The sequence below is a fragment of the Macrosteles quadrilineatus genome, unplaced genomic scaffold, assembly GCF_028750875.1.
Source record: "Macrosteles quadrilineatus isolate MER2022 unplaced genomic scaffold, UCM_ALF_1.0 Scaffold_1__1_contigs__length_201487025, whole genome shotgun sequence".
Taxonomy (NCBI): domain Eukaryota; kingdom Metazoa; phylum Arthropoda; class Insecta; order Hemiptera; family Cicadellidae; genus Macrosteles; species Macrosteles quadrilineatus.
In genome coordinates this window covers 186,889,292-187,014,505 of record NW_026542594.1, presented here as the reverse complement: position 1 = coordinate 187,014,505, position 125,214 = coordinate 186,889,292, and the positions used below count along the sequence as shown (strand labels likewise).

Below are 125,214 nucleotides of genomic sequence, written 5' to 3'. Positions count from 1 at the left end.
AATTCAGACATCAACTTTGTAATCGCCACCTTCAATTCCAGAAGGACAAACCTCATAGCTGGCTCATGTCTATATTTACAAAAAATATTTACACACACGGTCACTAGTATTGCGTTTGGGTCAATCAGACGACGGACACGCGGCAGAGTCATAACGTGAGGTCTTTCTTCCTCAGTAGTCAGTTCCATTTCATGGCATTCCTGCTAGCATTTGGGGTCGACAGTTAGTTAGTTTGGATTTTCCTGGTTTATGGTTGGGCAGGTGCTTTGCTCTCTGTAGTTTTGCCGGTTTAATGCTCTGTTTCCAGTTTTGTCCATTTCAATGCCGTGTATTAATTTGAAACTGGTACAGCTGGTAGTCTTATTTATTTTTAGAAGAGTGTTCGATCCAATCATATTTATATGTTTGTATACTCAGTAGCTTTCTTGGATCGAACACTCTATAATTTTCAAATTAATTTATAGAATTGGACAAAACTGGAATCACAGAAATAAAACGGCAACACTGTAGAGATCAAACAAAGCACCCCTCAACCATAAAACCAGAAAATTCCAAACTAACCCTTAACTGCTGACCCCAAATGCCAGCACGCCCAGTCCATGAAATGAAAAGGAGGAAGAAAGACCTCACGCCATGACTTTGTTGCATGTCTATCGTTGCATAGTCCGATCAACCCAACCGCGAAACTATTAGTGGGTGTGGGTGAATATTTCTGTAAATATATACAACCTATAGTTTTAGTGATAAGAAGATGATTTAAGAAGACCACGGGAGATGCCACACACAAGGTGCAGAAATGCATAGGGTGATACAAACATCTTATTTATAAGAACTCTCACAACAATAAATCTAAAAACATTTTTATTTAGTGTGTTTATTACATCAATGTTAATTTGTTTTGGCAAAGCCATGCCAGTCAATTCACACAATTGGGAAAGAAGTCTCCTTCAGATAGATAGAAAATTAATAGTTTATCTATTTATATGTAGCTTAAAGAGAAATATTTTTAGCTAGGCATTCTTTGTTCTTTCCTGAAATTTGACCCAAATTCCTCCAATTGGAGCCAATACAAAAGATGTAGGGTGAAACTTGAGTGGGACTTTGGTCTTTGGGTCGAGGCTCACAGTGAATTCAGACATCAACTTTGCAATCGCCACCTTCAATTCCAGAAGGACAAACCTCATAGCTGCAAACAGATTTAAAAAAAACAACATTTACTTGAACAATAAACAATGAAGGAGTCAATTTTTTTAGGTAAACTACATACTTTGTTTAAGAAACTGTGATGAATAACCAGGCTATGAATCGAATGAAGATGTGACCAAGTGAAAGAAAGTTCTCTTAAAGCGTTGTTAATAATTAAGTCATGGTTTAAACCAAAATTTCTCAAATACTTTATTAATAAACATGAATACTTGGAACAGAAACAGTACGGATCATAAACATAAACAAATGCATCGCTGGCCCTTTGACTACCAATAGTCAATGCCCGAACCTATACAAATAGCATTAAGATATGATTTTGACAATTCCATTCAAGCAATGTTAAATAATGTTTATTTTCGGGCCAGCAACATCATTTGTTTATGTTTATTATCCATACCGGTTCTGTTCAAGTATTCGTGCTAATAAAATATTTGAACAAAGTTAAAACCTGGTGCATAGGGTTTTTGAACTAGATATTTTAACTATCAAGCAGAAGAACTAAAAATTACATGTAGGTATAAAATTAAGAAATGTAACTGTTGTGAGGTAAAACATGTAAGACATGCCTGGCTTATTCTAATACAAACATGAAAATAAATGGCATCAGCATCAGTAATCTGACACATACCAATGAATAGACATTAGACATTTTTATTTGCACATAACATTCTTTTAGATGTGATATCAAATCAAATCTTTATTCACCATTAAATAACATGAGTTACAATAGATTTTGTCAAAATTTATAATGTAAATACCTTAAAGACACCTCAAAACATGACTAGACCTACTACAGCATGAAAGACAATTAGTTTAAAGGTTTCCAGAAAATCAAATAAGTAAATAAATAAGCAGTTCAGACAAATGCACCTTGTAAAGAATTATTTTGGTAACTAAGTTAACTTATTGAATAAATAAATACATAAAAACTCCGGTGTATAAGTAAAAAAAAAAGATGGTACGGTACCGGTACATAAATATATAGAACAGGTGCATTGTCAAAATTGAGCCTACTGTCGGGGAAAAAAGTTTAGACACTCGAGTTTGGAGCTCTACAGAAAAGTAACCAACTAACTTAGAAAAACACGTAGTATATATAAATTTTCGTTGTTTTATTCTACGCATTCCTGTGAAAACAAAAAATTTTTAGCTCTTTTAGGAAATTTGTTATGACAGTCGGAAGGTAAAAACTGCCTGTTTTTAGAGTACCAAAAACCATCTTATGACTTTGAAAATTCGCACAATGTAAACTAAACGGCAGAACTTTATCAAACTTTAATACAATATGGACACATATATAATGAATAAATTTGTGTAGTTTCAGAATTTTTACTCTACCCAAAAAGTTTTTGTTGTAACTTTTGTAAATTAACTTTTTCTCAAAAACGGCAAACGCTAGAAACAAATTTAAAAGCTTGTTTTGGAGGTGATTGGTTTTGTATTAGAAATATTGATACTGCTCAACCAAATTGTTACGCATATTATTTTAATAAGTTAACATTTAATTTGGATAGTGCAGAGGCCGAATACGGCACTTCCAGACCGCCACCGGCTCTGACTGGGCGCATACTCCGTACAGTGTTGCCAAATTGAACACCTGGACACTGAGCAGCGATGGGCTGCGAACTGTTGGGTCAAAACTGAACAGCAGTTATTAATTATTAACCATTTCCCACCACCTTTTCTAATGAGGGCTTTGGACCTCCATCGTCACTCCCACACTTCTAAAAAAAAAACATATAGCACTGACAATCATTGCATATTCCGAATCTTACAATTTAGATTTAGCACCTATATTTGGGGTGGTAATACTTTCGACCCTTTGGAAGAATGTAAAACATGATATTTCATGTGAGTCACTCAGTGACACACACTGCGTGAATCACCTTACGCTCGGTCAAGGTCCATCGTGGCAACACTGCACTGGATTCCTGAGCGGGCGATGGCGTCTGCACCCCTTGCAGGCGCGAGATCATCCAGTTTTTTGTTAATTTATATAAATAAGATGCGTAACAGTTTGGTTGAGCAGTATCGATATTTCAAATACAAAACCAATCACCTCCAAAACAAGCTTTTAATTTTTTTTCTAGCGTTTGCCGTTTTTTTAGAAAAAGTTGATTTACAAAAGTTACAACAAAAACTTTTTGGGTAGAGTAAAAATTCTGAAACTACACAAATTTATTCATTATATATGTGTCCATATTGTATTAAAGTTTGATAAAGTTCTGCCGTTTATTTTACATTGTGCGAATTTTCATAAGAAGTCATAAGATGGTTTTTGGTACTCTAAAAACAGGCAGTTTTTACCTTCCGACTGTCATAACAAAATTTCCTAAAAGAGCTAAAAATTTTTTGTTTTCACAGAAATACGTAGAATAAAACAACGAAAATTTATATATACTACGTGTTTTTCTAAGTTAGTTGGTTACTTTTCTGTAGAGCTCCAAACTCGAGTGTCTAAACTTTTTTCCCCGACAGTAGACTAGAAAACTTCTCTGGGGTTTAAGGCCATTTATTTTAAACCAATTTTCCATTTCTTTCATAAATTCTGTGAGGGATGTAGAAAGCTCTTCTCTACTATTTTCTTTAATGATTGCAGTAGTATCGTCAGCAAACAGAATCAGATCTCTATTAATAGCTTTAGGGAGGTCATTTATGTAAATTTAAAATAAAAGGGGACCTAAAATGGAGCCTTGAGGCACCCTAAGCTTTATACATTTCCAATGCAAGAAATGCCTGGTTTCTCCATCAGAAATGACAGTTCTTTGTTTCAGATCTGAAAGATATGATCTAATTAGGGAAAGATATGACCTAATTAGGGAAAGACAACTTCTTGAAATTTCATAGTCATGTAGTTTTTGAAGCAATAGCGAATGATCAACGATATCAAAGGCCTTGGATAGATCACAGAAGACACCAGCTGCATTCCTTGACCCATCCAAAGCCTCCGATACCTCATTAATAAAGTGTACAAGAGCTGTATTTGTTCCAAGGTGTTTTCTGAAGCCAAATTGATTTCTATTAATAGCTATTAATACAAACCCCTTTAAGAAACGCAATGCCTTTGTTGAAAATTCAGTCTGGGAATATTTAAATTTCGGATAGTTCCCGTGGCGGCCGCTAGGTAGATTAATCGCGAGCGGGCGGCCAAGTCAGCTGACTGAGTGTGAGGAGTGATATAAAGAATCGGCTTAGAGAGAGGGAAGGATAGCGTGGCTGCCGCGTGGGCAATCGTAGCAGCGGCAAAGCTCAATTCGGCAAACAAATTTCAGTCTGACTATTCTTCATAAGCATTTTGCTTTTTAAAGGGTTAAAAGTATTGCACATACTTTCTCCCATTTTTCAATAACTTGTTTCATGGGTAAGTGGTGGGAGTAACTAGGCTACATGATATTATTTTGGGAAAAAACACAAAAGTTGCAATAACTTGCCATTTTTTAGAAAATAAAATTTTTCCGTTATTTTATGAGAAAATCACCATGAATCAAAATTTTAAAAAAATGAAAAAAACATCTGGAGAACCCCGGGATTAGATCATACATACCAAAATCGGACTACAGGTGTGGTCTTTAGCTCTGTACACATACAGACACACACACAGACAAATATCTCTTCGAAAACCATTTTTTTAGAAACGGATATACTCAAAACTCAAACTCGAAAATTTTGACAAAAACAATACGTTCTCCATTTCATACCATGGCATAGGAGAGAAAAGTAATAAAGTGAGTGTAAAATGAAGTAAGTGATGATCGTTCTTTGAAGCTTTTTTTGCTGACTTAGATCAGCTGGTTCTTTTTCAGGAGTTAAATAATCCTTATATATATACTACTGAAGGCGATTTCTACTGAAAACTACTCCTCCGTTAATGATGGACGGATTTTTACAAACGATATGTCCATGCAAACATTAAATATTTTTGTGTAGACGCCCCCTTTCACCAATTCCTGTAATAAAAGTCCTCGGGCCTTACCCCACAGGCCTCCCATATTCCCAATGAAAATCCCAATGTATTTCTTATGAAGAAAAGATTTTGTTTACTTAAACCGACAAATAATTAGAATTAATTACTGCTGTTCATAGTAAACACATAATACATACAACAGCTTTCGTTTTCAGAGTGAGTTCTATTTCAGTTTTGATAACTGGAGTGGAGTGATTGATGATTACACTATCTTTGAGTTGACTCTTTTAAGTTATCGGAAATTTATTATGACTGTTATTTGTCAGCTGTTATTGAAACTAACTCTTCTTAGGATCAAAGCTATCTTCAGACTCACAGGCAAGCACCATATACACTCAGCTGTAAGCTATAATTTATATTACTAATGAGGTTTATGTTACCTGGCTTCTGTCTACGATCCACAGTAGTTTTAGGTTTTAGGAAACTACAGCTGTTTCATGCCTCTATTATTGGCACATCATCAGGTTTGTTGAACGCCAGCTTCCTTATACATCCCTCGGTCACAACTTACCCTTCACCGCCATATCCCGTTTCGCAGTCAGTCGACCTTCCTTAAATAATGTTTAAATGTTTGTGTTTCCGTGTGTGTAAGTGTCTTCATGTTCATTGTAAAACCATGACGAACTCGACACCGAGGGATGTAAAAGGAAGCTGGCGTTCAACAAACCTTTTGATTTGCCAATAATAGAGGCATGAAACAGCTGTAGTTTCATAAAACTACCGTGGATCATAGACAGCGAAGCGAGATAACATAAACCTTATTAGTGCTAATTTTAACGATCCAGTGGCCAACCATCATGATAATTTAAATTCAGCAAAATATATCAAACCTGATACATACCTATACAAACTCTAGGACCATCACCGAAAGGATGATATGTGCCTGAAATGCGATGGTTGTTTCCTTCAAAACGTTCTGGAATAAACTTCTCTGGTTCCGGGTAGTATTGGGGGTCATTGTGGATTGAGTACGTTGGTATCATGACTTTAGTCCCTTTCTCTATCACCACATTTGAGTCCGGGATATGGTAGTTAGCATTGCAGACTCTTAACACAAAAGCTCCGTCAGAATATTTACGCAATCTTTCTGAAATTATTTTTTTCATTGATTAGTTGTCTGTTAACTTAGGAATAAATATAACTTAGGAAATGAAGACACTATATTTATCCACACCACTCCACCTACATATGATCTATACTTACACTACACTATTATACTTATACTATCCTATTATAAAAGGCAAATACCACTCACTGATCCCTAAATCTCAAACAATACAAGCCATAAGATCTCAGTAATTGGATTGGAGGCTCCAATCAACCTCTAGGTGTGCAATAAGAAGCGTTTAAAAAAAATTCCATCAGGGCTCTGCTCCATATTGGCCTTAAAAGTTTGTATGTTATCCTTATAAAGAAAAGATTTTTTTACATTTGAATGGATGAATATTTTTTTTAATTATACATTACTAGCAGAGTACCCATCCTTCTTACGGGGTAAGCTAGTCTATATATAGGAACATATATATATATATATATATATATATGAGGCTAAGAAGGATCTGAACTTTAGAAAAAAACCATAAGCTGAACACCTATCAACCGCATACTTGAATCCTTGAATGAAAGGTTTTGATGTGAAATTTCCTTGAAAAATATCAGTTTTTCGATAAAACAATCTCCAGAAACCTGGAGAACCTCAACTAAAGGGCTGTATTTAATCAAGGCGTATGAAAGATACGCTATATTTATAAATATTTACACCATTTCAAGCTTCTCTAAATTTACAGCAAAATCTGAACATAATTACTGATTGGTTTAAGACATGGAGGTTCAAAATTAATGAAACTAAATCTGTCCACATTACTTTTACTCTAAATCAAAATTCTTGTCCTCCTGTCACAATAAACAACACCCAACTTCCCGAAGTAACTGAGGTTAAATACTTAGGTATCCATTTAGATAGGAAGTTAACTTGGAAAACACACATTTGGAGAAAACGGCAACAACTAAATTTAAAATCTAATCAGTTAAATTGGCTCATCGGAAGAAAATCAAAACTTAGTCTAGAAAATAAATTATTGCTATATAAAACTATATTGAAACCAATCTGGACATATGGAGTGCAACTATGGGGCTCAGCGAGTACTTCTAATATAGAAATTCTCCAACGATACCAATCGACGATGCTGAGGAAGATAACAAATGCACCATGGTATGTCAGCAATAGAACACTACATCAAGACCTTAAGATGCCTACAGTTAAGGACGAAATCATGACCATAAGTGAACGATATATTACGAAATTGGAATCTCATGAAAATCATTTAGCTCTTAACTTATTAAACAACATGGATACAATTTACAGACTTAAGAGGCCATCAATTCTGGACCTGCCCTTCAGATTTTTGTAAAGTGTTTTTATTGAAGGATTTGTTGTTGAGAATGCTTAACAGCTATTTTTAATGTTCCAAAGTCAATTTTTCGTATTATATAGTATTTACTTATTGTTCAATCCCTATAATAGAACAGATTGTAAAGTAAACAAATAAAAAAAAAAAAAAAAAAAAAAAAAATATATCAGCTGTTAGATTTGTTTTTTGTTTTTGTTTGTTTGTTTACTTTTCCTTGAGTTAACCTTTTGATTCTATCCTAGATTTCTATATTGCATCACGAGAAGTGACAGTACGTTTTTCTTATGTGAGATAGTGTTCAAACTTTTGAATTATGTTTCATTAATTTACTTTTTAGTTCAGTATTATATTTAGAAAACACAGCAATGGATGTTGCAGACTAATGTTGTGTACTTAAGGGAAACCAAGAACCACAGAGTTTGGACGTCTTATGAGTTCCAACTGGGAAAAAACACTTCTGAAAAGTATTCCTTCTTGTTACATGGACATTGATCAAATTAATTTACATCAAGAACAAGCACTTAAAAAACCATACAGTTTGCATTAAGGTGATGAAGAATCACCATACCTTTTCTGTGTTCTCTTCCCGTGGCGAGGCATGGGCAGAATTATTCAGTTATACAACAGACAAGCCACAAAAACTGTAAGAGGCTTAGTGTGGTTTTTTGAAAAATTATGATTAGTTTCACAGAGATAAAAAAAATAAGCAGAATGTAAAAAATACCATTGTTGATGTTAGCCTCCGGATTACGTTGAATATAAAAATTGGTGTAAATACCTGCTTCTTGTAATCCAAATTGTTGCTGTTATGACGCAACTAGTTTCGACTTATCACGAAGTCATCTTCGGGCGTCCAGGGGATGTCAAATCACTTCATCAGAAGGTCGTCAATACACACATACGTTCATACACGAACATGGTGACGGTTACGAACAAAAACACAGACACGAACATTGAAACGAAAAAAGTACGATTTAACGAGTAAAGCTAAAAATGGTAACACCGGTGAGGATTATGCGTCACGGCCGGATGGATGTAGCGTCTAGACTGACATTTAGTTCATCTGTTGACATTCTAGACGCTACATCCATCCGGCCGTGACGCATAATCCTCACCGGTGTTACCATTTTTAGCTTTACTTTTTTCGTTTCAATGTTCGTGTCTGTGTTTTTGTTCGTAACCGTGACCATGTTCGTGTATGAACGTATGTGGTGTATTGACAACCTTCTGATGAAGTGATTTGACATCCCCTGGACGCCCGAAGATGACTTCGTGATAAGTCGAAACTAGTTGCGTCATAACAGCAACAATTTGGATTACAAGAAGCAGGTATTTACACCAATTTTTATAAAAAATACCCTATACTGAAGTGGTTTTTTCCCGGACCAAAATCGGAATTTACCCTGAGTTATAAGATCCAGGTAGGTCATTTCTTTCAGTCCGTCGTACGTGAGTTTCCCTCCGTACTTTGCCATCACTTGGTCTATTTCTAGTTGCAGTTTTGATTGCACTTCAGGGTTGCAAGCAAGCTCAAACATTGTGAACTGTATGGAGTTAGCCACTGCTTCTGTTCCTCCCGTTAGAAACACAAATGACTGTGCTGCTATACACTCATCGGTGATAACTGTAAAAATGATGTTCTGTTAGAGATTTTATTTTGTTTTTTGAGCTTACCTGTACAGTTGGTGAGTCTTCTCACTAGGAAACACAGTTATTTGGGAAGACTCATTCACTGTACAGGTAACGCTACTCTTCATATAAGAAACCAGCCAAATCAATCCATTCTGGCCAGAGCCCCACCAATGTTAATGTTGATAGAGCCGTATGTCCCTAATGGCAAAAACAGTGTTTGCCGGAGTCTTCGGCCTAGGAGGGGTCCTTGCTCGGGGCCCCAAAGAATATTTTGGTCATTTGAAAAATTCATCTAATAGGAGGGTTTTGATTTTTGAGCCGAGTCTTTATTTTCCTGATTGAAAACACATCTGCAAAGATTGCGGGATCGAAAATTATGGTTACGCCACGATTGCGGGACCCTTTGATGAAGTCTCTTTGACTAAAAGATGTTTATGATTCTTCCGAGATCGCAGAAAATGTCCACAATTTTACTGTGACTGCAGAAGACAATCACGATTTCATCATGACCGAGTAAGTTTTGCTCATATTAAATTTTGTTTCTTGTTTATCATTTTGCCATGGTTGCTGGAGTTGCTAAACAAAGCATAAAACTTCATTTACCTTCTTTGTTGTTGGCTGAGTTCTTCTAGGTAAGATGTTAGTGTAACACTATGTATTTCTTTCTATACCTTGTATGGCATCTTCAGAGGTCTTCTTAATTCATTTTATTACTAACACTATAGCTATAGTACATGTAATTAATTACATTTAAAATATTTAACACCTAGTCTATGTATTTACAAAAATATTTACACTATAACCACAACCACAAATAGTAATCTTTATGACAAATAGTAACAATATAATTTTAATTGCTCATTAATTTGACAAATTGAAAAAGTTTTAATTAGTATAAAAAAATAATAAAAATGCTCACCTTGTGTTTGGACCTCTTTGTTCTCCTCACTGATGGAGAAGTCCATATGGTTTAAATAAGCATCTTCTTCACTTAATTCCCCCTTCCAGTTCATCTGTTTTCCTGTCCGCTCTTGTTCCTTCAAGTTCATCATTAGTTGCAGAAAATCATTTCTATGAATATTGTGCTTTTTTCGAAATTCCATAGTGGCTTTCACTAAGCTGATCATGTAGTTGTTTACATCTATAGGGGTCTGACGCAATCTTAAAAGTTTAGCTAGCCCTTTTATGTAAATTACAATTATATTTCGTACCATAGTTTTTAAGGAGGGTGCAAAGATTTTATCCACTATTTGACGAAATTTGATACCTTCTGGACTGTTTGCTTTGAATTGCAGCCCAAAAGACACACTTGAAGTAACATCGATTGTAAATGTGGTTCCTATGATTTTAGCATTGAGTGAAGTATCAGTTTTTAGTCTTTCTCTGATATCCTCTATAAGTTCATCTCCGGAGTTACACATTTGTTCCATCATTCCTTTAAGTTTCCCTGTAGTAAAGGTGGGTGTCAGTTTATTCCGCAAGTTTTTCCATAATTGACCTTTCATGTTAAATAAATTTCCAGACAATGGTTCTTTTTCTAGGTCAATTGATAGGCCAAAATCCCTATCTTGAAAGTATGAGAAATCCTTGATCAGAATTTTCTCAATGAGCTTTGGATCCCGAATCATAATGACTGGTGTTCTAAATTCGTAATATCCTCCGAACCTCTGGCCTTCTAACGCTTTATAAATATCGTCTATGTCGTGTTGTAAGCTCTTCTTCTGTAGAATCTGGTTTTTAATGTTCCCAAAAATTATAGATGGTTTGACATAAGGAACTCCTCGTTTTTGCCAATAATCAAAAGGTGCCTTCAAGTAACAATAAAATATCCACAGACAAGTTATGAATGCCACAAGGGCAGCAGTCCCCCAAGAGTTTACTACATCCATAATTCTTCTTGGTCTGAAAAATCACACCTTTTATAAATTGTCCTAACATTTTTTATTCAAGAAAATTTTGGGAAAATCAAATTTATCAAGACCGTACTTGGGACATGATACAAATAATAACGTTTTATTTATATACAAAACATTATTTTACTCAAAATAAGATACACAGTTACAATGGACAGTATGTATTCTGCCTTCTTTTCAATTAAAAGAAATAGTTGAAACCAGATTCAATTCATTTTTTGAACAAGGACTGTCCCAAAGAAATGTTTTCACCCATATATTTAACAATAAAAAATTCAATAAAAAACAATGTAAGAACAACATAAAAATGTTCAAACAATAAACTCTAGTTATCTCAAATAAAATTTACTTCTGTTATATTCTTATGAGCAAAAGAGTAATGTTTTACAAATACCTCAGCTGTATTTCCTGAAGCTCTTAAGAAAGATGGTAATGCCAATGTTTGGTTGTTGTATGTTTCAAACCTGTACACTGCTATACTAGGACTCACCTTGTTTATTCTAATGCCACAACTATCTTATCCTCTCAACAACTTGCATTGACTGATTGACTCTAACAGAAAGATTACAGTCAAGGTCATCGGAAGTTGCATCCAAACCTGATAGTTACAAGTGTTTTAATATTTTTTAGTTCGTCTAAACATAATAATCAACTGTCATGATTACTTTACAGATTTTGCTGTGAGATAAGTGGTACTTGTGCTGAAGTCATGAGCGTGATGGACAAATCTCTTAGAAGAGATTATATATATATTTGAAGATTATACAATCATTTGAAGAAAATATTTAAATTATCATGAATGAAATACTCCAAGCTATAACATATTATGCTTAGATTGACCAAAATTATAAACATAAGGCGATGATGAATTTATGCAATTAATTTCAATCTTTTTCAGGGTGTCCCACATAAAGGTGTCTCAAATTGATTACGGAAAAATGGCATAACGTACAAGGATGAAATAAAACTTTTCTGTGTTTCATCATAGACAAAAAGAATGAAATATAGACCGTCAGCCGTGCTGCGGTTGCCATGGTTACCATAGGTTCCGGCGCACACCGCTGTAGTTTACGTAGCACGTACGCCGTAACTACCGTGGTGCTCCAAGCGGTGTGCGCCAGAACCTATGGTAACCGCAGCACAGCTGACGGTCTATATTTAATTCTTTTTGTCTATGGCTTCATATACCAATTCATTTTGCCCTTCACCCATTGAATTTTCTTACTCGTTATGAAATAAGCTTTATACTGCGATATGCTACAAGTAACGGTTTTTTTTTTAATAATAAAAGTTCCAAACAAATTTATTTCTCAAAATTTGCAAAATTTTACAGGGTGTTTAATAAAGGTGAGGATATAATAGAAATTACCTTGATCCAACTCAAAATTTGAAAACTATGGCAATATTATTTTTTTTAAGTTTAAATTTACAAAAATTCTGATTTTTATGAAAAAATTCCAAGAACACTTTTTAGCATTTGAAATGTTGTTTCAAAAGATAAGATCAGGTTTGCCTCAAGTAAAATTTTAACTAATATTTCAGTTATTTTGTATTTAATATTTTTGGACATGTTGTTATCATTTGATATGAGATTTTAAATATGAAATAAAGTGTTCTTGGGAATTTTCAGCCATATTCAAATTTAAACTTAAACTAGGTGGCGTTTGCAGAGACATCCACAAAATTGAGGGGAGTCGTCAAGGGTTCATATTATATTGTTTTTGTCATACTGCAGTAAAAACAGCCGTTTTTAATGCATGCGTTGCGGGTCTAAAGTAGCATTTTTACTCTTTAGGGGGTAAAAATCAGCTGTTGTCAACTCAGTTGTAAATTTCTATTGTAAACAATTGCATGTATCGAAATATGTATCGATTCGTGCTTCGTAATTATTTTAACCTACAGTCTACAGTCTCTTCCCATAGGATTTTAGCATTGCAGATACATGTATCCATTCCCACACTCAACACTGCTCTACTACTTCCTTCACCACCCCCTAACGTCGTGGACCTGTTTCCCTCTCTTCCCATATATAGAATTTTAGGATTGCAGATACATTAATGTAATTGCCAAAGACAGTTCCCACACTCTGAACTGCAAGCCTTTACTACTTCCTTCGCCATTTCCTACGTCATAGACCTGTTTCCTTCCCTTCTCATAGCATTTAAGTATTAGATACATTTATCTAACTGCCCAAACGGTTCCTCACTCTAGTGCACTTTACTACTTCATTCACCACTTCCTACGTCGTGGGGCCTGTTTCCTTCCCTTCTCGTAGAATTTTAGGATTGAAGATACATTAATCTAACTGCCACAGACGGTTCTCACACTATGCTCATACTTTACTACTTCCTTAGCCACTTCCTACATCGTGGACCTGTTTTCATCACTTTCCGTAGCATTTTAGTATTTTAGATACGTTAATCTAATTGCCACAAACATTGCCCACACTCCGCACTACTAGCCTTTACTACTTCTTTCACAATTTTCTATGTCGTGGGCATGCTTCCATCCCTTCTCATAGCATTTCAGCATTGCAGATACATTAATCTAACTGCTACAAACGGTTTCCAGTTCCCACACTACACACTGCTCACTACTATTTCCTTCGCCTCTTCTTACGTCGCGGACCTGTTTCCCTCTCTTCCCATAGAATTTTAATATTGTAGATACCTACCTTAATCTAATCGTCATACACAGTTTCCACACTCCGGACAGCTCGCCTTGACTACTTCCTTCGCCACTTCCTACGTCATGGACCTCAAGCTAGAGTCGTCATTTGATTATTTTTATGATCCATACCGTTTCTATTCTAATCTGTGGAAAAATGATATCTGCTATTTCTTTATCTGTCTACTGCATTCAAACGTCAACAGCTGATCATATGTTTTTGTTTGTCAAATACTGCTTCCATAAGGATTACATTGAAACTTTGAGACCCAGTGGGGCGGATTCCTGAGAGACTTTTTTAACGTCATATAGATGTTGGCACTCACCGATATGGTCTTTATCACCATGCAAAATTTGAAAGCCATTGATTCAGCCGTCTAGGAGGAGTTTGCGTATTACGAAAAATGCATAAGAGTCGACGTAAGAGCTTCGCTCGCTCCGCTCAAAAATTAAAATGGCCACCATTTTGAAATTTTGAATTGGATCAAGGTAATTTTTTCCAACATGAGAACGTCTTTTCTACCTTTAACATAAATACTAAGTTTCATTAAGATCGGTTTTGAAAAATTCAAAAATAAAAATCTTAGTGTAAAAATTTACAAAATATGGCAGATATCTGGATAACAAAGTGATCTGGAAAAAGTTGTGTATTCTTGATCTTTTTCATTTGGCCCAAGAGGAATCAGTAAATTATTTACCCATCTCTTATAATTACCCCAATACCCAGTTTAATAAACTAATGGTCAGGTATATGAAAGCAAAACGGACAAAGCTAATGTTTTAGCCGATTACTATCAGCGTTCATTTCGTCCGAATGATGAATTTCAAGACCCTGAATTTTCAGCTCATGTTGCCACAGTTAATTCCTGCCCACTTATCACGGTGGAACGGCCAATTAAATATACTTCTCCATCTGAAATCTCTAACTTCATCAAGTCGCTAAGAATCAAGAAAACTCCTGGACACAACGGAATACCTAACATTATTTTACATATCTACCACGAAAAGGTTTTGCTTTTTTTGCTTCTCTGTTCAATGCCTGTCTCACAAAATCATACTTCCCGCGAATGTGGAAACATTCTCTCTTAATTGTCATCCATAAGCCTGGAAAACCTGCATTGCAAGTAAATAGTTATCGCCTGATTAGCCTCCTCCCCACATTGTCTAAATTGTTTGAAAAAAATCATTAAACAACGCCTAGACTCCTACGTAGATAGTGCTTCCCTAATACCTCCTCATCAGTTTTGTTTTCGCTCCCACCATTCCACGACACATCAACTTTTAAGAGTTTCTGAAGACATCATTAAAGGATTTGAAAGAAAATGTCATATTGCTGCAGTTTTTCTTGATGTAAGTCAGGCCTTTGACCGTGTTTGGCACGATGGTTTGTTGTATAAACTAAGAAAGTTCGGAGCCCCCTCCTACCTACATAGAATTATTGAAAGCTTCCTTGAAGATAGAACGTTTTCAGTTAATATTGATGGCTCCCTATCGACTGCCAGACCAATTCAAGCCGGAGTCCCACAGGGTGCAATTCTTTCACCTCTATTATATAACATTTACACTTCTGATTTGCCATTGTCAAACCATGTCCAAACAGCCGTGTTTGCTGATGACACCCTATTCTACTCTACACACCATGACATCGAAGTTGTGGCCAATGACATTCAAGTTTCCTTAAACGATTTGATGGAATGGTTCACAAAATGGAGAATAGCCATAAATCCGATGAAGAGTGAAGCGAAGATTTTTACCCTCCGAAAACCGTTAGATCCTCCAAATTTAGAAATTCTAGGTGAACAGATTGCATGGAACCCTCCTGACCAAGCAATAAAATATTTAGGTGTATACTTCGACCGAAAGTTAAAATTGGAAATTTCATATTAATAAAACATTAAATTTGGCTTATGGCAGAGATTATCAAAATTGTTTCCTTTAATCAACAAAAAATCATGTATGTCTATTAAGAATGGAACCCTTATATACAAAACACTTCTACCCACTATTGTTATACGCCTGCCCAGTATGGGGAACTGCTTCATCAAGCTCCATTCGTAAACTGCAAACATTTCAAAATAAAGTTTTAAGGATAATTCTAAAATGTCCCTGTTATGTTCGAACCGTCAAATACATTTAGAACTAGGAATAAAGCCTATAGAAGATTTCATCAAGAAAATTACATCAAAATTATTTACAAAACTTCCATTAACCAGCAGCATTGGATTTTATAACACAGGCCAACCTTCTGAAATCCAGAGACTCCGACTAAAACCCAGATTGCATCAAGATGTTTTATTATAACCATTTTTTTTTCATGTGTGTTTCATTGGTGGACAGCGCCTTTACAGTCCGACCCGCTAAAACAGTGACAATAAGTGCCTGAGGGGCTAGCCATAGCTGACCTCTACCTATGTTAATTTAATTAATAATGTTATTTTTTTCTTTCTTATATTATACCCAACCTGTATAGAAATGTAATGGTAATGCTGATCGGTTAATAACATTGTGTTATAAAAAAAATCTCTTATAAACACTGCCATATAACTAATAAAGTTAAGATATGGATATATTTTAATCAAACTTGGCATTTTTTTGTTATTTTATACCAAGCTATTAATATTTTACTATAATACCCCCGCTGCAGCAAACCTATGCCGACTAAGCGAATTTCCAGTTGCCTGAATTGGTCAAAATCAAAAGTCAAAATTGGTCAAAATGTTTAAACTGAATCCAGGTAGACCGGGACTGGAGTGAACTTGTTCTGAGTTCCCTGACGCACTTCCGAGTGCCGAGTGCCGACTGAGTCCGCTCCAATTCCTATCCAAGTTTCCCAAATTCCCATCCCATTCTACTAATCTCATTCCTGTTCCTGTTTTGTTCTTCGCTATCGTTTTCGGTGACTTTACTATCGCTATCGCTTCCCTCGCTCCCTAGTCCAGTCCCAGTTCCCAGTTCCCAGTCCCTGCCTGCTCCTCTTCTCTTCTCATCGCGCGCTTCGGAGTAATATTATTTTATAATAATTGGCAATTGCATATTGGTCACGAATTAATTTTCTCACGTTGTTATTTTATAGAATGGATAGTTAGTTAAGCAAGTAAGTGATTTTTTTGTAGTAATTTTGTTTTAGCCCTATCGAGAATAAAACTAGGTAAGTTAGGTAGGCATACCCTAGGTTTAATGAATTTGTTTACAATGTCGGCCATGTCAACTTGCAGGCTACTGTACTTGTTAATTTCGGCTCAGTTTGTTTAATAAGGATGAATTGAAACACGTAGTACCTACGCTAAGTTATTTCATCAAATAAGCTCTATAGAATACCCCCACTAAGCATATCACCACTTTTCCTAACAGATAAATTTATGTAGGATCTTTTTAAACACAGGTTTACTTTTTTAGGCCTAGGCTTGGGGGTATAACTTTTAGAGTAAAGCTCCAGTTATAACTTAATTGCAGATACTTCGGTCTTTAAACTTAGGCCTAAGTACAGAATCTGTGAATCAAGTGACGAACAAAAAGCATACCTAAGTTTAACTTAGGTAAATCATTGACGTCGTTAAACCTAGGCTAGGCCTGGTAAACTCTGTAAGTTAGTGCAACAGACCCGAGCAATAGCATAGGTTTGGATGGTGCACATTTTAATAAACTTAGGCGGCAATCATTCCGTGGATCTAGCCTAGGCCTAGGCCTAACTTTCAATTGGTTAACCCTCCGAGTGTTAAGCGTCACGTAATCGACGCACAACACACCCGCCGTGGTGTTATGCGTCGCTTTGGCGACCCACAAACATCGTTTACGGCGAAGGCTCTGGGACTGACTGAATCAGATTGAACTGGATCGAGATTGGTATTGTTGTTTTCGGCATATTCTGAGCTTTCTCCTGATGTCTGTTTCTAGACGCTAGATTCATTTTAGTTCCGAAAATATTGTAGCAGACAGCTGACGTGCGTATTTCTAAACAACTTGATTAACCTCGCACCGATGACTGATGTGTTTTATTACGTTTATCATGGTTTTAGTGTTAAAAATCACAAGATATACGTGTTGCATTATAAGAAGATTTAAGTGATTTTGAAGGGCTGGTTGATGATCCTGAAGAAGTAGGTAAAGTGATATTGATGTAAATTATCAGCCAGATTCCTACATAGCTATGGTTAGGCTATGCATTCTTAGCTAAGTTTGCTGGAAAACCCAGAAGCTAAGATCAAAACTGTTAAGTTGAAGATCAATAACCTTAGGTTATGTTACCTACGTAAATTATAAAAAAGTTGAAAAGTCGAAGAGCAGTGAAGCTTGCTCTGATGCCAGATGCTTATTGCCTTAATACCGTATTTTAATCTTTTATCCAGAAGGGGATTGATGGCGTCAGACTCTCAAATTCAAAAATTTCATAGGAAACATTTAAACGCACTGACATAAATAGCTTCGGTACAAAACATTAGAACAGTGGCATGTGTGTGGTCAAAAAATTCTTTTTGTCAGTAGTTTAGCATTGACTGAACACAGAAATAGTAGGCTCTTGGACTTGAGTAGAGGGGCCATCTTCTTTAAGCAAAGCTTACGCCCAAACTGTTTGATTGGCTCTGAGTCTTAAATCCTTATTGAGCTGAGACTTGTTGCTCACAAACTAATTCTTGGCTTCACCCAGCAATCTCCTTCCCTATTGTCAGCAGGGTAGTGTCATCATCTGTATATGAAAGTGAGTGGCCCTGAAGATCTAAATTGTTGACAAGGATGACAAAGAGTTGGGGACCAAGCTCACAGACCCTTGAGGAATCCCATACTATAAATTAAGCGAGCACCTTCAACCTCCACCACCTGCTTTCTGTTTCTCAGATACAACTGCAAGATGTTAAGAGCAGTACCAGGGATACCATGACGTTTGAGTTTACCGACAAGTAGCCTATCTCGTGAGAAATGCAGTCAAAGGCTTTGTTTAGATTGCACAGCAGATTCATGCATAGAAATATACTGTTTGAATAAAGGATTTTTTTGTTTGATTTGAATCAACAAAAAATCCACTAGACTCTAAAGATTTTTCAAACTCAATAATTCACTGTGTCTTCCTAATTGGCTTTAAAACGATTCATCACAAAAAATGTAGGTACTTATAAAGAGACCTGCTAAATTAAAAATAGCCTATATGTTTTAAAGAATTACCTATTAAGTTTTTTTTTTTTTAATTTACACCTTCCTACATAAAATGTATTTAGACTAGATCAGATATAAGCTTTATTTGTGTTTCAGGATGAGTGAAGAGGATAAAATTGTTCGGGTACCTGGAGAAACTTTATCAATCAAGGTTTCTTCGGAGGAAGAGGCATATAGGAAAAAATATTTACCAGGTATGATTTAGCCTAGGTCCAATTTTAAAAGTAAAAAAAATGTAATACTCCCATTGTAATTGGTTTACTTTGAACCAATCAAGAGTAGGCTCATGTAGGCCTATAGTGATAGACAAAAATATAAGTTTCAAAGTTAAAAATGACTTAAAATTTCTGAAAGAATCACATTGCTTCGAAGGGTGGTGATGTATACTTTAATCAATATTTATAATTTTTTTTCAGATCCCAAGAAACTAACAGATGAAAAACTAGTGTGCACAGTATGTTCCATCTCACTTGCACAGAATATTCACAAAGGAAAGGACCTTTATATCCATCGAGCTTTACAAGTTCTCGTGTGTGAGGTAAGTGTTAAATATAATTTAAATGCAATTCTTTAAAATTACCAGGTACTTCAATTTATTTTATTTAATTTATGATTTAATTAATGATTTAATTTATATGACTGGCAGTCTATAGTTAAAAACAATGCAAAAAATTATGAGCCGTGGGAAAGTTTAAATAGATGTTCACTACATAGCTGATAGCAAACATCCTTGGATTTCTTTTTATGCAAACTTATTTTTGTACTTTTACTGCTTGTTTCTCACCCCCAACTCACCTACATCTTTCTAGATACAATTTAAAATTGTTCTATGACATAAACACTACAACTTTCTTTAATGACTTTTATGCCGCTGAGACCACCTTGTAGGCCCTACTAATAAAATATATATGAGCAATAACCCTAACCCAACTCACTAGGTTACCAGGTGGGAATTCCGGGTTTTGGGTCCACGGGAAAGACCTTCAACGTGGTTAATCAACGGGAAAATAGGGTAATTAGATGGGTGTAAAGGTAATTGGTAGTTTGCCAGAAGAATGGGAAATTCCTAAGAAATAAGGGATACATCCCCAAATTAGGGACATTTAGTCAATACCAACCTAAACATGGGTTCTTATGGTCCCTGTGTGTCACTTGGTTTGTTAGAGCGTTGCTATTGTTCTGTAGTGATATGCTGATGTGGAACACTAGGAAGTAGTGATGTAAAATACCAGGGAATTTAAAACGCGGGGTAAATACCCTGGGTATTTTACCCGGGTAAATACACAAAATCCATAAATACCCGGGTATATTGGGTATTTATGAAATCGATTGAAATTCATTTATACATACCCCTAATTATGTCATTGTTATCATTACATGATAAATTAGGACAGTCCTACACCTTTTACAGTAACTTGACGCTTTGCTAGTACAGTACCTTTTATTTAATGATTTAGCACTTTTTAAAATAATACATAAAGTTTCTAAATAAGCATGGGGTTTCGTGTCTTAAATCGAGTAACATCAGTTAAATATAACTTACTAAAAAATAGTATATTTTTTAGTATACTATGACTTTTTAACACCTCGTCAGAGAAATAGTGAACCTAAACCTACTTCTACTGTTATTAAATTATGATAGGCTAGTTAAAATTTGTATTGTATAAATGGATTGGAAGGCTAGACAGACCTAAGGCCTGATTGACATAGGCAGAATACTAAAAGTAATTAAACTTTTTTGTGTTACCTTTTAGTTGGAAACAACAATATATTTGGATAAACCTACTAAAATATGTATCTCCTGTTATTTTGTCTAACTTAATATAATTTTGAAAGATTTATTGTGCTATAGATTCAAATGTTTTGTATCACAAGTTTATGAAATTAGTTTTTTTTTTTATTTCGATACCATTGATACCAACAAAAGACCTAGACAACAAATATTATTAAATCCTACCATCTTACAGATTAAATTTTAATTATTTTCTTAAGTTGTTTACACATTGGCCACTACTAGGTTAAATTTTCCTGTCTTTCTAAATAATAATTATTACTTTGCAAATTATTTTTCTTCACTTTCAATAAAATAAATTCATCTATCTATCATAGAAATTACAAAATCATAAGTAGCTGCATATCAAATACCAGTGCAACCATGCGACCAGGGTATTTATGCTCATTATGCTTTATTCTCAGACCTGGGTATTTATGGTGATTATACCCAGAAGTAAAATGCTAAAAGTGACCATATGAAAGTGTTTTTTTGAAGTTAGATAGGGTTTTAGATTAGGAAGGTTAGTGTGGGTTATAGTTAACTGGGCTTTTTGTTTATGTTACACTCATACAATTCTCCAGCCATTGAAATATTCTGTTAAAAACAAGGCAATTAAAAAATACAAGCATTTTAAAAATTGTAACCTCATATAATGTAATGGAATTTGAAAATATTATGGCATTAGGTTAGGTTTGGTTGGTGTAGGACAGTTTCATTTTTATCAGATCGATTTTTGAAATAATACAGCAAGTTTGGTTAGGTTTGGTTCGCTTAGAAATTAGAATAGTTTCATTTTATTATCAATACACTATTTCTGCTCAATGTTGAACAGTTCCTTGAAAAGCTACATGGTGAAAACTAAAGCACAATACATTACTATTAAAAATCGGGAAATGGTGGGATAGACAGTGGGTGTTTGGGGTAATTAAGGGGTATTCCAGGGGTTTTCTTTTTTGTAATTCGACTTCTTGTTGGATGCTTTCAAGGTCTCTTTGTCTAGAACCTTTTCCTTCTTGGACATGATCGGTCGCGCAATAATTGTGGACGCAGCGCATGCGTCGCGCAACAAACACAGGCACCACAATTCTCACACTCGAGTGTGAGAATTGTGGTGCCTGTGTTTGTTTTACCGAATGTGTGCTAAAGTCCCATTACGCTGGAGTCAATGATGATGTCTACACGGCCGTGGAAGATTTTCGGGAAAACCGGGAGAACCGGGAAATAACCTTGAATTTGAAGGGACCTGGAAAAAACCGGGAAAAAGCCGGGATTTTTGGACCAATTCCGGGATTTTTATTTTAGCCCCGGTAGAAGATTGTAGTCGTAAAATACGTCTTGCCGCGATTGCGGGCGACGACGATGACGTTTTCGTGACCGCGGGAGACGACGATGACGTTTCAGTGATCGCGGGATACGACAATGACATCTACACGTCCGCGGAAAATGTTCATGATTTGCCGCGATTGCGGACGACAACGATGACGTTTCCGTGACCGCAGGAGACGACGATGACGTTTCCGTGACCGCGGGAGACGACGATGACGTTTCCGTGACCGTGGGAGACGACGATGACGTTTCCGTGATCGCGGGATATGACAATGACATCTACACGTCCGCGGGAAATGTTCATGATTTGCCGCGATTGCGGACGACAACGATGACGTTTCCGTGACCGCGGGAGACGACGATGATGTTTACATGGCTGCGGTAAATATTCATGATTTTACCGCGATCGGGTACTTCGACGATTACGTTTCCCTAACCGCTGGAGTCAATGATGATGTCTACACGGCCGTGGAAGATTTTCATGATTTGCCGTGACCGCGAAAGATGACGATGATGATTTCTACACGGCCGCGTGAAATGCTCATGATTTTGCCTCGATAGCGGCCGACGATGATGACGTTTCCGTGACCGCGGGAGACGACGATGACGTTTCCGTGACCGCGGGAGACGACGATGACGTTTCCGTGACTGCGGGAGACGACGATGACGTTTCCGTGACCGCGGGAGACGACGATGACGTTTCCGTGACTGCGGGAGACGACGATGACGTTTACGTGACCGCGGTATCAACAATGATGTATACACTGCCGCGGGAAATATTCATGATTTTGCCGAGATCGCGGACGACGACAATGACGTTTCCGTGACCGCGGGAGACGACGATGATTATGTCTACACGGCCGCTATGATTTTGCCGAGATCGTGGACGACGACAATGACGTTTCCGTGACCGCGGGAGACGACGATGATTATGTCTACACGGCCGCTATGATTTTGCCGAGATCGTGGACGACGGCGATGACGTTTCCATAACTGCGGGAGGCAATGATGATGTCTACACGGCCGCGAAGATTTTCGTGATTTGCCGTGACCGCGAAAGACGACGATGATGATTTCTACACGGCCGCGTGATATGCTCATGATTTTGCCGTGATTGCGGTCGACGACGATGACGTTTCCGTGACCGCGGGAAACGACGATGATGTTTCCGTGACCGCGAGATCAACAATGAGGTTTACACTGCCACGGGAAATATTCATTATTTTGCCGAGATCGTGGACGTCGACGATGACGTTTCCGTGAACGCGGGAGACGATGATGATGTCTACACGGCCGCAGGAAATATTCATGATTTTGCCGAGATTGCGGACGACGATGAATATGACGTTTCCGTGACTGCGGGAGGCTATGATTATGTCTACACGGCCGCAGATGTTTATTATTTAGCCGCGATCGCGGACGACGACGATGACGTTTACGTGACCGCGATATCAACGATGATGTTTACACTGCCGCGGGAAATATTCATGATTTGGCCGAGATCGTGGACGACAACGATGACGTTCCCGTGACCGCGGGAGTCAATGATGGTGTCTACATGGCCTCGGAACATTTTCGTTTTTTTTCCGTGATCGCGGTCGATGACGATGACGTTTACGTGACCGCGGGAGTCAATGATGATGTCCACACGGCCGAGGAAGATTTTCTTGATTTTGCCGCGATCGTGGATGACGATGATTACGTTTCCGTGATCGCGAGAGACGGCGATAATGTATACATACTGCGGGTGATGTCCAGGATTTTTTTATGATAACGTAAGACTGTGATGACGTTTACGTCACTGGGAAGCGACCACATGACCACAGGAAATATTCAGGATTTTGCCGCCGTTGATAATGTGTTCATAAAAAATGAAGATAATATTCAGGATTTTGCTGCTATCGAGATAGAAGATGTTTCCGTGGCCTTAAGTAATTATGATAATGAAAATGATTACTATAATAAGGATTATTACTTTTTCAACACTAGCTCACTGGACTTTGAAACAAATTTGATGTAAGTTTATATTGTATACTTAAGCTGCAAGTCTTAAATTGATTATAGTTTAAGTGGAACCAAACAAATACGCGGGAACCTGGAAAAACTTCGAAAAACCAGGAAAAAACCTGGAAAAAACCTGGAATTTCACTTTAATAAAATAGTATACACCCTGCATTAGGTCTCTTTATCATTCCTTGTGGCAAACAGGAACAGGAATTAATGAAAGATGTAGGAAAGTGTGTTCGTTGGACGAGAAATGTTTTGTTTTGTTGTCACTGAATCGCAATCCGTAAACCAAAGAAGGCACAGTACAGTGTTCATAATATCTGTGTGTGGTTTTGGTTATTTTTTAGACCGCAGTAAATTATATGTTGAGCAGATATTCTTGTTGTGAGTAGGCTTACTGTTATTGGTGTTGCACGATTTTATTACTGAACTCAATTTTCCTGGGGTGTGTTATTGTATAAAACTGGTGTATATTGAGGTTTTGGAGGAACTTTTCTTTGGTTAGGTTTTATTTGACATTTTTGGTAAATTGTTGGGATACTATTTCCCCCCCACTTATCCTCCAAATCTTCCATTCCATAAATTTTTTATAAATGCTACACTTCAGGGAGTGCATTTAGGTTGATTTGGCTGTTGTACATTGTTTATACCTCAATTCAGGAGCCAATATCAGCTTCTGCTGTAAGCAATTTTAAGTTTTTTCTTAATTAAATAATTTGAACCTATTACCCTAATTGCATACACATGCTGAAGTAAATTCAAATTCATAGCTGTCAATTATTTGACTGAACTTGTTTAATCTTGTGTTTGGTTGGGTAGGCCTAAAGAATTAAAGAGTAGGGCTATATTTGAAAGCGTGTTTTATTTGAGCAATTATAATATAGGTACCGGTATATAAAGTTAATTCAACTCGCAGCTTTAACAGTCAGTTAATCTGTTTCAATTTTCAATCCTCTCGTCGTATTATGTCCTATTCACATAGTTATTCGATTTTAATATTGTAGCCTAAAGCACAGAAAACATACTACTATAACCCAGAATGCCAACCGCATGGTAAAAAGCATTAAGTGTTTTGAGAGAGCTTTGCCTGTCAATCGTAGGCAGCGCCACCAGCGTTGCTATGCTTAGTGCATGGCAACGCTGGTGGCGCTGCCTACGATTGACAGGCAAAGCTCTCTCAAAACACTTAATGCTTTTTACCATGCGGTTGGCATTCTGGGTTATAGTAATATGTTTTCTGTGCCTAAAGTTAATATGAACTCAAAAAATAAAACAAAATAAATGTTGTAATTTCATTTTATAGTTGTGTTACTGTACTTAATTTTTTAGTGAGTGAAAAAGAAATTCAGTGAAAAATTAATTGTTCAAGACACAAACTATAGATCACATTGATTTGTTAAGGTAATCATGAAATTGCATGTTAAAAAGTGTTCAGTCAGTACCTAAACACAGCTTTAGTCAGATAGAACAACTGTTTCAGGCTTGTTACAATTTCTACGGTGATGGTTGTTTCTCCGCTGATGAGGACGGAGATGACAAGTATTGCAGATGGTGTGGTCAAGGTGGCACTCTCTATTTGTGTTCAAAGTGCAACTGCGGTTTCTGCCAGGTAACTATCTAAGAATTAGATACTCTACTAACCCATGGAGCGAGCTACTCCCTACAGTGACCCTCTAGCCTAGCCTGAAGTAATGTCAAAAACAATTTCAGGCTAGAGCCTAGCATCCTAGGCTTGTTACTTTACTTCTGATTTTATTCTGTTAAGTTTCTTCAGATTACCTATTACCATAGAATGATAGTGATATAGGCATGATGTAAAATCTAAAGACTGTTTATATGTCTGTTTCTTGTCTGTGTTTCAGTGCATACATACCGTAATCTATTTACTGCATATTTAATAACAAATATTGACATTTCAATGACATTTTAAAGCCTCGAATTTGGGAATTCAACTTTAAACTCAACTGATTTGTCAATTTGAGAACTCAAAGAGAAATTCTGTTTCAGAAATGCACGAAACAAAATTTAAAGGCGTCAGTTCTTGCCGAGTTGGAAAACGATGATTGGAAATGCTACATCTGCAATCCTCGGCCTCTCTTCGGCTGTAGAACGATTTGTTGGGGAGCCCAGCAACTCAACAAAATTGGAAAGTAAGGGAAATTTAACCATGTGATAATATTATTAATAATTAAGAATCCAAGATATTTAGTTTTTATAACTGAATTAGACTCCCTTTGGACCAACTGTAGCCAATCTTTTACTTTAAAATACTCTGTTAAACGAGCCACAGAATGTGTTATAGTCTAAAATTCTATTTCCTCTCGTACTGGTTGTTATTTTGATAGTTGATATGACCTAAAACAAAAGATGCTAAGTTTACAATTAGTTGTCATTTCAGTTGGTTGGTTTAAAGGTAAGTCTGTAATAGCGACGCCAAGTTGAGGGTAAGTTAATGTTGAGGGTATTTCAAAGGGTTAAATATGGGTAATTTATTCAATGGCAAGAAAATTTATCATGGCATGGTGTTTTATTTATCAATAACAGTGAGTAGTAGAACTTTATCCACAAGTTTACAAACTGCAGTAGGCCTACCTCATTACTTACAAGAGGACTTAACACATTCAATGCGTGTGACGAGTAATCGTGTCATCGCTGGTGCTGCCGAGTATACTTGTCAAAGCACTAGGGGTGTGCGAATAGTGATTTTCAACCTCGAGCCGAGCCGGGCCGAGCTTTTTAAAATATTTTCGAGCTTGAGCTTTTTCGAGCCGAGCTTTTCCTAGCGTCACCTTATAATAATAATAATAATAATAATAATAAATCTTTATTGTCGTTTGGTAATATAAACATTACAATAGACAAGGTCAACATGTTTTGTTACATGTGTTAAATAAAATATTAAATATTCTACAGAAAATGTTAAAATAAAGTTAAAAGAATCTTAAAAGGATAAAGCATCAGTAATAATAAAAACTTTAAAATTAACAGGGAAAAGACCATAACAAGAACAAAGAATCATCAAGACAGCTTGGCTCACATTTAAGCGTTAAAAAATCTTCATTCTGCAAAAACTCATCAACTGAATAAAAAGCACGACTTGTAAGCCAATCTGATAATTTTGACCTATACAAATTAATACTTTCCTGATTTCTAAAATGTATTGGAAGTTTATTAAATAGTTTTATTTGCAAATATTTATAACTTTTGATTAATTTTGATAGCCTGGCCTGAGGAATATATAAATCTTTTGATTGTCTGGTGATGGATTGAGTTGCAAGGAACAAATTTATTCAGATTCTCTTTAACGGAAACTAAATTGTAAAAAATGAAAATATTAGAGAGTGTCATGATTTTATTTTCAGCAAAAAATGTTTTGCAACTAACCCTATCTGGAATTTCAAACATAATTCTGAATTCTTAACATTATCAAAAAAATAAATTATTAAACATTTTTATTCAAAAAGTGCATAATAATAATAATGTTCAGTCAATTTTTAAATAAACACAATATTATTTTAATATGTCTAAAACATTGAGAATTGTCAAGACATCAAATAGTAGATAATCACGATAAGAACTGAACTGAACTAAATTAAGATGCAAGAAATAAAAGGATATGATTGAAGGCCTGACGAGATATGCAGTGCAGACTGAGCCAATCAGATTGTCTTTCATAACAGAACAGCGCTATCTTGAATGACAACAAAACAACTAGCAAGTCGATTAAATATGTATATTGTAACTACTATGAATATTTTATTCCATTTTGTATAAATAAATAAATATAAAAACACACGTGATTATTCTTGTTGTTTTCCATGCACAAAATATTTTTGTTTTATGAATCGTATTAATCAAAAAAGAACATGATTGGTTTGGATCCAAAAAGGTGAAGAGACAAAGTAAAAAGTAAAATTATATATTAAAAAATATATAATTGACATATAGAGGAAATAGACTAAAACACTAAAATTAATAGAATAACACACAAAGTAAACAAGAAATGAAATAATGAACACGATGATTTAACACTGTCACTAAATTCTGTTATCTAGAAGGGTCGGTGAACTAATCAATAAATAGCCAAAACCAGTTTCCTCCCCCATTTCTCTCTCAGTCTCACCACCACCCCTCCCCCCTGAGCCGGGAGGCCCAGCACTTTGTCCTTGAAACACCCTAGCCTCTGAAACAATAAACCCTTACACCCGCGTTGCTGTTTTGACAACAGACAGGGTTATGAATGCATTCACTATTTTTCATTTTCCAGGATTAACTATCAATTATTATTATTTGCAAGTTACAAATAGGAAACTACATCACATTATGGTATTCAATGACCCATGTATTATCAAAAATTAATAATCCATTACTTATTTTGATAATAAAAAGCATTCATTACAGCACGCACCACTTATTGATATTTAAATAATCATCAAAGTAACTGTTACTTTATACAAAATAAAATAGGTACAAAATTGTGTGGCCAGTCAAACTTTATAAACAAACATTTTATTCTATAAAATACAGATGGTAAATGGGGGTTGGTTTAAAGGAAATAAAATACAAAACAGATAATTAATTATTTTGATAAACATTAGAAAGGTTATGGGATTGATTGAACTAAAATAACGGCAGGGAAACTTATAAGTAGAACAGTCCTCAACCACAATCTGTTTAATCAGTACATTGTTAGAGAGAGCGGAGAGAGAAAGAGAGATAGCAGAGATAGGGGCGTTTGATAAGGAATCTGAAAAAGTAAACAAACAAGGAACAACGACACGACACGACGATTGATACTTGTTTACAGCCTTATTGTGTCGCCCACTATATTTGCACACGTGACCACTTTTTGTTTCTTCCTTATCTTTCATCCGTCCCAAAATAGAATTCCTGAAATTGTTTGTTGGTATAATCTCCCCTCCCACACAAGGCGCAGTGCTCAGTGCGCACTGCAGGTTGTCACGGCAACCGTGTGTCGTCATAGCAACGAGCCAATCACGCACTCGCACTGCGTTGTATATTACGATACGAATAGCTGTGTTAGAAAGACAACGCGATAGGTGGTAGTTTGTCTCTTTACTATCTCCTCAAAATTACGATCGATAATCATTGCGTCTTGACTGAGCTGAGGGTCGTGCTTATCAAACCTCGAATGCTTGAACAACGTAGAATTGTGATAACATTGTTTCCAATTACGACCCAAATTAAGTGTTTTTTTTTTAGGTTTGACTTAGTATTAAAAGCTCGGCTCGAACTTCGAGCTTTTTCAAAATGCCTCGAGCCGAGCCGAATAATGAAAAGCTCGACCAAAAAGCTCGAAGGTTCGAGTACTCGCACACCCCTAGTTAGCAGTCTCAAATTTACTTTGGCAACTCTAATTAAATAATTGAAATAGTATCTCAATAAACCTGCATTTTACTAAACACAGATTACTGGTCACTGTATTGCCAATGCACTATTGTGTGTATGCTGCATGTTTAATGGTCATTTTAAGATTTTGTCAAAAGACATTCAATATTGTAACGATTGTCGCATGTTGTTTGTTTGTAGGACGTATCGCAGCTCGAACACCAAGGAGCCCGGTGAGATTGCTGCTGCCTCGTCAAACCTAAACACAGCCTTCAGACTGATCAAGGAGGTTCAGAAGAAGTTCAAGTCTCGTGAAGCCGAGGAGAAAGAGAAAGAAGACTTGGTACAGCAAGATACTCTGGTCATCTCTAGCAACAAGAGCAACCCCAAGTTGAAGGATCTGTACATCCGACCCAACATTGTCGCCAAGCGAATGACAGGTAGCTCCATCGTCAGTCGTCATATTATTAATTTATTTCATACATTTATTGACATTAGTTCTACTAGTTTAAGATTAAACTTTATGCCTTATGTGTTCTAGAGTTTTCTGTTTTTTTCCAGCTCAAATATCTTTAGCAGAAGCTTGCTTTGGTTTTGTTTTGGCAAATTTCTCTTAATAGGGAAGGAGCTATTACTCTATGATTTTACAAGGAATAAGTTTTAAATGTAAAAAAAAATATTTAAGCAAAACCAAATCAGACAAATGATAATCCGCTTATTCTGCAGGTTTCTGCAGGTACTACAAGTATCGCTCGTTGAAATTTGCAGGTTAATACTGTGAAATAAGATAGTTAATATAAGTGCATTTAATGTTATAACAGGGTCACTAGAAGCGCACAGCAATGGTTTCCGCTACACTTCTGTGAGAGGTGATAAAGTGGACATATTGTATAACAATATAAAAAACGCATTCTTCCAACCTTGCGATTCCGAGATGATCATTCTACTTCATTTCCATCTGAAGGTAAATTTCAGTCTGCAAGTCTTACTATTTCGATCAAATTTTGTCTATTATTGATTTAAATCAAGGTTTCAAGTTATGTAGTACAGAAGTAGTAGTGTAAGGTGTGAAAATATTTCATCATAGGGCCTACAAAAATGTCAAGCTTTCTTTGCATGAAAATCTAGCAGAACCAAACACAATTTGTATTAGGGCTAAGCTTTATAAGTGTTATATTTAACATGTGGTGAAACTGCCAACAGAATGTTACCGGGTCAGTCCATGCCAAATCAACACAAGGATTTTCTTCATAATCTCAGATTTGGTTGAAATTTGGCATACTTGTAGCCTTTGTAGAAACTAAGAAAAATACAAAATTTTATTGAAAAATACTCATTCGTTTAGGATTTATAGCTACCTAAAGTTCCCAAAAAACGCCAAAAAAAGCTCGGCCGACTATATTTTTAACTGTCATTTCAGCTCTCCTAGTTGACTTAGAGAGATGGGAGTGGTGTCATTGTGTTGCATTTGTTGTGCTCTTTCATTTGATATACAACACAATATATGTTAAGATGAAAATATTTTTTTCAAATTCAAAATCAAATTTTCAATTTCAATTTTTGAAAAATGCGTACTTTTGAAAATTTTCAAAAAAAAATATGTTTTAGCGAATTTCCCTTTAGGGAAGTAGCTATTACCGTAGGTGGCACGGTAAGACCTAGACCCGGGACCGATTTACTTTTTCATTTTGATGTCCCCAGAGGCCAAAAACACTATTCGTTCAAATTTTTATATATGTTATATTTTAATAAATTTATATATATACGTCCGTGAACGCGATAACTTGAGTAATTTTTGTCCGATTTTGATTAAATTTGGTTTAAAGGTGTACAGCGGGATAAACTTGAATGAGTTCGCGAACCAGCATGATCGGACCATGGGAACGGGGCTTTACGGGGGGTTTTATGGGGTAAAAATTGGTTTTTCTCACTTTTGACCCTCAAAACACAAAATTTCCCAATTTCTCTTTAGACCTTTTTAAAGAGCTTAAAAAAACAAATAATTTAGTATATGAAAGTATTTTTGTTCGATTATTAGTAACGGAGAAAATTAAAAAAATTGTAAATTTAAAATTCCCATGTTATTCTTATGGAGAATATTGTCAAATGTTGTAGTTTGCTTGTTTATGGATATATTATGATCAAACTTGGCAAATTTATTTATTTTGTACTAAGCTATTAATATTTTACTCAAAAACACACTTTATTAGTTTCCTTGTAGCAGCAAACCTAGGTACTCGTTAAACCTAATGTTATTAAAATATATTTAACTGAAAATCAATTCAGACAAATGGAAATTCGCTTAGTCGGCAGGTTTGCTGCGGCGGGGGTATTTCACTATCTTATTAATAGAGGATTCTCAAAGTTTGATAATGGGATTCCAATGGGTTCACTTACATTTAAATATTATAGTGAGCACTGTTTTGACTAAATGCGCAAACTTTAAGGTTTTATTCAAAATATTCTTAGTATTTTCATAAAACTAATGGGGGAGACATTAAAAGCATTTTTATATGCTTTTAATAAGCTGCCTTATAAATAAAAATTATAACATTAAACTTAGGATAAGAGTATTTAATTAAGTTGGTCTACAATTATTTAATTTAATTCATTAAAATTCCCATAGTTTGAGATTGTCTTTTTTTAAATACACGCTACAGGATACAAACAATTATTTAAGTGAATTTAGGTGTTCCTGTTTCAAATGAAGGCATGAACATTGTCATGTCACAACTGGAAGAGTCTACTCAGATTAGAATGCCATCCCATCAGTGACTCACAGTTCCATGTTGTGACATGCAGTGGTAAACATCTTGTCTGTGTTTGTCTCTTGACTAAACAATCTAGTTGTCCTGGAAGAGTCTTACAGTGCACATGGTTGTGATCAATAAAGTTTCAAAGTTTGCGGAGTTGAGGCCGAAACAGTGTATTTTGGTAGGAAAAAGTGGTACACACTCAGTTTGTGTTTGTACAATCCACCAAAACGTGAAACTAATGATTGAGAATGCCTGTTTAGGAACATTGACCAATGGAGAATTTGCAACTTACAAACATTTCTCGCTCATATTTTATGCAACCCTCCTTCTATTGATTGTATTATGGGTAATTGCAGTTCTTGCCCAGGAACCAATACAATGACAGATACATTAGAAAATGTTTTCGAGGAAAATATGATTGAAAATATATCTTTTTGGCAATGGGTTGCAGTGGACCGGTGTAATCTTGAGATCATTCAAAAAAGCTCAACTGAGTTCCTTGAGATGTTATGTGACAAACTTGGTCAGTTAGTTCGCCATGATTTTATAGCTAAACAACAAAGCTCTTTCATGAACAAAGTAAAAGAAACATTGAAAGAAAATGAGTGTTTAGTCACACTCGATTTATCAGAACACTATGCTTTTGTAGTTCAGGATGAAGCCCAAAGCTACCACTGGTCAAGTGACTATGTAACAATTCACCCTTTTGTAATTTATTACAAACAAGATGATAAGGTAAAACATGTCAGCTATGTTATTATCTCTGAATGTCTGGAACACAATACAACAGCCGTCTACTGCTTTCAAAGAAAGCTTATTCAGTTTTTGAAAAGTTACTTTCAGTTTGATATTGAGAAAATGTATTACTTTTCCGACGGAAGTGCAGCTCAATACAAGAATAAAAAGAATTTTTCTAATCTGTGTTTTCATTCCCAAGATTTTGGAATAGAGGCTGAGTGGCACTTTTCGGCTACAGCTCATGGTAAAGGAGCATGCGATGGTGTGGGTGGTACAGTCAAAAGGTTGGCTACAAGGGCAAGCCTTCAGAGACCTTATGAAAATCAGATACTAACACCTCAACAACTTTTTGATTGGTCGATTCAAAATATTAAAACTGTTAACTTTGAGTTTGTGAAACAAGAACAATATATAGATACTGAAAAGTTTTTAAGTACACGGTTTGAGAAAGCACAAACCATAAAAGGAACTCAGCAGTTCCATGCTTATTTGCCAATCAAAGACAACTCGACCGAAATAAAAGTTAAAGTTTTTTCTTATGACACAAATTACAGCACAGTGAGCACCTCAAAACTAATTGGGAAAATGTCAATGGCAGATGTTAACGGTTACGTAACTGTCAAATATGACAGTAAGTGGTGGCTAGCTTATGTGCTAGATAAAAATGAAAGTGATGACGAAGTAAAAGTCACATTTCTGCATCCAGCTGGTCCTTCCCCATCTTTTTCATAACCAAGTGGAAAACCTGACATTTTGTGGACATCTTTAAATGAAATTTTGTGTGCAGTTGACCCTACTACACCCACAGGAAGAATATACAAACTTTCAGAGTAGGACACTGCAAAATCAAATGAAGCACTAAAGCAGTTAGACAAATAAGTTTTATTTGTCTAGCTCACGTAAACAAGGTTTATCTACAGAAATTTTTTTATTAAAGGCAAGTAACATTATTCAACACTATAATATGTTTTGTTGTTATTTTTCAAACCTTCTAGGTCCTTAATAAATTTAATTCAATTTAGTTGATAGGTAAATAAAAAACTTTAGGTAACTTATTAACACAATAAAATAATTTATGGACCAACTTAATTAAATATTCTTATCCTAAGTTTAATGTTATAATTTTTATTTATAAGGCAGCTTATTAAAAGCATATTAAAAATGCTTTTAATGTCTCTCCCATTAGTTTTATGAAAATACTAAGAATATTTTGAATAAAACCTTAAAGTTTGCGCATTTAGTCAAAACAGTGCTCACTATAATATTTAAATGTAAGTGAACCCATTGGAATCCCATTATCAAACGTTGAGAATCCTCTATTAATAAGATAGTGAAAAACATATTTTTTTTTGAAAATTTTCAAAAGTACGCATTTTTCAAAAATTGAAATTTAAAATTTGATTTTGAATTTGAAAAAAATATTTTCATCTTAACATATATTGTGTTGTATATCAAATGAAAGAGCACAACAAATGCAACACAATGACATCACTCCCATCTCTCTAAGTCAACTAGGAGAGCTGAAATGACAGTTTAAAATATAGTCGGCCGAGCTTTTTTTGGCGTTTTTTGGGAACTTTAAGTAGCTATAAATCCTAAACGAATGAGTATTTTTCAATGAAATTTTGTATTTTTCTTAGTTTCTACAAAGGCTACAAGTGTGCCAAATTTGAACCAAATCTGAGGTGGTGAGGTAAAAACTTAATAAAAACTGTGTTGATTTGACATGGACTGACCCTACCTTACTAAGGGTAAAAACACAGTGGAGCAGGGCAGGTTGCTGGTAGCCTGGCTGGTGGCTTACTCGCTTACTGTGATCTAGAATTAAAGCACGCGTTGTTATGGGCAAGCACACAGTCGCGCCTAGCAGGTAGCCGACACGGTAGCAGTAAGCTAGGCGGCAAGCTAGAAGAATTGCCAAGTCGATTGTTTGGGAGCTGCAAGCGGGGAAGGTTCGACAGGGGCAAGTTCACAGCAAGTTCAACGCGGACTCTTTCACTGCGCATTCTTTGTATACGGAGTGTTGTTTATTTCAGTTTATTTAATTGGTTTTTTTTTGTTTGCATGAAATACTATAATGGACGTAGACAAATTAATATCAGAGGTTTTATCCGTGTGCCTTTGTGGAACCAAGCCCATCCGGACCACCACAACTGTCACGTACTCAATGATCTGTTGAATGAAATAGCAAATGAACTATGATTCAAACATAAGTTTATTCTATCATACTAATATTATAAGTGATGATATTATTATCGGCGGCTGACAAGCGACTGTACTGAGCGCCACTGTGTGTTTGTCCCAGCTAACCACGCCAGCTAACCAGCGCTAACCAGCTAACCTCCAGGTAACCAGCCGTAATGCGGGGACCAGCGTATATGCGAGTATGCGACCTGCCAGGCTCCACTGTGTTTTTACCCTAAGGGCTCGAATACACAAGGCAATTTTTAGGGGTGTTAGTGATTTTCAACCTCGAGCCGAGCCGAGCCGAGCTTTTCCAAAGATTTTCGAGCTCGAGCTTTTTCGAGCCGAGCTTTTTCTAGCGTCACCTTATCTAAATTATTAAACTTTTTTTCTTAAAAAAGTGCATAATAATAATGTTCAGTCAGTTTTTAAATAAACACAATGTTATTTTAATATGTTTAAAAACATTGAGAATTGTCAAGACATCAAATAGTAGATAATCACGATATGAACTGAACTGAACTAAATTAAGATGCAAGAAATAAAAGGATAATTGAAGGCCTGACGAGATATGCAGTGCAGACTGAGACAATCAGATTGTCTTTCATAACAGAACAGCAACGTGACCTTGAATGACGACAAAACAACTAGCAAGTCGATTACATTATTATGTATAGGCTATTGTAACTGCTATGAATATTTAATTCTATTTTGTATAAATAAATAAAAATAAATTTAAAAACACGTGATTATTCTTGTTGATTTCCATGCACAAAATATTTTAGTTTTATCAATCATATTAATCAAAAAAGATCATAGTTGGTTTGGATCCAAAAAGGTGGAGAGACAAGTAAAAAGTAAACTTATATATTAAAAAAGATATAATTGACATATGGAGGAAATAGACCAAAACACTAAAACTAATAGAATAACACACAAAGTAAACAAGAAATAAAAAAAAAACACTATGAATTAACACTTTCACTCAATTTTGTTATCTAGAAGGGTCGGCGAACTAATCAATAAATAGCCAAAACCAGTTTCCTCCCCTTCTTGCAGTCTCACCACCACCCCTCCCCCCTAAACCGCGAGGCCCAACACTTTGTCCTTGAAACACCCACGTCCTTTGTGTACCCCTATGAAACAATAAACCCTTACACCCGTGTTCCTGTTTTGACAACAGGTTTATGAATGCGATCACTATTTTTCATTTCCCAGAATTAACTATCAATTATTATTATTTGCAAGTTACAAATAGGGAACTACATCACATTATGGTATTCAATGACCCATGTATTATTATCAAAAATTAATAATTCATTACTTATTTTGATGATAAAAAACATTCACTACAGCACGCACCACTTATTGAATTGATACATATAATCATCAAGGTAACTGTTACTTTATACAAAATAAAAAAGGTACAAAATTGTGTGGCCAGTCAAACTTTATAAACAAACATTTTATTCTATAAAATACATATGGTAAATAGGGGTTGGTTTAAAGGAAATAAAATACAAAACAGATAATTAATTATTTTGATAAACATTAGAAAGTTTATAGGATTGACTGAACTAAAATAACTGCAGGGAAACTTATAAGTAGAAAAGTATTCAACCACAATCTGTTTAATCAGTACTTTGTTAGAGAGAGAGAGAGAGAGAGAGAAAGAGAGATAGCAGATAGGGGTGTTTGATAAGGAATCTGAAAAAGTAAACAAACAAGGAACGACATGCCGATACTCGTTTACAGCCTTATTGTGTCACCCACTACATTTGTACACGTGACCACTTTTTGTTTCTTCCTTATCTTTCATCCGTCCCAAAATAGAATTCCTGAAATTGTTTGTTGATATAATCTCCCCTCCCACACAAGGCGCAGTGCTCAGTGCGCACTGTAGGTTGTCACGGCAACCGTGTGTCGTCATAGCGACAAGCCAATCACGCACTCGCACTGCGTTGTATATTACGATACGAATAGCTGTTAGAAAGACAACGCGATAGGTGGTCGTTTGTCTCTTTCCTATCTCCTCAAAATTACGATCGATAATCATTGCGTCTTGACTGAGCTGAGGTTCGTGCTTATCAAACCTCGAATGCATTAACAACGTAGAATTGTGATAACATTGTTTTCAATTATGACCCAAATTAAGTGTTTTGACTTAGTATTAAAAGCTCGGCTCGAACTTCGAGCTTTTTCAAAATGCCTCGAGCCGAGCCGAATAATGAAAAGCTCGACCAAAAAGCTCGAAGATTCGAGTACTCGCACACCCCTAGCAATTTTACAAGCTACAAAAAGCAGGATTGTTAGTGGAGTTTGACTCCCGCTATCGACCTATTCCTTGGACATCTTTAATACTGTTCATTCCTACATGTTGCTTTTCCACTACCAATTATTGTCAGTACCCTACATGTTATCAGTGAAGTTTTACAAATAATATGATAGGCTTACATACTTTTTTGTCCATCTTCCAACTTTTAATTAGAGTGGGGTGACTAGTTTCGGGTACAAGGACCCATTTTCAAACCCACATCAAATTGGTTGGTCAATGAATCCTACAAAAGTCTTCGTTGATATGTAAACACATGTTGACACATAAAGTTTACAATTTAACATAACAATATTTAGGTAGGTCGGCCAAATTTAATAGAGACACACCTTAACCAACACAGATTGCACGGCGGACACAACGGAAAAGTGAGTTTTGTCGTGTCCGCCTTGCAATCTGCGTCTGTTGTCAAGCTTAAATTTAAGTGGTATCTTGGTATCTAGAAATTTAGGTATGAGTTGTAAATGTTCACAATGCCAAAGATTAATTGTAATAATTTACAGCACGCGATTATGTTTGGCAAGAAAAAGCATGTGGACGTCCAGTTCTACACGGAGGTGGGAGAGATCACCACGGACTTGGGTAAACATCAGCACATGCACGACAGAGACGACCTGGCCGCAGAGCAGAGCGAGCGAGAACTAAGGCAGAAACTGAAACAAGCCTTCAAGAGTTTCACGGAAAAGGCAAGTCTTATAGCCTACACTGGCTCTTTGTTTAATTTTAAAGGCTGTAAACAATTAAAAACCCTGGTAAATTGGAATTGTAGCATATATGGATTTGTTCTTGACAAAAAATATGAAGTTTTTTGTTGGGTTTGACTTGTTGGTGGGTTTCAAAGAGGTTGGTGGCCGGCTACTTATATATAGTACCCAAATCCAAGAAAGCTACTTTTGCTGTCATGGTGAAGTAGTCCTTCGCACTATCGAATTGGCTATTGACTCACCCAACAAGTTCATGTGACAGGGAGCAAGCTGGACCAGTGGCAGAGGGTGGGACATCAGTTCCCGAGGTCCTGGATGAATTCAAATCCTGCCAATCGTAATTGCTAATGGTGCGACCAGGTTCAGCCTAAAGTAATGTGTAGGGTGCTAAAATGTGAAGATGGGACGCAAAATACTACAAGTTTCAATTGGTTGTAAGCTGTGTCAATGACTTGTACCTTACATAATATTCTTGGTCGACAGGTGGAGACTATGACCAAGCAGGAGATAGAGTTTGACACTCCGTTCAGAGACTTGGGTTTCCCCGGGGCTCCGTTCCGCTCCACTGTACTGCTACAACCTACGAGCGGCTGTCTTGTCAACCTCACTGAGTGGGTAAGTAGGTAGTAGTCACACTTATTGGTCACAAAACATTTCTTTTCGTTGCAGCATAGTTGGGGAAATAAGTGATTAATCAATAACTTAAATAATAAGAACATAACCACTTTACTGAATAAACTTATTTAAATTGCCAGTGAGTCATTAATAGAACAAAAAGATTAATTGTGTTTTTTTTTATTTACTTACTAAGGCATACAATATCTTTAGTTCTAGTTTGTTGGTATATTGTAAATTTTTCCTTCCATAAAAATGTGGTGCATTTCAAAAGGTCTCAATTGAAAAATCATTTCTATTAATTTCTCATAGTGTAACTATGAAAATGTTGGTCCCCCATTAAGTTATTAAAATTGCATTTAAAAAACGTAAATTAAAAACTTCAAACTATATAAAAAGGGATGGATTCAAAATATTAGGTCTCAAAAATACCTTAACAACTTAATGAACATGTTATAATAGAAACTTCTTCTTTCGTCTTTAAAAGGTCATTGTTTTACAGCCTCCATTTGTTATTACCCTGGAAGACATAGAGTTGGTCCACTTTGAACGTGTCCAGTTTCATTTGAAGAACTTTGACATGATATTTGTGTTCAAAGACTACCACAGGAAAGTTGCCATGGTCAACGCTATTCCCATGAACATGCTCGATCACGTCAAGGAGTGGCTCAAGTAAGTTTTAAGTTAGGTACAGCTAATCATTTGCCAAAAACTCAACCACAAATCAGATGAACAAATAAATTATACTCCCTCTAAGTACATTGATGGTGTATAATGATTGAGAGTTACACGTAAATAAATAATATTTATAAATGAAGTCCATATTGTTTATACTGCATTACATTTTGCCACTATAGAAAAAAATCAAATTGTTTCACAGGATTGTACTTTTGGAGGATTGGATTTTTCTTTGTGATTTTCAGGACTTCTCATGAAACTATAATTTGTTTAAAAAATATTCATTAATAATTCTTACAAATGCAAAAATGACAAACCAATTCAATTTTCAATCTTCATTACACTTTTCTATGTCATTGTGACTGTAATCCATAAACAAAGCACTATTGTTGTAATCGCAGAGATGACGTCTTTGACAACCCCCATAGTGGCAAAATATGATAATAAAGAGAAAATATAATCTTCCTCTATGACTGTTTAACAAAATATAAACGTCAAGATCATCTTCCGCGATCTCAGAGGGGAGACACTATTATGGTAAACTCGTCATAGCAGTGAAATCGTAAACGTTAACACGTAAACCATGGTGTCTACTCTCCGGGAAATTCGGGAAAACCGGGAAAACTCCGGGAATTTGTTCTTACCTTGAAATGTCCTGGAAAACTCCAGGAATCTACCCAAACCTATGGGAATCCTGAGCCCGGTCATCGGAATCGTCGGCTAACAGAAACACTACCGCTTTTGTTGCCGAAATTGAAACAAGCATTGGAAGCATCGGAAACGATTATCGGTGTCGCCGAAACCGCAGGATATGCTCACGGGTATTGCCGCGATCACAAGAGACGAATATCGGTGTCGCCGAAGCCGCAGGATATGCTCGCGGATATTGCTGCGATCGCGGGAGACGATTGTTGGTGTCGCCAAAGCCGCAGGATATGCTCGCGGGTGTTGCCGCGATTGCGGGAACCGATTATCGGTGTCGCCGAAACCGCAGGAAATGCTTGCGGATATTGCCGCGATCGCGGGAGACGATCATCAGTGTCGCTGAAACCTCAAGATAAGCCTACGGGTGTTGCCGCGATCGCGGGAGACGATTGTTGGTGTCGCCGAAGCCACAGGATATGCTCGCGGGTGTTGCCGCGATTGCGGGAACCGATTATCGGTGTCGCCGAAACCGCAGGAAATGCTTGCGGATATTGCCGCGATCGCGGGAGACGATCATCAGTGTCGCTGAAACCTCAAGATAAGCCTACGGGTGTTGCCGCGATCGCGGGAGACGATTATCGGTGTCGCCGAAACCTCGAGATAAGCCTACGGGTGTTGCCGCGATCGCGGGAGACGATTATCCGTGTCGCCGAAACCGCAATATATGGTCACGGGTGTTGCTGCGATTGCGAGAGACGATTACCGGTGTTGCCCAAACCGCAAAATATGCAGAGAGGTGTTGCCGCGATCGCGGGAAACGATTCTTGGTGTCGCTGAAATCATAAAATATGTGAACCTGCCCCGATCGGTTGCAGGTTTTGACGAGACTGTAAGATATGCTCACCGGTATTCCCACGATCGCGGGAGATGATAACTGGTGTCGCCTTACCTACCAGTTATACTGTTTTATTATGTTGTATAAAATATCATTCTTTGGAAAAGTTTTGTTTCAAATAAAAATAATTAATAATTATTAGCGGGTTGCGATTAGTTGAAAGGGTTGCGATTAGTTGAGCGGGTTCCGATAATAGCTCTTAAAATTCAGGAATTTGTCTTGAATTCTCCTGGAAAACTCCTTGAATTTTTCAAACCAGGTTTAGTAGACACCATGTAAACGTTAACTAAACTTAATCCTACCTCAAGATCGGGAATATATTTATCTGAAATTTAGGACCCGTCCATCCCTACTTAAATAACTGATAATATGGAATTAATCTCGGCATTGGCAAGACTATCTTGTCCCGTGAAAATTCTTAACTAAACTTAATCCTACCTCAAGATCGGGAATATATTTATCTGAAATTTAGGACCCGTCCATCCCTACTTAGATAAGTGGTCCTGACCAATGAAACAGCTGATCTTAGTCAGTAACAAAGCTACACAGATCATCTCACTCCATTCTGCACTCATCCTTCACTTATATTTGGGTTAAAATATCCACATAGTCCCCATCTCGATTAATGATCCTATATTTTAACTTAAGTCATAGATAGACCGCAGCTTACACAGTACTGGTGGTGTGTTACAGTTCTTGTGACATCCGCTACTCTGAAGGTATACAGTCCCTCAACTGGACAAAGATCATGAAGACCATCACTGATGACCCTGAAGGCTTCTTTGAGAGCGGAGGATGGACTTTCCTCGACCCGGAGAGTGACGCGGAGCAAGTGGAAGAAGAGGAGTCGGAAGAGGATGAGGTTTATGAGGTACAACAAACACAACACTATGAGAATAAGACATATCTGATAGGAAGTGGAGATTTTTTCATTTGTTGTGTTCTTTACGAACCTGTTATTTGACAAGTAAATAGGTTAGATTACCTTTTGTTGCCTTATGGTCCATGTTTTGTCCTGACAGGATTCGCCCTATATGCACATTTTGGCTCTTTGGCCGTCATCAGATCATCGGCAAGATAAGTTCTTTTACGATGATCTGATGATGGCTGGAAAGCTGAAATGTGTGCATAATCCAAAGTAGTTTTTTTTTGTTCATAAGCTGGTGTCAAGAAATATTAATATTTTGTAGAAGTGTGCAAGCGGTTCAATTTTAAAGAAGTGTTTTCAAAAATATTAACCTATCTGGTAACATAGGCATTTACATCTCTAATATTAATATTTAATTATGAACTCTCTGAATCCCACTTTGTAATATTGAATAGGCCTACTTTGAATTTATTTATTGTTTCCAAGTGTCTTGCAATGTGTATTTCACTCGTTAACAAATTTTTAGAATTCAAGAAATATGATTAAGAAACTAGGCCTATTTTGTTTGGATGAAATATAAACATTATTAATTCAGATTAGTGTGATAGCAACTGATTTACCTTATAATGTCCTTAAATAAGAAATGTGTATGTTTTAATACTATTCTATGTGCTCATGAGAACAGGTTTTTACTACTTTTGCACAACGCTATCCTAGTACATGTTTGTGTTGGGACATGAAACAGTAATGTTGATTTCTTTACAGCCGACTGATATCGAGTCTGAATACGAATCAGACGACGACTCTGAGTATTCCGAGGCTTCAGAAGACAGTGGAGACACCGAGGGTGAGTTTGACCCGTTAGATAAGTATTTTGTTGTTTAGAGGATATAAAAAACTACAAACTATTAAGCTCCAATATGTACCACCAATATGCACCATCTACGGTTTGTGGTAACGCCGTGTGGCCACAACTTTGACTGTTGAAAGAAAGAATTTTAATCTTTCTCCTGTCATTCAAAAATTCACCGTAAATCCCCTTTTGAACACATCCCCCTAATAACATGAACAGGAAACGGGCATTGTCCGCCACGACGTGAGTAGTTGGACCGGCTTGGTCGACAGAATGGAAGGAGCAGAAGACAAAAAGCCGCATCTCATTCTGTGATAGAGATACAGTTCATAAAACAATTGTCAATTATTTAAAAAAATAGGTTTTTTTGCTTACAATTGTCAATTTTAAAATGACAATAATAAAAACAACTTGTCATCAAACTACTGTTGTCTCTTTGTACATTCACACCTTTGATCATCCATAAATATAAGTTACACAAAACGTTATTTATTTTGGTTATTCGGAGTTTTTCTGTAGTTAGCTAATAACGCCAGGATTTATAAATGTTTATGAACTATTTTATTTTAGGGAGGAATCTCCTATGGGTGTATGGGGTAGTTAGATGGTGATTCAGAACAAGTTAGACAATTACAGATGACACTGTAGTAATATGTAAGTGTTGTCTGTCAGAGTTGGGGAGTTCGGATGAGTCGGGCAAGGACTGGTCAGACCTGGAGAGAGAGGCAGCCGAGGAGGACAGAGAGAAAGTGGACAACTTTGAGGACGAGTACACGAGCAACAAGGGCAAGAAACGTCACCACGGCAGCGGCGGACACCATCGCAGTCCTGATAAGAAACACAGGTCGGACAAAGACAGGTGAGTCACAAACATTCCTCCGTTGAAATAACTATTGATACTGTCCTAGTATTGTTTACAGTTTTTTAGTGTGTCGTTCACAGAGTGGACTCCGTTCTGGCAAGTCTGTTTATTGTATCCTTAACCAATGTTTATTTTAGGAATATAGTTTTTTCTGTATGCTCTTGTTACTACCATTCTCAGACTAAATATTTATGCAGTAAATAAAAACATTAAACCATGTTTAAGCACTACACATTTACCATTGTGTTGACTCTAAGAATGTGTGTTGGATGTCAATGTTTACCACGGATGCTTTCAGTCTGTTATGTCATATGGTAGGGATTGGTTTGGGGAGGTTCCATTCATGCAAACAAAACAATTATGGGACAGAAACGAGCTGTTCATATTTTATCTGGTCTCACACTCTTGCAGGAGAGTTTTCAAAATCATAATATTCTTAAACTTTATTCTCTAAGCAACTTTTCATCAAGCATTTAATTGGGTCCGTTCCTGCTGTTGGAGTTAGACATAGGTGGGTGATCTTCTTCTTCCACAAATCCGCCTGTCCTTGTCTGAAAGAGAAACTTTTACAGCGGGTATAAAGATGTTTACCTAACCCGCCATGTTAAACTTCCCTATCCCAAGCGTGATGTATACAACTTCCTTACTTCTCGAGTGATGTAAAGTTGAAAAAAACTCACTCGGTGATGTAATGAAACCCATTTAAATAACATTGAGTGCTTAACTTAAAAAATATACCTCTATGGAGGCATCGACGTTCAACGCTAGAAATCAGCTGTGCGCTTGAATGTTATTGTTATGCTTTAAAGTATTTTCCTAACCTAGCTTTTGCAATTTTGTTAGTAAAAGAACATTACTGATAGAAATGGATAATGAAAAATATTGTACTTAAACCCATGTATATTGTCGGGTCAGGTAAAATCTTGTACGTTACACGTTACGCAAGAGCGTGTTTACATCACTTAGGTAAATTAAAAACGCTCTTACTACACTTGTAATGTAAATAGCTATTAACTTTCTTCCAATCAGTGTAAAGGAATTGTATAACTAATAAATGTGTAAACCTACCTTCTACAAAAAGAATCGTACAGTTTAATATAATTTATTTCTGGCTGATTGCATCTTCATGTTAAAAAAATTCAAATAAATTAATGCAATATGAACATTCTTTCAGACATTCATCTTCATCTTCTAAACACAAAAGTAGTTCTTCAAGTCACAAAGACTCGCATAAAGACAAGAGCAAATCATCTCATCACAGCAGGTTCGTATGGTTCTCAACTCTAATGTATCTTTGTCCTGTTTTGGCGAGTTTTCCATGTTCGTAATTGTTGTAGGCCTATTGTCGCAAGACATCCTACTAATATTATAAATGTGAAAGTTTGTGTGTTTGTTTGTTTGTTTGTTTGTTTGTTTGTTTGAAGTTCAATCACGCATTAACTACTAGACGGATTGGGCTGAAATTTGGCATGATGATAGCTCACATTCTCGATTAACATATAGGCATATTCTTATCTCAAAAATCCTTTCGGGGTCCGCCCCAGTGGCTCTGTAGTTCCCCATGTTAACCTTATGAGTATTCATATTTAAAGGGAATTAAAGAATTTAGTCAGCTGTTGGTTCTTAAAAAGTTGGTTCTATGATATGCAAAAGCATTAAAAAGTTATAAGATTTACCAACAGGGTGCAGCACTATTATTCTTTTTTTAATTTATAAAACAGAAAATTTGAATCAAGCAGCAACAAAAAACTGTAATGCACAATGAGAACTAACTGTCAAAGTAGGATTGTTTACAGTTATGTTTATGTTTTTTAATTTCATGAATAATTTGTGATATTTTGCGAATTGTTGATAATTTATTTTTCTCTATTGTTTAGGTTAAGTGGTAGAACATTATGGCTATGGTAGATGTGTAATACTATAAAGTCCTGTGAATTTAAAGAAGCAAATTTTATCAAACTGTGTCCTCCCTTATTGGAAACGCAAAGCTTGAGTATAATTGCAATAAGCATTTCATACTATATCCCAACCCCGTACGAAGGACGGGTACTCTGCTAGTTTGATCATATATAAACTCACTTGCATAATTTTTACAACAGAGTAGGTTAGAAATGTTACTGAGATTAATTATACAGTTTTCTTTAACTTACCGGCAAACTCCTGTATGTTTTGTTCAAATTGGAATTACAGCTTTCATAATAATAGGAGATGGACGAAACAATTTAAAAATGTTTATTAGGACAGTCTTAAATTAACTAAAAAATCATCCCAATTCCAAAAGAATAGTGGCATTGTTCTACTTAAACTGCTCTAGTTTCACTCGTAAAACTCAAGTTGTAAGTAAACATGATTGATGGCTTGGGTCTATACTTTTCTATATTTTTTCTGTAGACAGTAGACAGTGTACCGAGTGTCCATAAACAATGCATTTCAAATTAATGTTTCAGCAACACTAGTCGTTATAAAAACATCAAGACCTACCTAGTGTTTAAATCTTTACTTTTTTCTTAAGATTTTTACCGCTCTACACATTTTTACCATTTCGGAGTCAAAATATCATCTTGTTATACTTTAAGCATAAATTTACAGAGATGTGAAAATTTGACTTGAGCCTCTTCATAAGGGTCGCGAGGCGAGTTTTGACTCAAGTCATTACTGCTTTATATTTCCAGTAATGTTATAGCATAAGCATTTATAACCAAACGACCTTCACCGCACAGTGAGTGTAGAATAGAGTATATTACTCTGCCTAAAATATATTAACTTACACTCAATTTAATAAAACACTCAACAATATTTTGTAATTCAACACAACACAAAAAAATTAAAAAGTGATTAGCTAAACGTACATTGTTTCTACCAGCTCGTCTAGCAAAGACAGGCACAAGTCTTCATCTTCATCGGCCAAGAGTTCTCCGAGCAAGCACAAAAGCTCGAGTTCGAGCTCACATAGCAAGCACAAGAGCTCGAGTCCACACAAGAGCTCCAGCTCAAGCTCGCGCAACAAGAGCAGCAGCTCAGGTGACAAGAAGAGGTCCAGAGAAGACAGCAGCCCTCACAAGTCCCACAAGAAGTCAAAGTAAGTTACAATCTGACCTCTATAGAAGGGGTTGAGATCACTCCACATTCCATACTCAATTTGAATGTTATAAATTATTGACAGCTTTAAAAAGTATTTTTCATCCAGGATATTAAATCATTCATGTCACATTTTTCATAATTTTTAAAATTCTTGCAAAGTTTTAAATTAATTAAAATTTCTTAAAAAGGATATTACGTTCTGTTGCGTATTTTAAACTTGATTCCAATGCTTGCAAATTCATTCTGTTTCCTCTAGCCACTGTAGTTCAGGGCCAATTTCCGGCGCTGCGCTATTTAGATGTTTCCAAAATTTGCTTACAGTAGTGCGATTTATTATTTTTTTCAGGTTCTTATTAGAAACAAACCTGCTTTTTGATAATGATTGATGTAGAGCATTGTGGCTTAGTGTCATGACATATTTTTTGCTCCTTACATACTGGTAAGTAACAGGTAAGCGACTGGTGACTAAGGATAGTTCACTGTGCACAGCCTCGGAGCCTTGCCTCTCAAGAAGTAGTTAGTATGCAGTGAACCTAAAGCTTAATGTTTTCCTTTATTTCAACTGGTTCTTTTGTAAGTCAAATTAGATCTTTGATTAATCTAAAGATATTTTTTTTTGTTTCAGGCATTAATAAACAGACTCACCAACTTGAGAAGTTAAATTAAATGTTCCGAAAGTCTGTGAAGTGCATTGAACTATTTATTTAATGTTTTATCAGTGCTGGATTGTGTACAGTATGAAGTATAACTCGCTTGAAACAAAGACTTCTAGGTTAACAACGACAAAGAAATAGAAACATTAACTGGTGAACGTTAACAATGTTGAATACTGTGATTGATTGGTTTAGTAAAGAGCTTTTGTTTGTTACTTCAGTCTTGATCGTTAAACATGCTGAAATTGTGTAACTGTGTATGAAGAACTTGAAGCTCCAGATTTAGAGAGCGTTAGTATCACATTGTTATTATTATAGAATAAGAAAAAAAAACTGATTATAATAGTCCTTATGTTAACACTTGTGAATAGCCAACCAAAATTAAATGAAGGCAACAATTTCATGAATTTGGTTATTAAATAAATCAAAATTGAAATTTAAGGAGTGTATTCTGACTTGGTTTTAATCGTTTTAATTTGATAAGGATATTAATATGCAAACATGAATGGGTTAAGAATATTCAGGTAAACCTTTTTAATAGAACATGTTTACGGTTTTACTTTGTTATTTTGTCTCAACACTCAAACTTTACCTAAATGGATACCAAATTTTTAAATCCCTAAATTAGTTTGGTTCACTACAGTAAAACAAACAGTTTACATTCGGTAATGTATACTTGTTTATTAGGTTACGTTTGAAATGTTTGACACCGTTAGATTCCAGGAAAGCGTAGCCAGTCTCCAAGGACCAGAAAATATTTTATTAACGTTTGTAACTACAACAATTTTGGAGTAAGACTGGTTTGGTTGTAAAAATGTGAAGGAACTGCCAAAATAAACTAAGCCTCCTTCCTTTCTTCACCTGATCTGCAGTATGAATAGTTAAGGAAACATTTTGTACTTTGATTGTGTTAAAATTATCTTAAATACACGTTTAAGAAGTGTATTTTCTTTCCTCATCCCAATGTACAGTTTTCATGTTCCATGTTTTCACTGAATGTAGCACCACAAACATTATCCGGTTATTATTTGTACAATAATAAAAAAATTTTTATAAGAAGTTGGGTTTTCTTTATAAATCTCCTTGATTTGAATTTTGAGTTGAACTGTTGAACTGTATCACAACCAAGCTGCAACTTTGCAGCTCAAAATGATAATACTGTATGTGTGTTTGATTTGAACCTTTGTTTCAATTTGTTATTTCAGGTGAAATTTCAAATTACCTACTATTTAGATGGTATTTGTAAGAAAATGTCTGTGTCCTTGTTAATGTGGAAACTTAGAGATTGTGTGAGGGATGAGTATTTGAGATCTTATTTTTCTTTTGTCCAATCACATATTTGTTATGGAATAGTTTTGTGGGGTCACTCTAGTGCTGTACATGACATTCTCATCATTCAAAAGAAAATCTTGAGAACTAGGTGTTAAACCATTGTTTTTCAGACTGGAGACTGAATATCATGACAGTAATAAACCTTTACATTTACCAAGTACTTATCCACACAAAACTACATCTTTCAGATTTCACTACCAGAGACCACTTTCATGCACATGACATAGAGGCAAGGCTAGCTGGATTTACCCCAACACAGGTTGGCCAAAATAGGTAAATAATTTAAAGCCAACTGTGTTAGATTTTTTAATAGGCTCCCTCAAACTGCAAAACTCATCTCATTTAATCAATCTAAAACTAACTCTAAAAAAATGGCTACCTAGTTGAAAACCCTTTTTATTCGTTTGATGAATTTGAATTGTCAGAGTTTAATGTTAAGTTTTAACCTATTGTACATTGTTTTTAGTTAATTTTAATTTAATGTTTTAGCAATTAGTAACATTATTGACTGTTCCTATTTCTGTATTATTATTATAGATCAATGGAATAAATACTCTTGACTCTTTGTTTAACTCTTTCGATGCTAGAATATTTTTCTGTAATTTTCTGAAAAATGCTATAGAGTTATTTACTTATTTCGTCCAAAAAGTGCTAGGCTTGCCACGAGGGCAAAGTCTACTGTGCGAGAAAAAAAATCGTAAAAATAAAATTGTTTATTTTAAAAGTGCTAAGGAATGATGGCCTCCGTCGTACGAGGAATCGAAAGAAACCATCGCTTTCGAAACTACAACCGAGTCGACCAAAATGCTTATTTAAACTCACATGATCGAAAGTTGCGCCGACACGATATATCGTCACTTAGCGCTCTTCGGATGAAATGCGGACAACGATATATCGTTCCATAGCACTTTTTGGGAAAAAGACGCACAACGATATATCGTTGCATAGCACTGAAAGGGTTAATGACTGGGTATGAAATCATTAGTATATAAATTTCCTTCTACAGTAATTCTAAAGTCGTTATTATTTAAAAATTGAAAATGTTAACTTTTTTATTTTTATACATTAATGTTTTTATAGCTATCTCAACTAGCTACCTAGTATTTAATACTATACAATCATCAAAATCATCTTCACAACCTAAAAGGGATCACGGGGGATCTCCACATTTTGACGTAACCTCAGAAAACTTTCACAATTTCTCTGTACCTCAGTATCGTTCCTACCTAACGTAGACGTTCTATATTTTGTCATACCTGCCGAAGATGTTCACGATTTTGTCGTGACCGCAGAAGATTTTCAAAGTTTTAAGTGAACACAGGAGTGATGCCCTCAACATCGCCCAAGTCTGCAGAAGATATTCTTTAAATATTGTGGTGAACGCGTTCTTAATTTTTCCGTGATATAGGAATATCGTACAATATGGTATAAATTAATCATCGTAATAGGTATTATAATTAACAATTTTTTAATAAGTACTTTCCAAGCAACCCAATTTTGACTCAAACCGCAAGGTCCAAAGCATTTGACCCTCTTACTTACAACATTTCTCCAATCCCAAGGTTAGGCTATATACTAATATTAATTTTAATTTAAATTAATTGAATTTATAATTATTCCTATATCAGTAAAACAAACCAATACCTATTTTAAGCATAAGTTACCAAACACTTTTCGTAGTGTCGTTATGTGTTTTTTTTTACGGTTTTTGTTTAAGGAGAAAATTTAAAAAAATTGGAAATTTAAATTCCGATGTTATTAATTTTGTGTAGGCTATTTAAGTAAATTATTGTAGTGTGCTTGTTATATTTTGATCAAACTTGTAAAATGTATTGAAAATATTTACATTTTACTGAAAAACACACTTTATTACTCTCCCTGTGGCAGCAAACTAACAAATTAGGTACTCGTTAAACCTAATTAATTAAATAGATTTGTGAAAATCAAATTTGGCAAATGGAAATTCGCTTAGTCTGCAGGTTTGCTGCGGCGGTGGTATTAAGTGGTATTACTACTGTTTGAGAAAGGAATAATTTTACCAAGGGGCTGATCCATGCAACATGTCTTAAACCAACAAATCGCAAGCACTTTTCCCTGTCAATAAATATCTAAATTTGTAAATTGAAGTGATGCATATCCACCAACACAGTCAATTTTGAAGCTATCTGTGGACAAAATTATATACAAAAAACCTAAAGAACTGTTAGGCATTTGAGACCGTTCAGGATGTGGTACGGTAACCATGCTATAAAACAGGAATATTAGAATGTTGTTATAATTTTCTGAACTTCAAAACCCGCTTACAATATAGTTACATTATCAATAGTATTAGAATGATTGTTTCTTTGTAAGAGAATTTTTAGCTGACAGCGATATTTTTGGTAATTTTATATAATTAGGAGGTCTTAGAATTTGAAAAGAACAGGTCAAGTCATCAGCTACTGTCATGATGGCTGCGGCGTTTTCAAACTCGCCACAGTAGTTGGGGGCGGAGAAGATGGTGACTAGTTGTTTATTTGCAAAAAACTCATAGCCATCCTGAGCGACTTGGTGGGCTCGGGCGATCAAGTCTAGGTCAAACTTAATGAGAAATCTGGAGACGATTTCTTTCCCGAACGTAAATGAAACTCCTCGGTCACGCGAGACGCCCCAGCCTACTACATTATCTGAGGGGTCGGCCCAAAGGAGATCGCAGAGAAGACCTTGCACTGGTACCTCCGTGGGTCGTCCTATCTGCCTGATCGTTTCCATGCTCTTGAGGTCCGGGCTGAGCCCGCCGTGGCAGCAGAATATCTTTTCGTCTATGATCGCAGCTACTGGCATACAGTTGAAGCATTCGCAAAACAGCTTCCACAACTTGAGGTTGTATTTTCGTTTACACTCGTCGAAGAACCCGTAAACCCTATTGATGCTCGCACACTCGTGGTTTCCTCTCAGAAGGAAGAAGTTTTCTGGATATTTGATCTTGTAGCACATGAGGAGGCAGATTGTCTCAATGGATTGTTGTCCTCTGTCCACGTAATCGCCAAGGAAAAGGTAGTTGACATTGGGAGGAAATCCTCCGACAGCAAAGATACGAAGAAGGTCGTCATACTGACCGTGGATATCGCCACATACCTTTAAAGGCGCGTCAAGTTCCAGCAGCATTGGTTGGGATATGAAAATTTTCCGTGATTTAGCAATGATATAACGAACCTCATAGTCCGCTATTATTACGGTTCTACCAGATCGCAACTGACGGGCTCCTAACATCCGTTCCACAATTGAATTTATGTCCACTTTGTTTTCCATAACAACAGATTTATCAAGATGGAGCCAATATGTGTTAGTTTGGTGACACACTTATTTATATCAACCACATGTATTTTTGTAGCATAAGCTAAAAGCTTTTTCATTTGAAAATTAGCTAAAAACAGCCCAAAACTTGGTTTGTATAAACTAATCATCGATCTTGAATATCTAAGAGTAGGCCATTAATGTAGGCCTACTGAAATAATTTTTTGTTAGAGCCTATTGTATTTGCAGAATGACCGAAATTTATTGAATCAATAATCTTTCTTAAAGGATGGGCGATATAATGCCATATATGTTTTACTGGATTTGAAATTATAATACCAAAGTATTATAAACTTGTATTGTATAATTTCTTATAAAATGGCGAACTAATTAAAATAAAAGTCATACTGTTAAATTACACCGGAGTAGAGTAACAGTAGGATGGTAGCACGGCCACCGGAGTTAAAGGCGGCCGTGGTGGTAGAGTTCGGAGGAGTCCCAGATTGCCGATATCCTATAGCGGTTTTTGTTGGTGCTTTAAGATATCGATGTTATGGGACATCGTCCGTATATTGTCAACGTTGTATTTTGTGACATGTTATGATGTTGACCGGTATAATCATGGGTATAATCTCAGTTAGATCATGTTAGATTGTCCAACTGTTAGATTTTTGATTAAATTGAAATCCACACGTATTATTTATTAAAGAGGAGGCTAGGGCTTCAGGGTATATGATAAAATTTTCTACGCGCCACGAATATTGTGTAGAATACGCCTTGGAGAAAAGTTACGATATCATGACGACAGCAGGGCTGGGAAAGTAAGAGCGATCTAAGAAGCTGTGAAGTGTGAACAGGTGTTATGTTTTTTTTTTATTATTTTGTTTTAACTTAAAGTTTCCTCAACCAGTTGTTGGTTGTTTTTTATGTTATGTTATGTTATGTTATGTTCTATCATCGTTCTATGTTGTTGATTGTTGTTTTTAGCAGCTAGCAGCAGTTCAGTTCGTTCGTGCGTGATCGTGATTGTTATTATAGATTGCTTGCTTTGTTTTGTTGATGTCTAAGTCGATATAAATGCGAAGTCAGTTTTAAGTATTTTAATGTCAACACAAAGGTGCAATAACGAACTTTTCAAACAGACCGTCGCTAATATATTAGGCTAATGTCAGATCGTCAATAATTAATTATTGCCCTTTCGTCATTAGGAGCAATTTTCTTGTCTAGCCTACTTTCATCTTGCCAGCAAGTTACGGTAAATATCTTATCTGATCTTGATGGTTTTAACCTGGTTGCTTAAGTCAATAGTCGCTCATATCAGTTCTTATGCCCTACACTAGGGATGAGCATGGATAGTCATGTTTTCGAAACATCGATGTTTTTCTAGGGTAGACTTCTGTGAAAATATCATTCAAGCTATCGATTATTCAATATATCGATTGTTTCATTCGATATATCGTTTGGTTAGTTAGGTTAACCTAACCAACCATACGATATATGGAATGAAATAAGTTAACTTAATCGATATTTTCATTAGGTTGTTTTTGACAACGGATATGGAAATCTACACATTACATCGATGTTTTCGTCAAACAGCGATGTTTTTGGCCAAGTAACTTATTGAGATATCGAAATTTTTCATTAATTTACGAAGTTAAAGAGTAGGCCTAAAAAATCATAAGAAAAACTTAAAAATAACATTGATGTTTTAGTCCCAAAAACATGTTATCTGTACAGTAGCCTACATCGATAGTTGACGTCGATGTTACCAATGGTGAACATCGATGGTTGACCTATGGATGCTCATCTCTACCCCACACTAAATAACTAGTGAGATTTTTAATTGTTTTGCCTTTTAGGTTTAACCATTGACATGTAAACAGGTTACCTTTTCTATCAATAGTCAAACGTCCCAATAAAATAATTGGTTGTTCTAGGTAAGATAGTAAGTTAAGATAATTCCACACAAGTGATCGTGATGTTTATTGATTTATATAACTTTTAAAAACTATGTAACTTAAGTACCTAGGGGCCTCATGTAAACAATTGTAAAGAACAAAATAAACACCTACTCTCTCTATTTCTTAGGCTATCGTGAACTTATACACGTGGGCGTAGTTCTGAGCTTTACTATTTTATTGTAATAGGGTAGTTTACTCATGTGAGAAGGGTTGGTTTCCCCAGAAATAATAAGTCAAGTCGTAGTTTAACAACAAAACCTTTATTTGAATTGAACTCTAAAACAAACGGCAACTCTACAAAAAGACCTTTGAAAACAGCAGGCCTAAGATTGTTAGAAATGTGTTGATAGCCTAGTTGCTAGTGTCTCAGATTTGGGGGCGAGAGGAGCGTGTTTAATTCCAGCACATATACAATTATGGGCGCTCAACATACTGCCACTGTAAGAGTCAAATGTACTATAGTGTTACCAGGCTTTTAAAGTGGTCCCATCAAGTTTATTTTTTACAATAGGCTATATATAGCAATACCAGCTTACTTTAATATTATTTTCTGCGCTAAATTTACCATGCCTTTTCAAAGTCTGATAGTGGGCTATATACCTAATAATAGTATTTTGTTCTAACCTCTAACACAGAAGCTCATAACATGATCTACAGGTGATCTACTCACCTTAAACTCAGTAGGATATTCAACTAGATTAATAATAACCAAATGGTATGTTCCTTTGAATTTTTTTTTTTTTTTTAGGAAATCAGTACAGTATAGCTTGTGCGTTTCCTGGTGAAGCCTGGGGGTAGGGTTGAAGCCCCTACAAAACCACCTAATTCACTCTAACCACCTACTCCCAGGCTTCACCAGGAAACGCACAAGCTCTACCTTCCTTTATTTTGTTTACTGGAGATTTTAACTTTCAAAGTGCAAAAGGCCCCAATGTACAATTTTGAATTTGGACCATTGACTATATAAACCCACAGGTAGGTATAGTCGATATACCTACCTGTATATATAGTCAATGATTTGGACTCAATGTTGAACATTATTACCATTAGGTATTTTCCATTTGAGTAATCCCAATGAAAATAATTGTACTTTTGTAACATCACATCATTGTAGTTACCACAAAAACAAGAAATTAAAATAAATAAGGTTACCTGCAATGGTATTTTTAACTAATAGATTGAATTATTACTAATGTTGGAAGGCTGCCTTTTGGATGTTTGCCCTAACCCCAGTTGAGTCAGTCCCAGTTGTGGCTGTGTCAGTGGTGGAATTCGATGGTTTAGATTTTGTGAAACTTGTGGTCAGTAACAATACTAGGGTTTTTTTTATTTACGAAAGTGTTCTGTGTATTTTGCAACATCCTACACTATCTGACAAGTTACTATTTTGCCGATTAGGTATGTTTTGTTGCTGTATTGTATAGTTAAAGTAGCCTCCTACTACAGTTTGGAAATATTTTTTCTTTAAGCTTGTTGTGAACAAGTAATTAACATTTTAGCTTGATACTAGTTTACTGTTTTAGGGTACTTGGTACATACTTACAATAAGCCTCTGTAAATCAGGGTGCAATTTACTTTCCTATTATATTATTCCTAAACTTAGGTAAATATCAGAGTAAAATAAAATATAAATTAATATTCTTTAGTATAAATGTTCTTAAACATTGAATACATAAATATTGTAAAATGGTGTAATCCGTTGGGAAATAATAAATAAATAAATAAACCTAGTGCTCAGCCTAGCATAAAAACAGGTAGCGATGTCACATTTTCCTGACTTTTACCTTGTGACGTGTAGAACACTTATTACACTATCCTCATATATAATAGGTTAAGGCGATTTCTATGAAACACTAGTCCTCTGTAAATAATGGACGGATTTTTACAAACAATGTGTCAAAATTATTTTTTTGTGTAGACGCCCCCTTTCATTAATTCCTGTAGGCCTAATAAAAGTCCTCGGGCTTTGCCCCACAGGCCATCAAAACCCCAATGTATTTCTTATTAAGAAAAGATTTTCTCTACTTAAACAGATGAATAATTTGTATTATTACAGCTGTTCATAGTAAACACATGATACACTCACGAAAGTTCTTTTTCAGAGTGAGTTAATTTTCAGTTTCGATTTAACTGAAGGGGACCCTTTAAGTAATTGGAAATTATGACTGTTATTCGTTTTGAAATAACACCTTGTTAATACTTTGCAATTGAATAAATGAATCAATTCATTTATTTCCCATAAGTACCGATCACAAAATCTTTACAATCATAAATTTAAACTGGTCACTTTTTCAAGTAGTGTGTCCAGTTACAAGGTTTAAACTAAATAGGCCTACTAAATTGTTGAGTCTAGCATCAGATGACAAATATTTTATCCGCCTGCTGCAACATCTGGGCAAACTTAGATTAAGAAAATATTAACAAAAATACACATAAAATAAAGTAACACAATCTTATACTAAAGAGTCGGCGAGATAACCTACATCAACAATTGCTCGAATTCAATCAACAGGTGCACTACTTTATTACAACAGCTGATAATATTTCGTAAAACAGAGAGATGTTTTTACAATAAACATTTACCTTCATAAGCTGTAATATTTTGAACTTTTTATTTCTAAATAATTATTAATCTAAGTTTTATTATTAAGACTCAAATTGAGATGATTCTCAAGTGTGGCAGATTGTGTGAAAGTATGTAAACATATTTTTAATCCTTACCGTCTTCACAATTAGAAGTCATATTGCACTATGGCCGGTCCCTTTGGTACTTCATCGTCAGGTCTGTTATCCTAGTAAACCAGTTAGCGTAGTAGTGCAGAATCAACTCTGTTTGAAAGCCGGTAAGGATGAAATATTTTTTTAAATTGAGAATAGGCTATGTTTTAAATGAAAGCCTATTGGCTAGTAAGGAAAAGTATTTAAAGAACTTTTCCAGTCCTATTTTACTTTTGATGTCCAAGTTAAGTTTTTTTATGTAGGCCTAGATAAAAAAAAAAATTGTAACGCCGACTCGACATTGCAAGTACCGGTACCTTAAGACAAAGATGAATTTTACCTTGTGTGTTTTTGCTATTTTTAATATAATTTTTTGTTTCAGATGCCGCCCTCTTCCTCAGTATGAAAACTAATAGTCAGGTGGTAACTTAGTGTGAATTTGTGGAAAATACAGTGTAAAAGTGCGGTCACAATGAGTGAGGAAGATAAAAAGAAACCGATGGATGGTCCAAAACCCTCGGGACTGAAACCTCCATCCAAGTTGGGGCGTTTGTGTGCCAACCAGCAACCCAAGCCAGCTGTTCCACCCAGTCCACCAAAAGCCAGTAAGTAACATGCAGAAATATCAATTTACGTTGACATATCATGTGTACCTGAACTGACCTTGATACATTCGCTGAAGTTGGCTGCTATAAAGGGTAGTGCTAAATGCTTGAAATATTTTAATGTTTGGTTCTGTTGTGATGACTACGCATGCATGGGGAAGGCAGAAAATTGAATAAAGGAAAGCAGAGTTAAGATTTAAATATTTAGTTTATCGTTTAAAAAGAGTTAATTCGGAATGATTTTCTACTTGTTAACTTACTAAAATTACTGTAGTTCTATAATAAAATAAAAAAAAGTCCACTCCATGGACGACTGCGGGGAGAGAAATATAGGCCTACCGGTATAGCGGAAAGACGCGGCCACGAGTTCCCATTTTACACCCCTTGCACTCTTCCAACCCGACTGACTGCCCCCACACCTCGGATCTGATATCATACACGTCAGATAGAATGCTGACACCTCTTGTCAACAGAATAATCAGACCTCATGTTCTATGCTACGACCAAACCATCGAACATGATGTAGCGATGAATGTAACTTACCTAATACTTTGTTACACCCAACAAAACCTTTAAATTAATTGTAAAATGTGCTGAAATTATCTGTGTAGCTTAGTTACTGATTAAGCATAATTTATTAAAAGTCCAAAGATCAAGGGCAGCTGAGTCCAGTTTCGAACCATTTAAAAGCTACCGACTTTTCTAAGAAAATAGTTCAACTAAATAAAGCTTCGTAATTATGTTGTATAACCAAACAGTACCTATAGCAAAAAATCATAAAATTTACACCGAGGATTTAGGAAACGTTTTGTCCAATACTAGAACCTCAACGTCCATAAAACACACACTAGATAAATAAGCTTTATTCTACATTAGGATGGTAAGTGTAGGCCTACTTGTAGGCCTACTATTTATTGTCAATGGTACATTTACCGTGTTTAATTTTCAACCATATCAAGAGGGTATTGCTGTCAACAATTATCTCAGACTCTAAAATACTTTACTAATGGAGACTCCACACTGATTGTCTTATTTCCCCCATCTACAGTCTAGTCTATGGTGATGAGATGGCTGGGTGTGTCCACCACGCTCCACTGAATCGACACATAATAGTAGTCAAGCTCGGTCGCCTTCATGGCTTAATCTGATTCTCTTATTGTCCAGCCGTGCTGGCTCTCCCACCTTTTTTCTGTTTTACTTCCGCATCAAATTGTTAAAAACAAGTGATGTAAATTTTAATCATAGGCTAATTACCTACCTACATTAATTAGTGGTCCCAACAGCACCTATTTCATTCCAACAGTTATCCCAAGCTGTAAAATGTTTTTATACAAAATTGAGTATTTTAATCTCTATGCCTAGTTTATGTCAAGAAGACTTTTCTAGGATTGTAGCCTAATGATCAATGCTTGCACTTAAAACAAATGATTTTATATTCGTGTCTGATGTTACGACCGAGACTGCATTAACAAAGTCGTACAGTAATGCAACCTTCTGAAATCCTGGTACACCTGTTATGACTAGAAGACTTAAATCATTTATGGTTAAAGGTGCATTTGGCAACCAAGAATCACGAGTGGGAAAAATGTGAGAATTATTTTTCAAAAGTTCTGTGGCAACCCAATTATTGTTATTATTTGTTTATAATTTAATCGGTGTGTTAATTAGAGATTGTATTACTTGTTGTTTTAATTACAGAGGGATGTCCAAAAATACAAGCACAATCTGTCCCAATAGTTGTACTTTTACCAATGGGATTAGCTTATAGGCTAATATCTCTTATATTAATACATGAGGGCTGTTTTTTGTGAACAAAACTCCTCCGTTATTTCTGGACCGATTTTAACGTTTCAAAGGTCACATTTTTGCCCATAAGAATTACATTGAAAACAAATTTAAAAACAAAAACAGCTGTAGGCCTATATAAAATTAAACTCACCAGCTTTTTGGGAGTAAATATTCATGTTTGTAATATGAAGGAGGTTATAAACAAATATAAACAGTTAATCAGTTTTGTTGGAAGAACAGAAAATTTCTTGAATTTAAAGGAGAAATAGCCTATTGAAAACATGAGGAGGAGACAATTAATAGGAAATCTTATACTTATGAGAAGAGTAGAGGAGTGGCCTGGTCTCCCAGTAAGGAATCCAGGTACCGGTACACAATCACTTGGGGAAATGAATCATGTTTGCCAGTTATGCTAAGCAACTTATTTTGGAAGTAAAAAAAAAAACCCATGAAGAACATCCACATCATGTTTTCACAGTGGTAAAGTAAACCTACCTAAAGTCAGATCAAATAAATACGTGCAAGAAATGTTTACTGGTAATAGCTTTAAGTCGGGAAACATTGGTAGAAAACACTAAAAATATGGCCGGGTCCAAAAATTCTAAAATATTTTTACAAGAAGCGTTTATTATTTTAAAGCACTTTTAAATAGCGTGAGTATTTTAATTAGTTAGCCTACATAAACATTTAGTCGGGTCCTTTAAACTCATCGAAAACTATGACTGTTATTACTGTAGTTTTAAAATACCTTCTGTATAATACCGGTAGTTGACTACTGCTTGATTTCGAGCAACAGGTACACTAGTAGTATTGAAACATTTGAATTTGCTGTACCGAGTAAAACAGCTGACGACAGCAAACTTCTATGAGCTAGATGTTTGCAGCGGTGAATGAATGAATTATTTGTCTTACACTGACTGACTTCCTCCTAAACCTATGTTTATTAATCTTGATTCATATTTCTTTACAAAAGTATGGAATAGTGTTAATCCTAGTGGCAGCAATTGTAGTAGTAATTTAATATGTGATAATTGAGCAATTTCTTAAACTTATTAAAATCTGATTCTTTTTCACACATTTCCCATGACCAAGCTAGGGCCTATTACCATATTTCTTATAGAAAGCCCTACAAGTAGCCCCAAGACTGATTTACTTCTTGTTTCGATAAACACACCATCTGTTCAAGTAGGCCTACATAAATAATTGCAGTACAGTAACCTATTTTGATTAAATTTTGTACAAACGTGTGTCACCCCTGAACACCCCTCCAACAGTGTCCTGATAGCTTTTTTTGCTGTTTTAATATGTAGCCTAATCCATATTAATTTGTTTTGTTTAAATGTATTGTACTGCTATTCCAAACAGGACATTAAAATGGGGTCAGTTAAGTTTTGAGATGTACTTTTTAGTTTCGCATTTTAGGAAATACATTCATCCTTCATGTACATGAGCCAAAGAGTATTTGAATTGCAGTAAAAAGAAAAGTAGGCCACAGCTCCCTTTACACAACATCAACACTGTCACATTTGCCAGAACAATCGCAACTCTGTGTGTACATAAATTTGCATCATTTGTTGATGTCACCAGCGACACTAGACTCTCAAGGCGTCAATGTGAAAACTGAAAATAGCACCGTTGTATTAGCTGAAATAACATATTTTTACTTGAATATAAAAAATATTGTGTCCAAACCGGCAAAATGTTGCTCTATAATTTTGATTACAAGAGTACACTTGAACTAAAAGCTAAATCAAGACTATTTCAGTTTGGACCATAAACCAAAGACGGAATTTTTATTAACTATGTATAAGGCAATCAGGATATTGTATAAAAAGTATATTGGGATTGAAGACTTTGTGATTTAAATGTGGTACCTAGTTATTGCGTTTTGAGTAATGTATTTAAAACATCTTTTACATGGCCATAAAATGATATTCCATGGGACAACTTAATATTTGTTTCTTAAATATTTTGCTGAGTTGCAAAATTTGTATTTGCCATACTACTTGACCTAGATTCAGATTTATTTCCTTGTTAAAAATAAACTACCAACACTAAGCCTACATATGTCGGAAAAAACAAATTTAAAAAAAAATACACAACAACAGATTAAATTAGGCCTAACTTAAGAATTGATTTATAGAAATATATTTTTTCACCTAGACATAAAGTTAACTGATCAGTCATCATCAAACTTAATTGTTAATTATTCCAAAGTCAGTCTAGTGTCGAATCAACTCATAGATCACGTGAAACTATCCATTAGCCTGTTGTTCCCATCGTATCAGTATGGGCTACACAATGTCACGTACGTAATGTATAAAAAGTCACTAGGTCAGGCGGTGTGCAAGAATGCACTTATATAGCAAGAGAGTGAGTCATGAAGCTAAAACTGGAGTTTCCTTTTCGGTAACCTGTAAGACCGCTTCCTTTGTCTTTCACCGTGGCATTGGCGTTTAATTAGACTTGTTTTAAGCACTTTGTGGTGTTTTGTTACGAGTTTTTTTCTCGCACTGTGTTCAGCCTTTCAGAATATTAGCTAGTTACGATTTAATTTTTTAAATTACATCACGCTGGTCATTGTACAGAAAGATTTAAAATGTTATTCATGTTAATGAGCGGGATATTTTGGTGTAGTGGGACCTTTTTAAGTTAAATTTGTAAAACGTACACCTTTTCAACTGTTACAACCCACTATGTGGTATTTTGTATTCCATAAAGTCTTTAAATTAAATTTAGCACCGTAATGTAAAAGGTAAATTACATCTTGTCAATTAGTATGGCCTTTAGAGTGTACAATAAGAGAGTGACAGAAAAATTCCCCCGTCACTTTTCTCCCCTACTTTGAAAACATATTTTAGGAGGGTCTGTAAATTAAGGTCTTCATCCAGCTTAGTCGCAATCAAGCGAAACGTCATGTTGGATCCTTCCTTACTTCATTCACAACTATTCTCTGGCTCACACTCTAATGGGATGGTTTTTCCGCTCATAGTATTAAAAGTAATCTTGAATGAAATTGACACTTGAGAGAGTATGCAGTAAATAAAGTAAGGAACATGACGTTGGTCTCAGACTCAAACTATATCTTGCTTGGCTAAACGGCGAGCTTGATTTACGGATATCCCTCATATATTAGAAGGACAATTTCATAGATGACTGTACATTATAACAAAAGCTATAGTGGTGGGCAAGGGTTCTAATGTGAATGCACATACCGCATGTCATTCTAAAGGATTTGATCTATAGTGAATTGTGCATTTTTTAAATATTACCTTAAAAAACATTCAACATCGGCAATTGTAAGATATGCATTAGAATTGAAATATTTTTTTGTTTTTTTGTCTAGAAGTTGGTTAGATAAATTGCTGAACTTTGTGCTGACGGTTTCGAACAGTTCTAGAAACATATTGAATATGCTTGGATTAATGCAACACATAGCACTAGTTAACTGTAGTTATGAATTTAACTGACTGGTAAAAGTTCCTCCTTGCCGTGTGGTTACTGATTTTGAGGTATGTAATGAATGCTAAAAGAACACAAAACTAGGCTACTTCTATCTCTTCTTACACACATACTTTATACTTTACTTTGAAATTGTGACCATACGAATGTAGGTATTTCAAGCCAAGTATGAATGGAAATGAGAATATTTTGACGACCATACGAATGTAGGTATTTCAAGCCAAGTATGATTGGAGATGAGAATATTTTGACAATTAATATATCACACTGTGGTGGAACAAAGCACCTTTCAACGGCTTAACAGAATCGTTTCAAGGAAGAATCAAAGCTGTGCTGTCTATTGTCGTGATTTCCATTTGATTGAAACTAATGCCCCATTGTATTGGTGATCAGATATGAGAGGATTGTTATTAAGTACTCGTGTGGGTTTTCCAACTAAGGTATTGATAATATCTCCTTCCCTCGGTGTGGTCTGATGACTTAATTGTAGAAAACCGCAACATTGTGTTTTAAGTTAGGAAGGATGATCATGATTGTTTTATACATTCTATTTAAACACTTTACGTTTAATTACACAACATTCAAAAGTATTAAACTACATATCAGTCTTCTTAATTCGTAAATATAAAACAGTCATCAACATTTTTTAATTTCAAGTCGCCGGAAGTCTGCCCCCGGACAACAACCCCCCCCCCAATTAGGTTACTACGTCATGTTGACAACCGATGATCGGGGGGGGGGGGGGGCAGTTTTCCAGCCACGGGCACTCAAGTTTCGTTGTCAAGCTATACTAAACTAACCTAACCTAACTAACCAAACTTGCTATAACATTTAAAAATTCTGATTGACAGCCTATTCCCCACATGCCTTTTCTATTATGAAACGGAATTATTTGAATAAAAATTACAATGAATATTATTACGTATGAAATTAAATTTAATTCATGGCATCGCATTTTCCTAGGGGGAGGGGGATATTACAGTCGCGGACACGGCTCCCAAATAGTTTATTTGGCAGATTTCACTATCACGTTTCACCTGGTGGGGAGGGGGTGGTTTTCCAAGGGGTAATATACCGCATTCCCGTAATCTCAAGCGAAGTTGTATTCAGATTGTTCTAAATTTATACAATTAATATTTGTCTAGGCTACATTTGGATTTTAAGCTGAGACCTCTTGTAATAACTTTTTCTGCTAAATGGCTTATGGTTGCTTCGTCAAATGATCCTATGCAGTAGAGTAGTACACTACAATAGTTATTAACTTTTTCAGTGTCTTCAAAGTATGACAATGCTTTTCTTAAGTGTCAGGTATTGCAGATTTGGTTTCACAGTTTAAAAATGATGTGAATAATTTTTTGAGAATGTAGGGACCTGACCTATGAGATTAATGTAAATTACTTTTGTTAATGCACTATACGTTTTAAGAGAGAGAAATGGTATGTAGCTCAACATTACAGTAAACTTCGCCAACTTTTAAAAAACTCAGTGAATATGTTATTGGGAAAATTCCTGCAATACCTACACAGTGAAGTGTACATTTTTAGCTTCGTCTTTTGCCACTTTTATCTCAGACAATGATCGTTCTGTTTTATCTGACAATATAATCCCATCTGAAGCTGTTACTAAACATCTTTGCTCATCTGTTGTTGGTTTATCTTATCAAAAGCCTTTAATTGTGTACCATCTTACAACAGGGTTGCATTCAAATTGTTGGGATTATCTAGAACTTTATTTTGCAATCGGATTTGTTTTTTAGGTTTTTCCAATGAAAAACTCTCATTTCCCATTTTACATCACCATTAAAAAACAGCTTTGGTGTTCTGAAATAGGCATGTTTTTATGTATAGGTCGTGTTGGGACCTATGTGCTGGGAAACATGGTGTTATTTACCACTATTGAATTATTTCAGTTGACCTTTTATCACTCAGTAGTTTTAGTTGATGATGAACATTGGTGACATTCGACTCCTTCATTCAGCTGGTAGTTTGTGTGCAGGACTGCGGTGCGTTTTGCTTGCGTCACCTCTATTTAAGGATTTTAAAAGTAGTCGTGAATAATACAATAACAAGAATACTCGGAAATTGCGTATAAGGTTCAAAATATGTTTCCGATACAAAACGGGTGAAATGCTCTTTTATAGAGTATGTTTGTTTACGAAATTTATTGGTGAATAAGACTACAAATTTTTCAAGAATAAAATTTGAGAGTAAGATTGTAATTACCCTACACCGTAAACCTGTGATTTACTTACCCCAATTAGGTTACAAATTGTAATTTTTAACTCACCGTTGATAGACCAGTTCTGATTCCAGTCGTTCAAAACTTCTTTTTTTTATTAGCCTGCATTTGTAAAAGTTAAAACTAATGAATCAATGAGAGTGTGTATGTGATACATGTATGTTTGAATGGGTATTGTGTATGACTATTTTCTTTTACCTTGTAATTTTTATGACATTTGCTATACAATGTAATACCATTGTACAGTAGCCGAGGCTATTTAATATCCATTTTCATAAACTGTTTTGTCTCTCGTTTACTATCTGACTGTGGTCAAACATTCAAACATTCAACTGAAGGACCAGTTGTTCACATTTAAAATCGTTGATAAGCAAGTTCGTCAGCATAACTTGACTTTTGAAAGAGGACTCTAGAAATAAATTACACGTGAGAGGGGCGAAACCCTAAAGGAAATAACCTTTACCATTCGCAGGTGCGCTGCGTTAGATGACACATCAATCGTAAAAATTGGTTACGTAGGACGGCTGGAAAAGGGATGCAACAGGGAAACCCTTATTGTTTTGAAACTTAACTGATCGGGCCATTTTATAATGTAAAATTACCAGTTTTAAATTTGGCTATGGCTGGTCCTTATTGATGGAATGTCTACTTCTAAACTATAAAGCAAATTATTTTATCTAAACGCGAAACAAACTTGTGTGTCTATAAAATATAAAATAAGTGTCAAATTGTCGCAGCATTACCATTACTGTTGAAGATGAAAAGTACACGCCAAGCCCTAGGTCTGCGCTATAATTAAGTGTGATGTTGGATATTTTATATTGTTGTACGACGTCACGGCAGTTCTCGCTGTATTTTGCTATGACGTGATCGAGGCGTGTGGGCCGGCGGACCTGAAATAGAAGTGGAGCGGTGACTTGTTTATTTACAGCTGTCAATGTCAGCTGATGTATCCTCCATTGTTGAAAACAGCTGATTGTCATACTTAGCACCTCCGCGCTGAAGTAGCCAAACAGGAAAAGTTTTGGATTTTGAATTGCAGATTTACAATTCGGCACGGGGGATGGTAAGATTTGACGTTGTTTTTGTTGGTGCGTTTCACGAATATTAGAATAGAAGGGTGTGGATAATAAACATAAACAAATGAGGGTCACTGGCCTCAATGTCTATACTAATACAAGCTGTAACAAGTTTGACAGTTCCATTCAAATATTAATAAATTACACTTTAGGGGTAGTGTCATCATTTGTTTGTGTTCATTATCCATACAGTTTCTGTTCTACATTTCGTGGTACTTTTATTGAGAGGTCAGACACGGGAAATGAAAATAAGACACGACGTTGCGTATTTGTGTTTTAAAACAATAAGTGAATACCAAAATAGGCCCGTCGTAGTGACGAAAATTTATCAATCAACAAACCAATTAATTGTGCAACAACAGCAGACTGTCACTATAGTTGTACCAGCGATCAGAGAATAAACACTGTGCTACTGTGCTCGCTGGGTTGTGGTTGTACGCAGTTTTGGGCTGTAGACAAAACACGGACTGCACATTATTCAGAGTAGGCCTATTTATATAACTTAAATATGTGCTCCGTTCAAAATGAAATATCAATTACCAGCCGGTCCTATCCCACTAATTCACCTCTAAATAATTTGTATGTAACAATTACACTGTTAAGTTATGTCTTCGTTCTAACCAAACCGAACCCTACGTGAAACAACCTAAAGTAGGTTCGTAGATTATTAACATTCCTAACTGACAGAAATACGTGGCAGTGAATTTACGGAAAAGTTCCTATCAGCCATTGTTACATAATGTGTTTTTATAAACCATGAGCAACCTACACTTTATGAGTCAACATGTTCATTTTAAACCCAGCTCACTTCCGATCTACTGAACATTGATACGACGTTGTCGGTTCGTACCTGTTGGACACCATCATGGGGTGTGTTATGGGGTTTCTCGACCTCAACATGATGTGTTCTGCCCAGTTTTGGCCAGTCCCAGTTTTTGGGCGCGGTCAGTCCGGAGGCGGTTTAACGTTGGATTGAATTTCAAAGGTCGCGAGGTCGTATAATTGCTTATTCGTGTTTAAATTATTATTTCCCGCTAGTGTGGCTTTGGCTATAAGTACAATGTAGTGATTATCTGCAAATACTGTTGCGTAAACATATCTGACTGGTTAGCTGAGTGGTAATGCTCTCCTGACAATCAAAAGGTTGCCTGATCGATCCTGAGAAAATGTTGTACCTTTTTGGAGGTTCGAAACTGGACTAAAACTTTACTGTCTTTGCGATTATTGGACTTTAATCTACACTGATCATCCCACACCATTATACACTAATACCTAAATACTTTACTCATATTTTGGGTTAAAATACGCACCTAGGTGGCGTCCCCAGCCCAATTGATAATCAATCTGATGCTAATAACCGGGACATGAAAATTTAATTCCCTATAGGCCTACAACTAGGCCTACAGTGTCAGTGTGAAACAGACCAGAACTATGATTGAAAACAGTCTATATGTCAATTTGAGTCAAGAATTAGACATTTACTCAATAAACAATTTCGAATAATGGCTATTACCAATCGCCTGATTAAGCCAACCTTTATTAGACATGATTGGCCCCGATTATTCTATTCAAATTTGATTAATTCATTAATTTCCCTACGCCTACGATAACGTCATATTTTTCAATCGACGACACGATAGCAAATTTAATTTATTGTTATGTTTATACATTATAAGCCAATCATCGGTCCTAGGTAAAGAACACGACTTTCGGCTTTTCAAAGAAAATTAATCGATTTAATTTAATTATCGTTTTCGAGTGGTTAGTAATGAGCCAAACGGGGTAGTCATGTTCTAGATTCTCAAAAATCACAGCGAGAATGTATGAGCGGATACACGGCTTTCTTTGAAAACTAGGGCGGATTTAAATCGTAAAGCTGTCCTTTTGTTAAGGTTTTAACTGGTGATTTTTTTAGTTGGAGATAAATTTGTTTATTGGGGCTTACTTCTTTTATAATACAAATAAATAAAGAAACTACGATGGATTTAGTAGATGTCGAGGCTAGTGGCGTCTAGCGGAGACTAGACGAACTGTTGCGGACCTTGATGTCAGTGACACCTAGCGGAGATTAGACGAACTGTTGCGACGGTCGGATGTGATGTGATGATGACGTCACTTAACTATCGTATTATATCGTAACGATTGTAAAACTATCGCGACTCTTGAGAGAAATTAATAATCACCCCGACCGAATGAATAACACTTGTTAACATTTATTAGAGGTTAGAATTTATCGATTTAAATAACTAAAATAGGGTTACTGTGTCCTTTCAGATTTTTTAGCTAATTTCCCATATAGGGAATAGCTATTAGCATATAGCTATTACCGTAGTACTCATGGTAAGACCTGGACGCGGGACCGATTTTTTTTCGTTTTGAGGTCCCTAGAGGCCAAAAACACCATTCGTTCAAATTCATATATATATATATATGTATATGTATATATATATATATATATATATATATATATATATATATATATATATATATAAATGTGTGTGTGTGTGTGTGTCCGTTAGCACGATAACTCAAGCAAAAATGGTCCGATTTTGATGAAATTTGGTACAAACGTGTAAACCTACGTTTATTCGAACGAGTTCGCGATCCAGCATGATCGGATCATGGTAACGGGGGTTTATGGGAGGTTTTATGGGGTAAAAATAGGGTTTTCCCATTTTTGACCCAAAAAACATAACATTTTGCAATTTCTTTCCAAACCATTTTGTAGAGCTTAAAAAAACAAATAATTTAGTATATTGAAGCGTTATTATGCGCCTAATGGTTACAGAGAAAATTCAAAAAAATTGTAAATTAAAAATTCCCATGTTATTCTTATGGAGAACTAGCTGTTGTACCCGTGCTTTGCAACGGGAAGAGGACACAAAATAGAAACATTTTAATCTTTACATCTGTTGCTATAATAGTTACACATCCCCCAACGCTTTTAGAAACAAAATTCAACTTTTATGGCCCTAATAGAAACGTTTAAGTTATCTGGTAAGCAGTGTATACCACCATTTCATCTCCCTTAGTAACATATCTTTTTATTTATTATTAACATTTTAAATTTCAATTTTGAAGTTACTACCATACTACTAATTATTAAATTTTATATGAACATTTTTTTAAATGTCACTCTTCTTTATATTAAATCACAAACCCTTCCATCTTCAGTTTCTTCACTCACAATAAATCATTAGCACAAACTAAGTCAGCTGTTATAAACTTTAGAAATATTGCTATGCCTTTTCAATACAGTCTTTTAAATATTAAAGAAACTACTAGGGAACCCGTGCGGCTCAATGAGCCGCCTAGTATGAAACATAACGCCGAGGAAAACCTTATGCTTAAATTCTAGTAACTTTAGTTACATCTTAGAGTTATTTGAAAACTTGTTAGAAACTAATTTTAAATATCTCTAATGGCGTCACCAAGGTTCACCTACATCATTTCTGCTCTCGATTTTAACTGATAACTTCTAATGAATGCTAAACGATCTGCCTCAATTCGAGTTAATATGTTGCAACAAAGTTTTTCCAGCATTGAGAATTGAAGAACACTGTTACCGTACTGATACCCTTTCTTAAGTAATTAAAGTTGGACCATTTTATTCCTTTGATTTGAGACATCCCCCGATCAAACGAATTTTCTCCGTAGAGTAATCTGAAATGTGGGGTGATGTCAACCATTTCATGTGCTCCATTTTTTACCCACAAACTCGGGGTTACCAACTGGACAGCCATAACCTGCTTTGAATAGGCTAAAGCAGCTACACCATTGAATGTTGGTTAACGTAATTTTAACAAAATGTTTTGAAATATCTCGATCTGTCAGTGTCTGAAGTAAACATTTCTTGCATGCATTTATTTGATCTGACATTTAGGCAAGTTTGCTTTCCCACCATGACAACACTATGAGCTTCGTATATTTTTTCACTTCCAAAGTAAGTTGCATAGCAGAACTGGCAAATATTATTCATCTCACAAAGTGAATGTGTATCTGGATGGGTATCTGATAGACCAGGTCTCTCTTTTTCTACTCTCCCCATACGCACAAAATATCTCTTTAATAATTGTGTCCTAATACCGTGTTCAATATTTCTTCTTTGAACTTGAGACATTTTCTGTTCTTCCATCAAAACTGATTTGAACTGTTTAATTTGGTCTTATCCTACTTAATATTACAATTTCAATATTTACTCCCAAAAAGCTACAGCTTCTTATAAACAGCTGTTTTTTTCGGTTTTAAATTTGTTCTATGTATTTCTTATGGGGAAAACCCGACCTTTGAGTGGGCCTCACGCTCTTAAGGGCAGGAATTTTAGAATTATAAAACCTTATTGCAAAACTACATATTGAGACGAATCTTTTGACACCTCAAACGTTGAAATTGGTCCACAAATAAGGGAGGAGTTGCGTTAACAAAAAACGGCTTCACGTATTATATATATAGATATCTGGTACTATAAAAAATGTTAAACAAATAATTTAGCATTAAGGACAGCAGACAAAACTAATATGATTATCAAAGCATCAATGCCTAAACAATGTAACAGCAAAATACAGTATATATGTTTCATTGCATCTCTGATTCTACTCTACAAAAATATCAACAAACAACTTAATATACAAACCAGTTCTTTTAATCAGTTCCATCGTCCATTGGCTTTACATTTTCACACTTACCATAAAGTAAACATAGTAACAGATATTTCATTGATTTTAGAAACAAAAGAACACTTTGTACTGCTTAGTTTGATGATATTTTCCTTGGTTTAATTTAATCAGTGGTGTGGCAAAACACAAATAATAAATGTATCAAATAAAGTAAATGTGAACTGAAAGCTATGTTAAGATAAAATAAGAGTATTTTGTATTACCATTTGATAATTAATTATAGTTACGCATATACAACAGATAAAAAAAATCAACACAGTACAATTTAGTTAATGATGATATTCTTTAGTTTAATTTATGCATAGGTTTAGCAAAACACAATAACTTAATTAATTTACCTAAATATACATATACAAAACAATGTGATGTGTAAGTTATGTTAAGTTAATCTAACACATGTTAAGGAGTTAGAATTTATTTAAAGTAGCCTCCAAATTCATATAAAATATCTATACATTGTAATTTTCATACTGTTTCCATCAAATCACATTAATAACATTATTTTCATAACTTAGACGCTTAAAAAAAATCCAAAGCAGAGCCGGAGTTGATACAGCAACGGTTATAGAATCTTTTTTATATAATCATTGACATGGTTTTAGAATAAATAATCCATGATAAAAGGTTAGATTAAAATAAACCTACCTCATAGTTATGGAAAATATTATATTTAATTTCTTTGTATCAGCTGTCTGAAATTGTGAAATATGCAGTTTAGCAGTTCTTCTTGTTTACATTTAAATGTCAAAGCAAATGTAAACAAACATTGTTAAGTGTTCTCGTTGCAACCATGGAGACCAATCAATATTTACTTTTAAAATCTTCACCTCACAACTTTTAAAGCCAAAGGGGCAAAGCCTACGGTCAGTATCGAAATGTGAATAGTCCTATAATGGTCCTCGGTATGGTAACTATATTTTTGTAAAATTTTAGTCTAGTTTGTACAGTAGCTTTTGCACCTATTAGTAATACACATACAGACAGACACCATTAGATTTTTATATAATAGTATAGATATAGATAAGTAAACTGTTGTAGTTTGCTGAAATGAAATGAAATGAAATGATGTTTATTGCCGTTAAACTCAAATACAGGCATTGGCAAGCGTCACAATCAATAGGTAAACAATATAAAATAAACATTGTTGCATTGTTTCACTAACAAACAAAATCCTTAACACTATAAAAACAATTACAAATTAAAAACTCTTTAAGCTGTCTCTTAAATTTACGAAAGTCCATTTCATTCCTGAGATCATTTGGGAGGGCATTGAAAAAATTACAGAATTGTTAAACATTTTATTTAAAAAAAAATGAAGTTTTGTGTCTGGGGATGTTCAAAGTATTTGTAGATCTTGTTTTATATATTGAATTTGGTATAAGATGCTGATAAAGTTCAGAGTTTTTCTTAAGAAAAAGCAGAGTATGAAAAATGTAAATACACGGAAAAGTGAGAAGACCCGTTTCAGAAAAAAGCGCTTACATGATTGTCTTGGCTTGAGATGACCTAGGACTCTGATGGCTTTCTTCTGCATCCTAAAGAATTGTTTGGTGTGAACGTTTTCAGAACCCCAAATGCCAACGGCATAGGACAAATGTGGATATACGAGGGCAAAATATACGGTTAGCAAAACATCTCTGCTCATAAATTTTGAAAGTCTGCGAAGAACAAATAGTGAAGATCCTAACTTGGCAGTCACACAATCAGTATGAGAAAAATAGTTCAGATTCCTATCGATAGAAATGCCTAGAAATTTGACATAATTATCCGACTCGACCTAATGTCTATGCTTGTTTATGAACATATTTTGATCAAATTTGGAAAATGTTTTTCTTACTAACTATTAACATTTTACAAAAAAAAAAAAAAAAAACAGTTTTACCCTCCCTGATGCAGCAAACCTAAGTACTTGTTAAACTAATTCTATTTAAATCAAGAATAAATGTTATATTTTTAAGTAGACATTTCAGTGTACATCCAATCAGTCAAATGGAAATTCGCTTAGTCTGCAGGTTTGCTGCGGCGGGGGTATTTTACTTTACGTAGCGTGCTTTGGATTTATTCAAGTCAAATATAACCACCTGTTTTACTTGAAGATGTTTAGTTCCTTCAAATTCCATTATAAAGTGACTATTTTCCAAATGTCGACATTAATTCTAAACATCGCATTCCATTCTGTCTTCGTTCTGATCAAAATTTCGGGGTTTTAGGGAATTTTCCATACATAATTATTGTATAGGGAATAGGCCTAAGCTATTACCGTAGGTCTCATAATAAGACCTGGACCCGGGACCGATTTACTTTTTTGTTTTGATGTCCCTAGAGGTCAAATACACCATCCCTTCAAATTATATCTTACTAATATTATAAATCTGAAAGTTTGTGAGTGTGTTTGTGTGTATGTTGCTCAATCACGCATAAACTACTGGACGGATTGGGCTGAAATTTGGCATGATGATAGCTCACATTCCCGATTAACATTAAAGCATATTCTTATCTCAAAACCCCTTTCGGGCTCCGCCCCAGTGGCTCTGTAGTTCCCCATGTTAATCTTATGATTTTTCATATTTAAAAGGAATTAATGAATCTTAACAGCTGTTTCAATTAAACAAGTTGGTTATGTTCTATGATGTCCAGTAGCATAAAGGTTACAAGGATTACCGACAGGGTGCAGCACTTTTTTTTATTTATAACAACAGCTAATTTCCATTCAAAAGGTGAGAGAGCGTAGCGAACGAACTTCAACCCGGAGGCGAGTTAGCGTAGCGAACGAGCTAACCTGAAGGCAAGTGAGCGCAGCGAACGAGCTCCAACCTACAGGTGAGTGAGCGTAGCGAGCGAACTTCAACCAGGACGTGAATGAGCCATGCGAATACTTGTTAAACGGGGCAAAGCCCGCGGGTACAGCTAGTATACAGTATTTATATATGTGTCCGTTAGCATGACAACTCGAGCAAAAATGATCCGATTTTGATTAAATTTGGTATAAACGTGTAAACCAACATTTAATCGAACGAGTTCGCGAACCAGCTTGATCCGACTATGGGAATGGGGTTCATGGGTTTTTATAGAGTATAAATTGGTGTTTTACATTTTTGACCCAAAAAACATAAAATTTAGCAATTTCTTTCCAAACCATTCTTTAGAGCATAATCAAACAAATAATTTTGAATATTGAAGCGTTATCATGCGCCTAATAATTACGGAAAATGTCCAAAAAAGTTTAAATTTAAAATTCCTATGTTATTCTTATGGAGAATAAGTAAACTGTTGTAGTTTGCTTGTTTATGATTATATTTTGATCAAGTTTGTAAAATACATTCATATCTTACTAAAACTATTAACATTTGACAAAAAAAAACTTTTTCACCCTCCATGTTGCAAACCTAAGTACTCTTTAAACTAATTATATAGGGAATAATTGTGATATTTCGATATTTCTAGTGTAAATCCAATCAGGCAAATGGAAATTCGCACAGTCTGCAGGTTTGCTGCGGCGGGGGTATTTATAGTTTAACTGTAGTCGTCCTTTATCTAGTGTTGATACTGTATTTAAAGTATCAATTGGAATTGCAATTATTTATTAGGGCTGGGTGACGTACTGCGGCCATTGCAGTCAGAGTGAACTGTTGTAAAGTAAACCCATAGATCAACACTGCTACCAGAACATCGCGGGGTGTGTGCATTCACTATTCACACGTCCGAATATCAAATACCCAATAAAACGCGGGAAATGTAAACATGCGTCGAGATGTAATGTTTACACAAGTGTGAATTAACACAACCAATGTACCAACACCGTACAACAGGACAAACTCAGACCTACGTATGTTGTGTACAGGCTGGCGTATTTTTACCAGAAGTAGCAATGAGAATTGGTGTGTAATTGTTTATACAGGGCGACAAAATAGTCTGGAAACTGATTAATATCTTTTTAACTAAATCCGTTAGAAAACTCAAACCTTTCACCTCAACTTACACGTATGAAAACTATTTTTTCCAAGCATTCTATTTTTTTAACTTCTACCACGGGACGACCTATGAGGAGTAGGTACATAATCTTTAATGTAAGTTGCACAGGTTGATATGCACATCATTTTAAAGGGTCAGTCAAGTGGTTCATCCGTTACAAAATGACGGCTGTCCAAAGTTCTTGTAGAATATACCTGCACAGGCTTTAGTATAGGTAAATACTCGTATTCAACATTAGCTAGAGAGCTAAAATTGTACTTTAAAGTCAACTAGCTCATAGACTAATAATATTCAATCTTCAAAACAAATTTAACCGGGTTTCAGATTTCCCGGCTAATGTTGACTACGAGTATTTACCAATACTTAGGCCTGTGCAGGTATATTCCGCAACAACTTTGGACTGCCGCCATTTTGTAACGAATGAACCACTTGACTGACCCTTTAAAATGATGTGCATATCAACCTATGCTTACATTAAAGATTATGTACCTACTCCTCATGGGCCGTTCCCGTGGTGAAGGCCAAAAATTGTAATGCTTGCTAAAGGTAGTTTCCACATATAAGTTGATGTGAATGGTTTGAATTGTCTAACGAATTTAGGTAAAAAGATATCAAGCCGTTTCCCGACTTTTTTGTCACCCTGCATAGCGTCCTTATTGATGTCTAAATGTCCACAAGTACCGGCTCTACCCACGTTCCTGGACAATCTTCTTCGATTCTCTTCGTTGTTTCGGCGTTACCGGGTTTTCCAACCAACCCCCTCCCCCACCCTTAGTCCTGCACCGAAAGACCTGGATCATTGGAATTAATTATTCTTGTTACATTTTGTATGTATCTTTCAGTTTATTGGATTTTCTTAATTTCCTAAATTTAAGTTTCTGGTTTCTGTAAATCTGACTGTCGAACGCTGATCTTTTTCCAAGTTCCCTTGTCTTATCTCTTAGTTATTTCTTTGGTCTTCCTCATAGCATGTACCGAATTACAAGCACATGGATTGTGAAGTATCTGGCATCCACAGTCAGTACAACAACTGTCATTTTCAATCATTAAAAATCCTGAATCATCTGCTAAGTTATCTAGGTTCAAAGTGCCTAATTCGCCATTTAACAATTACCATTCACCATTTAACAATGGTTCTTTTTCATAGTCAGACACAAGCGAAAAGGTCTCCCTTTTTTTGTTGTTTGCTTCCAATCGCGTTAGCTTTTCAACTCTTCGTTTCTGCTTGATTTATTTCTGTCGATTCCTTCTTTTTTGTATCTTGTCGAAACGTGACCTACGAGAGATAGCCGCTTTCTCTGTCGAAATTACTTGAGTATTTTCGACAGCTGACCAGGTTTTGACATTCCATTCTCAAGGAAGCCTACCTTCTAGATTTCCTTACAATTCTTCGCGTTGACGTCTCTTCTACTAACTATTCCTATGGGATAACCCAGAGATTTAATCTTACTGAAACATCTATGCAAAACTTTGGGAAGACAATAAACACTAACAATAAATAAATGTGTTTTTAAATCTCGGTACCTAATCCCATACATTTCTGATCTTAGGTAACGATAAAAACAAAGTTTGACCTTAATACATTTGAGATCCTCAAGTTAAGCATCTGCCAGAGTCGCCCAAGGCGTGTATTGCGTTGGCAGTTTATCAAATCAACCAAGTTTTTGTGATGATGGTCGAAATCGACCTCGACACCGAACACAATGTTTGGTTGGTTGTGTTGTGTTGCGGAAAAGGCCTCTTCTCTACCTCGCCTACATAGCAGCCTCAGCTAAAGGACACGCAGCATTTCACATGCTAATGGGTCAAACCTTTAATTGCCGCTATAGTTTTGTCCAGTTACATGACGCATGTCAGTTGTGTGAGTGGTACGGTGTGTTGTTGACTTATTTTCGTTTACGCATTGCGTGAAATAGACTATTTCAAGCTTCAAGACAGCTGGGATTCGGAGGTTACGTTTTGTGAAATAATGCTATTTTCCGCCATATCAACATCCTTTGCCGCCCCACACCGGACACAAATGCTTTAGACCTATCAGACATGAATGTGATTTTATCGTGGAAGACGTTAGCAAGTGGAGGGGACTTTGATATTAATATAATTTTAATATAGTAGACCCTAATGTAAGATAATGTCCTGATTATGCCAAAACACTCGCTGGTGTGATATTCGTCGTACTTCACACATTCATAAGTTTTCGTATGTATTTTTATGACCGAGAAGGAAGAATCAGTTCCGAAAGGGGTTGCGGTTCAGGAGTTGTTTAGATCCTTGTTGATCTAACTTTTTGTAGCCATAATATGATGTGTTTTATGTCACTAGTCAATGTGTTTACCTAGAACGCCCGATTGCGTCACATTCCGCCACGTTCTGCGAACCCAGTGTGTACAGTGGTGGGCGTAGCTAGGAAGTGGTCGGGGTATTGTTATTGTTCGGCGGAGTTCGGTGTTGCGATTGCGCCGTGTTTTGAGTTATGAATACATTAGACATGCGCGGGTCGCGGCGCTCCTCTACAGCCGACGCCAAGGCCGCGAACTCATCCATCTCAACAGAAACACCACAACAGCTGATCTATGTGGGCGGCGGGGGAGTGCCTCACTGCCTCAAGTCGTGACTTATCCGTTGTCTGATCGCGATGAACTGTTGTGGCTGTGTGCACAAGTTGCGCCCTTTCTGCACATTGCTATCTGATGCTGAATACATTAACGTCGATGCTGATTAACATGTTGATGGCAGATTGGAGGAAAATTACGTGTAGGTGAAGTTCGTGGAAAATCCGAAGGGAAAAAAACAAGTAAGGAAAATGATTTGCAGTGAATGCGGTTAAAAATGTGATCTTTTATCGGAAAGCGTTAACATTTCCAATCAAGGGTCATTGGGTCCATTTTCAAGGCGTCAAAATTCAACAACGTCTATATAACGTCAAGGCGTCTATATAACCGACAAAATTCAAATCATCCGTTGATCGTCCAAAGAAGTTCACAAAATACTTTTTATTCCTGGAACGGTTACAAATCCAATATTCATTTTTCGTTGGGTCCATTTACAAGCTTTGAATGGTTGTTCGAAGCTTTACCAGTGATATACGTATGTGAATAACGTGCAAATTTGTCAGATACATTGATTATTTTTGAAAGTAGAACAACCTTAAATTTGGCTTTGTGGTTGTCTTTTAATCGTTATCCACCAATTTCGAGGAGAGATTTGGGAGCGCCAGCTATGCATAATTCTGTTTATTACTAGAGGAGTTAATGTTTTAGAATCTTGCTACTTATTGTTATTATTATACTTATCAACTTGCAATATGGGTTTCCTGTAGTAAGTGGTTGGTTGGCTCGTACACTGAGACCACATCTCGAAAGGCATTGCAATTGCAATTGGCTGGAACATCCAATTTTGCTTTTGTAACAGGTTGGGACATAAACATATTTCAAGCAACTATGTTAATGTTATTTCAGACACAGTGGTGATAGAACCTGCGTGTTATTTATGAGCTTAAATGGCGGGTAGTTAAAAGTCCGTTCAACTGCCTCTCCTCAAAGGCGTGTGTGAATACCAAATGAACACGTACATACATATTCAACGTGCGAAATATCCGTGCATATCTACACAGGGCTGATATGCTTGTTGGTACGTAGTGGTATTTGCCGGTAAATTATTTACAACTACACCAGAACTCAGGTTTAAATCAAGAAACAACACTCAAGTTGAATAGTACACCTCGACTTTTGGCGTTAAGATTTTTGTCCAAAGCATTGAAGTGCCTTATTTGGCTCATTTAGATGTGTTTAAGCATAAATAGCAATTGCGTATTCCACTACACATAAAGCAACAGTTGCAGCAAATAACGAATGAAAACACGCAAAACAATACAATAGGAAAAGCAACTCGATACAGTATGTAAAGCAACACAAATCAAAATCCATACGATTCAAAGTAACAAAATTAAACAGCAGCATAACACTAATCAAAATCCATACAATATACAAGCAAGCAGCACAATACGACGTAAAAAATACAACGTAATAAATAGTTAAAACTGAATCTGTAGTTAACATTTTAAGAAACGACAACAAAACGCACCATTGAAGTCTCGACGCCCAATGATGTTGATACAAATTAAATTAATCCTTAGTCATCCATTCGGAATACAGATTCTTGTACAATACTACGAGATCGTGTCACGTGTTTTGACCTACTCACTCACTCACTTATTCACTTTGTTCACGTTTTGTTGTTTGTTGGTTGCTGTGTTGTTGTTGTCACTTGTTTTTGGTTTGACTTGTTCTGTTGGCCTATACATTAGTTTATATGTCTGGATATTTATATATTCCCTGACAGGGTGAGGTCAGATAGATTTCCTCCTGTGGGCGGATTGGGTTTTCTTCCTACCTGCCTGTCTCTCATTAGAATAATATGCAGTTATTAAGAGCAGTCCGCCAGAGGCCCGCGGCTCTGAAAGGCGTTTACCGCTGTACCAACTACCAACTACTCGTCAGAAGACTCGAGTACAGGATGAACGTAATTTATTTGCTACACATCCTAGTTGTCAGATGTGTGGAATTGTACGCGCACTGTTTAGCCTGTGTTTTAAATTCCAGCGAATACGTTTGGCTTTAAATACCCAAGGATTGTCTTAATGTTACTTTAGAGTCCTAGTATGCGTTCAGAAAACGATTCATAGCAGTTTGAAGTTGTGGTTCTCTGCTCTTCTCGTCCTTCGCTAAACTTTTGATAACATAAATGTTCATACCACGAATTAGCTATTCCTGATTTTGATGTCAAAGGCAATCACATGCAAGTCGGTTATGGATACGTTGAGGACATTAAAAACACAGTTTTTAGTTCTATAGGAGCAACACATAACTATACTAACAGCAGCATTAACCCTATAATAGGCACACAAGGGTCTGAACATAGGGGAAGAAAACCGGTTACGCCCATAACCATAGAGTGGCTGAATGGATTCCTCATCCCCATGACGTAATTTATCTACCGTGTAGTTGTAGACTTGACCGTGACCGTGGTCTACTGCGCATCTCTGTATGCTAGTACTACGCACCGTGTGTGTGTGTGGGGTGAGGTGGGGGGTTGGCAGGCGTTGCGCCGACTCACTCACTTCGCCGCTGCCATGCCGGCCACCATGGACCCGTTCTTGCGCGCTTATACAGGTGGGTGTGGACGTTGAAGCGATCAAATTAATATTGTTAACAATAATTGTAAAATAAATCGACTAACACGCACTTTAGTTTTACGATTGATTGGACTCTAGATCGTCGGAATGGAAATGGTTAAAATTACCTGTAATTTTGGTGGTACATCCGTTTTTTCATTGGAAACTGCGCTGTTTGATGATTAATCGAGCAAACTTTTAATTTGGTCAAGGTCGTATTAGTAATTTTCGTTTGTATTTTGTGTCATCAATATTGTATATATTATTTTTACGTAAAATGAAGTAAAGTTAAAAATTTTTAAAACAGTTAAACTAAAATGTTTTTTGTTAATAAAATAGTTAAAAAAACTTCTTATGTATTTTTAGATGTTCGAGTTCCAAAGACAACAATCATTTAATTTGTTGACCCGGAACTATTTGTCACGTATTGGCAACAAAACATAATAATATTCCGTTAGTTTTGTTACAACATAAAATAGCTTTTGTATTTAATATTTTGGGGGGAAAAGCTGCTTGAAAAGCCCTATAGGCAAGCCGAGTTTGCGCGTTGCATTGCAGTGGATTGTCCGTGGCCATACTGTAGCAAACTAATCATATAAACTGTAACTATAACTATCATATTTGTAGAATGACGTGTTTAATCCGTATATTAACAAGTTCAGCGACAAAATTGTAAAAGTCGAGATTGTATGTAGAGTAATCGGAGTTGCTACTATATCCGGGGCGCGCAGGTTGGAGTTTAGAGCTTAGATATGGTTGGAGGTATATAGATAACATTTTATAACAGGACGTTAGAAGTATGCATTATTCTTGTAGGCATGTTCTACTTTACCATCACGTTAACATAATTGGTGAAAGATTTTTTTTACTATCCATTAATACCATAGACTGGGACGGTGGCGTCGTCCTGTAATCCAGCTACTCGGAGGTCTCGAATTGTGGATATTAGGCGTGAACTGTGGATATGATATGTCTGGTGTGGATTAACGTCCGCACTAGTAAGTCCGACCATCCTGATAATTATACCATTGCAAAGCAAAAATCTGGTTGGGATTCCACTAAACTGGGACGGATTGCGTCGTCCTGTAATCCAGCTACTCGGAGGTCTCGAATTGTGGATATTAGGCGTGAACTGTGGATATGATACTTTCTGGTGTGGATTAACGTCCGCACTAGTGAGTACTACTATCTGGAACATGTGGTTCGGATTCCAATTATAAACTGTAGATCCCTTAGTTGCCGGCTGTATGGGCTATTAATCAAACAGCTGTGTCTAAAAGACTACAAGATCACACCACTCATCCTACACTTATCTTCATTCGCTCTTGGCTTAAAACATTCGTATGGTCGCAATAGTTAAAGCGGTTAGGAACAAGTACAGGATAGACACATGTTGAACTCCGCGAGTCAATATGATTTGTAGCCTAATTACACGGTTAAGCACGCGTTGGACAGGTGAGGTGGTGAACTTTACCTCGGTGTTTACCTCGGCATCCACTCACGCGAGGTTTTCAATAAATGAATCACTTATGGTTGTCGGTGTCGGTGATATTTCACTGTGGCGTAGGTCGAGGCCGTGCGTGGTCCAGAGACTGCCGTGTTCCAATGTTTAATTATGTATTCTGCACGCATATATTGTTGGTTTTATACGTACTGTCACGCCGTGTGTATAATAATAGTGTTGATCATAACTCTTGGGACATTATTACCGTACGTGCTGTTTGAAATCGTATCCTGTGTTTGTGATGGCGATTAACATTTCGCCAATGCGATTCTACTTCAATGAATGCCATTGAAATGGATAAACCATGCTGGTTTGATTAATTTGGTAAAAAAAAAATAGATTGTTTCCTAAGTATATGGGCTTATAAATATACTCCGGGACGAGTTGATTTCGTATCCTACCATTTCCGAGATCGTTGATTCTATATTGAGAAATACAGTATCTGTAAGTACGTAATCCGGCCACATACGTTTTAGAAATTAACATCATAACGTTGATGACCAAAATCAGCTGGATCAGTTAGAAGCAAAAGTAGGCATTCTACAATTCTTCATGATCTTTATAATACTGTAATTTTCATCCAAACGTAATGCGTACCCAAGTGCCTCTTAAAAATCATGAATACATTTCTACAGATTCAATTAAGTTTCAAAAGCTCGCTTGAATTACAAACGTTTGACAATTCATGTTATAGGTAATATATGCATAAATATATTGGGCAGTAAATACAATTGATTTTTAATGAGGATACTAACATTGAGCGGACTGGGAAACAACTTATACTGCATTTAGCACTGTGAGGGAAACTTTCCCCTCCAAGGCAGTTTCGTTTACTAAAACCTCCCAGAATGTTCAGGCTACGAGTATTAAGATATCCACAGACCTAGAGCAAGTCTTAAGTCTCGATTCTTCTATAATATATCTCTAGGATCCTTACATGAGGAAAATAACCCTTACTGCTCCTACATATCTGGGTGATTGGACTAGAATAAAAGTGTAGTAAATTACTAACTTCTAATCTTATTTGAATAGTCTCTATGTTTCAAATACTATCATCATTCCTTAGATATTTTCAAAAACTAAGTTAGCTAGAACCCTTCCCAAACTTTAACAAACAACAAAAATCACAATAATCGAGGGTAAGTACTTTATAAATTAGTGGTTAATAAAGATTTAGTGTTCATTCTTTGGTTGAAACTAAACAGTTCAGAAATTGGTTTTGCTTATATATTCCGTTGATGTTTTCTAAATAACTGATTACAGAGTAGGAACTTTGTCTTCTCTACTATCAGGTGCCAAAACACAACTAGGAAGTATAGTACTAGGGATCGCACTGTTGTGTCAATTGACGTGTGAACGGTGTAGGTAGGAGGGCCGGTCTGCCCACCGTGTTGACCTACTGACCTTCCCAAGGCCAAGGTGACCAATAGGTTCTGTGGATCGTTGTAGTTTTTGGCCAGTCGTGGGCTAATCGCTTAACCTTCCCGTCCGCCCTAAAAGTATCATTTATCTAGTTCCGAGTAGGCCGCCTAAATTGTCTAGTTTGCTTCGGGTATTTTGATATTTTAGTGGTAAACATGGTTGAGGAGTATTTTTTTTTAAGTTGTATAATTTGGAATTAAACTGGATGTATGAGTGGGAACAGTGACCGTCATTTTTGAAATATTTCTGAGCATGTTCACTTAAAACATTAGTATGTCATTGAGCATGTTAGCCTACTTCAATAGTTAAAGCAAATAAAACTGGGTACTGTATTTTGATTTGGGGTCAGTGTTTCTGCGTTTTCCTTCTTGATGTTTGAATCTTTCACTATTGATGAAACTAGACATTACATCCCACGTCAAAAAATAAGGAAGAAAAAACAATTTACTAGCGCTGTGACATACAACCTTCTTTTTGGATAAAAAATCAGTGACAGCTGGTCCTTACAGATGGGATTACTTCTTCATTCTTCAGTATCCAATAGTCGATGGTTTGCTAGATCTGATCGTGGAGCACAGCTGATCTCTCTATTGTTGATGCAGCAAAACAGGCCGACCTTGGACCAGCTGACGGTGAATCACAGCTGATTGCATGTTGTGTACAGCTGAAGTGATACAGTGACGTTGGAAAACGACCTACGACGAGCCATTTTGGAATATCAATGAAACGCGCATACAACAATGTTAGTATATTATGTAATGTTCAACAAAATAGCTTGGAGCATTTCTTTTATTAAAATTGAAAAGAAATTCACGGATGATATTGGAACCGAAAACGGTATGGATCATACATAAACAGTTTTATTTATATAACCTTAAAATATGAGTTGGTTTGAGCTTTTTTGGCTGTTACATTTAGATGCTAATAGAAACATTTTTACAATGTGACGTAATTTGTTTATGTTTATGATCAATACAGTTTTCTGTTCTATCCGTGAACACACCTTCAGTTTCTCGTTCCCAAATCGGGCAAGCTACTTCCTGCAAAAACAGCGTCAGCCTGTTAATAGGAGTGAATCGCTTTTATGTGTTGTTATGCAAGTAGTTACATTGTTCTGTTATGCTAAATGATTAACTGTATGAGATACTATCTGAACTTCAGCCCATCAAATCGACATCGAGAGACGCTGGCTGCAGCTATACAACCTGGATGCGTATGTCGTGAACAGTACAAGGATGTCGAAGGAAATTTGACTCCGTATCCCAAACAGTGTACAGCAGAGGTCGTTTCTTGCAACGTAATGCCCAGTGAGGTAGGACGACGCGCGCCAGAAATGGGCAACAAGTAGGCGGGCACTCCTCGCTCCTGCCGCGCGCACTACGCCACTACGACACCATCACAACACAAGCACATACATACTACACTCGCTACGTTTCTGTGAAGATTCGTCAAGATTTGTACAGGACAGTTCCGAATTTTGACAAGTCCTGGAGTGGCAGGATTATAAATGATTAGATACGACGTCGGCACACCATGCTGTGTATTTTATGATTAGGATGAATGAGGGTAAAACGACAGCTTTGTTACTGACTAAAATCCGCTTGATAATTTATTTTATAGTCAGGATAATGTAGTAAAATCCCAATGATCTCCGGCTGGGTCCAGTCATATGACTTTCACTTAAATCAGGATCGAACTGGCAACCTTATGTGCTGAATTTTGTGTCGAAGGCAATCAAAATGTTGATACTACTATTTGTCCCAAACTAAATTAACTAAAATTATTTTTATGTCTCTTTATTTAGATTTTTATCTGGCTACATTATTTGGTTGCAATGTTTTCGTGTGCATTAGCTTTTTTGAACGCAAGGTTAGTAGGTGTGGAGTTGGGTTTTATTTAAACGTCCAATGTGTATAAAGGTGAATATGGGGTTCAACCGCTGGTTAACCTCACTGGGGCTCGACCACTGCTGCGTTTTTAAAGTTTTCTTGCAAATAGATGTAAAATATCAACGCAGTGTCATACATACAACATAAAATTCTCGACAGATATGTTTTTGACATTCTAAAACCGTATGAATGACAAATATTTTCATAACATTTTTAAAACAAACACTGCAGCTATTTAGGCTACAGAGTTTACATTAAAGTTTCCGTACAATTTTTAACATAACGATTTAGGCTACGATTAAGATTTTCAAAGAAGGCTGTGTTTTATTTTTAACAATATTTTGGCAAATTTTGACACAAATAACTCATTTTTTCATATTTACAATATAAAACTTAGTTAAAAGAATAGTGCTCATTAATAATTGCCTTCATGAATGTTCCGCAAACAATGTGGCACAGCTGTGTAGCGGGTTGCGTTCCTCATTTGAAGGCGTTGTTTATGTAAGGTTATACAATGTTGAGGCATTGTGGCACCTTTAGTATTAATACAGGTTTATTTATTTTAAATGCTTACATTTTATGTGCTTCAGTTTGACAATGAACGTTTGGCATACTTCTGTTAATAAGCTAACATTTATTAATTGCTGTAATTTCAACACAAATTTTATTTGGTAAAAAATCACTATTCAATCGCCATACTTGAAGCAGCATTTATGACAATTTAAAGACATCAAGACATTGTCAATACTCAATCTGATATCACAAAATGGAACTTAACTCTGCATTGTAAGTAAAACTGGTGTGGGTTCGCTTTCAGACATACTAAGATCTTGCAATGTTATGCCTTCATTCATTTTGATTTTGGTTTACATAGTATTAACATGTTTGAGTCAGAGCTTATAGTTTGTCTATGTGTATTGTCTGTGTGTCTGTGGTTTGTCTAACGGCATGTTGTGTTGTGTGTCTGTCCAGGTGGGGACTCTAGCAGTAATGGATCGTCGACACACAGAAAAAGGAATCCATTAGGTGAGTAGATTATACCCTTAGATGCAAAAGACAGGGTATATACCTGTTCAAGCCAGTACAAATGTCCATAAAAAATAACTTTTTCGTCATCCCAATTTTGATCAAAACGAAAATTAAGGGATTTTTATTCTTAAGTAAAATTGATTTAAGCTTTGAATTGAAAATGTTTGTATCTAGTATGACTTTACTACAACTTAATTCTGATATTGGAACTATGTAGCTGGATTTTATCGTTAGCGTTTTTAAATGTAAGTGGTAGATTTGTCATCATGGAATATTGAGGTAGCCTAGTTGTCGAACATGTTCTGACCACTGAGCTAGATAGTATATCTGAAGGTAGCACTAGTTTGGTTTGTGAGGTTCATAAGGTACTATACAGACGTTACCGAATGTAAAATTTTGATTTTGTACTCGCTGAGACAGCGCTGAATATCAAAAGTGATTCGAGTTTGAGACATAGATTTAGCTTCATGTTAATTGAAAAGTTACGCAACTGTGCAACTTAAGGTAAAAATATAAAATAATAAAATACCCCCGCCAATATAAAACGTACTTACCATCTTTTATGTATTCCCTATATGGGAAATTCGCTAAAAGGAATAAAAATTAGTACATTTTGCCTCATTGATTGGCTACTTATTAAATAAGCTTTAAGCTACGCCCTGTTCATTAATTGACTACAACTTTTGACTATTGATAGAGCTAGCCGTTCCATCCCCATGTTAAAGTTTTTGCCAGTCTTTTTTATCAAAATGGACGTAGTTGAAGCGAGTTGAAAACTGATAGATATTGTAAGATTTAGCATCTTTTATGTCATATAAATTATCTCAGAGACAACAAATAAGGTAGAAAATTGAAATTTTAGACACTAGCGCAATCTGTGACTGGCTCACACAACTGTGTTCTTTTTGAATAAAAAATTGGTGCCAGCCATTTTAGATGGGTTTTCCTTTTCAGTGTGCAAAACTTAATGTTAGAACTAAACATAACCATCTCCAGAATGGCTCTTGGACTAGTGCTACCTCCAGATATTCATTACAGCTCAGTGGTTTTGACAGGCCCGGTGGAGACACTGCTCTGCTCGGCCCTGTACACTTCCACGATGAGAACGCATCTGCAGAGACGAGACTCGGCAAGTCTGTACCTGTACGAGGGTGTTGGTCGTTGCACGATAACACACCACATATACATTTAGTGTTTAATATTTTGCTGGGGAGTATTCTTTTAGTGTGCGTTAACCGTTGAACAGTTCACCTTGGATAACTTATCATTTATTGTCACTGAAATCCATCGGTTTAAGTTTTAGAAGAGATCAAGTTAAATATCAATAATTTTACTTCACTGATTATCTCGTATGTCGTTACTTTCTTAAAGATAAAAACATCTTGTAAACTACTGGTTTTAGATGACACAACTTTCCTGTGGCAAATCTGCTAAACCCTCAGGTTCAACGAGATGTCCACGTAAATACATAATAATTCTACTGAACGATGGGTTAAAATTGTGCCCTAATATGGGGATGGCTCTGAACATAGAATTATGTATTTTTATCGGTGTTCAGGGGCACTCCTATATTGCTAAGGGTATAATTTATGTAATTTAGTTGTTATTTAACTATTTACACAGATAAAGTCTGTTAAAAGTTTGTAAAATATTGAATATGATTCCTTTTGAATATGACTATACAGTAATTAGAAGATGAAATTTTTTTTTTACATTAAATCATTATTATAAATTAGTTTTTAATGTGAGGAACAACTGTTTCTAACTATATAAAAGCTACACACATTCACCATAAAATTTTCTATAACCATTGACTTCAAAGGTTTAAAAATAAACTCTTGTATTGAAATCATGTAGAAACAAACACAAATAAAAATAAGGATTACAATACACCATTAAATCCTAGCTATTTTATTAAAAAAATATATAAACATACAGTTTATTGCATGTATTTATTTAAACTTGGACTTGCAAGACTATAAAATATGGTTAGTGGTGATCAATTTTGATTGGATACTCCAATCATCATCAGACCCAATAGGCAAATGACCTAGGTATTTGTCATTTGCCTATTAGGTCTGATGATGATGGGAGTGTCCAATCAAAATCGATTACCCCTTACCATCTTTTGTATGTATTTACCGTCTTGTGAGTTAACAGTATAAGTGTTATTAATCATATATCTTTTTGTTTTTTTCAGTTAATTTAATAACACGTACGATGCTGATCAAGAAGTTAATCACACTTTTTTTGGAACAGACTAATCCGTGTAGGGAAAATCAAATCTCGTAAAATTTCACATCAAACATGCGCTATAGTGTTAATCTTCATTAAATTTCACGTTTTAATTTAAATTCGCCATCGAGGGTTCGCAAAATAAACACTTTGGTTGTAAGAGTTAATTGACTGATCAATATGCAAACTGTGTCACCTGGCCCAATCATTCTTGTAAGTTAATCTAATTAAGCTTTGCATTCAATTTACATACAATCTTGCGTTGGTGAGGCGTGGTAATGGTAATGATACAGGTTTACGATTTAACATAATTCTGTTTCAATATTTTCTGTTCATTAATGTGATTTGTTGTAACGGGTTTTGTCTGTGCAACGTTCGTGGAATGCAAACAGAAAGACAAGGATTTTAAACTTGTTAATTTTTTTAAAAAATTTTCAGAGGCAAGTCCCCCAACAGTTTGAGCAATTTTAGCATTACTTATTTACTACAGAGATTGATAGATTTAATACACTACAGCAAAGTAGATGATTAAGGTAAAATATTTGTAGTTTTAACAGGTTTTTGTTAAGTTGTGGTTTTTTGTAGATTATCCTCCAGGATGAGATTATCTTATGTTTCTTTTATTTCAGTCAGATTCAATCTGAGCCAACCTGCTCGTAAAGGTAGAATCATGCAGCAACATTTTATATTAAAAAAATAATAAAGAAAATAATTTGTTATTACTTGCATCTTTTGTCAAAATAAAAACACACTGTGGAGATTAAATTGTCACACTTTTTTTAATATTTTAGGATTTTTAGATTATTAAAATCATTTCATGGCACATGAAAGGTTGTATTTAAACTTTCAAAATACTTACCTACACTTCCTTCACCTACACACTATAATAATCCCCCACCCAAGTGACAGTTTTTTGGAGCGTTTCTGGATTTCATTGTTTGTGTCAAATGAATGTCACTGCATGTAATGCACTGTTCGAGTCACCTCTAACTCTATCATAGGGAAAACTATGTCTTTTTTATAACTTTATTTTTAAGTAGTTTCATTTTTCTTGTAAAATGTATACCTTCTTTTTCAATCAGACTGGGATGTTAGATAATCATATTACTACTGTGTTATTAATTTCATAATGGGTTGGATTTTTTAAAATTTAATTTATTGATGTAAAAAAACAATACCAAAATGGTGTATATAATTGTTGTATGATAATCCTTAAAATTGCTTACAGCATAGCTTTGGCACGAAGTTGGCGTCATCTTCAGGCTGTACATGAACGTATTGTTGCTATTCTTCCTTTTTTGAAGACCAGTGGATTTGAAAATGTTCACATTTTTGTGTAGTTTATGTTTGACTGACTTCAACTTAGTACTGTTAAACGATGTAAATTTGTTTAATCGACAGTCTTCAGAAGAGCATGATTACTATGATAACAATTTTAATATTTTCTAATAATTTATAATACAGCTTAAAGTTGGCACAAACTTTGTGCCACAGCTAGATGCTGTTAGGCAGTTTTAAGGATTATCATAAAGCAGGGATTTACACCATTTTAATATCGGGAAGTTAAATACCATCATAAATACAATACAGTGAATCTCGACTTAACTTTTTGATGGACCTTGAGTTATTTATTTTCAAAATGTAAGCACATAGTAGTTGATTGCTGTATTGTTTGTGTATTGTGTAGCATGTGTCTGTGTTTCTGTGTTGTTGTGTAGTGTGTAGTATGTAGTGTGTGTGTAGATGATACTGACGACGGCTCGGTGGGCAGCGGACGCAGGGCTAGCATCGCAAGTGATCGTAAGAGTTCACGTGAGTATGACACGTTAGGTACAACACACAATGTCAGCAGTGACTTATTGATACTGTCTTACTGGGCTGTCCAATTATCATTTTATTATTTTTTTTTTAGAAAAGACTTTAATGGTTTGTGGGTTTACAAACCTTTTAGTAGTCAACGTTTTAATGTTATGTAAATCATAAAAATTTTCATATTTACTCTACCTACTATAGTTATACTGTACTAGTACTCTTTAAATTGTTGATTGTGTAATAAAATAAATTGTCAAACATTTGGCTTCGTTACAAATTTTAAAAATATTCATTGATTTGATAAGATAATCTACCCAGTAGTTCATAAAATAGTTAAAGGGCTCTTTTTACTTTGGTACCAATTTCCACCCAAAGACATCAACATACTAAAAGTCTTGTTAAAGGTCTCCATTTCCATAAATAGGTATCAATGTTTCATATTTGTTATTTGGTCCACTTTTCCTTTGTAAGCTATCCTGTGTCTTTCACTGTTTGTCTGTTCAGTTTGTTTGTTGCACTGTTTTTCACCTCTGACAGCAATTTGTTATATTTGCATGCTTATCACACATGTTCTCAGCCAACAAATCGCAGAGAGAGATAATATAATATGTCTCATTCAGCTTTAAATATATATTAGTGTTATAAAATTATGTCATGATTCATGGTAAAAATAATACTATTGTATCAAAATCCTTAGTGTATTCAAGTAGAAAAATGTCAATAACTAAATGAAAGACTCCATGAAAACCAGACAGATGATAAACCACTTGGTGTGATACACTGGTTCTGGTTGACAACCGTATCACAACCAGCAACCGTGGTTGTGGTACGGTGGGAGCGGAACCTGTCTGTTGGCACACAACTGGTTTCTGACAGTTTTTGTTTCCGTGGGATGATTTGAGTGGGACCAATCTTCTTCTTATTCACCGCATTTAGGTTAGGCCTACATTTAGATCCAATTTACAGTTAGATACAACTTTTACAGTTGGTTGAAAGTTGGGATTCTCTTAACTGATTGGATTATTGTAATTGGATGCACATTCCATAGCCTAATTTTATAGGGCTGAAATAAACTAAAAATCAAAATTACATCTTCATATAATGTGTCAGTAATAGTTTGGTCCCCTAATTAAAAGTTCTAATAAACTAAACAGAGAAGGAAACATTATCTTATCAATTTTAGAAAATTTAATACTGACTTTAAACAAATTTGGATGTCTAATATAATTTTGATGAGATATAAATAACAAAATCAATTAGATTGTGCTAGAAATTATTAAATTTTGTTTCCGAACTTTTGGGCAATCAAATGCGCCTCAGCAAAAGAGAGACTAAAAATAAGTTTCAATTCCTGAAATATAAGTGTTTTTCATTTTCTGTAACAACTGTTTAACTCATCATTGATACATTTTTATATTTTTAAAGTGGTTGATATTGTATGAGTATTGATTTCCATAAAAAATAATAATAAGTGCTTCAAAACAAGAAGAATTGTTTTCAACCTCTTTTATAACTTGGTGTTTGAAAGACAATTAATTATTCAACTGTTATCTGTTTTTTTTTATCAACTGACAACTAGACCTTTCAGGGAGGAATGATGATTTGAATTAGTTTAGTACATTATTTTTGCCACATATTTACTAGATACTTGATAGAAAACTATTTAATCGCTCTTGTGATGTCCTCATGATTATTTATACATTTTAAATTAATATAATTATTACATCTGATTGAACATAAATCCAAATTGATAGTGGTAAAACAAAAATTAAGTTTGGTTTTTTGACCATTTGAACTACTGTGGGAAAGAATAAAAACTGTTGTTAGTTTGAAACGTGTTTGCTAGCGTTGTTGGCTGGTGTATGTGTATGTTTGTGTTGTGTCGTGTTGCATGCAGTGGGCTCAGGATCTGACTCTTTGTGGGGAGACCTACGCAGACTCAGCGAGGCCGGTGTGCGCAGAACATCAGGTACAGAACACCACTGGCATCCAACTACCACAACTACCTCCGTTAACACTGACGGCAAAATAACTCTGTTAACACTGACATAAAATTACCTCCGTAAACGTTGGCGTCCACTTACCTCCGTTAACACTGACGGCAAAATACCTCCCTTAACAATAACATCCAATCACCTTTGTTAACTCTGGCGTCAACCTTCCTCAATTAACACTGAAACCTACCATCACTATTCAAACTGACTTCCTCCGTCAATACCATCCAACTAACTACGTCATGACTGACTATTAACACTGAAATAATGCTTTCTTTAGATTGACTACAAATGTGGAAATGTAATTTCAGACCATCTTTAGTTGGTTGTTACTACGATTTGTCTAAACACAATAACTCTGTTTTATAGAATATGTTGGTGTTGGTTGTAATTCAACGTAATTTCCATTCCTCACAACTTAATTAGCTTTAAACCCTTTTTTTACTATATTTGTTTTAGATTTTATCAGCTGTTTTATGTTTCATTAATTATTATTGTGACTACCTGCAATTTTAATGTTTTATGTAAATGAAAAACAATGTTTCTCTTGAAGAACAGTCACGCTTACACTGTCTTCTTCCCAATCCTACCTCCTTGTTTGAACAGAAACACAACACTGTATTAGTTTCTGTTTCTCGACTAATGTAAACTTTCATTTGGGTAAAAAATATACAGATTTATAAACTACGACTTTTTGTTGCTTGTTTTGCGATTTGCGTTCCTGGCAATATTACAGTGTGTGTGGTATTGTATTTACTAGTCTACATTGAGGCAAGTGTTAGCCGATACTTGAAGCACTGAAGTGTGAATGTTCAAGGCAGACGACTCATAGTTCATAAAGTATCTCAGTATATTCCTTCACCTCACTCAACCATGAGTAAACCTCAACGTTCTAAAGGCAAGAGTAAGTAGTTTTTGTGTCAATTTTATCAATTTCACACGGATGTTTTGTATTATTTATTTTTTAATTAGTTTTCCTTTGCCACACCTTTGTTGTGACCGACTTCTCCGATAGGCTACCTTTAATTGATTCTCACATTCAATTTAAAGTTGGACTGTTTTAGTATGCTAAATGTATAGTTAAGTCATCAAAGATTTATACTGATGCAAATTAAAATAAGTTAGCATAGCTTTGTAACCATTGACTGCTGAAGGGACTGGAGTTGGTTAAAACCAAGGTAGGTATATAACTGCACCTTTTACCTTGCATGCTGCATGAGGGGGAATCAAAGAGCATGCTCCTCTTACGAGTGTCCTCTTAATATTCCTTAAACGAATATTTTTACTTTACAGTTAAATCTATCTAATTCTACACGTTTAGACGTTTTTCTAAATTGGAAGATTGATTTGATGTGCCATTGTTTAGTAGCTTGGCAAGTTTCCAAGTTGAACTCACCAGTATTCATCCAAAAACAAAAGGACTACAAGAAATATTGTATCATTGTTTACATTTTTCGGACACACAAACCAAATGTCAACACTGGAAATTCATGTGGTTGTGTCAGCATCCATCAAACATCTCATAAAAATGTTTTATCCTCAATAATATTAGTGGTAATATATTACTACAACCTTAAAAGATGTTCAAAGGCCAATTTGTTTGATTGTTTTACATACGCCTTAATCTCTCCATTTTCTATCAAGCCTAAATAGTAAGAATAGAAGTTTCTAAACCTGTATTCTTACTTTTGATAGAAAGAGTGAATATTTGTAACACTTGTATAGGATGGGTCTTGAGAAATAAATTGATTGTCTAGGTATAAAATGCGAACCAATTTAATGGATATCTGGATTTCCTTGTACAGTAAACCCTCGACAATCAGTACTAGTTAGGGATTCAATTAAAAGTCTGGATTGAAATAAACTTAATATGAAGAAAGGCCAGTACTATCCCAAGATTTTTTTATCATCCTCTGTATATGGAAACGTCTTAAAGAGAAAAAAAGCTTGAATAGTGCATTCTAAATTCTACTGAAGCACTTAAAACTGTGTAGGTTACTGTGGGGCTATCCGAACTCAACTGTATGGAATATTAAAAGGCGAGTGATTAAAAGTGAAGTTTGTATTAATTAAGTGTGGATTGCTGAGGTTGTACTGCTACAGTGAATCTAAGAACAACCCATCAGGAATGATAACCATTAACTTGGCATGGACCTTCGCTCCCCGAGGTTCCGTGTTTGAATCCCACCAATCATCAAAGTGGATAATGTGTTTTAACATGTTAACCTGTGGTGTTGACAGACTCGAGTGTGGTGCTGACGGAGGACACGGACAGTTTCAAGATCGGAGACAGAGTGTGGGTGGGCGGTACCAAGCCTGGCATCATCGCCTACATCGGAGAGACGCAGTTCGCCCCCGGGGAGTGGGCTGGCGTCGTACTGGACCTGCCAATAGGTACTGTCTTTGTATTAAGTGTCAGTAAAGCAATCTCAGATGATGGAAAGTATATTACGTTGCTAGTATAGAAAATATGTGTTCGCTGGACAAATGTTGCTCGGGTCAGGATTACCATTACCATACAAGTATGGTTAAAAAATTTTGTACTGGTGACTTACAATATTTTTTGCCCTACTACTATGAACCTGAACAAACAATAAAATCATTTAAAATCACACCCCAAGCTTTGGGCTCAACAGTCATTGATGACAAATTCTCTAAGGGCTTATGTTTTTAGTTTATAACCACTTACTTAATTATTTTGTTCAAATTCCATCTTCAGAATTAAGTTTTGTGTAAATTTTGCTACCCTGATGATTAATTATGTTTATGAAATAAAGTGTTCAATACGGTAACTAAAAATAATTAGAATAAGCTGGCGTATTCAGCAGATAATAGATTAAGCAGACGTCAAACTGCTGTTTTTGGGACTGATTTCATACGTGGGAAGTTAATGAAAACGTGGCCAAAAAGTTATTTTTTTTACTTTATCTAACATTATACAGCCTACGTACATTTACATTTGAAACAGTATATTTGGCTGTCACAGGTACAACATTTCTAAATAATGAAAACCTGTAAAATCATACACAACAATTGTGACCACCATGAGTGTGTGTTCCTAGGCAAGAACGATGGATCTGTGGCCAACATCCGCTACTTCCAGTGTGACGCCAAGCGAGGTGTCTTCTCTCGACTCACTCGGCTCACCAGAGTCGCACTGTCGGAGGGGGGAGAGGATCACAGCTTTCTCCCGACCTCTCCCCCCAGTCGACCTCCCTCCTCTACTGGCAGCCGTAAGTGTTCTGTAATAAACTAATTTAGACTCAGATTGAATTATTGGTATTACGAGGACCGTTCAGAAACTAACCTCCGTTTGGTCAGTGTGCCGGAAGTAGTGAGGCTGGAGCCAATATTTTTGTAGAGACGTGCGCTGTAGATCAGTAGTCATCTACCTGTGGTCAAGTAGTCATCTACCTGTGGTCAAGTAGTCATCTACCTGTGGTCAAGTGAGGGTTAAGTCGTTGAGTGGTCGTTTATTTCGGTTTTGCAGCATTAAAAAATGTGGGATACAACTAAACACCCTGCCATGTTTGAGGTTTGAGCTTGTAAGATTTTTAATGTCATTATTTGGCTGAAGCATTTCATCGGGAATGTTGTGTGGTGTATGAACCTAAGGTTATGAGCACAGGAGTAATTTGTGAATTGGTTGATCAGCAAGATAGGCTGTACAAAACAAATTTCAAGGTATGCTGACTTCCAGTGTTGTGAGGTTCAAGGTTATTGGTTTTCATTTAACTGACTAGAAGTTACGTACCGCTCTTGTACTCAGAGATTAACGTAAAGTTCTAGATTTGGAAGCAAGACAATTCTTTTCGAGCTTTAGAATAATAGTAGATATGACTGTCCAGACAGGGACCTGAGGCTGGGTGACCGAGTAATAGTGATGAGCTCTACAGGCAGCAAGACAGGGATGTTGAGGTACATCGGACTGACAGACTTTGCCACAGGGGAGTGGTGCGGTGTCGAACTCGACGATCCTGTCGGTAAAAACGATGGCTCTGTACAAGGCAGGAGGTAAATGAAAATATACATTTGGTTACCATATTTTACTAGCTTCTACCCCCTGGCTTTGTTTGTGTAATATCCGCTTTGTAGTTTTCAATGTGAAATTATTTATGTATAAGCATAAACCATAAAGTAGTCTTACACACAACCTTGTGGTTAGTCTTACACACAATTTTGTAAAATAAGTGTTATACTTAAAATTGTTAGCAATACCTACATATAGTAATCCTTGATTGCTATAGTGGCAACTACTTTCGGTTCTAGTTGAAACTAGTTGCCACTACAGAAACAAAGGAATATTGTTTGCAGATGTAAGCCCCTTTATGTACATTTTGTGTCGTAAAGCAAATATTTCATCGGTACAGCTGGTGATCATGATAGTGACTTGCAGGTATTTCTCGTGCCAGAACAAGTACGGTCTGTTTGCGCCGGTTGCCAAGGTGTCTCTGTCTCCGTCGCCCAACAGACGTCCCAGCTGTGCCATGCATCCCCCGGGCCCCACACGTCAGACCACCAAGGACAGCATCACCTCTACTGCCTCGACAGCGTCCAGGGTAAGACTGGGGGTCAACAGTCTTCAGGTAGGTCTCCTATAGTGTCGGATACACCTTCTCACCCAACGGCCACTGCAGGGTATGAGACATTTGTTACTTTGGATAAACATCATGTTGTGAAAATAGTGTTAATTAGGATGGCTTGTAGAAAAGGTAGTTTAAGAGACCGAAAATTCCCCCACCCTGTCCTAAATACGTAGGTCTATTACGTAGTTGTATTAAATGAGTTACAACCACAATTTTGAGAAGAAAAAATGACAAAAGGGATGAGGGAAGAGTTCTAATTTGATTGCCAGTTCGCCATTCTAAATAATTTAATATGTATACATAGATAGGAGAGCTACTTGGTCTTTGTGGTAGAGTGCACGACTACAAGTTCCAGTTTCATATCTAGCCAACCACCAATGATTTTAGCTACGTGAAAATGCCGCATCTCTTTAGGCTTAGTCTGAAGAAATGTGTAAAATGGTTCTAGGCCTAACGTCTTAGGATGTAACGACGCAAAATATTATTACCGACTTAAAAAATACTTCTTCCTTCTTCAAAAACTTCTCACTCTATTTAAAAGACGTCAAGAATTGTGTGGAGTTACTAATTTATGTTATTTCTATCATTGACTGAAACGTGATGAGATCACACTTCAACTCCTAAGGTTTTATGTTTCTGCATTTAAAATATCAAATATAACTTGATGGGAAACATATTCTAGCTTTGAGCTTAGCTCTGGTTCATGACACAGTAACTCCTTGTTATTCGTATGTATTTTCCAAATACAATGTTTATCTATGAATTAGGCGTAATCGCAATCAAACTCTGCGGTTTTACTAACAGAAGAAATATATTTTTGTTTTCTTTTACCCTGCAGTGTGTGAGTGTGTGTGAGAAAGTGAACATGTTATACCAGGAGACCAGTCACAGAGCTAAGTGTCAATGTTTACACATTGAATAGAACATGGCATGGTTTGCACTTCTTCTTCTCTCTAAGTTACTTACAGCACTGTTAACATCCACGTTAAATTTAATTTCTTTAATTTGTAGAATGCACTTATTAATTACTTAATTGGAAATTATATTAAACCTACAGTCAATGTACAGGGTGTCCAGCTGATGGCGATCCAGGAATGATACATAAACTTTGTATGGGACTGAGGAATTTGGATTGGCCAATGTTTACGGTCCAGGATTCATTCCGCGTTCTGTAGATAGTTAAAGTCATTGTGTGTTGTAAGAAGATAACGTAAATGATCACAAAGTTTCCGCAATTGGGAGAGAGAATCACGGGTGTTGCCACAATCGTATGTTGCTCTGATTCTAGTATTAGTTTTAAAAATCAATTCTGCTTCAAGTTTTCTAATATATTAAAAATAAAATAAATAGTGAGATTATATTTTTAGTTTTCACAATACATTCCTTGAAGTAATTAATACTATTTGCACTTGGATTTGAACAGAATTTTAATGTAGATTAAAAAAAAATTCAATTTGATTATCAATAATGTACATACTAACGGCAATGAACCAAAATTATATCATAATCTAATACGAAATTATCTAATGTTTACAAAAGGATGTTTTTATCAATATTTTTATTTTTGAATTGAAGGTTATTTAGGTTAGATTCTTTAAGCTTTTTTTATGTATATACAAAGGCATTTATTTACAAATTAGTTTTTTTTCTATTTAAGAGCAAGTTTTAACCTTTAAAATTTAACTTGGAATTGTACTTGGATTTTATTTTCCTGATTTGCTGGACGCACTCCCACAGTTTAAACTGGTTGTCTTTTTTCCTAAATTTCTTTAAATTAGGGCCTACAAACTTTAAATGTTAACTTAAACTCATTAGCTTTGATAAGTAATCAATTTATGACTTACATTTCCTTAGATTTCTTTTTTATTTTACTAATATACCCTTAGCACACATACTTTTCTTATAAGTAACATGTTTTTCCTGTCTATTTAGTTGCGTTTTTTCTCCATTTACTTGCATATTAATACTTGCTGTATGTAACAAATAATTCTCACATTAATAGTTGTATTTATTTTTATGTAGTTCTTACCTTGCAAAACCATTATCAGCATGCTTTTATTTTTATTAGCTCTTTGGTTGGTTCTGTTTATTTTAATACTATGTTTTAAGTTTTGTTGTTTGATGCACTGTTTGAACTGTAGATGCATGATTTTTCACTCTAATTTATTTACAGTAGTACATGAGTAGTTGTAAGAAAGTTTTGACAATCTTAAGTAAGTGTCTTAATTTTATAATTGATCACATACCTCAACTAATTTACTTCTTTGCCCAATAATCCTCCAAAGATTCTTGGGAATTAAAAAAAAAGTTTAAAGATATTTCTTATATATTAGTAGACAATATACAGTCATCTTTATCAGTAATTAAAAAAAAATATATATATATATTAGCATCAAAATTCAAAAATAGAAAATTGTTCTTAGTTTACGATAATTATTTTGGTAGTTTCTTTGGTTTTTTTTACCAGATAACTTGTATGACTTTATGAGTTTACCAGATTACAAAACATTTAAAATGTTATGCTTATCGTTAAAAACTATTTTCTACCTTATTTTTTGTTTATCAGTGCAATCTGTCAGTGGCTTAATTTAACTACGTCCATTTGTATTCAGAAACTAGCGATAACTTAAAAATGGATTTACTAGTTTTATCAATAGTGAAAAGGTTTACCATAGACAAATTGAATAAATATAGACTGTCAAAGGATAGTTCCGAGATGTGCCGCTAGAGCATGCTCGGTGTTCGATTTGCTGCCGTCGTCGGCTCCTCGCCGTATGCTACCAGTAGACACTGCAGCGGTGTGCGGCATTCCTAGGGTACATGCTAACCACAGCACTGCTGTCGGTCTATATTTGATTCTTTTTGTCTATGGTTAAACATAAATAGGTGTAAGTGTAAATTTGGTTGTGTTCCTTGGACCGATATATCGACCATTGAAGCTCAAGGTTGAACTTTTATAGTAGAGAAACTTGTTTGACAATGTGTTTTGTTGTTCCGCAGAGGCTGAGCAGACCGAGCACTCCCAGCAAACCCTCCGCGGTCTCCAGCAATGCCGAGGTAGCTATTGTTTGTTATCTGTTATTTAGTTAAGGAGAGCATGCTGACATGGTTCAAAAGTTTACCTCTTAATAAGTATAACTTTCATTACAAATCCAATATTTAAGGATCTCAAAATGTTCACTTTTAACACTACTTGACAATAACACTACTTTCATTGACTATTGGATACAGAAGTAGACATCCCACCCATATGGACCAGCTGTCACCAATTTTTCATTAAAAAAGAATGTAGTTGTGTGAGCTAGTCACAGAATGCGCTAGTGTCTAAAATACTATTTTGTACCTTATTTTTTGTAGCTTATAACAAGTCGTTCCATTAGTTTGAATCGGTAAAAAAGCTTGTTTATTCAACAGATATCAGTGATTTAGATCAGCACAATTTGTCAGTGGCTCACATCAACTACAACGATTTTGATAAAAACCGGCAACAAATTATCATAGGATTGAATGTCTAGTTGTATTAATAGTAAAAACTACTATTCTTCATATTTATGCATCTTTTTTATGTATAAATATCAAAACATATTTTTCATGAGGACTTTTCTACGCCAATATAGATAGCTGGTATAACCTTTTAAATCAGTTACAGTACCACGTAAATTGAGCCTAACTCAGAAATTTATTGGGGCGAGGGAATATTAATTATTATTAGTGTTGTTTCCTTCAAATTCTGTGAAACGTAATTTTTGTTTCAAAATTATTTTATCCTATTTAATTTAAACTGTTAATAATTTATGAACAGTTTGGATAAGTGTTACAAATTGATTTAACATCACTATTTAACTGATCACTTAATTAATAAATAACACTATAGGTTACTACAGTTAATAGTTTCCTTAACTACCTTTATCCCCAAAAAATATATTTTTACACGTGGGAGTTTAGGAAGTTAAGATAACTCAAGGAAATGTCGATTAATTTGTTGGTAAATAAACTGGCACTGGCTATTTACGGACAACTACCTGATAACAAAATCTAATGCGCTGATAACGGTCTAACGCCTAAGACTGCGGTGACGGCATTAACGACACTAACCTAACCTTTGACCGAGATATTAACGGCCGAGTCTGTGTTCAGGTCACGAAGAAAGTGGTCGTAAAATATTACTACCCAGACTGGGAAACGGACTTCTACTGAACACCAAACACCTTCTACTTCTTTAACATTAACTCTACATTACTTGTTTTATTGTTAACCTCAATTATGGTTGTCATTTTCATCTAGTTAGTTTTGCTTGTGCACTCCAGTTCGGATGATTGTGATGTTTAGTTTTGTAAGTGTTTTTCGTTTTTAGTTCTTAATTAATTTATGTTAATTACACTTTGTAAAATATAATTTATTTAAAAAACTTGTTCTACTCTTAAGAAATAAAAACTTTGAAATCTTGGTGTAGATTTATTTACAGTTGGATACAAAGTGGAAGAAGTAATCGGTTTAAGTTGCCTGCATTGTAAGCGATAGCATTAAGGGTGCGCTCTACCCGTCTGGCGCGCGCAAATGTAAGGGTTTTAGTTCTTCCTGATTGTAGCCCCAATTGTGAACCGATTTAAAAGATCTTGGTGTCATATTTTCCGTCAAATGTTATTGTAGGTTTCCCGTTTTTTAAAATTTTGATACTTTAAAAAATTTTGGGCTCAAAGGTTGGTGGAAAATGTAAAAAGAGGCGTTCTTTATCATGAGTTTTAATACATAAAAATAATTTTTAGAGAAAAAATAAAAAACGGGAGACGTGCAATAGATTCTTAAAAACAAGAACCTGGAATTAGTTTACTAAAAAGTTGAATGATAACTATGTAATCACGCAGACTCGAAAGGCTTGCAAGCGCTCTTCAAGGCGCCGTGCAGTGGCGCGGCCATGCGGCCAACGGCTCAACCTGTCGTCGGCTCTCCCACCACAGCCATCGATCGATATTTCCCCTCCTCTCGGTTGATTCTATTCTATCTTTGCGTCGTCGCCGTTTTTACGCATACTAGTGTCCCTGCTGCTCGAATTCGAGCAATTGCTATATATATAGGCGTTATTTTAATACAAATAACAGTCATAATTTCTGATTACTTTAAAAGATTCTACTCAAAGATTATAACATTTTTAAGATGTACATAAGAGATCGATAGAATCAACATTTCTTATAAATATCTTATCACTTTTCAAAAGCTGATACCGTTTCTTCTTAACATTATTTCTATTTCTTCACCTTGGTGGTGTTATATAACTTTCCTATGTTTCCATAGTTGAAAATCGGCTCGTTCAATGATTACTAAGAAATGCAGCACAGTGTTGTTAACTCATTTTTCTTTTTCAGTATATTAGGAGTAATGTAAATCAGCTCTCTCGCTTTTTTCCATTGTAATATTTATGCAAACCCAAATTCAAATAGTGAATATTTCATTTCATACTATTAAATTAGCAAAATTATTGACGGTTTACAATTTACATAGGTTTTTCTTCTCATTTTTAATTTCTGACAACAGCTGGAGTTTTATAAAAATTTTTTTGTTTCCCATGCTAATCTTATGGAGAAATACAAAACTTTAAAGGGTACCAGGGCCTCACTCTCTAATTATTTCCCTAAAAAGAAAGTTTCCTGCACAACTTCACGTTAGGCTATTTCCAATGACACCAGAAACATGTAAATCGGTTCAGTAGTTTCGGAAGAGTAATTGTGACAAAAAACCTGCTTGCGTATTAAATAAGTAAATAGATGAGTATACTGTCCTCTTTGTAAACAGTTATACTCAGCCAACGCAACTTGCTTGCACAGATTCAGCTTTAAAACTTTACCAAAATATAAGTTTGTTTATTAACGTCGGGTATGAGATTGTTCTAATAACAACCATAATAAAGAGTTTTTTTTTAGAAAACCAGTACTCAATAGTACTGTTTTATTAAAACAGCATTTTTAAATTTTTGTAATTAACCCCTCCAAGTTGGGGACTTGAATCTGATACCTCAAATGTTCTACCTAGACTATTGACCACTCAGCCATTCAACTTCAAGTTAAAAACCACTACAAGTCATAACTCGGGTCTACAAATAAAATACCCTGTCGCAGCAAAACTATTCACAAAGCAAATTTCAACTTGTATGATTAAAGTATTTTTACTAAAACGAGGTGTAAGCCCGTCCTACGTACGGGAGTAGTCAGTTAAAACGGTTTAGGCCTATAATTCAGAACAGCTAGTTTACACGTATAAAGAAAATTTTTATTGCAGCCTACAGTAGAATGAGTAATTATCAATTGAGAAGTGTATAGGCCTAGTTAATGATATCACCTTCCATCGCATACCTACCTCTTCCATAATCAATATTACCACAATACAATTACTCATACTATACACAATTTCCAGTAGGTCTGAGTTGAAACTCCCTAAAATAAAACGAAAACATCCAATAAAATTCACAGTACACATAATTATAACGTTGGTGTCCTGACATCATTAAACGAATCGTCCACACACATCCTTTATGTCAATTTCACTGCACCAATTGCTAAATAAATAAGTTTAAACAACGAAAAGTAAACACAACAACATATTAGTTTGTTTTGTAAACAGCTGAGTCAAAAAAAATAATATTCATTTGAACAAAAGAACTGGTCACATGTTGAAGGAATTTAAAAAGTAAAAACGCTAGTAAAGCTAGTGACGTAATTAATTGTCTATGTTTATTATCTATCCCGTTATCAGTTCCAATATCCTTGATAATTATAACACCCTCATTGAATCAATGTACATCGTAATTCCCCATATTCATTTATTTAAACTATAAAAAATTCAGCGCCTCCAAATGTAACCACAACTAAACACACGCCAAACAACTTTTTTAGATTTCATAAAAGGATGTTTAGTCTAATTGCAGTATCCTAGGTCAATGATGACGTTGTGTTCAATTTATGGCATTCATCTGTATATCTTTGGATAACACCCGTCTGAGGTTGTGGTGGTAATTTAAAATCGTATTCCTGAGGATTCTTGATCTCCATCTTTATGACATCAATATTTCCGGGCCTAATCCAAACAAAGTTCAAGCATTCAAAAACATTGATTGTAAACAAAAAGCTGCCAAGACGAATTAAAACATGTAAAAATTGTGATTTTCCTACCCTTTCCAAAAAAGATGAGCAGTAAAATAATTTGCAAATCTTTTTCATTTAACTCGTGTACAGATCCTCGACTTGTACACATCGATGGTGTTACTTTTCTCGGTGGTCCACTAATCTTACCTATTTCTAATAATCAATGACAAAATCAGAGTAAATAACCTCATAGTTCTAATAGGGCATTCTTATTTAACCAGCTGTTAGTTAAAACAAATTATATTGCTCTAAAACAAATCGAATATTACAAAGATTGCTTTAAAAAATAATTTGAACATCCTAGTATTTTACTATGTATATTAAATTAATCTGTCATCCTCTTACAAAAGAATTGAACGTATCAATGATTAGCATTACACATAGTATAAATAAGTCAACCCTCAGTATGTCTTTACATTTTTATCCATGTTTTTATCCAAATGCTGAATTTGTGACACAAAAGCTGAATGTTTACAGCTGTTATGTTAAGCAAATTATTTTATGCCAAAAGCTAGTTTAGAATCTTAGCGTCGGCTGCTAGACTTTTTAAAAATTAAAACTTAATTTCTAAAAAACTGGGACCCTAAACTAAAATTATGGTTTCGACATTCCCTAGTTCTCAAAATTATCTTTCTTTCAACAAAAAAAACATGAAAATCCGTCGAGTGGTTGATTCAGAATCGTGAAATAAAAAAACACTGTTTCGTTTTAATATTATACATAGATACTTCCAGAAATAAGACAAACTTATTCCTATTTAAATAACATTAGATTTAAAGAGTGCTTAGGTGTGCTGCTACGGGGAAGGTAAAAAGTGTTTCTTGACCATACGTCAGTATACTGAAATTAATGAATTTGCCAAATTTTATCAACATACAGTGTATCCATAAACAAGTAAATTAAAACGGTTTTAATTTTCTCCATAAGAATAACATGGTAATGTTTAACAACACTTTTTTCAATTTTTTTGTGAGATACCGACTGATTCTGTGCCCATTACGGTGTAGCTACAGTTGGAATAGAGTTAAATAATAATGAAAATCTTAAACATCAACAAAAGAAAATAAATAATTATAACAGTTGATTAAAAAAAAACTTATGATTACTATAATTTAATGTAGTGATACTTTACAAAGTATAACTAAAGTATTTTATTTTTATTCAATAATGACAAACAAGACTCAATATTTAGGAATGTTTTACTTTTTACTGTATAAGCTTATGGGAGCGATAGCGAACGTCACGTTGCTGCCAGTGAGTGTCGGTGGCAGGGCATGATGGAGGTTTGAGCAGAAGCAAAAGATATGCGGACGCGCAAATAACAACCTGGTTGCGCTTGCGCGTGTGTGCGTCGGGAGCTCCGCAGGGCACTGCACTCCTAGCGGGGAGCGGCAGTCAACTCGCGAACATCCTAGCTCCTCCCACCCCTTCCCCTCCAACTGGGTTGAACCGACACGGCGCAGTCTGGCGGACACTTCGAACATCGTTCTGAGATTTCCGAGCTGAGGTAGAGCCCACCCTTAACTTTTACAACTACCAACCCTAGAATCCTATCATTCCTATGGATCCTATGTGTAAAGTTAAGTTTAGTGTTGGAGTTTGTAATACCATATTTTTCATTATGAATCACAGCACATATTTTCATTAGTATCGCCAACCTTTTGCCTCTTGAGATTTAGTTTGTACTCCTTGTCTACTTTCTTGAGTCAAACAATGTTTATGTAACTTTTGAAATCAATATGTTGATCAATATGTTTGTCCTACTTTTCTGGTCACCACATTTGCCCGGATCAAGCAATTGAAGCCAAGATGAACCTGAATACATTGAAATCCTGATAAATCCAAACTTTGAAAATCCTCTTCCATTGTTACCTGCACTCTAATGCGTGAGCCTCTTATTTAGGAAATTAAATGACCATTTGTTCCATTAGAGATTTTGTTGATCAAGGTTCCACTGAAATATTTTTTTTTTTTTAATTAAGAAACACTACGATTGTCATAATACCTAATAAGCAAAAGACAAGAATTTTGGCGGTATCCATACTAATATCCTATTTATCCTATTCATTGGCTGGTGGAAGTTCCGGGCAAGAGGTTTGTAAGTACAGTTGAGTCTAAATTTACTTGTATATTAATTAGCTTATTTCTGTTTATACATTTTCCTTTGTAAATATTCAAGTCTTCCAATCGTTCATCACATCTCCTTTCTAAGAATACTTGAAAATTAAGAATATTATAAAAAATGCTTTTGGCATCTACAAAATAAATTGGAACGATTGTACTGTAATTACTTTTATGGTGGTCAAAGTGTGAAATTTGTTAAATGTTTTAAAAACCACATGTCTTTGTGAGAAAAAAAAACCACAAATATCAAATGTCGCACAATACTTTTTACAAAGTGGCCGCTTATTAGGGGAAATGAAGGACTATCTGTGTATTTGAAAGAATTGTAAGAAAGTAAATCTGTTTTTTATTTATTTACGGCAAAAACCATAATACAATAAATACCATACAAAAATGCAAAGCCAAGGTAATGCTCACACAAAAATCAATAAGCGTTTGAAACATAATAAATAAGAAGTAATAATAAATAGCACATGCATAGCAAATAGCAAACTAATGTTAAATGCTTGGAAAGAATTGTATATTATAATAAGCTAATTAGTGAACAAGTAAATTTACACTCTAGCTGTGGAATCTCCTTCCGTCAGCGTTATGTTATTCGGCACAACTGTTCATCACGTCATCATCAGCACAGGTAAACCTTCTACAAAGCTGTTAAGAGGGGACAGTGTGCAGAAGACACTTATTGCATAACAGTTTTTACTGGCAAACCTACAGTTGTCTTATTGTGCTACACAACTACAATCTAAACTGTTGAACATCTAACATTGTTTGTTGTAATAGTGTTCTCAGACAACAAGAATATAACAGTAAGAAAAAACTTTGTGGAAGAAAACAAGGAAATAAAATTAAAATTCTTTAATTCAACAGGTTAAATTTAGGGTAATTTCTTTGTTTCAACAAAGAGGAACACTTGTTTTTTTTTTTAAATAATGCTAACAATCTGCTATAATTAGGCATCCCAGAATAATGATAATCAAGTTCTTTGTACTATTCAAACTGATTTGTTCTTTATCAGAACAAACAACATTCTGGTTCCAGCGTTATTGAGTCTACAGCTACAACGTAGTTATCTATAATTAGGTAATCTATCATTTTGGCTGAATGTAAAATTAAGTTATAAAATAAATATTAAAAGACAATAAAGTACAACGGCCAACTGGCAATAATTGTCTAGAACCTTGGCCCAAAGAAACAACAATTGAAGGGCAAACCACCGTTGTCAGTTGTTATTGAGAGTTTGTTATTGAAATGTGCAAAAAACCAGGGCCGCGTTAAGGGTCAGTGGCGCCCTGGGCAAACCCAAAAGCAGCGCCCCCCTTATATATATATAACTATAAAGGTTTTGCCCACAGCAGTGAAGGGGGGGGAAGAGAGAAGGGGGTTGACTCATCAGTTCGCCGAAATTCACAGCAGGTGGGTTGGGGGTTGGTGTGAGTGCAATGAACTTGACAGTAGTTGCTATGCGAATGCATCTTTCCCTGCGCCAATAGCTTAATGCACTACGCAGTGATTTGATTATTTTTCAGTACAGTTCAGTGTGCAGTTCATTGCATTACACACGTATTGAACGAGATTCTACTAAGGGAGTATGTTTTTCCGTGGTTCGTCTATAGGCCTATGCATATATATATTTATACATTAGCGTGTTTTTTTACCAGTTTTGTTTCGGGAGGGAGTTTTCAATTCCGTATCAGTGGAAATACTGGTTAATACATTTCACTTTCTTTAAAACTGCTTCTTGAGTTTGTTTTATTTCAGCCAACCACTTGCGGCTCTCGGCTCCACTAGGTTTTTTATGCATTTTTCACTGTTTATAGGCCTACTTACTTGTATCAACACTTCTATTTATTTATTACTGATTTTCTAACTGCAGTGTGAGTGTCAACACTGACTAGTGACTGTCATAGTTTAGGTTGTGTTGTGACTGATTTGACGACTGTGCAGCAGGCACAACACGAACACAACCTACTGACTACTGAGGGGGGAGTACTGTACTACTGTACTGGACTGGCGCCGCGCGGTAGTTGGTAGTTGTGACTTGTGGGGATGGGGGTGGGACTGGGAGAGAGAGGAGGGGCACGTCAACCGTAGGCCTGTAGACTACAGCTGGCCTACGTGCTATTCCCGTAATTTGCTGACGTCACCCAAATTGCAAAAAAATCAGCTGATGTATTGCCATATAAGTATATATTTGTTTTGATTTGATTGTTATTGTTTTTATAATTTTTCTCAATGGTAAAATGGTGTTTGCAATCTGAGTGACGTCAGCATATGACGGGAATAGCACACCTATATGTATTTCCTTCCACCATCCAGGCCTCCCTCTCCCTGCCTCTGATAGTATAGTGAGTGCGCCCGGTTCACACTGCTGCCTGCCTTTCCCTGACTACACAAGGTATATAACCTGAAGGTCGAGTATTTTCAATTTTGTTGTATTTATTTACTTTTTCAATAAGAGAAACTCACTTAATTAAAAGTTGAAATCACCCATTTTATTTTTGAAATCCCGGCTGATAAAACCCTATTTTTCCTAGTGCGGGCGGTGGTTGGGGGCGCCCCTCAGGCGCCCCCAACCACCTGTTGGGCAATTGCCCAGTCTGCCCGTTTATAAAAGTGGGCCTGCAAAAAACAGCAGGGAATTATTTCCAGTTTTTGAGGAGTCAAATACAGACCCCTCAACGCAAATTAATTTAGTTAGTAATGCTTAATTAGTCAAATATTAAATAAATACCATATTTTGTGGAGAATTAATAGTGAGTTAAGCTGTAAGTTGATGAATATGTGGAAATTAGCTAAATATTCCCAAGTGAGCTGTACAGCTCGAGGCAGAGTTACAGAAGAAATCTTAAGCTAAAATATTGTAATGACTAATGACAGTAATACTGCTACATAAACTGTTGAGAATGATTTCTCTTGAAATAAATGTTTATTAGACTTATGAAAACATCAGGAATTTTTTATACTTTTTATAGGTCTCATATAATGTTCTGCTACACAAGGCATAAAACAAACAAACTATTCCCCAAATATTTTAATACCAATATAAAAATTGGTGTAAAAGAGTTGTCTGCAATCAAACAATACTCATTTTGTTAGGAAAGGCTCAGGGAGAGGAAGGTTTAAAAAAAAACAATTTCTTTTTTTAGAAAAGAGAATAACAGCTAGCTATGTTAGAAAAAGTGCAGGTAGGCTATAGTTGGCATGAAATACTATATATTTTTTCCTCTAAATTGGTGTAAATACTTGCACCTAGAGCGTTGTATTAGGGCAACTAGTTTCAAATCAGATATGAGTCATCAGCTCAGAACTATCTTCTTGTCTCTTTGAAGGACGCCTTCATGTAGACCAATCAATGATCTTCAGATGAAGTGAAAAGAAGACATCTAGTACTGGCCTGATGATGGCTCTAATGTTGAAACTAGCTACTTTACTGCAACTTTACAGATCCTATTTATACAAGTATACCAATTTGAATTTTTTAGTATTCATATGCAACCAGAAGGCTAAAATACAGTAAACTATTTTTTACTTTGCGGGCCTTGTCAATTGCTGACAAAGAGTTACGTTCAATATTGTACCATTTTGTATGTTCTGTCTATTTGGCTTTTTGCTAAGCTAAGCTAGCTTCTATATTCCTGTTTGTCTAGATCTCAAATAAACAATATTAACTTTGCTACAAATATTATAAGGACTGTGAATGGTTTTGTGGACAACACACAGCCTACACCAGATTTAAATTTATTAGGTAAAAAAATTACCACTAAGAATTTTAAAGGGAATGAATCAGTAAGGCCTTGCCTCTTTAAGCGCCTATACAATACTAATCATCTCACGCTTATTTACAAGTTAAAATAAGCTTTTTAACACCTCCCTCTACCCAAAGACCATTGTGATTAAACCACACAACTGAATTTTAGAACAGAATATTCTGGCTGGTACCATTTGTCATACCTTTGTATGGTTTTTTTTTATGTTCAGTACTATCTTTAATGAGATGATCTTGTATTACATACAGTTATTGTTTTGAAATCATCCCACACCAGAGAATTAATATTAGGCTACTCATTATTGACATCATTGAACTGGAACGGTGCAAGAATTACTGGCTCTGGCTCTTCAACTTCCCAAATTCCACACTACAAGATAACTTTTTATATAGATCCTTTAAAACAGCAGCAGGTTGTTTTTGGAACTTCCTAACCTACCGAGTGCAGGGCCGAGTGCCGTTGGCCTTAACACTTTGATGAGGGTCATTTTACAGCCTGAGGCTTGGCGGTGTGAGTGCCGGACAGGTATCAGGGACCAGTTCCACGGTGCAACGGGTTTGGGGGTGGAAAGATTGACCAGGGGGGGATGAGCAAAATTTGTTGTAGGGATAAAATGAAACTGCTAGAACCTAACCTAATCTATCTTGCTGATTATGAAAATATTGAATGAAGGTCAAAACACACATCGAATCGATGTTAATTTTCAATCGACATTAGGGCAGCCTAGTTAAGAAACTGTACCTGGCCTCCGTTACATCCTGCCAGCACCATTCACCCCCCCACACCCCCTTCTTCTAATACCTGAATCACTTATGCTCTGGGGAGTTAAACGGCATTAGGGCCTATATCACGGTTTTGACAGTTTATAATTTTTTTTTTTTTTAAAGAGGTTGGTGGCCTCTTTTAACCTTGCATGCCCGTCCAAATAGACTAAGCGCCCGTGCGTGGATCGTTTACAGCAAAGCAAGGAGTGAGCCGGTACAGTACAAAGGTGAAGTGTACTGATAAAATGTTATCGGCAGTGATCAGGATCCGAACCCACGACATCGTTGACTTGGGCCCGAAGTCCGCGACGCTACCGACTGAGCCACCAACTCACTTAAATCCCCTCGGCAAAGAATAGAACAGCACTCTCTCCGTTTTCCTAACCTACCCTATCAGGTGCCTAAAATTATGTTCCACTGGCGGTGTGTTTTAGCCAAAATGTATCCAAGGGTAAATGTGTTTGATTGGTCTATTATGAATTTATGATAATATAGCACTAAGTACTGTAGTATAATATATTTTTCCTACAGTAACTGACAAAGCAGACTTCTTTCCTCTGATTATAGCACACAAAGTAGCTAATTACTGCATTTACAAATTTTTGCTGCACTCATTTGTATTTGCTGCACTCATTTGTATTTGCTGCACTCATTTGTATTTGCTGCACTCCAGTATTCCAACCAAACAACACAAAAGAGCGTGCTTTTATTGGATTGTAATACGTATACATTTGGAAAGACGTTGGCAACACTTAAAGTTGCCACGACTATAATCAACTGGTGCAGCATTTCATAGCCTTTTGAATTTTGATGCTACGACTTGTTGTTTCCTGTTAATGTTAACATCATATTTTTGTTCAACGCTTGGATTGAACCTAACTTAAAACTTGTTGTTTAGCGTTTCAAAGATTAATTATTTTGATGATTTATAGTAACTGTAGGAAAAATGTCACGTGAGCGCAAAGTGCCACTTCGTGCACTAGTTACACAAATACCTATTGCATTATTTACGTTAAAAAAATGTGTTTTAAAAGAGTATTGTTAGTAGCTTTGGGATTAAATAACCTTAAAAGGGGTCCATGTGGTCCTAACATTTGCTATGAAGAAATATTCTCATCTAGTCATCCGTAGCACTGGGCTGCGTGTTCTACATGTTTTACCTGTATTTAGTTGAGTGTTTTTTTTATCAGGCCATGCTGAAGGACAAGGAGGCGTACATAGAACAGCTGTTGAAGGAGAGAGACATGGAGAGATTGTCAGTGACTCGTGCAGCTCAGCTAGCGGAGACTGCCGAGAGAGAGAACGACAACTTGAAACAGCAACTGCGCCAGGTTACTAAAATTATTACACTAAAAGCTAATACTCCATTTTAAGTTCACTAAGATGTACCAAGCACCCATAAGCCATGTATTTCAAACTCATTTGCTATTTGGCCTCCAGATTGCGTTGAATATCAAAATCTGTTTAAATACCTGCGTCTTTGTAATCCAAATGTGGAGTAGCAACTAGTTTTAACTTTTCATGTTACTTTTTATGAATTCATCTTCTGGCGTCAAAGGATGCCATTATCGCTTCATAAGTAGGTCGTTGATTCACATGGAGGTACAGGGAAATGATGCGCTACGACCAGGTGAAGACTTCCATGTACCTCTGTAGGGTCAACGTGGGCTATGTTGTGACGTCACTCCCTTTGTCTTGTTATCAGTCAGCTGTGGGTACAATTCACTCCCGAGTCTCTCTAGTACTTTGATATCCGTGTCACAAATATAATTTGATTGGAAAGAAAGCTTGTTGTGTATAATATTTTGTTTGTAAAATTTTACTACTCGGTAAATTACAATTATTCTTCTAGTGTGTTTCTATTAAAATGGCCATTAGATAAATACACTACAGTCATCTTGCTGTCAATATTTGTATGAGGACAACCTAGGTGTTCTAGGTCAAGGTGTTCTATATGAGCTGTTTTTGGAAACCTATTTATCACATTGAGTACAAAAGCTCAGGAGCTAGCTAGATTGTGGCATAAAATATCCTCTAGTTTACAATAAGTAGTCCGTTCCGTTTGGCTCGGTTACAAATTTGGCGAATTTGACAGAAATCAGTTATACACATCAGTACACTCTGTAGGTGGTGCAATTCAATTAAGTTACTGCTTTTACTGAAACTGGGTACAAACAAGAGCGGCCGAGCGAGGGGTGATTTAGGTGTACAGACGTCCCCAGACCACGAATCATAGTGCAAATTTATAAAACTTAACTTATAAAACTGGCCAAACTTGTCCTTTTCATGCATTTATATTTTTTTACTTACTAAAAATACTTGTAACCATATTTTGTACCATCACAGAATAAAAATTATTTATTTATAGTTACAAGAAACATTCGAGGCAGTACAAGCGGACCTGCAACACCAGCTGTCCGAACTACAAACAGAGAATCAAGAGGTCAGGAACCACTTGGAGGAGGAGAGGGGGAAACTGGACGATCTGACGTTCCGTCTGGACGAGGAGGGCTTGGCTAAAACAGACCTAGACGTGAGTATACAAGCAGATCAATTGTAGTGAAGCTTGTAGCTTAAAGGAATCTACAGTTCATTATATTGAGAAAAGTACAATACTTGAAGTTCATTGAATAATGGGAATTATTGTATGTACATTTATATAACCTAAGCTGTCAGAGACAGCTGCCGGGAAGCTTTCAAAACCTTGGGGATTATGACAGTAGTGGCGCTGTTTATCCAGTCTGTAAAATAATACTCTATGGTGATGGAGAGGAATTCCCAAGAGGTGAAGATGTCCATTGCTACAGAACAAGACAGGCCACTGCTTACTACCTACCCAATCACCGAACGACTCAGCTTGAGAAAAAGCCTTCGTACGCAGGTCGTAGATTATGCAACGCTCTACCTAAAACAATGAAGATTCTACCAGGTGAAGATGGGCTTTACACAAGTGGCTGCTTCTGAGACCATTTTACACCATCAGGGAATATTACGAAGAAGCAAAGAAGAACACATGAAACACATGAACTCGTTACTTATTTGTAACATTGACTCGTTTACTGTTCTTGAAGATCAATTGTAAATAAAGAATTATGGCTATGAATAATGTAAAAAAACACTTACATTATTAGGGATCTGGAGTCCTGTCAAAACATGCAATATCTGAATTTTGACCATTGAAACTACTGAGAGGTATCGTAAATTCATATCAATGAATATTGCAGATCTGGGACTCTTACAAGTCATTTTATATTTGTATTGATGCTTAGTTGTCTAATATGTTTTAAAACTTCATTTCTGAGGTGTTGCCTTCTGGTTTACTAAACAATTTACCTAGAGTTGCTCTTGTTGCCAACGTAATCCTTGGTAGTCTTGGTGACTACCAGTTTCGACACACTTATGGTATCATTGTCAAGCCTAGACTTGGTTGTCGCTCCTAAGGTCGTCATAAAGTCTTCAAAACACATAAACCAGACGAATAAATAACGAAAACGAACACAAACATTTTTCCAAAAAAATATGCATGGTCATACAACTCTTGGTGCACTGCGGGTTGAAGGTGTAGGTCTAGACTCTAAGGCAATCACGTCTAGGCTTGACAACGACACCATAAGTGTGTAGAAACTAGAAACCACACCATTAAGACTACCAAGGATTACATTGGCAACAATGTATTTAACCTCTAGATTAATATGTTTTAAAATATTAAATCATAAAAAAGCGAGTAGTTGCATCAATGCTGTTAATTATGCACTTTCCTTTGTGGTTTATTACAGGCCCAGTGTAAAGTGCAAGAAGAACAGATCAAACAGCTGGAGGAGAGATTGGCAGCGGAAACCAGGCGAGTTGAAGCGTTGGAGGCAGAATCAAGCAGAACGTTTGAGGCGGAGGAAGCTCTTGCGACCAATCAAGCAAACTTGGAAGAGGCTAGGGAATTGATCAAGGAACACCAAGAGCAATGTGTCAAGTGGAAGAACATGTTCGAGGAAGAGAAAAAACAGAGAGCTGATTTCGAGAACGAGCTGAAACAGATCAACGAAATCAAAAATCAGCTGGAGACAGACTTGAGGACTTTGACTGTCAAGTTCAGTGAAGTAGAGGGTTCTCTAACAAAGAGCGACTCGGAGTGTGCAAGGTTGAAAGGGGAAATAGAGAAAACCGTGAATCAATGTATGGTTGAAAAAGAATCTCTCGGTAAGGAACTCGCCGTGTTGAAGGACAAATGCAAAGACCTCCAAGATGAAAATAATAATAAAACTAATGACATCTCTGTTTTGAATCTGAATTTAACTCAACTGCAAAGTAAATTCAAGAGTAAAGAAGATGAAATTGTCGGTTTGAAAGAGAACTATAGTAAGGAGATTCAATCTCTAAAAGAAAAAGTGAGCAATCTGGAGAATACTCTTACTTCGAAAACTGTTGCTTTTGAACAACAAGAGGATTTGTATAAAATGGAAATAAGCGATTTGAAGGAGTCTGTGATAGCAGCTAAAAAAGAATTAGAACAGAAAGACAAGAGTAACATGAGCGGTATTGAAGATGCAGCAAAGAAAACTGCTGTCATGGCTGAAAGCTTGAAACAAAAAGATGAAGATATAACAAATCTAAAAAGTAAAGTTGAGAATTTAAATACACAACTTGAAACACAATTAAAGAACATCAATGATTTGAAAGAAAGTAACAGACAATTAAATGAAGATATTGACAAATTCAAGGTGGTTGAACAAACTGCTAAGAGTTTAGAAGAAAAGATCTCTGAGCTAACAGCATCACTTGAATCCCAAAAACAAACTCTAGCTTCAAAAGACGAAGAACTGAGTAAAAACAAAACCATCAATGAAGGTAAGATTTCATGATAATTTTATAAGTTAAGTTTTTTAAAGTTTCATATCAGTTATGTTATGACACTAAGATCCACAAGGCAAAAATCTCCAGGATAAGCCAACATTTTAATATATTTTACTCTTACGTTGTCGTTCATGGGATTTTTCCATGTTTTTGCATTTCACACCACATCCTATGGATTAAATGTGTCATATTATACTATGTTGCTGTAAGCTATTGAGCAATGTGTTACTTATGATCCAAGTTCTGGGCAATGTATTACTTAAAGTGGGCAATGTATTTACTTAATCCAGTTACTAAAAGTAACACTTCTTTATAACTAAGCCCCACATTATTTGTGCCACTTACCAAAGAACATGTTACCTGTACCGGTTACCAAAAAACATGTTACTTTACTTATAACACTTGATGTACCAGTGATTTTACTTATAACACTAATTGATGTAACAGTTACTTTACTTATAACACCATGTACCAGTTATATTACTTGTGTGTACCAGATCTGAGCCGCTCCTCGTCTGCTCTGTCTGTACAAGTCGAGGAATGGAAGCGCAACTGCCAAAGTCTAGAAGAGAAGTGCGCACAAGTAACTGAGCAGAAAGTTAAATTGGTAAGTTCAACACTTGGGCTGGTAATAGAAGTAAAGTTGTTTAATATCAATTTAGAAAATGTTTAATTATGTAACTTATGGATTAGTTAGTTATTTGAAGAAGATTGGCAATTTTGAGGTTGATTTTTTCAAGTGAGGGGGAAATGTTCTGAATTTTCAGTGTTTTTTTTTAGGCAAATACATTTTCAATCTTGAGGCTAGATAACGTTTAAATTTGGGATTTTCTGGGGACCGTATTTGTTGCAACTGTTGGTGAATTTCCTGTGATTGCCAGACAATGATGACGTCTTGGCAATCGCAAGAAATTTTTTTTGCTATTATATTCAAGTGGTTTCTACAATCGCTGGAGTTATCTAGGATTTTGCCGTAATCGCGGGAGACCATAATGATGTCGCCATGGCGGGTGGTGATGGACAATAGACAGTGTGCTTTATCAAAGATTAAGAAGAGTACAGTACCATTTGTTATTTACAAGCTTTACGATGATGTCTCCGTGTTCGCCATAGACGTTCACAATTTTTGTTTTATGTGAAATAATGATGTCTTTGCAGTTGCAGGAAATGTCAATAATTTCGTTGCTGTGGCGTGTGACGATAATGATGATGTTTTTCAATCCTATCCATCTGTTTCAAAATATTGTAAACATTTTCCATGACAAAAATTTCAGCAGTATTTATTTGTTGACAGGAAAACAGTTTGTCGGAGTTGATGAACTCGTCAAGTGACTCGTCCCAGCAGCTGGTCAAGCTGAACGACTCTCTGAGAGAGAAGGAGAGAGAAGCGGAGAGACTGAGAGAGGAGTTGTCAGAGACTCGGAGAGAAAGTGATGTCACAGTGATGAGAGTGCAGCATGAGCTGGACACTGTCAGGGAGAAAACCAAGGTGAGGGGAGGAGTTTAGAATCTTGTAACACAAACGAGATTAATACTTATTTTAAAACCTACAATAACATATCAACATTAAGCAGTGAAAAATTAACTCTGTTTTAAAATTTTGGGTCTTGAAACTCGCAAGTCGTATGTGTTTTTAAAGCTTGTGTTTTTTTTTTTTAATTTTTCAAATGATTACACAAAGGAAATTTCGTACAAAAAACAACATTTAAAGTAGGCCTATTATTAACCTCTATAAATATTTTTATAAGAAAATCATACCGCATGGTCTTTTATTTGGACATTTTTAGACAGTTTCAAACAAATATATTGTGAAATGGTATTTTTAACAAATTTGCTAGGTTCCCTTGTAGGCCTAGAAAAAGCTAATATATGTGTTTATATGTTGAAGTAAATATGTTTTGTTGTATTTTATTAAGTAAGCTTTTCTATTATTCTTATGTTTTATTTAAATTTATTTTGTTCCAGACTGAATTGGAAGAGTTACAAAATAGACTACATACAAAAGAAAATGAATTAGAAATATCCAACTCCAAATGCAGCTCTTTGAGTGCGGATTTTGACAACCTTTCTAAAACATTAAAGTTGTTAGAAAATGATCTGAAAGATTATAAAGCAAAACTAAACGATGAAACTAATCTCAAAGTCGTACTTGAAAATAAATTAGTTGACGAAAGTAAAAGAGTGAGTGACTTAGAGGAGGAAATTCAGAAAAGGATTCAGGATACTGATAAAGTGGAGCAGGAATTGAAGATAAAGTTGAAAGCTGTTGAAGAAGAGAAGAAGTCCTTAGAAACGGATCTGAGAGAATGGAGATCTCAAAATGAAAAGACCGCTATGGACATGGACGAGAGGAGGAAAAAAGAGGAGGCTTTGAAGGTAAAGATGGCTGAATTGAATGCTGAAAAAGAAAAATTAGTCTTAACCTATGAGGAAAAGATTATTTCATTAACAGACAGCTTGGATAAAGTTAAAGTGGAAAAGGAGAAAATTGAAAATGTGGTTTGTGAAAAGGATGTGGAAATTCTTCAGCTTAAACAGAACATAGATCAAATGAAAACCGAAAGCCTTAGGCAAGTCGAGGATTTGAAAGAAAAGGAAAGTAAAATTACAGAAATTACAGGTGAACTTGACAATGCTAAATTATTAGCGACAAACTCACTCAATGCACTCAGCACGGAAAAGGATAGTGTTGCTAAGAAGTTAGAAGAACAGATAAACTCACTGTCGAAAGAATTTGAAAAAGCAAAAATAGATAAAGACGTTTTGGAGAAATCAATATCTGATAAAGATAATGAAATACTCAAACTTAATAAGGTTATAGAAGAGACCAAGTCAGAAAGTCAAATACATCTCAACGAGGTCAAACTAAAAGAAACTCATATCAAAGATATTAGCCAAGAACTTGAAAAATTAAAACTTGCTGCTAGCAGTTCTACAAGCAAGTCAGGTGAGGCTGAACAGAAATATCTACAGCAGATAGATGTTGTTAACTCACTTAAAACCAAGCTAGAGGAAACCATTTCAGAAAAAGATACAAAAATTAAGCAACTTTATTCAGAATTGGAAAACATCAAACAGCTTCAGAAGGTGCAGGAAGATAATACAGTTAAGAACAATGAAATACTTGAAAAATTAAAATTATCGAAAACTGAAGCTGAAGAAAAATTAGCTGAATTGGAAAAAGATTTATTACAAAAGAACCAGCAATATGAGGATGAATCTAGAAAATTGTAAGTATACAATGTGTCTTCTGTTAGTTTATAGGGTTGAATCTTGATAAACGAATAAAATGATTGTAAGTTGACAACTCATGAATTTAAGCTTTTATGGTACTTTGAAGAAAATTGTAATTGCAAATGAGTAAGTAACGGTGATAGATTATATTAAGTAATGATAGACTGATAGATTACCTTTGGCTTTGGGTTTGATATTCCATGACTTCAGCACAGACTAACATGTGTGACTGCGCTACTAAAGCTTAAAAAATTACCTGATGTGGTCGAACTTACGACCATGTTACGTAATCGCTAATGCTGCGGTGCATTTTTTTTTTTTTTTTAAATAGGGCGTGAAATTTTTGGTTATTCTTGACGCTACAAATGCAGCGGGCACCACACAGCGCTGACAGTGTGTTGTCGTCGCGTAATTCACTTATTTCCACAACGGACAACATCCAGCTAGAGGTTGTTTAGGGTTCTTAAAAATTTAGGAAAAACTTTTATTGATGCAGTTTTCAAATAAATATAATATAAAAATAAAAAATTAACATATTCTCATTCCAAAATACACCTAAGAGTATTTAGTAAAATTCATTTTTTCTTCTAAACCATGTCAGACCACAAGCATAGGCCAATCTTGACAAGTGGTCCAGTAATGGTTGCTTGGCCATCTCAGTCAAAAATGATCGTTCTTTTACAATCTGTAATGCCTTGAAATGTTATGGGCAATCATACCAGGTGCGCTTAGACAATGTGGTATATAACTTTGTTCATGCGTTGTTAGCACTAGCAATGCTCAGTGCTCGTCTAACACGGATTCTCCAATGACAATGCTGCTCGTATAACCTGCAACATGGATGTACCATTGCTCCAATGAGTTGTTGAATGTGCAGCGGAATTTGCATATAACATGGTGCTTAAAAGAGCCTTCAACCTTACATGCAGTATGCAGTTAAATTCACGGGGAATTGTGTTGAGAAGTTTGCATCAATTTCGACAACTTCATCACCAACCCAAGACTTGTTGGTATCACAGTGTTCTCCAAACTGAATTGGCTTCCCGATAAATTTGTCTTTGAAACCCCACACAATGATTACATCCTGCTGTGTACAGTGTGTATTATTGTCAGTGTGGTGAGATACGAACATATTATGTATGTTTTAATGACCCCAAAATACGCTCTGTTTGTTTCTATATGCACCATTGTTCACAAGGACATAAGAGTTAATTTTGATCTCCTCAGTTTTGAGGAAGTTGTCCACACATTCAAGATTTTGTGTAAGAGATAAGATCTTATTTTTTTTCATGAATAATTTTTTTACAATCTCAACGATTACATGAGACTGTCGGCCGAAAATTGCATGAGACTGCCAAAGCCTTAAATTGGTAGCTTTAGAAGAGTTAAGTTTTTAACTATCTTCTCTCCCTTCTGATTTGTCAATGTTATCATGTCAAACATTTACTAACCTCCACTAACAGAAGTTTGAAGTTTGATATAATGACTTTAAATTATGCCAAAATGTTTTCGTTTGATAGTATTATATTTGTAGAAATCATTTTGGTTACTGTGTCGCTACTTACGTCTTTACAATGTTTGATTGGAATATTATTTCTTTTTAGTCCAGGTAGTTTAATGATTTGGTTTCACTAAATCAATTAATTTTGTTTTTGCTTATTCTCATGAATTGTGGTTTTTCTGGATCATGTTAGATATGATGAGTTAAAAATTGAATTACCTTAATTTGCCTCAATCAGAACAGAATTATTGCGTCACACAAACAACACTTGTATCACACAATTAACTGCCATGACACAACCATTTCGTGTATCTAGAAACAAATTGTGTACTGATCCAATGATGATGGCCCAAGAATGTCTAAATGTTTTTTACAATAGGTTAGAAAAAGAATCTCAAGCAAATTTAAGGTATTGTAACCTTTTATTAACCATTTTTAAGTTTCTTATTATTTTTATTCCTTATTTCTATAGATTATTCATCCAAATCTAAAGTTGATGATTTGATATGGTATATTTATATGAACAGGACAAATAATTGCAGTGTTAAGATTTTGACCTGGTATAAAAATAATTCTTAGCATTGAGTACAAATTTGAGCCTCTGGAGCTCAAATTAATTTTAGCCTAAGTTCAGTTTATATGGTTATTATCTATACTTATTTAATACGCAAGCAAGATTTTTGTGACAATTACTCCTCCGAAACTACTGAACCGATTGTCATGTTTTTGGTGTCATTGGAAAGAGCGTAGCATGAAGTTGTGCAGGAAACTTTCTTTTTAGGGAAATAATGAGAGAGTGAGGCCCTGGAGCCCTTTAAAGTTTCGTATTTCTCCATAAGATTAACATTGGAAACAAAAATTGTTATGAAACTCCAGCTGTTGTCAGAAATCAAAAGTGAGAAGAAGAGCATAGGTTAATCCTAAACAGTCAATAAGTTTGCTAATATAGTATTATAACAGTTTGCTACAAATATTTACTTAGCAATTGCTCGAATTCGAGCAACAGGGACACTAGTTTAAATTAAACCTGTGATACTACTTCTTAAGCTATGGTCTACATACTATGGATAACTGGTATTTGTATTAAGTTTTGAGTTAAGGCTAAACACAATCCTACAACTACCCTAACTCCTTTATTGCGTATTAAGTTTAATCACAAAAAATATGGGTTAACATGAGGTTTGAGTTTTTATGTTAGTAATTAAGGTAATATGTTCTTTTAGGAAGTCTGATCATGAATTGTTGAAAGAAGAAAAATATCAGCTGAATCGAAAGGTCGAAGAAGTAACTGCTGAGGTTAAGAAACTGGCAAGTGAAAAGGCTTCTTTGATGACACAGTTTGATGTGATGAAGAGAGAAAATGTTGAAATGAAAGACAAACTTCTCATCCAGTCGGCAAACATAACAAACACTACGTCAACCAACAATAACAACGGTAGGTTAGAAATTCAATAGAAAATTAAAATTTTCTTTTAATTATCTAGCCTCTCCTTTATTTTGAGTATTTTCAATGAGACATGAAGTTGATTAAGAATATTTTTTGTAATTTTTCTTAATTATTCACCTCATAATATTAGGTAGGCTAACTAGTAATTACTTGTTCAGTTTATTTAAAAATTCCTACCATAAACATAGATACTTTCTCTGATACTTTATATAGAGGATGATACTAATACTTTAGTAAAACTTGTCACACTATTCCTAGTTCTCTACTGATTAACTTTACAATTCTTGGTTTGTTACGGTTTACATGTTGATTATAGTTATGTCACTTTTCAGCCAACGAGCCGGATCCCAATGCTACCATAACATTCCTGAACAGCATAATAGCTGACCAGCAACGAGAACTGTTGGTCCTGAAGGAAGAAAACCAGCAACTGAAGAGCCTCGGCGTAGTGGCTCCTGTCAAGTTAGTTTCCGCATGATTTATTTGAATTAAAATCTAGAAATAATTGTGTTCCAAGGGCTGCTTAACATTGCTTTGCCTTAAATATCTTGTATGCAAAGCAATCATGGATGCAAAACTAAATGTATTTGACAAATGTTTTTGTTAATTTTTTTCACTCACATATAACACAAACTTGGCACTATACACAAAACATTATAATATTTCACTGACAGCATTTTCAACTAAGGAGGAGAAAGTTTTTCAGGCCTAAGCTGGCTCATTAGACCTGAAAAACTCTCTCGTCCTTTATGGTATTAACTTCCATTGACTCTCTTCTCGTAAGCCTAATGGTAGCCAGAAAATTCTTTAGGCCTAAAGACAACTTTGTCTTCAAGGCATACCTTCCTTAGTAGAAAAATGCTGTCAGTGGCAGTGAAATATTCTGGAGTTTTGCGTTTCTTGCACCAGATTGGACTTTTCCCCATCATGTAAGCCTACTTTCCTTACGAAAAAATCCCAGTGTTTTTCAAGTTGTTGAAAAAGTTCAAACTTATAACACATTCTCCTATCTGCCTCACTATCTGCCTTTAGTGTGACGCTGTTGCTTATTGTATAATTATTGAGTGTTCTGTTGTGATAGGTCGACTCGCACAGTGACCCCTCGCATGTTCTGTGACATCTGTGATTGTTTTGATTTGCACGACACAGAAGATTGTCCAACACAAGGTAGTGACTCCCCTCCGCCCAAACCTAGGAGCCAACGCAAGCCTGTCACTGAGCGACCGTACTGCGAGAGCTGCGAGGGTCAGTATATTAACATACAATGTTCAGCTTATGTTTTAATGTTAGCATTTTCCTCATTCTGGATAATTCTTATGCTCAAATTTCAAGGACCCCACTGTATATTTGTTCCCTACTACCATGATGTCCCACGTTCAAATCCGCCACAACCCTCTAGGCCTAGCCTAATAAAGGGAACATTTTTCAGGACTGAGCCTAGTGTTCTTGGATGTGATTTGTACTGTGTTTCGATACTAACTCAAAATGTGATATTTTGTTACAGTGTTTGGTCACGTTGAAGGTGAATGTGATGACGAGACGTTTTAACTTCCAGATCAAACATATTTTCAAAAGAACTTTGTCAAGGAAGTATAAATTCCAGTACCTGTGTTTATCCTGCATTATGTGATACCTACTCACTGCTTAGCTCTACTTTCTCTTTTTTTGTATAAATGTAAGTTGTAAGTTATTTATTACCTGTAACAACGTTATCATATAGACAAACGTACCATTTTATGTTAGGAGTGTGCAAATAGTGACTTTTCAGTTCGAACCGAGCCTATCTTTTGCAAATAGTTTTGAGTTTTGAGCTTTTTCATGCTGAACTTGAATTTTTATGTGTGTATATTTTTTTATTTAAATGTATAGAACAAGCTTATCCCACAGATTAATGTATCACTTGTTACACTAATGGCTATTATAATTCAGTGCCGCTTAAGTAAATGTGCTTGGCGCAAGAGATTTTAGGATTGTTGAGGGTGCAAGGAGAGGAAGGTGTCGGGGGAGCCTAATTATCTCTTGGGCCCATAGCATGTCCCATACAAACCAGAGGCCTGACAGCAGTAGTTATTTATTCGGCTCGGTAACATTCAAATATTTGTAAATATCAAGCTAAGCTGAATAGTGAGAACGTTTGAATACTTGCACACCCCTATTGTATATGTAAATTTTAAATCATGTTTTCTTAAGTTTCTGTGACAGTGTTAAATTCTGATTTTATGTATTTGTTCAATTCTTTTATAGCTGATAGTAGGATTATATAAACATCTGATCCCCTGTAAAATGTTGCAATACAATAGTTATTTGTGTAACTAGTGAGCAAAGTGGCACTTTGCTGCACACGAGAGCAACGTTTACGTCGAACGATCTCGAGTGCAGCAAAGGTCTTTTGCACTCGTGTTACACATTATATTGTTCCTACAGTCACTATAAAGTATATAAATAATTAGTCTTTCAAACACTGTACAACACGTTTTTAGGTTCAGCTGGCAACACAAATAGGTGCCCTAGAGAAAGTAGTCCCCGGTCCGTATAACTCCGCTATTTTTTCCTTTAAGTGTTGCCAACCTATTTCCAAGCGTACACGGATTACGTGCATAATAGAACCACGCTGTTTTGTGTTGTTTCGTTGGAATCCTGATGTGCGCCAAAGGATAAACCGTACTACTAAGTATAAATATGCAGCAATTAGCAGCTTTCTGTACTATAAACAGTACAAGAAGCCAACTTTGTTGGGTGACTGTAGGAAAAATGCATGTTTCTGGCCCCTGGACTGTATTGTTACAATAATAATAGGTTTTTTACATACCTCCGTCAAATAGTCCAGCGATTAATATTGCTCATCAGCTTACATTTTTTGTTATGAAGACAACATTTTCAAAGCTTGCAACTCGTCAAAAACACATTTATAACACAGACGACACGAATGAAAAAACATTAAAATGGTACGAATACACAATAAACATTTAGATCACGCTATCATGATTCTGATTTGGTCCGGCGCGGCACAGTATTGGTAGCAGACTGGAGGTCTACATCACGTCACCTCCTCTACTGTTATCATTATCAATTATGTTATCAGATCTTCGATCAGCTGTTCCTGAGTTTATGATTGTGTTGTAAATCGAGTGAGACCGGAACTGATTTTTCGTTAAGGATGTGGTCCTTACTACTTACTTAATTTTATAAATTAATTTTATAAACTTCCTCGAATTCCTCCAAGGTGTCAAGTTTGCTACCTTTCCCACAGACATGTAAAATTTCTAAACCTTCATGTAAGCTGAAAAGCAATATTAATCGTTGGACTATTTGACAGAGGTATGTAAAAAAACCTATTATTGTCGTTTCAATACGATCAGTCTAGACCTCAGTCTGTATAGTTCTTTCCAAATTTTCTGTTGGTAAGTAATTTTGCCTAAGAGCGTATGTGATTTGTAAATATTGTTGGCAACTAGCTTTGATTTTTCAGAGTTTATTTTTGTACTCTTGACTGTTTGTATAAAATGACTCTAGTCACCAGCTGTTCTATAACACCAAATGTATTTAACCACAGATATATAATAGTGTTTAGTAGAAAATAGGTTTTATCAAATCAAAATAGTTTTCGGGTGTTTAAACCTTTTTTAAATCATTGGTATATTTTAGATTGTTTATTATTATTTTACTTTGCAAGCAATAACCATGCTCACGCAATAAATCATATATCAGGAATCTCATCTTCCTTCAATTTTCTACCATGCTGATTTGTGCCTAGATATTCTTCTTGATATTGTATTTAATTACTGTGTTATTTTATTCATTGCTGCTCGTGAGTGTTGAGAAATTGTAGGTTATGTTGTATGTTCCTGCCATGTTAAGGATTTAGTGTTATTTATTTATTGTCTGTTAGAATACGTAGTGTTTAGGTCATAATTCCATGTTTTAAATAAGATTTTTCTGTAAGAAAAATAAAACCTGAAAACAAATACCTAACAAAGTAAACTGATGATTGTGTTTGGTGAATCCATTTTGGTCTTCTAGAATCGAATCTATTGTGTTATAAATTATGAATTGTAGAATAAATAGGATAGCAGCTAGATTACTTCGGAACAAAGTTCAGGTAGCCATAGAACACACATAAAACATACAGTATATTTTGGAGGACCTTATAAAGTCTAGATAAAGAGGTGAGTTCACAAAAATCTTTTTTAACTCTCTTAAAACTCTAAATACGTCTTTAAAAAGCATTTTTGTGAACTCTCCTCCTTCTACACTTGACAGTGTCTCCTTCTGTCTATTCTATGGCCTACCTGTACTTCCTCTAAAGTTAGCTAGTTCCTCTTTATCCTACAATCAAGTAGACTTCTCATCCCATCGTAAATTTTGAAGCTAATTTTTC

The 125,214-nt window shown here is 35.6% G+C and overlaps 5 protein-coding genes across 19 annotated transcripts; 3 read left to right on the top strand and 2 right to left on the bottom strand.

The window, feature by feature from the left end:
• Positions 1 to 844: 844 nt before the first annotated feature.
• On the bottom strand, positions 845 to 11,656 carry LOC128991906 (probable cytochrome P450 6d4). The gene is made up of 5 exons (XM_054415185.1): positions 11,521 to 11,656; positions 10,133 to 11,115; positions 8,984 to 9,205; positions 6,012 to 6,257; positions 845 to 1,186 (listed from the first exon to the last, which is right to left on the bottom strand). Exons 2-5 carry the CDS (start codon positions 11,100 to 11,102, stop codon positions 1,011 to 1,013), a joined length of 1,614 nt encoding a protein of 537 aa, XP_054271160.1. The 5' UTR covers positions 11,103 to 11,115; positions 11,521 to 11,656; the 3' UTR covers positions 845 to 1,010.
• A 4,959-nt stretch (positions 11,657 to 16,615) lies between these two features.
• On the top strand, positions 16,616 to 26,227 carry LOC128983576 (transcriptional regulator ATRX-like). Of its 3 annotated transcripts, none has more exons than XM_054402907.1 (5): positions 16,616 to 16,883; positions 19,038 to 19,135; positions 19,358 to 19,479; positions 25,529 to 25,657; positions 26,056 to 26,227. In XM_054402907.1, exons 2-5 carry the CDS (start codon positions 19,039 to 19,041, stop codon positions 26,200 to 26,202), a joined length of 495 nt encoding a protein of 164 aa, XP_054258882.1. In that variant the 5' UTR covers positions 16,616 to 16,883; position 19,038; the 3' UTR covers positions 26,203 to 26,227. The 3 variants fall into 3 exon arrangements, with proteins under 3 accessions (XP_054258882.1, XP_054258881.1, XP_054258883.1); XM_054402906.1 differs by having other exon boundaries at positions 16,616 to 16,887; XM_054402908.1 differs by having other exon boundaries at positions 16,616 to 16,941.
• A 3,092-nt stretch (positions 26,228 to 29,319) lies between these two features.
• Positions 29,320 to 48,320, top strand: LOC129003345 (FACT complex subunit spt16-like). The gene is made up of 12 exons (XM_054431640.1): positions 29,320 to 29,369; positions 29,599 to 29,837; positions 30,219 to 30,361; positions 37,911 to 38,093; positions 38,595 to 38,726; positions 39,229 to 39,398; positions 41,638 to 41,815; positions 42,578 to 42,659; positions 43,338 to 43,524; positions 44,702 to 44,791; positions 46,391 to 46,606; positions 47,234 to 48,320. Exons 1-12 carry the CDS (start codon positions 29,320 to 29,322, stop codon positions 47,238 to 47,240), a joined length of 1,677 nt encoding a protein of 558 aa, XP_054287615.1. The 3' UTR covers positions 47,241 to 48,320.
• A 2,588-nt stretch (positions 48,321 to 50,908) lies between these two features.
• On the bottom strand, positions 50,909 to 51,920 carry LOC128991897 (serine/threonine-protein phosphatase alpha-2 isoform-like). Its single transcript, XM_054415172.1, has one exon. The coding sequence runs from the start codon at positions 51,882 to 51,884 to the stop codon at positions 50,922 to 50,924; it is 963 nt and encodes a 320-aa protein (XP_054271147.1). The 5' UTR covers positions 51,885 to 51,920; the 3' UTR covers positions 50,909 to 50,921.
• Positions 51,921 to 52,879: 959 nt separating this feature from the next.
• On the top strand, positions 52,880 to 124,838 carry LOC128991840 (CAP-Gly domain-containing linker protein 1-like). 13 transcript variants are annotated; one of them, XM_054415087.1, is made up of 21 exons: positions 52,880 to 53,124; positions 56,931 to 57,153; positions 85,329 to 85,382; positions 88,250 to 88,282; positions 89,364 to 89,432; positions 91,330 to 91,401; positions 93,668 to 93,820; positions 94,489 to 94,659; positions 95,275 to 95,440; positions 95,823 to 96,012; positions 99,013 to 99,069; positions 110,997 to 111,137; positions 112,175 to 112,339; positions 113,583 to 114,648; positions 115,152 to 115,261; positions 115,949 to 116,143; positions 116,620 to 117,884; positions 120,613 to 120,824; positions 121,169 to 121,298; positions 121,918 to 122,081; positions 122,341 to 124,838. In XM_054415087.1, the coding sequence occupies exons 2-21, from the start codon at positions 57,021 to 57,023 to the stop codon at positions 122,382 to 122,384; spliced, it is 4,590 nt and encodes a 1,529-aa protein (XP_054271062.1). In that variant the 5' UTR covers positions 52,880 to 53,124; positions 56,931 to 57,020; the 3' UTR covers positions 122,385 to 124,838. The 13 variants fall into 13 exon arrangements, with proteins under 13 accessions (XP_054271062.1, XP_054271053.1, XP_054271028.1 ...); XM_054415078.1 differs by lacking the exon at positions 88,250 to 88,282 and adding an exon at positions 86,441 to 86,518 and having other exon boundaries at positions 95,823 to 95,985; XM_054415053.1 differs by lacking the exon at positions 88,250 to 88,282 and adding an exon at positions 86,441 to 86,518.
• Positions 124,839 to 125,214: the final 376 nt, after the last annotated feature.

Coding starts and splice junctions, on each gene's coding strand:
- LOC128991906 (XM_054415185.1), bottom strand. CDS start 11,102: ATGGATGTAGTAAACTCTTGGGGGACTGCTGCCCTTGTGGCATTCATA. Junction 6,258..8,983: donor CCTGGATCTTATAACTCAGG/GTAAATTCCGAT, acceptor AAATAATTTCAG/AAAGATTGCGTAAATATTCT. Junction 1,187..6,011: donor TGGTCCTAGAGTTTGTATAG/GTATGTATCAGG, acceptor ATCTGTTTGCAG/CTATGAGGTTTGTCCTTCTG.
- LOC128983576 (XM_054402907.1), top strand. CDS start 19,039: ATGAGTGAAGAGGATAAAATTGTTCGGGTACCTGGAGAAACTTTATCA. Junction 19,136..19,357: donor TAGGAAAAAATATTTACCAG/GTATGATTTAGC, acceptor ATTTTTTTTCAG/ATCCCAAGAAACTAACAGAT. Junction 19,480..25,528: donor TACAAGTTCTCGTGTGTGAG/GTAAGTGTTAAA, acceptor CAACTGTTTCAG/GCTTGTTACAATTTCTACGG.
- LOC129003345 (XM_054431640.1), top strand. CDS start 29,320: ATGCCTCGAGCCGAGCCGAATAATGAAAAGCTCGACCAAAAAGCTCGA. Junction 29,370..29,598: donor CTCGACCAAAAAGCTCGAAG/GTTCGAGTACTC, acceptor GTTTGTTTGTAG/GACGTATCGCAGCTCGAACA. Junction 39,399..41,637: donor CACGTCAAGGAGTGGCTCAA/GTAAGTTTTAAG, acceptor GGTGTGTTACAG/TTCTTGTGACATCCGCTACT.
- LOC128991897 (XM_054415172.1), bottom strand. CDS start 51,884: ATGGAAAACAAAGTGGACATAAATTCAATTGTGGAACGGATGTTAGGA.
- LOC128991840 (XM_054415053.1), top strand. CDS start 57,021: ATGAGTGAGGAAGATAAAAAGAAACCGATGGATGGTCCAAAACCCTCG. Junction 85,383..86,440: donor CAGAAAAAGGAATCCATTAG/GTGAGTAGATTA, acceptor TGGTTTTGACAG/GCCCGGTGGAGACACTGCTC. Junction 121,299..121,917: donor GGCGTAGTGGCTCCTGTCAA/GTTAGTTTCCGC, acceptor CTGTTGTGATAG/GTCGACTCGCACAGTGACCC.